The 131676-nt window shown below is 40.3% G+C and overlaps 2 protein-coding genes across 3 annotated transcripts; one reads left to right on the forward strand and one right to left on the reverse strand.

Moving 5' to 3' along the window:
* The first annotated feature begins 42821 nt into the window (after positions 1-42821).
* RRAS2 (RAS related 2) lies at positions 42822-121677 on the forward strand. Of its 2 annotated transcripts, none has more exons than XM_068988463.1 (6): positions 42822-42929; positions 108296-108383; positions 109293-109395; positions 109567-109675; positions 118122-118240; positions 120317-121677. In XM_068988463.1, the coding sequence occupies exons 1-6, from the start codon at positions 42822-42824 to the stop codon at positions 120402-120404; spliced, it is 615 nt and encodes a 204-aa protein (XP_068844564.1). In that variant the 3' UTR covers positions 120405-121677. The 2 variants fall into 2 exon arrangements, with proteins under 2 accessions (XP_068844564.1, XP_068844565.1); XM_068988464.1 differs by lacking the exon at positions 42822-42929 and adding an exon at positions 43826-43907.
* On the reverse strand, positions 102993-103313 carry LOC138093284 (large ribosomal subunit protein eL42-like). The gene has a single exon (XM_068989410.1). The coding sequence runs from the start codon at positions 103311-103313 to the stop codon at positions 102993-102995; it is 321 nt and encodes a 106-aa protein (XP_068845511.1).
* Positions 121678-131676: the final 9999 nt, after the last annotated feature.

The raw sequence follows: 131676 nt of genomic DNA on the forward strand, positions 1-131676 counted from the left end.
TGTGTGAGTACATTGCAGAGACATTACTTTACCAACAAAGGTCCATCTAGTCAAAGCTATGGTTTTTCCAGTACTTACTCATGTATGGATGTGAGAGTTGGACTATAAAGAAAGCTGAGCACCGAAGAATTGATGCTTTTGAACTGTGGTGTTGGAGAAGACTCTTGAGAGTCCCTTGGACTGCAAGGGGATCCAACTAGTCTATCCTAAAGGAAATCAGTCCTGAATATTCATTGGAAGGACTGATTCTGAAGCTGAAACTCCAATACTTTGGCCACCTGATGCAAAGAACTGACTCATTTGAAAAGACCCTGATACTGGGAAAGATTAAAGGTGGGAGGAGAAGGGGATGACAGAGGATGAGATGGCTGGATGGCATCACTGACTCAGTGGACATGAGTTTGAGTAAACCCTGGGAGTTGGTCATGGACAGGGAAGCCTGGTGTGCTGTTGCAGTCCATGGGGTCGCAAAGAGTTGGACACGACTGAGTGACTGAACTGAACTGAGCACATTGCCTATTTAAAAGAAGGAAGGAGGGAAAGATTGAGGGAGGTAGGTGGAAGAGAAGGAGAGGAGAGGAGAAGAAAGGAAAGGACAGGAAGGGGAAAAGGCAGAAAGAAGGGAAGAAGGAAGAAAAGAGAGGGAAGGAAAGGAGGGAGAATTATTCCAATTCTTTTTCTCTGGCCTTCCTTCCATGCAGCCAAATGGCTGCCCCTATATAATGATCCACAAAGTTGCTGTTCCTTGGACCCAGCTGTCCACTGCTGGCTACTCCTGTCGACTGTGTTTGGGTTTCACAAAGGGCACTGCCTCCCTTTGGCTTCTCTGGCCCAGTTGTGAGACAAGACCTTTTTGTCAATGTCCTATACCCTAGCAAAGACCAGTCTATAATATTTAAACAGAGATGCCTGAAGACTCCAGAATAAAGAAAGGCAAGAGTAATGAAAGACTATCACATCCCATGACTGCACAAACTCAGATTCTTCCTCAAGATCCCCTCCTGTCCATCTCCCTGCTGTGTTCCAGGCCTGATCCCACCCTGCAGGACCTTATCACCAGGACCTCTCCAGGAATGTCCCCACTTCAGAGAGCAAGCCAAACTTGCCCTCAGCCCCAGAGAGAGAAGACAGTTTTTTCCTTTACCCCAGTCTAGGGGGTGGCTCTCCAGAACTTACTTCTGGCCAAAGGGTTGAATTCCTGCCAGGAAGATTAATGGTGGCAACACCCATTCCCTTCAGGAGCTATGCCCTGTGGGCCCATAAGAATGTATTTTGGCCTTATGATCCTCAAAAAACAGTCCTAAGAATCCAGCTTGAATAGAGGTCCAATGTCTTGTCAGTGGGCTTTAGGAATCAAATGAAAATCAAATTAAGATATGTAATCCAGGCTATCAATTGCTGACCCGGGGGAAATCCACTAAACTAAGCTGAGATTCAGTTGGTCTTTTCTCAAGGGCTCCAAAATCCCAGGGTCTAGTCTTTTCCAGAACCAATTTATTATATAAAGAAACAAAAATAACAGCTAGATCTTAGAAACAGTATTAGAGAAAGGAGAAACCTAATGGTACCAAGAGCCTGGGATGACATCACTATGGCTATTGAGCACTACACATAGCTCTTAGTTTCACCACTATAAGAAAGAATGATGATGGATTGTATAATTGTCCTAGTGTGGTGAGAGGATATTTGTCCACAGACAACAAACTTGTAATTCAAGGAGAAATTCACACAGATTCTTATATTAAGGATAGCAAAAACGTAAGCAGTGTCTTCCATGGGAGTGTAGCAAAAACCTCAAGGGAAACACAAGCTGTGCCTGCAGGACTGATTCCAGAATTCAGTGGGGAGGTGGGTAACAAGAAAGAGAGAGGAGAAATGTCTTCAAGGAGGAGTCCATGTGGGAAGGCAAGGTAGCGAGGGCGGCCCATGTCCCTTACAGAAATTGCTGTCTGGCCCAGGCTAGCAGATTTGAATTGCAGTGTGCTATGCCGACAGCCTTGTGGTACGTGAACCCATAGTGGACACTCTGTTGCCTTCAGTTTCCTTTTTAACAAAACCATGATTTGATTCTGCCATCCACTTTTCTGTCACGCAACCATGTGTGTCAGGGTAAGTGAACCTTGCTCCCAGCTGCAAGGGAGAGACCTGACTGACTGGTCTAAAGGCAATCATATGCCTTGCCCATGATGAGTCTAGGAATATGCATATGACCCAATTCTGGCCAATGAGAGTGGAGAAGTCTGTTGGAGGATTCTGGGAAGAGTTTTCTTTGTTTCAAAGAAAGGGCCGTAGAGAGATGCTCTCTTTTCTTCCTCTGTACTTTGTGTGATGTCTAGAACTCATCTTGCAATCATCTTGCAACTTGAAGGATGAAGTCACTATTGAAGATGACATAATAAGAGCTGGAAAGAACCAGAATAATTATGACTTTGTTGAGATTCTGGATCAACCAACCTGGGAACCTACCCTACCTCTAAATGTATTATAAAGCAAATTTCAACTGGGACTTCAGTCACTTACAACTGAAAGCACATACTTGTTGTTTAGTCACTCAGTTGTGTCTGACTGTTTTGCAACCCCGTGGACTGTAGTCTGCTAGGCTCCTCTGTCCATGATATTTTCCAGGCAAGAACACTGGAATAGGTTGCTATTCCGTCTCCAGGGGATCTTCCTAACTCAGGGATTGAACACACGTCTCCTGCATTGCCAGGTGGATTCTTTGTCACTCAGCCACAAGGGAAGCCCAGAAGCACATACTACACAAATATTTATTGGAATACAACTATTATTAGGTGCTGAGGAAAGAGTTTTAGATGATAACACATTTCTACTTCCATTGTGGTTTTACTGTTTAGTTGCTAAGTCATGTCCAACTCTTTTCACCCACATGGACTATAGCCCACAAGGCTCCTCCTCTGTACATAGAGTTTATCTTATAGTGGAGCAGGGCTAGACATTCAGACTATTGACTTGACAGCTAATTGTTTAATCATGATATTGTGAAATGCTACAAAGGAGAGCATGCATAAGAGAATCTGAGTTTTCCTGAAACTGGCACATTTTTTTCTCAGTCTCTCTTACCTGGGCTTTTTAATTTCAACTGTGCTTCTTGTAAGAAGGTAATTTTTACTCAGGTCTAAGATTTGCTTCTTGTAAGGGCTTGTAGCATCCCTTTGGTGACTATAGGGATAGTCATAGACTCTAAGTATGAGACCAACAGGACCAGAGCTGACATGCTTCTGTGAAAATTATGGAGCCTATATTGTGTTCCTTCTTGGATGGAAGGAGTCCAACCTATCATTTGCCTAGGATGAGCAAACCCTATTTCACAGGCCAGCAATGCCAGGGAAATCCTGAAAAATGAGAGAATGAGGGGAGCGCTTAGGGACCTCATAGCAGTGCGTGCATGCGTGCGTGCTCAGTCGTGTCTGACTCTGCAGCCTTATGGACTGTAGCCCATCAGGCTTCTCTGTCCATGAAATTTTCCAGGCAAGAATACTGGCGTGGGCTGCCATTTACTACTCCAGGGCTTCTTCTCTACCCAGTGATCAAACCCATGTCTCTTGCAGCTCCTGCATTGGTAGGTGGATTCTTAACTACTGTGCCACCTGGGAAGCCCCCTTACAGCAGTACAAGTATTGAATAAATTACAAGCATCAATTAGCAGATGTCTGATTACAAGATAGCAAAATCAAGATCTTTCTCCTCTCCTTCTTGACTCAGAAATTAGCCCACATAAGCAACGAGATCAATAAAAACAGAAACTTCGCCACTGATGACACAGTCTGCACTAGAGAAAGCAGGTGGGGAAATTGTCTTAGGAAAATGGAGAAAGATAAAGCTACTAGAGCGGGTGTCTGGGGTGCCTCACTCACATTTCCTCAGCCCACATCTGATTTCAGCTGCAGCTCAACCTTGGCCTGACTGTGACTTGCATCTTTTCTCTTTTTGCCCTGGAGCTTCTCTGATATTGTGAAAGGTGTTTGGCTCCTGTGCAGTTGAAAGTATGTTTTGGCGGGGCAGGAAATTTATGCTACTAGGAGTGGCAATCATCAGCCACAGGGGTATCAAACAATGATAAGTGCTCCAGGGTCTAGCACTTCAGGCAGTCGGTTCTGAGAAGCGAGGTAAACACATTCCCAGCCCCTACTGACCACAAGTGCAACCACATAACTCACCCTTATAGTGACCTTTCCTTCTTCTCCTGACTTGTTTTTCTCGTCTTCCTTACTCCTACTTCCTGGAATCATCTCTTAGATGTACCTAAGTTCCTGTCTCAGGCTGTGCTTGTGGGAGAAAGCAAACTAAGGCAGAAGGTACTTGTAGAGGGGACGCTGAAAAGAAACAAATTGATGTTCCCTGCCCTGCCCTACCATGGAATGTACACTCGGAAATTGGAAGGGCATCAGAGCCTCTGGAAAGCAGGAATGAGATCCTCCGATGAGCAAGCCAGCTCTCTGCCTATGGGGAAGCGACAGGGAGGCCCTCTGTCAATAACCCTGCCCGCTGACAGATTCTAATCAGCATTTTAGTGCCACCCTGTTTCTTCCTCCAGAAGAACAGTAACTTAACAAAAAAAAAAAAAAAAACCTTTTGTTTTATATTGGAATGGCACCCCACTCCAGTACTCTTGCCTGGAAAATCCCATGGACAGAGGAACCTGGTAGGCTGCAGTCCATGGGGTCGCTAAGTCGGACATGACTGAGCAACTTCACTTTCACTTTTCACTTTCATGCATTGGAGAAGAAAATGGCAACCCACTCCAGTGTTCTTGCCTGGAGAATCCCAGGGACGGGGGAGCCTGGTGGGCTACCATCTATGGGGTCGCACAGAGTCGGACACGACTGAAGCGACTTAGCAGCAGCAGCAGCATAGGCAAATAATGTCATGATAGTTTCAGGTGAACAGCAAAGCGACTCTGTCATACATATACATGGATCCATTCTCCCCAAAACTCCCATCTCATCCAGGCTGCCACATAATATTGAGCAGAGTTCTATGTTCTATATAGTGGGTTCTTGTTGGTTATCCATTTTAAATATAGCAGAGTGTATATGTTCATCCCAAGCTCCCTGGCTATCCTTTCCCCTCATTCGTCCCCCTCTCCTCTGCCCCGGCAGCCTATCATATATATTTCTCCTTTGTTTGACTTAACTTCACTCAGTATGACAATCTCTAGGGGCATCCATGTTACTGCAAATGCCATTATTTCAAGAATACCTGCATGTGTGCTTGCTGTCACTTCAGTCGTGTCTGACTCTTTGCGACACTATGGACTGCAACCTGCCAGGCTCCTCTGTCCGTGGGATTCTCCAGGCAAGAATACTGGAGTGGGTTGCCATGCCATTCTCTAGGGGATCTTCCCGACCCAGGGATGCAGCCCGCATCTCTTACATCTCCTGCATTGGCAGGCTGGTTCTTTACCACTAGTGCCACTTGAGAATAGTCATTTTTTTAAAGCAATCTCAAACTTACAGAAAATTTGCAAGTATTGGTTTGGTCAAACAGTTCATTTGAGTTTTTCCAAAAGTCGTTACAGGGAGACCTGAATGAACTTTTTGGCCAACCCAGTATAATATCTGTGTAGGTGTTGGTGGAAACCGATGGATTTCAATACATGAGGAATAACTTTAACCCTCTGCTTTATTTGAGAGGAAGGCAATGACATGATGATCCAGCACCACTGAGTCATTTAGCACGTATTTCCTAAAAGCAAGAACTATCTCCTACTTAACCACAATGCGACCATCAAAATCGAGAACTCAGCACTGACACATTACACCCCTGCGAGTTTCACCAGTTATCCCAGTGAGATCATCTGCAGAAAAGCTTGCCAGTTCAGAATCACATGTTGCGTTTAGTTGTCATGTCTCGTTAGTCTCCTTTAATCTGTCTTTCCTTGACTTCCCTGACTTGGACATGCTTAAAGATTATGGTTCAGTTATTTCGTAAATTGTCCCTCACTTTAGATTTGCCCGACATTCAGGTTCTGCATCTTTGGCAGGAATGATGCTGTGTTCTCATTGCATCCTATCAGGTGGTATAGGGTTTCAATTTGTTCCATCACTAATGATATTCACTTTGATGACTTGATTAAGGTAGTGTCTGCCAGGCTTCGCTACTGAAAAAATTACTCTTTCCTCTGGTAACTAATAAGTATTTTTATTGTGGTTAAAGAAAACCACAGATAACATAAAATTTGCCATCTCGCCAATTTTAAGTGTGTAGCACAGTGGCATTAGCTATATGCACATTGTTGTGCAATGGTTCTCTAGGTCTTTTTAGTCTTGCAAAACTGAAACTATCCACTGAGCAACAATTCCCCTTTGAGTAACTAATGAGAATTTTGTGGAAATGTTTTGTAACCATGCAAATATACCGTACTTCATCAAGCTTTTATTTAGTTAGTTATCTATATCAGTGTGCACTCATTGTTTCTTTAGTCAGTGGATTATTGTCCATTACTATCCTTATTTATTTGGACGTGCTAATTATTCAGATTTTGCTGGTGGGGTTCCCTCAAGCTTGCGTCTATGTTCTTTTTACCTGTTTCCATTATCTTTTTTCAACATTTCCTTATTTTCCAGTACAAAAAGAGGTTCGAGGCTCATCTTGTACATTCTCTCATTGAGCCCTGAAATCAACCATTCCTCCAAGGAGTCTTGGTTCCTGTTGGTGGAGAATGGTTTTTACAAACCAAAACCTGAGTGCTAGGTATGCTCGTTGTGTTTAGGATATCACTTCTTTCAAACCTTAAGAATGGACAGCTAGGGAATATACCTGTGTATATTCGTGTGTATGTGTGTGTGTTCATGTTCACATACATTTACATGTATATTTATTTCTACATATACTGAAATTCATCAGTTTCTACCAGTTCCTAATTAAACACGACATTCTGGTTTTCTCCCTTTCCAAACTTTTAACTGCATACTCTGACAATGAGAAAACTTATGGATGTCTAGGATATTCTGTTGAGTGGAAAAAAGAATGTTACAAAAGAGTATCTGCATTAGGAGAGTCTGTTTTGAAAAAGGAAAAGGTTTTATTTATTTTTTGCTGTGTGAGCCTTTATCTAGTTGTAGCGAGCAGGGGCTACTTTCTAGTTGCTGTGTGCGGCCTTCTCCGGTTTTGAAGCGCGGGCTCTAGGGTGTGGGCTTCAGTAGTTGAGGCCTCCAGACTCTAGAGCACAGGCTCAATAGCTGTGGCTCACCAGCTTAGCTGCTGTACGACATGTGGGATTTTCCCAGATCAGAGATCAAACCTGTGTCTCCTGCATTGGCAGGTGGATTCTTTACCATTGAGCCACAAGGGAAGCCCGAGACCTTGTTTTTTAAAGTTAAGAAACCTTATTTGCTTTGTAAAAAAGAAAAAGTTTAAAGGAATTTTATCAAGCTGCTAGCACTGGTGGGTTTTTTTTAGAAAATTGGAATTATGGGAATTTTCACTTTCTATATTTTATCTCTATGTATGGTATTTAAAGCAAATTTTGCCAGAAGAAGGAATTTTTTACCCATTTTTTGGTTGTGCTATGTGGCTTTGTGGGATCTTGGCTTCCTGACCAGATCCAACCTGTGCCCCTTGTAGTGGAAGCACAGAGTCCTAACAACCGGACCACCAGGGGATTCCCAGGAATTATTTTTTTAATAGGATATTAGTGGCTCTTTTCTTACTGCTCTACAGCAAAGCTGGGAAAAAACCTAAATGGCTCACCTTCTACAAAGGACAGTCTACATTTAGAAGTATACCCCATGACTTTCAAACTTCTGGGCTTACAGAGAAGGTACAGAATTTGTCTTGCCATCATCTATCACCTCTCTACCACTATACCCTGCTTTGCAAAATACATTAAAACTCAGAGTAGGAAAGACAGTGGAGATTTCTTGAGGGTAGTTGGCCTATGCAGACTGTAGCATTTCTTCATGGTGAGTGGGTTCTTTCTTCTCTACCCGAAGCCTCACATTGGGGCATCAAGGGGAAGCTCCAAAAGAATCATTTGTAGACATTAGAGTCACCTGCAAGAAGAAGAGGCCAGAATCCTATACTATAGGTGGACATCTGCGTAGGCAGATTACTGAACCATCTCATGTCTGACTGAGCAAGAGAGAATGCAATTGGAGAGGGATGGAAGGTCAGAGTGAGGAAGTGGGGCAGTGGGATAGTCTGCACATCCACTGCTTGGAGCTGAAAGTTTCAGTGAGTTCCTTGAAGGTCAAGTGAATATCATAGAGAGGAGGGGGGCTTGAACCTTTTTTGTTGTTGCTCTACGTAAGAGGGCCATCTGCTAGACAGGAAACCCCAGCATTAAGAAGCTGTAAAGTATGCTCAGGGTTCATATTCAAAGTTGGATGGCATGGCTGCTGGTTAATCAGAATATGCACTGCACATAAGCAGCTTGGACAGCGGCACGGCTACTGTCACCCTGAGAGTGGCATCGCCCGTGTCACACGTACTGAGTTTTGTCCACCTGCCTCTCCAGCTCCCTTCTCCACCCTTCCCTGCCCTGCTTGCTGGCCTGCAAGGTTTTCTTCTATGGACATTATCACCAGGCCCCTTTGCCTTCAGGCTTCCATTTGGGTCTGGGCAACAGAAGACACTAGCAGGAGATGAGAGAACGGGAAGAAAGAAAGATATTTATTCTGCTGCCTCAATTCCCTTTACACTAGGCCACAGTTTTACAATCACTTCCTTATCTTCCTATGGCCACAGCCTTCATGTGGCCCCTCTCCCATGGTTAACAATTGCTTCCCCATTTCCCTTCCAGATTAGTGGTGGTACAGGCAACCCCCAGTTACTGCTGGCTGCTTCAGCAGTCCTGGTTGGCTCCCTTAACCTTGTCCACTCCCTTGCCAAAGTCCCTTCAGTAAAGTCTTTTCAGTCACTCTTTTGAATGTAGTGTCTGTTTCCTGATTGGGCTCTTGACTGATCTGTCAGACCACTTTCTAATGGGGTGGTTCCTACAGTTACCTCCCAAAGAACTCCCACATGATCCCCATGAAAGTGCCTACTTTTAGAAATCTGCCTCCCAGAGGCCATCAGTGGCCCATCACTGTCAACCAGAGAAGCAATAATAACCAACAGAGAAGGACTATAGCCAGGACCAGCCAAATGAAGCCACTGTCACCTTTCTTCTTGCCCATCCCCAAATACTAGGGGCTTAAAGAGGGAAAAGGATTATTAGAGTCTCTGATTGTGGCCCCATCAAAGTACCCCTCTTATTGCTTGGATTTTAAACCAATTGAGAAATCAGACAAAGATTAAGTTATTGAATGACAGTTGCTTAGACTCTTTGCAACCCCATGGACTGTAGCCTGCCAGGCTCCTCTATCCATGGGATTTCCCAGGCAAGCATACTGGAGTAGGTTGCCATTTCCTTCTCCAAGTTAGATAGATGGTGGGCAAAATATCACCTTTTTGGTGATAAAGTCCAAGTTGGGGCATATAGCCTGACAGTGAGAGCCAAATAAGTCTGCTAACTGAACTCCAAAATTGTACAGACTCATCATTCAGTGGAGGAAGTGCTGGACCACAGCAGCCTGCAAACATGCGGCGCTGCCAGGAAAGACTTAGAACTGGGAGGAACAGAGGGGAACTCTTGGTCCTTGTAGGCCAGCTCTCACTCAAGGAAAAGGAGAGAAGAACTCACTGAATCAAACATATACAAATCACACATCAGTAAATTATTCCATTTTCTGTGGACAAAATAAATAAACGGAGAATGTCACCCTAGCCAAACTCTCCCACTTTGAAAGAAAACACTGATGCTGGAGAAGCTGTCCCCCTTTTGAGGAGGAGAAGCATCTTCACATTAGATTTCGCTCCTCTTTTTGTGCTCCAAACAATCAAGGTCTCAACCTATTCTCTTTTTTCCTTTATTTTGGCTGTGCTAGGTCTTCGTTGCTGCGTGGACTCTTCTCTAGTTATGGCAAGCAGGGACTACTCTTCATTGTGGTGTGCAGGATGCTCGTTGCAGTAGCTTCTCTTAATGCAAAGCACAGGCTCCAGAGCACAGGCTCAACAGTTGTGGCACACAGGCTTAGTTGCTCCACAACTTGTGGGATCTTCCTGGACCGGGGATTAAACCCGTGTCTCCTGTATTGACAGGTAGGTTCTTTACCCCCGAGCCACCAGGGATGCATAACCCCCTCAACTTAAACTCTTAAACACTTAGTTTGATTAAACTTTAACTCCAAATGGATTAAAGACTTGAATGTAAGAGCTAAAAGTGTAAGACTCCTAAAAGAAAACGTTAGAATAAATCATCATGACCTTGGGATAGGTAAAGCCTTCTTAGATAAAACACCCAAAGAATAAGAAACTGCGGGGGGTGCTCCACAGAAAGAGAGAGGCAGTGAAACTTCCCTCAGCAAAGCCAAGGGGTCCCAAGGAGAGGTGGGCCTGCTGTCCGCCAACCCAGCCCCTTGGTGAGTGAGAGACAAGCAGACGCGACAAGGGTTCCATCTAAGCAATTCTGCTTTATTGCCACAAACTCTTGGTTTACATAGGCAAGCAGGGGGGTTTTGTGAGGGACTTTCTATAGTTGCACCAATCATGTTAAAGGTCAAATCGTCATGTGCCATAGTCGCACCAATCACGTTAAAGGTCAAGTCGTAATATGCCATAGTTGCACTAATCATGTTAAAGGTCAAATCATAATATGCCATAGTTGCACCAATCTCAGTAAAGGTCAAATCGTCATGTGCCTTCATTATAACAGGAGTCTATGGTGATCACGCGCTGTCCACGCGCATGGAAATCAAGAGAGCCAATCAAAAACTGTAACATAGACCACGCCCCTATCTCTTCCGCCAGGTGCCATCTTAGTTTCTGACTGTAAAGCTAACCCTTCTTTTTAAGGTTTCCCATTTAGGGCCCCACAAGAAACCAAGAGGAAAGTAGATAAATTGGATTTCATCAAAATTGAAAACTTTTGTATCTCAAAAGACATCATCAAGACAGTGAAAAACAACCAACCTAATGAGAGAAAATATTTGCAGATAATGTATCTGATAAGAGACTTGTATTCAGACTATACAAAGAAAACTTACAATTCAATGGTTGAAAGACAAATAACCCAATTTTTTAAATGGGGCAAAGGATTTAAATAGACATTTCTCCAAAGATATACAAATGGCCCATAATTAAAGGCATTAGAATGGCTATCTATCTGCCTACCTACCTGCCTTTTATTTATCTATCTACAGACAAAGAGAGGACAACAAGGCAGAGGAGCAATTTGCAATACAGAGTGCAAAGTTCCACCTCAGAGATTAGCTCTGAATACTACAGTACAGGTTAGAGGTGGAGAATCACTGAAGCTTTCATGGAATTGATAATGTTTGGGGGAACTTGAGAAGATATATAGGCATCAACTAAATGAAAAGGGCAGAGAAAAAGCCTTCCTGATAAAGCATACAGAATGGTGAATGCAAAATGAAAAATGAACTTATGGGAAAAGCTCTGGGCCCAATGTCCACCCTGGACCAATTACCCAATAATGGGGATGAGGAATAGGGTGACGCAGCAGTAATATGGCTTTTGGGAGTAGACTCCTAGAGTGAAACAGATGGTTTCTATAGAGACACCAATATGTCTGTGTTCTATAGGACACTCAATATGTGTCCTGCTGGGACTGTGAAGATAAGGGTTAGGTGGTCCCTCTGATGGGATCTGGGCAAAGTTGACAACTTTCCTGTGTCTCTTCCATGTTATACACGCCTGATCCTCCCAAGGTATGTCCCGTTCTCTTTGCTCCCAGTCCAAGTTGTGCTGACAAGGGATGGACAGTGAATGACAGGCCAGGACAGAGGGCACCCTGAGTCTGCAGGAAGCGGGGAGGCTGAGGGTGCAGCCCTGAGAGAGTCTGGCTTGGGGACAATTGGGCTGGCCCCAGAGGAGGCAGAGAAGATCTAGAAGACAGATGCCTAGAGTAAAATCCACCCTGCTGGGCAGCTCGACTCTGCTTAGAGTTATTTCCATGAAATTACCACCCCATAGCACTAATGAGGTCATCTGGGAGACAGCCGGTATTTTGCATAATTCTTAGTAGGCCAGTATTAAGTGGTACTGATTCCTTGTGTCTTCTGAGAACAATGCAGGCCTGCGGATGAATATTTATCGAAGAAGCAGAGACTGAGGGACACCGGGCAGCCCCCTGTGGGGCAGCCATCCCTAGGGACCCCTAGAATGGCCCTGGGGGAGGAGAGAACTCTAGCTTTTGGAATTCTGCTCCACAATTGTCCTGTATCTGGATCAGGTAGGGAAATGATAGCGTCTCCCTGGCGTTAGGCTCCTTTGCTCAGCCTAACATAACACATGTTAGTATAACATATGTTAAAAAGTATAAATATATATACATACTCAAGCCTCATTCCATGTTTATAAACCCTCCCTCACCTGCTGCAGTTATTGCATTATCTCTCTACTCCCCTTCACAGTCAGACTTGTAGAGTTTGCATCAAAGTCATGAAAGTTTAAACCAGTTTCTTCTCTTCCTAGTTCCTCTGTAGGATTTTACACTCTTTTGGAGTCTTCTTTCATTAGCTTCTAGAAGACCACGCTCTCTGGTTCTCTTTCTACTCTCTGATTTTTCTGAATCCACCTTTTTTACTGAATTCCTTAAATGCTGCTCACACAGAGTCTGTCCTTTAGCACCCTTCCTGTCTTGCTCTGGGTGAGTTCATCCATTCCTATGATTTTCACCAGTCCCTCGCATACTGATGACCCCAGCTCCCTATCTCTTTTCTCAGCTTCCAGACTCTGTATTGTCCTGCTATCTGGATATACTATGGTCCCCCAACACCATATGTACGCGACTGAGCTGATCATCAGTTTTCTCAAGTCAGCTCCTGTGATGTTCTTTTACTCAGACACAAAAATAAGAAATCTAAGTAGCATTCTAGCCAATAGATGTGCGTCTAGTGAAATGACAATTTAACGTCTCCAGTGACCTCCATCTACCTTCCTGTCTCACTCCCTAGTTCCTATCATCACTAACTTGGTTCAGACCTCATCATCTCCTACGTGGATTTTGTAACAGTTTGCCAGCAAGTCTCTCTGTTTCTAATCCTCCCCTCCTTCTTTTCCATTCTCCCTGTTATTCTCTAAGTGACCTATCGAAAACAGAAGTCTATGACTCCACCACCTGATTGAAAATCCTTTTATGGTTCACCATTTCCCGCAGGATAAAATCCAAATTCTTGACTTTGAATCTGTGATGATGTCATGCCAATGGGACCTGAGGGGAAGTCTGCAGGGGGAGTCCCGGGAGAGATTTTCCTCACTACAAAAAATGGATGCACAGGAGCAAAGACTCTTCTTCTTTGGAGATGAAATGACTGCTTGCAATATCTAGAGGTGCTTTGGTTATCTCAACCATGAGAGGACATATTGTGGATTTTGCAAACATGCTAAGGAAAGACAGAGCACACTTGGATCCTGCTGATATTCGTGAGCCACTGAATTAACCCTCTTTGGAAAGGCTTACTTCTAGATTTTCTGGAGCACGAAGATAACAAATATTCTAATTATTTAAACTATGTTAGTTAGACTTACTGCTACTTGCAATTGAAAGCATCCTAACTGATACATTTATAGTAGTATGTTTCCTTTTTATTTTAATAGAGAAAATGCAAAAGTTTTTGTTGAAATGAAGTTTCTATGACCCTTTTAGGAAGAATTAGGTCTGTATCTTTGCTTTGTTCGCATTGCAGTAGGTACCTTCCTCTGCTGTGGCATTTAACACCCAATTTTTATTTCAGATTTCTTTTAACTTATTCCAGCCAAAGCATTTAGTGCTGCGATGGATCGCCAAATGCGTTCCCAAATTCAGGCTCTTACTTATGCAAACACAAACTTCCCCACCCGTCAGAGCCATATCTAGCCTGCTTTAGCCCTTAGATCACTGCAAGGAATATAATAATAGCTACTCAGCTACATTCTGTGGGGAGCTGGGTGTCACAGCTCATCTCTGCTGAAACGTCTAGTTATGCTGGACTGGTTGTCATGGAAACACAGCTGATGATGTGAGCATATGGCCTAGAGCCTCTGTCTCTTACATTCCCAGTGAGGGAGGGGAGCTGGTTCTTGAGAACAACGTGACAATATCCTATATTATCTGTTGTCCTTGTTGAATAGATTGCTGTGGAGAGAGCTGAATTCAGGGGTGCTGTGAGGAATTAGAACTTAGAGAGCTCTGGTTCTCTGCGAACAGACATTGAGTAAACCTGTGCACCTAAGATGTGTGCAGATTGACACACATGGAGGGTGGAGGAGTGGCAAGGAGAATGCAGGGGAACAAACGGCCTGAGTACTCAGTGTGCGCCACTCTCTTATAGCTCATCATCATTGCCATGTTTTGAGCGCATAGTAAATGCAACATACTTTACATCATTATTTCGTTTAATCTTTGCAACAAACTCATGAAGCTGATTCCATTAGTCTCCCAATTTTTCAGAAAAGGAAATTCAGTAAATAATTGTCTGAAGTCACGCAACTCAGGAGTGATAAGCCTAGACTTGAATCCAGGGTTGTCCATGTCTAAAATTGCTGGAGAAACTTAAGCTACACACTCTCTCTACAGTTCTAAGTGTTTTGGATATCTTATTTTGCTAAAAAAATTTATTTTGGCAGTAGCGTTCACACCAAGCTTATAAGATATAATACAAGGTACTTGTCTGAAATATCTTTACATATAGTAAATTTCTTTTGAACTATTAATTGTATTATATTGAAATTTCATAATAATTTGGTTAGGATGCTAAAGTCATTTCCATTTTACAAAGGAAGAGTCTTAAGCTCAGAAAGATGCCCCAAGGTCACATGGCTGGTGGTAAAGAAGGACTAGAAAACAATGAGTATCATTCAAAGCCTATGCTCTGTCTACTCCCTACTCTGTGTTAAGGTCAGGCAGGTTACCTTTCCCTATCCATTGTAGCTTCTGGTATCATACTAGGTTAACTCCGAAGCCCCCATCTCGCAACTGAGAGGCTTACTATCTAATTGCATTCTCAATTTCACAGGCAAACTTAGTCTTCCCAGATCAAAGCGACCAAAACAACCACTATCACAACAAGAACACCCAACATAGCTAAAATTGAACTAAAGGTCTTCTTCGCCCAAATCTGTCCCTGTTCTCATACCCCAACCCCCACTGTTGTTCAGTCGGTAAGTCGTGTCCAACTCTTTGCAACCCCATGGACTACAGCATACCAGGCTTCCCTGTCCTTCACCATCTCCCAGAGTTCACTAAAACTCATGTCCATTGAGTCAGTGATGCCATCCAACCATCTCATCCTCTGTCATCCCCTTCTCCTCCTACCTTCAATCTTTCCCAGCATCAGGGTCTTTTTCAATGAGTTGGTTCTTAGCATCAAGTGGCCAAAGTATTGGAGCTTCAGCTTCAGCATCAGTCCTTCTAATGAATATTCAGGACTGATTTTCTTTAGGATTGACTGATTTGATCTCCTTGCTGTCCGAGGGACTCTTGAGAGTCTTCTCCAGCACCACAGTTCAAATCCCAGTAGACGGCATTATCTTTTACCCTATTGCTCATTTCAGTAACTTGGGGTACATGTTTAACATTGCCTCTTCCTTCCCTTTTTCATATCAAATCCACCATTGAGTTCTTATGCTTCTATCACATTGGTCTAGTGTCCCCACTACCCTAACCCATGCCATTACCATCTCTTGACTGGATTACTGCCTGAACCTCTCAACAGGTGTCCATGCCTCTCCTGTTGTGTCTTTCCAATCCAGTCTTTACTGCAGCAGACTTTCATGATCACTCTTTTGCTTAAATGATTTCCTATAACTCTTTGGAGAATGTCCAAAATCTTTATCATGGCTATTTTGTCATATTATAATCTGTTTTCTACTCTGGTAGCATCCTCTATTTTTCATTCACAGCAACTATCACACTTATGATTAATCATTCCATTAATTATTTGTATGATTATCTGTTAGATGTGTCTCTACATTAGAGTCCAGACCCTTCGTTCTAGTCCTCACTCGGCTACCCACTGTTTGTGCATGCTTGAGCAAGAAGCAAGACTACCTCTTTTGTGCCAGTCTCTACTGTCTGTCCTTGTCTATGGCCTCTGGTAAACTCTGGGAAGCTCCTCTGGGAAGAATTTGACTTGAAACCAAGTCTGTCTGACCTCAGAACCTAAATTTCCTAATTTTTGCAATGTGACAAGAATTTTTAAAAAAATCATCATGCAGATGAGGAAACTGAAGCCCTGAGTGGCAAAGTGATTTCACACAGAGCCAAAGCAAGAACTCTAGCCTGCTGGTGCCTAACCTGGGGCTTCTTCCTTCATCCCATGGCCTCCAGAGCAGCAATCCCTGACAGAGGCTAAGGGGAGCTGAAAAGGCATTTCCATGTCTACCTTGAGTGCTGACAGCATGACTGCCAGACTTAGTGGGGTTTCTGTACCTCTCTTCCCAGCCTACAACTGTATCAGAGCTGAGCCCTGGATGAGCTCTTCAGGTTGTTCTCACTAGTCTGAGGCTGCACTTCTCACAGGGGCCCTAATGGGGCATCTGGGTGAAGGCAACTTGTCCTCATCTGGCCCCATGAGACCCACCTGGGCTTCATACTTCACCTTGCAGTCCTTGATGATATGTTCCTGAGACCCGCATGGGGCTCTGCTAGCTCATATAGCACCGGGGGCATATTATAAGCAGGCCTTCTCTCAGATGGATGGACAAAAGGGGAAAGGGAGCCACTGTAAGAGCCCAGGCTAAACAGAGTGCAGAGCACCTTGCTCCACTGACTCAGCCTCAGCTGGGGGTCCTGGGCTGCCCCCTCTACTGCACGCTTTCCTCTGGGACACACACTTCCGAGCCCCAGAAACCCTCCCCCTCCTCTGGCCGTTTCTCTTCACCCTGTACAATTCATTCCGAGCTCATTCACCACCTGCTTGTCAAGAGGCCAAGAGAACTCTGCCTCCACTCCTAGAGTCCGGCACTAATCTCCTGATTCCTGGCTCGTCCCCTTCTGGAGTTCACAGTCTGGGGAAGGAGGCCAGGAAAGAATACCAGGTGGTTTGGGGAGTCACCTGAATTGCATTAACTCACCTTCTTTCAGAATCAGAAATGGGCACGTTATTGGGACCTTATGGGCAGAGACCCTGACTGAGGGGGCCAGTAGGATGGTGTGGGGAGGGACTCAGAGAGAGGCAAGGGGTAAAAGGGAGCTAAAGGCGCTGGACTGGAGGTCAGCCTGTCCCTCCCCTCACGTGTGACCTTGGGCAAGTCTGGTCCTTTTGCTAGGCCTCAGTCTCTTCATAATGGTCTGGAGCATTGTCTCCAGTGAAAGCTAGGATTTCGAGCAGTGTGGGCATACCATGATGAGCTCTGTTCAGCATATTAGGGAAAATATATGGCAAGCACTTAAAGGAGTGCTACATTTTTCCTTAGAAAATAATTTTTATTAGACTTGTTTAAAGCATTCATTAACTGAAAGTACAGGTGGCATAAAGATACAACAAAACCTGTGAGGAGGGTATGTCAATGACTGCTATTTGAGCAATGTGGATTTAGAGAACATTCCATTTCCCCTGAGTGGTTCCTTTTACATCTTCTCCATTGAAACTCAGAGCTAAATTCAAAACTCAGCCTCAGAAATTGTATTGATCTTTATATTAGCCAGTATGTGTTCTCCTCTGCTTTGGATCTGATTATCATTTCTCTGTGGTGCCTTCCATCGCAAGCTGTGGAAATTGGAAGGCAGTGATGTACCATAATGTACAAATAACACTCAAAATTAGAGAACTGAAAAGCATTCACCTGATGAACAGGGACTGACATTAGCTTGTTTGTGTTTAGTCTCTCAGTTGTGTCCGACTATTTGCGAACCCATGGACTAGCCCACCAGGCTCCTCTGTCCATGGGATTTCCCAGGCAAGAATACTGAAGAGGCTTGCCATTTCCTTCTCCAGGGAATCTTCCCAACCCAAGGAATGAACCCTGCGTCTCCTGCATTGGTAGGCAAATTCTTTACCACTGAGCCAGCAGGAAAGCCCAGACATTAGCTTAGCCTTCCATAATTTACAGAGGAATTTTCACGTATCCTTTCTTACACTATTTTTTTTTTTTTGTCTTCATTAATAAGATGCAGAGTTACCTGCTGGGGTAAATATTATCAGTATCCCCATGTCACAGATGGGAAACTGAGGCATGGACCTGCTCATGGTCACATAAGTTGAGAGCCAGATCTAAGTCTGACTGCTGTTTCCATATTTCTTCAGTGTGTGGATGAAAAATTGCCATTTACCATCTGTCCCCACAAGGATTAGTTCACTAGCCACTGTGTCGCTGACCTTCAACACACCCTGAAATGAGTTCAGGGCTCAGATTAGGAATGAGGCACTCTGTGTTCTGGGAAAACCAGACAGAACAGGCCTTCAGATATTTTGGAAAGATTTTATGAGCCCAATTCTTGCGTCCTATTATATCTAGAAAAGCACTAAAATCATTAATGGAGACATCTGCTCCTAGTGACTAGCAGCAACTCTCTGCCCAAAAGTGTAGTTGACTGCACATACCTGCCTTCACCAAGATTACATATATACTGACCTCCACCCCTACCTCTTCCCAGCAGTTCCTCAGAGCTATCTGAGAGACTGTCTCCCAGGCTATAGTCCTCATTTTTCCCCAAGTAAAACTTAGCTCATAGCTCTCATGTTGTGCTTTTTTTTCTGTTGACAAGTGTCACCATAATTGCTTTGTTTTTGAGTTTGTAAAACTAGATGGACAGCCCCCTGGGTGGGGATGGAGGAGAGGACTGAAAGGAGGGAAGCAGGCCCTGGGCTCTGAGCTTGCAGCATGTGATCCCCACCTACGAGGTTCACCCCTGCCTTACTGGGGCCGGGGCCGGGGGCACCTGGCTGGAGCCCTGATGGGTTTACAGATCATCTATGGGCTCTGAGTGCTCAAGGCCACGTTCATTAGGTTGTGGCACTAGCAGAGCCACTTCCCCTGGTTGGCTGGGCATTTCACAGATTTAAAGCTTCACACATCTGTGAGCACAGCCTGTCAGCAGCCCAGGTCAGTAGCCTGGAGCTCTTCCAGAGCCACTCATCCAAGCGTGTCCCCACCAGCCTGTGGGATGCACTTCCTCTGACCTGCTCAACCCCTGTTCCCATCCTCTGGTCCTCTCTCTTTACCATTACCTGAATGCTTGGCTCTGGGAGCAGTTCCCTGAGTTTCTCCAAGCTTAGGGGCCATAAGAGATGTTGGGAACTGTGGCAATGGCTTCCTAGGCACATGGGCAGTTAGCAGATTTTTATTTAAAATAAAAAAGGAGAAATAAAACCCTCCTCCTTATACCTTCTTAATATTTAAGGGAGGAAAACATGAAAAAAGCATGAAGGAAACATACAGAAACTTTTTCTAATCATCCCTGCCTCCCAATCAAGGACTGACCACTGTTAACATGTTAGCACCTGTCTTTCCATGTTAATATTTTTAAATGTCTATAATAGCATACATTGTTTATAGAAAAAAGAGTGCCAAAATAGTGACTATCTTGTAGGGTTTTGGGGGTTTTGTTTTGTTTGTCTTCTTTTTAAAACTTGGCAGTAAATCATGAACATTTTCTGTGCCAACCAATATTCTTTTACAATATGATTTTGAGTTGTTGTACAGCATCCTGTTATGGATATATCATAATTTATTTAATCAGTACTCTTGTTTGGCATTTTAGAGCCTTCCATTTTTTTTTCCTCCAATGCTGTGATGAGTATTCAAGACTTATATTTTGATGCATTATCTCTAATTATATTCTTATATTCTTGGAAGCAATATTTCAGGGTCAGACAATACACACACATATGAAGTTTTACTCCAGAAGTTCTACAGAGCTTTTAAAACTCAATTTTATTTACTGTAAAAGCAACATTAGAACAGTAATAATGAATTCCTTAAAAGAAATATCATCCACAAATTCCTTTCTCTTACATATCCGTTGGTTTTATTTGCTCATGTTCCTGTCCATATGCAAAGAGGAGATTTACATGATTGTGTTATACCTATGTTAGGCTATTACAATTCCCAGGAATCATTCTCACGTAGGAAGGGCCCCCAGAGAATCTGGTTTGAAGGTAGAAATTCCACAGGCTTGGGGGAAATAGAAACTCCACTCTTGGAGGGTGCAGACAAGCTCTTGTGCACCCCAGGACCCAGGGATGGGAAAACTATTGGTCCAGATTACTCCTGTTTCAGCAGCGTTTTACAGCAAGGCATCTCAGAAGATGCTGGCCCCTCCCCTGCTCCAGCCAATAGACAGTGTGGAGAGGAAGGGTCATAGAGCCACATGGCACAGAGCATCATTGTTAGGCTACTCAGCTCAGCAAGTGCTGTGAGTGATTCAGCTCCTTAAAAGTGATAATGGTAATGGAAAAGAATCTGAAAAAGCAAAAAACATAATATATATGTATATGTAAGCAACCAAACAATACACATACACACGACATATACACAGATAATTTTGCTTATGCCTGAAACATTATAAAACAATTAAACTCAATTAAAAATAGAAAAGGAATTTGAACTCCTGGGAGACTAAAAATAAAGTGAGTAGCTATTGCAGGTAGCTGGGTTCTTATGTATAGTATAATAACATAGATAAATTATATATCCTAGTTTCTGAATTATTATATCATAAGCATATAAAGACATCATGGGCTTCCCTTGTGGCTCAGATGATGAAGAATCTGCCTGCAATGCAGGAGACCTGGGTTCAATCCCTGGGTTGGAAAGATACCCTGGAGAAGGGAATGGCAACCCACTCCAGTTTTCTTGCCTGGAGATTCCATGGACAGAGGAGTCTGATGGGCTACATTTCAGGGGGTCGCAAAGAATCCGACTAGACCGAGCGACTAACACTTTCTTGTCACTTCACTTCATTTCATATCAAGACTTCATACTTATCCAGCTTAATATGGACATACTAGTTCATCCAGTGGATAGACTGCAATTTGTTTAAGCCATCTGCTATAGTTAAACATTTAAATTTAGTGGTTTTAAAAACAAAACCAATTTGGAAAATTCTGTAATGAACAGCTTATCAGTATATATATTTACTTTTATTGGATTTTTTTCTCGGGTGTATCAATTAGTAATGTTTTTAGCAGCAAGGAAAAGATGGCTTCTCCAAATGGCCTTTAAAATGAGGGGTTATATTTCTCATATAATAAGTTATTTGGAGGCAAGTGACTGCTGGCTTTGGTTCCCTTGGCCTTTTTTCTCAGGTTCACGTTCTCAGGAGGAAGAAAGAATATTGGTTCAGGTCTGCATTTTGTTTTTCTCATCCCTGAATCACCCCTAGTAGATGCAGACTTATGTCTCTCTGGCTAGAATTGTATTACAAGGTCACTCATAAGTGCAAACGAGGCTACAAAACATCTTTCCAACCACTTTATTTGGAGGCAGCAAGGAAGAAAAGAGACAGTAATGTGCATTAAGCCAGCATTCCCAGTCCTGTCACAAGGGCTTCTCAAATGTGTGGAAGCTTCAGAAACCTTCCGCAAATAACATCTTGCCTGGAAACCTATTTGGAAAGCAGGTTAAAGTGGAGTCGCTTTAGTTGAAGTGAGGATGAGGGCTTACAGCCTTATGTGGTCAGCACCCCATCACCCAGTGGAAGGTATTTCCTGCTTTCCAACTGTCCAGCACTCATATCATCTTGCAGTTCATATCTGAGTTGTATGTTTGGGGGACTCCCCCATATGTGTGGAGACTTGGGAGAGAATTCCTATCTCCTGCTGAGAAGCCAAAGACCCATATTCCTTCACCCCCACCTCCTGCTTTCTTGCAAAACCCAAGGCATGTGATTTAGGTTCAGGCAATCCCGCATCCTTTCCTATGTCTTTGAATCAGGAGCATGTGACAGTATGGGGGTGACTGAGGTCATTTTCCTCTCAGCAGCAGGGCCACATGCCCCGGACTCTGCTTGTTCTGAGATGTGTGGTGTGGTTCCAGCTGCCTAGCCTGCTGGAATTCTCGTTTCCTGACTGTTTTTGGAACCTGGTTGTATAGCTTCCCATTGATTCTGTGAATCTCTGAGTTATTTCAGTGCATTGACTTTTGGCTTAAGATAGCCAGGGTTAATTTCTCTGGCTCACAGATCCAAACCCAGGCAAAAGCATCCTTTCCTGGTAATCCCACGGACAATTCTGTGGAATTTCTAGGGTTGCAAGGAGCAGAGTTTAAAATCTGCTGCCTTAGGATTAATCCCTTGAACTGGAATTAAGGGACCAAGATACAATGTAAAATTTCTTGATAATTATTGCCAAAGAGGGTTCCAAAAGAATTGTGTAAATTTACTTAACCACAAAAGCTGCATATTCTCATTGTTTTATTTTTTTCCTAGTATGATGGCAGAGAAATGACTCCTGTTAATGTTTTAATTTGCACATACTTGAAAATATGAAGCTAAACACATTTCCTTATGTTGACTTATGGTTGTATTTCTATTTATGGAAGAGGTCTGTTGATTCAAGCTTTAATTTCATGATACCAACTTCATATAGCTTATATATTAATTATTTGAATACTTTCTCAAATATTTTTCTGTTTTATTTTCCTTTTGTTACTTTTCTTTATGCAGAGGCTTCACATTTTTAAATAGTAAAATCTGTTCATCTTTTCCTTTGTGATTTCTTCTTTTGCTTCAATGCTTGAAAAGTTACTATTCATCCAAAGATCTGATAAATAGTGAGTTCAATTTCCTGCCAGGCTTTCTGTGATTTGGCTTTCATACATTTAACTTTTTTATCCATCAGAGATGTATTTTTGAGTATTGTATAAAGATATGAATCTAAATGATCACACTGGGTTTCAGATTGATATGCTTTTGTGAATAAGTCAAGTCTCTGGGCTTTTCTTTTGCTTTGTCTTGGGTTTTGATAATACAAAGAATCTTGTTCAGGGAGCTGGGGCTTGTTATCAAGAGAAATGTGAGCAAAATGGAGAAAGAACTGTAGACAGTTGAGATAGAAACAGAGAGAGAGGGGGCACGACTGAAACAGAGACAGAAAAGTTGAAATAGAAATTGAAATAGAAACAAAGAGAAGTGAAGACTCATGGAGAAAAGATGGTCTCTTCAGCAAGTGGTGTTAGCAAAGTTAGACAGCTTCATGTAAACCAATGTAGTTAGAAAATACTCTCACACAAAAACTAAACTCAAAATGGCTTAAAGACTTAAATATAAGACATGACACCATAAAACTCCTAGTGGAGAGCATAGGACAAACATCATCTGACATTGTTTGGCAATTGTATGAACGTCTTCTCCATACCCTCTCTAGGGTTTGTTACTTGTATGGACACATGGAATACTACTCAGCCATAGAAAAAGAATGAAATAATGCCATTTGCAGCAACGTGGGTAGACCTAGAGATTATCACACCAAGTGAAGTAAATCAGAAAGAGCAAGACTAAGAGGGAAAAAAAAGAAAGACTAATACCACAGATCACTTATATATGGAATCTAAAATATGGCACAAATGAACTTATTTATGAAACTGTAACAAACAGATATAGAAAACAAACTTACGGTTCCCAAAGGGGAAAAGGAGTGGGAGAGGGAGTTTGGAATTAGCAGATATATATTACTAAATATAAAATAGATAAACAACAAGGACCTACTGTATGGTGCAGGGAACAATATTCAATATCCTGTAATAAACCATAGTGGAAAAGAATATAAAAAAGAATATGTATACATATGTATAACTAAGTCATTTTGTTGTACACCAGAAACTAGCACAACATTGTAAATCGACTATACTTAACTTTAAAAAAAGAGAGAGAAAAAAGAGAAGTGAAAACTGAAAGGGCAAAACATCAAAGAAAAGAAAGTGGGATCCAGTGTAGGAGAGGATTTGGATGTCTCTGGCCTGGAGATTGGCTTGGTGACCACTGAGGCTGGGGCACTGACTGGCAGAGGCTCAGACGTTGTCAGGGGGCATCAGTGGGAGGTCTCCTTCTGCCACAACTACCCCATCCTGCTTTAGTCTGTTTATTGGGAACCCCAATTTCCCCACTGTTCTCCAGTTGGCTCCAGGTCTAGGGAATCTCAGGGGCCTAGGGGAAAAGATCTTTCCTTGCTCCTATTCATAGTCTTCCTTCTCTCTGATCTGGCTTCAGGCAAGCATTCAAAGAAGGATAAGATCCTGAAGACCAGTCATCTAAAATGGGGGCTGTATAGTCTGAATATCTCTGACTAGTTCTGAAGCCCCATTATTATCCTTATCAGAGAGGTTGAGTAACGGTACCCATCAATAAAAAGTAGATGTGGGAGTCGAACCCTGGTCTTATCTAATTCCAAGTCTTGTGCTTCTTCCTCATGCATCAGGATATTGGACTTATCCCACATCTCCACTAAAAATTGTCTTCTCCAGAAACCCCATTGTCTCTGCCTATCTATATGTCATCTTCCCTTCGCACCAGCCTATAGGGCTATTTCCCACCTCTGATTTCCTATAGCTCAGGCTTCACTAGGCACTGAGGGTTTGCTTTTAGGCCTCTCTTTAGTCTTGCCTAAATATTGTGGTATTTTTGTCTTGTCTCTTTAACTGAGTTATAACCTTGGACTGTATTTTATCCCTTTGGACTTTCTTGATTACTTCACACTATGCTGTCCAACTATTGGCTCATTCATTCACTTAACAAATGTTTTCTCAGAAACCTCTATGTGCCAGGCACTGTGTGAGAGACTGCAAAGGCAAAACTAAATGTTTGTCAAAAAATATTTTCCAAGTCAGTTGTAATAGATTCCTGCCCTGTAGCACAGCCCCAGCTGCCGGGATGCTCCAGTCACAGAAACGTATGAACCAACAGCTTCCTTACTGGTCCCTGTGCTCTGGTTTTGGCCTGAAAATCTGTGTAGAAGTGGCTTTGATGTTGCTCATTAGGGTACCTTCAGGCCTGGACCTTGGGGTATTGTGACTCCCAAATATGATCCCTTTTTACTAAGCTCTTATTAAGGTTTGCATCTTCAATAGGTACCTTTTTAAGCTCTAGGTAGCTGTTAATATACCTTTTTTTTTTTTTGACATATTGCAATTTGCAGCTTTGTAGTTTGTAGTTATAATATTTAATTCTAATAATAAATGTGTATGTGAGATGAGTAGCTCAAATAACTTTTTCCATATTCATTTTAAAGCAGTTTTTCACTAATTAACTTGCTTTTCTGGATGGATAATATACATTCACATGGTTCATAATTCAAAAAGTGCCAAAGAGTATATACAAGAATATGTTTCTTTATATCCTTGTAGAAATAAAAAATCAGTGATTATGGGACTTCCCTTGTGGTCCAGTGGCTAAGATTCTGTGCTCCCAATGTAGGGGGCCTGGGATCCATCCCTGGTTGGGGATGGTCAGGGAGCTAGATCCCACATGCATTGTGCTAAGTTGCCTCAGTCATGTCTGACTCTTTGTGACTGTATTCACTGTAGCCCACCAAGTTCATCTGCCCTTGAGATTCTTTAAGCAAGATTATTGGAGTGGGTTGCCATGCCCTCCTAAAGGGAATATTCAGGACCCAGGGATTGAACCCACATCTCTTATGTCTCCTGGATTGGCAAGTGGATTCTTTACCACTAGCGTCACCTGGGAAGCCTCACATACCACAGCTAAATATCCCACATGCCAAAGAGCCCGTGTGCTGGAGCTAAGAACTTCTCAGGAGGTGGCTTAGTTGCTACGTCATGTCCAGCTCTTGCAAATGCTTGGACTGTAGCCCGCTAGGCAGCTCTGTCCTTGGGATTTTCCAGGCAAGAATACTGGAGTGGGTAGCCATTTCCTTCTTCAGGGGATCTTCCTGACCCAGGGATCAAACCCCAGACTCCTACACTGCAGGTAGATTCTTTACTGACTGAGCTATCAGGGAAGCCCTGGTAAGAATGTGCCTGCCAATGCTGGAGATGCAAGAGTCTATGGATTCGATCCCTGTCGTGGGAAGATCCTCTGGCATGGGAAATAACAACCTACTCCAGTCTTCTTGCCTGGAGGATCCCATGGACAGAGGAGCCTGGCGGGCTACAGTCCATGGGGCCACAAAGAGTCTGACACAACTGAGCCACTGAGTACATCTCCTTGTTTGAATGTACCTTGACTTATTTGATCAGTCTTGAATTAATGGACATTTAAATTTTTCTTGCTATCTGCTATCACAAATAGTGTTTCAGTAAGTAACCTCATATTTGTTATTTTGTACATAAATATACCTGTTAAATAAGTTATTAGAATCAGACTTGATCAAAGGACATATAAATTTATGTGTGTGTTAGTCACTCAGTCATGTCTGACTCTTTGCGACCCCATGGACTGCAGCCTTCCAAGCTCCTCTGTCCATGGGATTCTCCAGGCAAGAATACTGAAGTAGGTTGCCATGCCCTTCACCAGGCATGTAAATTTATAGTTTTGCTCAATATTGCCCAATCCCAAAGAATGTTTATATGTTGGTTGGTATTCCCCTAGAAAAGCATATTTCTGCTACAATAATTCTAGTGCAAGTAGTATATTTGGAAGGTTCAGGAAACACCAGAAAGCTGTGGGTGGGGGAGGGTGACACGGAGAGGAAGGCAACCATCAAAGGGCTGTATTATGAAGCCAACTACTACAGTGGGTGACTGAAACTTAATCCCACTTGGAAGTGATGAGAAATGGTGCAAAATGCTTGCTTCTGGATTTCCCTAAACAAAGGCGAGGAAGCTGACTCTCCCAAGAGTCATTGGCTGAAGGCTGCTCTGGGCGCATGGGAATATAAGATAGGAATAGAGAAGTAGATATTTCTTTGGTTTGGTTTTCTGGTAGCCAGAACAGACTTCCACAGCTCAGAAAACTCCATCAGGCAGAGATGAAATTCTTGGTGTACTGGGTCCTGAGTACATTGAAATTCCAGGATATGGACTGGGTTCAACTAGCAATGAATGAAAATTAGTTTCCCCTGTCTTTTGCCTCACAGTGTTATCAAATACTTGCCAATTGTATAGGTGAAAAATAATACTAATAATAAACCAAAATTAGTGATTATGTAGTTTCAATTTTCAGGTCCATTATAATCCACACTGATTTTTAAAATAATTTAAAACTTACCATCTGTCTAACACGTCTCTAAATATAAAGGACTCTAACATGTTCCCGTAAGTCATCACACTCTCATCTACCCTATAAATAGGTGCTACAGTTATTCTTGTTTTAAAACAATAAAGAGATGAGTAAAGAGGTTTAGTGGCCTGCCCTAAACTACTCAGTTTGTCAGTGATGGGGATGGGATTTAATGTTAGATTTTCTCGCTGGAAAAATTTTCTAAATGGGATAAGACAAACCAGCTACTCAACCTCTCAGTTTCTTGATCTGTGGGCTTTCCTGGTGGCTCAGACAGTTAAGAATCTGCCCATGGTGCAGAAGACCTGGGTTCGATTCCTGGGTTGAGAAAATCCCCAAGGGAAGGAAATGGCAACCTACTCCAGTATTCTTGCCTGGAAAATTCCATGGAGAGAGGAGCCTGGCAGGCTATAGTCCATGGGGTCACAAAAAATCGGACACAACTGAGCAACTAAAACTCACTTCTTGATCTGTAAATCAAAAAGTTGTGAACATCTATTGTTTGAGTCTTCTCAGCATCCATTCTCCATTCTTTGGATAGCATCAATATTATCACCTGGGAATTTGTCAGGATTGCCAATTCTTAGGTTTTATCCCAGATTTATTAAATCAGAAACTCTTGGGTTGGAGACCAGCAATTTGTTGTTGTTGTTGTTGTTTTTTTAACAAGCCCTCCAGGTGATTCTGATTTATGCTGAAGTTTGAGAAACACTGGCTGAGGGGAAGGGAAATAAGTGGAATCCATCTTGCCAACACCAGGGCAAACCCTGCTTAAGACTTGAGTCATATGGGACAAACACAAGCTGAAAGATATGAAGAGTGAAATAATTCTGATGAAAGAATTCTCTGAATGTAGTCATCCTTAAAGTTAGATCAACAGCTGTATCATTTCATTATGTGAACCAATAAATTCTATTAATTTCAGTTTGAGTTGCATTTCTGTCACTGACAACCAAACAAGTCCTGACTGTCAAGGAATCGTTTATTCCTCCTTGTATTTCCAAGTGGAGAGATTCTCCCTGAGCACTGGTTCTCAAAGTGTGGTCCCCAGATAAGCAATATCAGTATCACCAGGGAACTTGGTTAAAAATAAGATATCAGACCCTATAGGAGACCCAGTGAATCAGGGTTCTGGGGATGGAGCCCAGCAATCTGTGTTTTAATAAGCCCTATAGGTAATTCTGATGCCCACTGAAATTTTAAAATCACCAGATTAAGGCTCCTAGCCTCTCTCCTCATCCCTCGTTCATCCTTCTCCAAGAAGAAGGTATGACTTCTACTTAACTGTCTACTTGAATTTGGAAGAATGATCTAGGCATGCTCAGTTTAATTCCTCCCTTTGTTTCCTTTGTGAGCCAGCCTAACTAAAGAAGGCAGTTAATCTATGCTCTCTGTATGTGCTATGAGTTTTATGGAGGCAGAGCTCAATTAGATGAGGCCTGTAGTTTTTCTAGCCCTGCCTGTAACTCACTGGTACATTTATTCTGGGAGCAGTGTAAGCAAGCCTATTTGACATCTAGGCTATATCCTCCAGTCTATGTCTTATCAGTAATAAAGCTGACCTTTGGATCTCTCTCTATTGGTTCTCTGTGTCCTACTTCTCAATTGGTTCAAAACTTGGGTGGGGAAGCAGGCTGTTATTTATTGGGTCCCCTAATGCCCCAACACTGAGTAATATAGGAGGCAGTCAAGCCCCTTTCCTCTCTAGCATTTAGGACGACGTGTCTCACACTGTTACTCCAGGGCTCCTGAGTTTTCCAAAAAGAAAACCTTGTTTGTTCTGACCAGCCCACTGGTGTTGTAGTTGCAGGAGACAGAAGTATCCCATGCCTATTGGGGAACAGGAGAGACGATTGCAATCACAAAGCATTTCCTTTCAGGTCTCTCCTGAAACTGTAATTCTGTAGGGGCAGGAACAGAGCCTAGAAACCACTGCATTAAGAAAAAAAAAAAAACCACTTTGTAGAAGCTGTCTGTTGTTGTTCAGTCACTGAGTTGTGTCCAACTCTTTGCAATGCCATGGTCTGTAGCCCACCAGGCTCCTCTGTCCATGGGATTTCCCAGGCAAGAATACTGGAGTAAGGGTTGCCATTTCCTTTTCCAAGGAATCTTCCAAGCCCAGAGATCAAACCCAGGTCTCCTGCATTGGCAGGCATGTTCTTTACCACTGAGCCACCAGAGAAGCCAGGAACTGTCCACCTTGCCTTATTAGCAAGGTCTACCAGCTGTCTAACCTAAATTCATATAGCTGCATGTGAAGTTGTGTCCTTCTGTTCTGGAGGCTAGATATGTCTTGTTGTTTAGTTGCTAAGTTGTGTCCGACTCTTTTTACAACTCCATGGACTGTAGCCCACCATGCTCCTCTGTCCATGGAATTTTCCAAGCAATAATACTGGAGTGGGTTGCCATTTCCTTCTCCAGGGATCTTCCCAACCCAGGAATTGAACCCACATTTCTTGCCTTGGCAGGCAGAATCTTACTGAGCCACCTGGGAAGTCTGGCCCCCGCCCCCCCAAAAAAAAAAAAATTTCAGCCCACTGCATTAGTCAGAAATGTCTTAGCTTGTTCAAAAGAAGGGAGAACTTCTCTCTTCTACTCTTTGGTCTTTCCTGAATTGTTTACAAATCTTTAAAACAGCCATAGTCTCTGTTCTGGTAAGGGGTGTGGGTGAAAGAGAAAGCTGTTTGGAGCCCTATAAACCAGACCTGGGTGCTAAGGGAGCTCAGTTTTCAGGGCTCAGTCTCCATTGAGGATCAGGCATTCTTCTCTTTGGAAAGCTGCTGCAGGGAAGAAAGAGGGAAAGCAGCCATCACAGTTCAACCTGAATGATGGAGGACCACGTAGTATTTTTCTATATATTGACCCTGAGTCTCAGTCTTCCCAGAATAGTTAATTCTCCCAGATTATCTAGCTACCACTTATTTTTACATTGTTCAATCACATATGTACAGCTATTTTACAAAATTAGATCCTATATGTACAATTTTGGCTGCTGGTTTGCCCATATCATTAAAGATTGTTCATAAATGTCATCTTACTAAAGACCTATATATAGAAAACTATAAAACACTGGTGGAATAAGTCAAAGAGGACACTAATAGATGGAGAGATAGATCATGTTCATGGATCGGAAGAATCAATATAGTGAAAATGAGTATACTATCCAAAGCAATCTATAGATTCAATGCAATCCCTATCAAGCTACCATCAGTATTTTTCACAGAGCTAGAACAAATAATTTCACAATTTGTATGGAAATACAAAAAAACTCAAATAGCCAAAGCAATCTTGAGAAAGAAGAATGGAACTGGAGGAATCAACCTGCCTGACTTCAGGCTCTACTACAAAGCCACAGTCATCAAGACAGTATGGTACTGGCACAAAGACAGAAATATAGATCAATGGAACAAAATAGAAAGCCCAGAGATAAATCCATGCAACTACAGACACTTTATCTTTGACAAAGGAGGCAAGAATATACAATGGAGAAAATACAATCTCTTTAACAAGTGGTGCTGGGAAAACTGGTCAACCACTTGTAAAAGAATGAAACTAGAACACTTTCTAACACCATACACAAAAATAAACTCAAAATGGATTAAAGATCTAAATGTAAGACCAGAAGCTATAAAACTCCTAGAGGAGAACAGAGGCAAAACACTCTCTGACATAAATCACAGCAGGATCCTCTATGACCCACCTCCCAGAATATTGGAAATAAAAGCAAAGATAAACAAATGGGACCTAATTAAACTTAAAAGCTTCTGCACAACAAAGGAAACTATAAGCAAGGTGAAAAGACAGCCTTCAGAATGGGAGAAAATAATAGCAAATGAAGCAACTGACTAACAACTGATCTCAAAAATATACAAGCAACTCCTGCAGCTCAATTCCAAAAAAAAAAATAAACAGCCCAATCAAAAAATGGGCCAAAGAACTAAATAGACATTTCTCCAAAGAAGACATACAGATGGCTAACAAACACATGAAAAGATGCTCAACATCACTCATTATCAGAGAAATGCAAATCAAAGTCACAATGAGGTACCATTTCATGCCAGTCAGAATGGCTGCGATCCAAAAGCCGACAAGCAATAAATGCTGGAGATGGTGTGGAGAAAAGGGAGCCCTCTTACACTGTTGGTGGGAATGCAAACTAGTACAGCCACTACGGAGAACAGTGTGGAGATTCCTTAAAAAACTGGAAATAGAACTGCCTTATGACCCAGCAATCCCACTGCTGGGCATACACACTGAGAAAACCAGAATTGAAAGAGACACATGTGCCCCAATGTTCATTGCAGCACTGTTTATAATAGCCAGAACATGGAAGCAACCTAGATGTCCATCAGCAGATGAATGGATAAGAAAGCTGTGGTACATATACACAATGGAGTATTACTCAGCCATTAAAAAGAATACATTTGAGTCAGTTCTAATGAGGTGGATGAAACTGGAGCCTATTATACAGAGTGAAGTAAGACAGAAAGAAAAACACCAATACAGTATACTAATGCATATATATGGAATTTAGAAAGATGGTAATGATAACCCTGTATGCGAGACAGCAAAAGAGACACAGATGTATAGAACAGTCTTTTGGACTCTGTGGGAGAGGGCGAGGGTGGGATGATTTGGGAGAATAGCATTGAAACATATAATATCATATAAGAAACGAATCGCCAGTCCAGGTTCAATGCAGGATAACAGGATGCTTGGGACTGGTGCACTGGGGTGATCCAAAGGGATGGTATAGGGAGGGAGTTGGGAGGGGGGTTCAGGATTGGGAACACATGTACACCCGTGGCAGGTTCATGTTGATATATGGCAAAACCAATTCAAATAAATAAAATTAAAAAATAAAGAAATAGAGATTGGACTCCATTAAAATAAAAAACTTGGGCATCAAACAGTGAAAAGCCATAGAAAATATATTTGAAAATGAAATATCTGATAAGGGTTTGATATCCAGAATATAGAAACAATTTCTACAACTGAACAACAAAAAAGCAAACAACCTAGTTAAAAAATAGGTATTGACTGAAACAGATATTTCTCCAAAGAATATACACAAATAGCAGGTATATGAAAATCTGCTCAATATCATTAGTCATTTTTTGTTTTTTAGTTGCTTAGTCGTGTCTGACTCTTTTGCAACCCCGTGGACTATCTCACCAGGTTCTCCTGTTTGTGGACTTTCCCAGGCAGGAAAACTGGAGTGGGTTGCCTTTTTCTTCTCCAGGGAATATTCCCAACCTAGGGATAGAACTCACATCTCCAGCCTTGCAGGCATATTCTTTACCACTGAGCCACCAGGGAAACCCCATTAGTCATTGTAAGTGAGTGCAAGTGAAGTCACTCAGTTGTGTCCAACTCTTTGTGACCCCATGGACTGTAGCCTACCAGGCTTCTCCATCCGTGGGATTTTCCAGGCAATAGTACTTCCAGTACTGGGTTGCCATTTCCTTCTCCAGGGGATCTCCCTGACCCAGGGATCGAACCTGGGTCTCCTGCATTGCAGACAGACACTTTACCCTCTGAGCCAAATGTGAACCAAAACTACAATGAGATACCACTTCATATCTTCTAGGATGGTTATTATCTAAAAAAAAAAAAAAGAAGCAAGAAAGAAAATAACAAATGTTGATGAAGATGTGGAGAAATTGAAACTCTCAAATTGCTGGTGGAAATGTAAAATGGTATAGCTGCTATGGAAAACAGTTTGGCAGTTCCTCAAAAAGTTAGACATAAAATTACCATTTGATCCAGTAATTCCATTCCTAGGCATATACCCAAAAGACTTAAAAACGGGAACTCAGGTATTCATACATAAATGTTCATAGTGGCATTATTCTTAATAGCCAAAAACTAGAAACAAGACAGAAGTTCATCAACAGAGATGAATGGATAAACAAACAATAGAATATTCATCCAATAGGATACTATTCAGCCCTAAAGAGGAATGAAGCATAAATATGTTCTACAATAGGCAGGAACCTTGAAACATTATAAATGAAATAAACCAGACACTGAAGGACAAATGTTGTATGATTATGCTTCTATGAAACATCTAAAAATAGGAAAATTCATAGACTCAGAAAGATTAGAGGTTATCAGGGGCTGGGGATAGGAGAGAATGGGAAATTGCAAAACAAGCAAAAAAAGATAGATACAGAAAAATGAAAAGTGGAAAATAACCTAGGATAACTGAATATCCTGCTGTTCTTTCTTTTCGAAAAATTTATTCATAATGATTAAGTGCAAAACTTTGGAGTACAGACCTTATGGGTTCAAACAGGCACACTCTGCCATTAAGTAGCTATGTGGCACCTCTGTGCCAAAGCTTTTTTAAGAAAATACAATAGAACCTACTTTAGTTAGTTGATTTGTGGATGAAATTGGATAATATGTTTTAGGTGAGTAGCACAGTGCCAGGCTTATGGTAAATCCTCAGTAATTGGTAGCTTATGGAATTATACATACTGATTTGTATCCTATTCTTCATTTTCCTATATAAATAAAAATTATTTTTAATGGTTACATAGTACTCTATACTATTCTATTCTATATTCTCTACTATGGTTATAGCATTGTTTATTTAAGTCCCTGTTGTTGAATGTTTAGGTGGGTTTTGATTTTTTACTATTTAAACAAATGTGAGAGCAGACACCCTTGCTTGATTCTTCCTGGCAGCCATGCCTGAGAAGAGTGGTGTGACTTTGGCCCTGGTTAGCCTTGTAGGCTCTTGTGTTCCCAAGGGAGTGCACTACATTGAGTCAGGTCCCCAGGCTGGGTTCTGAGTTCTAGTCATGCTTCTGCTCTGTCTCCAGGCGATGGTGGTGAGGACAGTTTTCTATCTAGGCCTTTGCTTCCCCATCTATAAAACGAGAGCATTAGAGGGAGTAACCTCAGGATGCTTTTTCTGCTTTAAGGCTCTGTGATTCTCTGATGATCTTCCCCTAAGCTGTGGGTTCCTCTGGCTCTATTATGGCCTTCCTTAGGGCTGTGTGTGTACACGCTCCAGCCTGTGTTTCAGTTTCTATTCTTAGCAACGTGATCTTTAAACAAGGAATAGATTTGTGCATCTGTCTCATCTCAGATGCATGCAGCTCCTGCTGGGTGCAGTCACCAGCCATTCATTCATTTTAGAAGCAGGAGTCCATTAAGGAAGAAAGTGGATGGTGGCTCTTCCATCAGCCATGATGAGGATTGAATACACTCTGATCTGGGGGTTGGTCCCTTTTTGGTCACCAGGCATGGTCTCTATCTGACTCAGCTGTAGATGAGGTCAGGGGAATCCTGGTTTCAGCACCTCCCTCTCCACTCCACCCCCAAATCCTTTCTCTGGGATGGGCTAGGAATGGTATTTCGGCAATGGTTGTTTTTGGAGATGATGAGTAACCAACATTCCAGCTGAAAGGGTCATTGTTTGTTCTGAAAAAAAGAGTGGACATGGATGAGTCCACTCCTTTCCAAGAGTTCCCAGTTGTGGTGGTGTCTCAGAATCCATTTGGGTATTTAAATACACAAATTCACATTCTTGGTCTGCAAGTATTCTCTGTTTACCAAGTCTGGGGAGGAGTCTAGGTTCTTCATTTTAAGACACTATAGGGGACTCAAACGTGCATTCTAGATGGAGAACTTTGGCATATAGTAGCAGGATTTGCAAACTCTGAAAGATCACCAAGGCCAGGCAGGTAACATCCAATGGCTAGGGTGTGATCCAAGAGTGCTGATCACTCTGAAGGACAGGAACATACCTTCTTTCAAGGGCAGCCTGTACTTACCTTTAGCCATTGTCTTATGATAATACTGGCCCAGTGTTGGTAGATAATCCATTTAATTTTTCAGGAAGAGTTAGAAATCTAGATTTGTTTGTTAAAAATTCTAAATTCAAATATCGGCAACCAATTCAAAAATTAAAAGACTTCTAATTGTGGGCCAAAACATATCTGACTCTGATTTAGCCAAATCTGACTCTGAATCTGCCCACTGAAGTCTCTTGGCAAACTTTTAGTGAGACCATCACTCAACTTAAGTCAGAAGAATACAATCAACAGCTCTCGTGATTGGCACCATCATGTTGTTTCCGTGCTGTGAGGTCTGCGGGATTCTGGATAACATCCAGCTTGGCATGGGGCAAAGTGCTCTGAGCACAGCAGTCAGGAGACATATCCTGCTAACAACTTGCTAGGTGACACTGGAAAGAAATTCTTTCCCTATTCACAGGATTTCTTCTGGTAAGTTAAGGGGGATGATCTCTAGTGTTCTTTCCAAGGTTTTGAGGATTCTTCTAATGAAGATTTATATATTTACCTATTGTCTTCTAGCTACATGAGAAAGAAATTTTTTAAATTAAGATGAAAATTCATCTTTAATTGGTATGAATAGCAACTAGTTCTTTCTCTGCCAAATATCAGTACAATACCAGTGATTTGTTTTTGCAGGGGAATTTCTTTTTGCTGTAGGCTGTTGGGATATTTTCCGAGAGCAAGAAAGCACTTTGGAACAGAAGGTCTATGTGGAGTGAGCATGTGGGCTTCTTGCTTGCTGAACACTTGACTCTGAGTTAAATTTTTTTAAAAAAAATAAAGGTATAGTGTTGATAGGAATATTTTGAAGTAAAAAGACATTTCCTTAGTAGCTCAAATAAAACCCTGCAATTGAATCTCTTATCCTCACAGCTTTGAGATTTAATTCATATGCCATAAAATTCACTTTAAGAAGTATACAATTCAATGTTTTTTAGTGCACTTACAGAATTGTGCAACCATCACAGCTATCTAATTCCAGAATATTTTCATATCTCCAAGAAGAAACCCCATACCCATTATTAGTCACAGAGAATTTCCTCCTCAGTCCTAGCAACTACTAATCTACTTTCTGTCTCTCTAGATTTTTCTATCCTGGACCTTTCATACATATGGAAATATATAATATGTGGTCTTTCATGACTGGCTTCTTTCACTTAACATAGTTTTCAAGATTCATCCACGTTGTAGCATGTATCAGTACTTCATTCCTTTTTATTGCTAAGTAATATTCCATCATATGAATGTTCTACATTTTATTTATCTGTTCATCAGTTGATGGATAATTAATTCTACTTTTTGGCTATTATAAGTAATGCTGCTATAACTTTACACTTACAGGTTTTTATATTGACATGTTTTAATTTATCTTGTGCATATAACTTAAGGGTGGAACTTCCGGGCTGTATGGCAACTCTGTGTTTAACTTTTTGAGGAAATGCCAGATTGTTTTCCAAAGCAGCAGCAGCATTTAAGTCTAACCAGCAGTGTATGAGGGATTCAGTTCCTCTATATACCTGTCAGCATTTGTTATTTTTTTATTATAGTTATCCTAGTGTTTATGGGGTCGCACAGAGTTGGACACGACTGAAGCGACTTAGCAGCAGCAGCAGCAGTGGGTGTTAAGTGGTACCTCATTGTAATTTTGATTCTGTAGCTGAATCTCTTCTTAACTGGCCTGACCTTGGTTATACATCAGGTAATTACTGTGGTCAGTAGAGGTTGATAATCTTAACTGAACTAGGGTAAATCCCTGCAGGGGGAAGTCAGTCACTCCCAAACTACCTAAGGAAAATTAGGAGACACAGTATGAAAGAAAGGAGAAATGGATGCCTGGGAGGCAACAAATACATGGTTTCTATTGGATGGGTTTGCTTTCTTGGTTTCAGTGTTGAAATTGTGCTACACACAGAGATTGTAGTGGTATAGAATAGGAAGGAAAGAAAATCTTGGTCAGGACTCAGGCAGAGAAGAAGCTCAACAAATAAGCATTGAAATAGATCGTACTGAAAATAAGTTTCTCCCTGAAAACTGTAGTTACTGGACACATGTGCACAACAACTTGGATTCATTACCACTTTATCCTCTTCTTCTTTTATTGATCAAACTATCTTCAGGTCCAGACCCCCCGAGTGCTCCTTTGCCAGATGCAGAGTCATAAAATACTAAGGAACTTGTTACAATTACCTTAGGATGAACACCTGATTCCCCCAGTCTTAATAGCTGCAAATGGTATAGCTATGCTTTGGCTTCCCAGGTGGTGCAGTGGTAAAGAATCTGCCAGCAAATACAGGAGATGCAAGAGACATGGGTTTGTTCCCTGGGTCAGGAAGACCCTTTGGCATAAGAAAAGGCAACCCACTCCAGTATTCTTACCTGGAAAATTCCATGGACAGAGGAGCCTGGTGTGTTACAGGCCATGAGGTCACAAAGAGTTGGACTTGACTGAGCCCACCACCACCCCCACACACACATACACAGACACATAGCTATGTCGTTATTGTTTTTTCCTTTCTTTTGGCTGTGCTGTGTGGCATGTGGGATCTTGGTTCCCCAACCGGTATTGAAACCATGTACCCTGCATTGGATGAGTGGGGTCTTAACCGCTGGACCACCAGGGAAGTCCCTACATGCTTTTCTTTTTTTTTTTTTTACCTCAGGGATTAACTTTTTTTCTTTTGGATATTTTTGAGATTTGATAAGCTTTTCTGATTATTATGTCTTCTTGAAAGGAAAGATTTTGGATTGTATGTTAGAAGGGAAGGAAAGCCGCATAAAGAGGACTCATTGATTATCTTTTTGATCCTGAAAGATTATAGAAAATTTCAGGGCTAGAGAGACACTGAGAGAAGCATAACTAGCCCTTTTTCAGCATTTCCTTGACATGGGTTCTTCTTTCTTTTCTCTTTCCTTTTTTTCTTTCTTTTACATTGCTAATACTGTCTGCATCGTGACTTTTCTGGCTACTACTGCTGTGTAAAACATACCCCCCGCCTCTGGAAAAAAGGGGTGCCTAAGACAACCATTGTATCGCACTAACAAAGAGATTTGACAGCTAAATGCAATGCCTGACCCTAGACTGGATTCTGTACTAGAAGGGAAAAAATGCTCTAAAGCACATTATTGAATCAACTGACAAAACTGAAATATAAATGGTAGACAAAAGTATTCATACCAATGCTAGATTTACTAATGTTGATATGTACTGTGGTTATCTGAGAGAACATCCTTGTTCTTAGGAGGTACACACTGAAGCACTTAGGGATAAAGGGCCATAATGCCTGTAACCTATCCTTAAATAGTTCAAAAATTCATTTAAATGTAAGAATTATATATACACACATAAATTTATCATAAAATATTTTATATTTTGCTGTGCTGGGTCTTTGTTCCATCATTTGAGCTTTCTCTAGTTGCAGTGCACAGGCTTTCCATTGAGATGACTTCTTTTGTTGTAGAGCACGGGCTTAGTAGTTGTGGTGCATGTGCTTAGTTCCCCTGAGGCATGTGGAATCCTCCTGGACCAGTCCCCTGTACTGACAGGTAGACTCTTAACCACTGGACCACCAGGGAAGTCCTATTCTAAATTAATATAAATAACTATATCATATATATATATGAAAGAGAAAAGCAGAGATAGACAGGGGAGAATGATGAAGTGGGATAAAATGCTCACATAGTTGAATCTGGGTAACGGCGTATGGGTGTTCTTTATAGACTGAGTAAGTGAAAGTCGTTCAGTCGTGTCCGACTCTTTGCTACCCCATGGAATCTACAGTCCATGGAATTCTCCAGGTCAGAATGCTGGTATGTAGCCTTTTTCTTCTCCAGGGGATCTTCCCAACCCAGTGATCAAACCCAGGTCTCCCACACTGCAGCCACATTTTTTTTACCAGCTGAGCCACAAGGGAAGTTTGTATTTATAGACTAAAATTATTCCCAAATAAAAAGTTTAAAAACCACAACCAGTTTACTGATTTGTTTTGCACATACTTTTGTAGGTCAGGAAGGGCTGACCTGGGTAGCTCTTTTTTTTTTTTTTAAATGTATTTATTATTGGCTGTGCCAGGTCTTAGTTGCTGCTCAATCTTTTCTCTAGTTGCAGCAGGCGGGGCAACTCTCTAGTTACAGTGTGCAAGCTTCTCTTTGCCGAGGCTTCTCTTGTTGCGGGGCACTGGTTCTAGGGTGCACAGGCTTCAGTAGTTGCGGCTCCCCGGGCTCTAGAGCATCAGCTCAATAGCTGTGGCACATGGGCTTAGTTGCTCCATGGCATGGGTGATCTTCCTGGATGAGGGTTTGAACCCATGTCTCCTGCATTGGCAGGAGGGTACTTTTACCACTGCACCACCAGGGAAGCCACTGGGTAGCTCTTGCTCGGGGTCTTTTGCAGCCAGATACTAGTAGGGGCAGCAGTCACCGGAAGGCTGGACAGAGCTGGGGTTAAGGTATCTCACATGGCTGGCAGTTGATGCTGGCTGTCAGCTAGGAGCTCAGTTCAGTTCAGTCGCTCAGTCGGGTCCGACTCTTTGTGATCCCATGGACTGCAGCATGCCAGGCCTCCCTGTCCAACTCCCAGAGCTTGCTCAAACTCAATGTCCATCGAGTCGGTGATGCCATCTAACCATCTCATCCTCTGTTGTCCCCTTCTCCTTCTGCCTTCAATCTTTCCCAGCATCACATCCTCTGTTGTCCCCTTCTTCTTCTGCCTTCAGTCTTCAATGAGTCAGTTTTTCACATCAGGTGGCCAAAGTATTGGAGCTTCAGCTTTAGCATCAGTCCTTCCAATGAATATTTAGGACTGATTTCCTTGAGGATTGATTGGTTTGATCTCCTTGCTGTCCAAGGGACTCTCAAGAGTCTTCTCCAACACCATAGTTCCAAAGCATCAATCCTTTGGCACTCAGCCATTTTTATGGTCTAACTCTCACATCCATACATGACTGCTGGAAAAACTATATCTTTGACTAGATAGACCTTTGCTGGCAAAGTAATGTCTCTGCTTTTTAATATGCTGTCTAGGTTGGTCATAGCTTTTCTTCCAAGGAGCAAGCATCTTTTAATTTCATGTCTACAGTCACCATCTGCAGTGATTTTGGAGCCCAAAAACATAATCTATTTGCCATGAAGTGATGGGACCAGATGCCATGATCTTAGTGTTTTGAATGTTGAGTTTTAAGCCAGCCTTTTCACTTTCTTCTTTCACTTTCATCAAGAGGCTCTTTAGTTCCTCTTCACTTTCTGCCATAAGGGTGGTGTCGTCTGTGTATCTGAGGTTGTTGATATTTCTCCTGGCAATCTTGATTCCAGCTTGTGCTTCATCCAGCCTGGCATTTCACATGATGTACTTTGCATATAAGTTAAATAAGCAAGGTGACAATATACAGCCTTGACGTATAATCTGTTGTTCCATGTCCAGTTCTAACTGTTGCTTTTTGACCTGCATACAGATTTCTCAGGAGACAGGTAAGGTTGTCTGGTATTCCCATCTCTTGAAGAATTTTCCACAGTTTGTTGTGATCTACACAGAGAAAGGCTTTGGCGTAATCAATAAAGCAGATTTTTTGCTGGAATTCTCTTGCTTTTTCTATGATCCAACTGATGTTGGCAATTTAATCTCTGGTTCCTCTGCTTTTTCTAAATCCAGCTTGAACATCTGGAAGCTCATGGTTCTCATGCTGTTGAAGTCTGGCTTGGAGTATTTTGAGCATTTCTTTGCTAGCATGTGAGATGAGTGCAACTGTATGGTAGTTTGAACATTCTTTGGCAGTGCCCTTCTTCGGGAATGAAAATTGACCTAGACTGACTGAGCTAGTTGTTCAGTTGGACCTTTGACTGGCATGCTTACATGTGGCCTCTCTAGCATGGCAGCCTCAGGGTAGCAAACTTCTTACATTGTTTCTCCCAGAGTGAGAATCCCAAGAAAACAAGTGGAAGCCACATGGCCTCTTCTGACCTAGACTTGGAAGGTATACAGCATCGTTTCTGCTGCATTCTACTGGTTCCAAGAGAGCCACTGGGTTGTGTCCAGGAACTTGGAGTCATGTTCCAAAACTGCCATAAATGCTTACTACATGCCAGGCACTGTTTTATGTGCTTTATATATATTAACTCATTTGATTCTTACTAAAAAACACTTTGGGCTTCCCTTGTGGCTCAGTGGTAAAGAATCCGCCTGCAATGCAGGAGACCTGGGTTTGATCCCTGGGTTGGGAAGATCCCCTGGAGAAGGGAAAGGTTACCCACTTTAGTATTCTGGCCTAGAGAATTCCACGGACTGTATAGTTTGTGGGGTTGCAAAGAGTCGGACACAACTGAGTGACTCACTTCATGTCAAAAAACATCTTAAGGTATGTAATCATATCATCTTTATTTTAGAGAAAACTGAGGTACAGAAGTTCAGTAAGTTCCATTATGACACCTTTAGTCAAAGGGGTAGGATTTGAATCCAGTCTGGCCCCCATGGTCTTATCTACCAGCCTACACTGCATTGTATACACCTGTGACCCCTACTACATTTGGTTAAGCTTCTATACACATAGATATATAGTGAAGGACAGGGAAGCCTGTATTGCTGCAGTCCATGGGGTTGTAAAGAGTCAGATGTGACGGAGCGGCTGAACAACCCATAGATAAGCACTTTTCGTTCACAAGCACGCTTCCCCAGCACAGAATCATGTGACACGTCTTACCTTCTCAGCTCTGACTTTTTTATATGTGGCTTGCTTTCCCTGGAATACTTTTCTTCTGCTTATGTTATTTATTCAGATCTTTTAGGAAGCCGTCCCTGACCACCCAGTTGTGGAATGAGTGCTTCTCCTAGGGTCACACTGTGCTTGTGATGCTGGACAACTTGCCTGTGGTCCTGGCTGTTTCCCCATTGGATTCTTAGTTCTCTGAGGGCAGGGATATTATTTTATTCATAAAGTGATTTGTAGCACTGAGCACAGTGCCTGGTGTGTAGTATGTAAATAAGTATAATCTCTCACATTCATACCCCTCATATACAATTACCTCAAAATTTTCACATATAAACACAGCCACTAAGGTAGATATATCATGTGCCACATTTACTCTTGTCTATGCGCCCTCAATCACTGTGATTCAGTCTCTGTGACATTCCTCACACCGCAAGCATATCACACACACAATTATTGTGACAGCTCTCATCTTCAATCACTGTCATGTACTGTTTTCCATACAGTCATGGTCACCATCTGTACTCTTAAAACAGGATATTTATCCTCCTACAAACTGAGTTAAGATGACAACGGCTCTATTTTTCACACACGCCTTCACATACTGTATTTTTCATCCACACAATCCTTGACAATTCCTGACATATACAGTTATGCTCACACACTGTCTGTCTTCTTCCAGCTCCCACACTTTCACACACACACTCCTCACTCGCACAGGCACACGCGTACACACCCCGCTCAGTCCAGGAACTGGAGGGGCACACCAAAGGGGTCTGAGCGCTACAAGCTCAGCGCCCGAATCTCAGTCCGGGCCAGCGCTGCCCCGCCCCGCCCCGCCCCACCCCCTCATGCATATGCAGCATCTCGGCCCAGCGGCCCGGCCCCCAGACGGCCATTTGTAGCGGCGCTGGAGGCTGCGTTCGGCAGGCGCTGCGAAGTCGTGTGGAGGAGCGCGCCCCCCGGCCGCCGCAGCTCCTCGCCGTTGCCGTCCCCTAGCTTCTCCGCGCTTCGGGCGGGACCCGACCAGCCCAGGCGCCGCGGTGCCGTCCTGACCAGCCCTCCAGCAGTTCCCGGCGCCCGGGACCCCCGCCCGGCCGCTCGCCCGCAGCCCGCCGGCCGCACACGTCCCCGGAGCCGGGCCTAAGGCGGGCGGCGGCTCGGCGTGGCCGGGCTGGGCTCGGCGGCGTCCCCATGGCCGCGGCCGGCTGGCGGGACGGCTCCGGCCAGGAGAAGTACCGGCTGGTGGTGGTCGGCGGAGGCGGCGTGGGCAAATCGGCGCTCACCATCCAGTTCATCCAGGTACCTGGAGCGGGCCTGCCCAGGGCGCCGGGGCGGCGGCGGCGGGCGGGGGCTCCCGCTACCTGTGGCGGGGCGGCCGCAGGGACCCCGCCCCGGAGGCGCCGCGCAGGCCGGGCTTGGGGGGCGCGGGTCGGCTCTGCCCTCCTGTTCTGCGGTCTGGGCGTCCAGCTCTTGCCTGCCGGGCGCCCAGCTCGGCGTCCCGGGAGTCGGGCTTCTCAGGAATGTGTCCGGGAGGGCGGAGTTGGCAGGGTGGGAAGCGCAGATCCACCTTATCGCTCCGGCCGCGGCCCGAGCTCTTAGGGAGAAGCAGCGCCGCCGCGCCGAGCTTCCTGCCGTGAGGCCGGGGCGCGGGGCGTAGGGCGTGGGGCTGGAGCCCCGCGCTCTGGGTTTCCAGCCGCCCGGGCCGCCTCCTGCACCACGGGTGCGATCGCGGTGGCAACTTGGCTCCGCGTGGTCTACGAGCTTCTCCGCGCACGCCGAGCCGGAGCTGCCCGCTTCAAGCGGTGTGTTTCTCTTTGTGTGTGTTTGTGCTTTTCTTTTAAGTAATCTCTTAGGTAATATGTCCGGGGGGGAGTGTGTGATTATACCCCAGGGAAATGGTGGCCTCGAGGAAGTTAAGAATGTTCTCTGATAGGGGTGAGACCATTTCCTAGGAATTCCTGGTGCCTTCCTGCCTCTCGTCGTGCCAAGGTGAAGTTTAGGGTGGGCCAGGCTAGGAGACGACCGACCGAGTCGTGCGTTCTGTGTCAGTTCCAGCCAGCCTTCCCCCACCCCCAGTCCTCTCTGGCAGCTGGAGGCGGAAAGTCGGGTTGTAAAGGAAAGGGAGGTCAAATTCTTGGTTCTTAGGATTTGCTTGTGGTAGGAGGTTTGAGTGATCTTTTTGGGGATTATTAAAGAGAGAAGCTCCGGTCTCTGCTTTTGTCAACCTAAAAGGTGTGGCGTATGCTGGGAGAGAATGAAGGTACAGCGTTGTAACAGGTAACAACGATACATATCAAGAGTGTTGTTAAAATGGTTTGGTGAAATATACCTGTTTGAGCCATTTGCTTTCAGTTGGCATACTTGAATAGTGTATTTCGTTTCACTTAATGTATATAGTGACATTAAAATACAGAGTTCTGTAACATAAATGTGATTGTTACCTGTCCAGTTGACTAAATGAGCAATAATTGCTGTGATACCATTTCAGTGTATTAAAAAGTGCTGCTGAAACCTTTGTATCCAGGAAGAGATGTTTATGTAATGAGCATTTACAGTATACTTGTTAGCGGGTTAAAAAAAAATTCACACTGAGTAAGAGGTGAGATTGGCTTTAGTATAGGAGGCTGCAGAATCGGAGACGCTGTCATGTTATTTCTCATGGGGTCAGGAGATGCTTTAAGTAACTGGCAAAGCAAAACAATTTATAGTTAACTTTTTTTGGGAGCTGTAGCTAGGGGGAGGTGGGAGGTTGGCTAGGAGAGAGAATAATCCTGGGTTCATGTATTAATAAAGAGCGTTACCTAAAAGATTTAAATCACAATATATCTTTAGCTTTTTTGATGGGGGTTGGGGAATCCATCTCTATTTGAATCTGTACGTTAATTATTAAGATACTGGAACTTTTTGTTTTTGGAAATAGTATTAGAAACTATTAAAATGACAGTGATTTCTGTTTGCTTAATGATTTTCTAAATTCATTTGTTAAAGAAGCACTTCCTTTATGAATAGTGATGTACCTAGTTACTCTAGATGATTTAAAAGAAGTAAAACAGGTGTGAGCTTTGAGTCATGCAGAGTTGAGTGCTAAATCTTGCTGTGTTGTTTATTTCTTGGGAGAACATTGCCAGTGTACTATTTAGCTTCTCTGAACCTCAATTTTCTTTTCAGTAAAACAGGTCTAATCACACATTGTTCATAATCCTTTAAATTTAGGGACCATCCTTAGCTTTGTATCTAGTGTATACTATGTGCTCCGTTAATGATGGCTCTTACAAGCTTATGTGTACACTTCTGTTAACACATTCAAATGCAAAGGGAGTTCTGAATTGAGGAAAAGTCTGTTTGGGAAGGATTGATAAAAGGACTGTGTAGGCGTGATGGTGGAAAGAGAGGGCATGAGGCGGGGCAGTCATATGCTAGTTTGGAGAGAGGAGGTGTAGGCAAGGAGGGGAGGGGGATTGGCCCCTTACTTGGGACCAGTGGAAGGGAGGAACGTGGGCTCTGACTTTGAGAAGGCTTTCTGGAGAGGTAGAAGAAGCCAGACCTGGATGGAGTCTCAGCTCTACCACTTGCTGCCTGTGTAATCTTAGGCAAATTACTTAACCTCTGGGTACCGTAGTTTTTTCCGACTGTAAGTTGGGGAAATACAAAGTACACTTACAGTTCTGAAAATTAACATCTGTCCAGGGCCTGGAACAATGTCTGGTGCATAGTAAGGGTACAAACATTATCATTATTACTATGTTAATCTTAGCTTATGGAGCCAAGGTGACTATCATCTATACTTAATAGAACTGCTATTTATTGTCCAGCTCCTGGGAAATTAAAATTCATTGTTATGATGGTCTCGCATTAGTAATGGAAGGAGAGGAGTCTGCAGAAAGATAATAATCTTAACAGGCGGAAATCAGTCCTCTTTGTAGGTGATCAGGATGACACAAATCAGTTTTATTTATTTTATAAGACTCTTGAGATACAGCACTGTTTTTTACAGTGTTCAGTATGTATTTTTCTATTATGTAATCTTGAGTAGAAGAAATATAATGAAAAAAATTGGGAGTGGAGAACTTAAATCCCAACTTTCTTTAAATTGCCTTTTATATATAAACGGGGCTTCTCTGGTGGCTGAGACGGTAAAGTGTCTGTCTGCAGTGCAGGAGACCTGGGTTCGATCCCTGGGTTGGGAAGATCCCCTGGAGAAGGAAATGGCAGTCCACTCCAGTACTCTTGCCTGGAAAATCTCATGGACGGAGGAGCCTGGTAGGCTAGAGTCCGTGGGGTCACAGAGAGTTGGACATGACTGAGTGACTTCACTTTCTTCCTTTCTGTGCATATAAAGAGCTACAAAATTAGGAAATTAAGGCAATAATTACTTGATTGAGATGGCTTTTCCTGTTTAAAAATAAATGCAACACATCATGAAACATCCATGACTGATAATATAAAATATTATTAAGAGTAAATGTGTGTACATGAACTCCTTGTTTCTGTTCATAGTTTTCTGAAAGTGCTGTTGGTAAATAGAAGCCCTCGATGATGAGTGGACTCTCTAGTTAGAAAATGATTTTAACACTGTACAGAGTGAAATGGAGAAGAGAGTTGGCTCTCTGGGTTCTAGGTCTCCCTCCTCAGGTGACTCTGGAGAGTCTTTGAGTCTTCTGTAATCTCTTCGGGGTTTTATTTTCTTCTCCATAAAATGTTGGGCTTGGGTGAACAAATCACCTCCTCACTCCTGTGTGATTGATATTTAGGTAGTGAATGCTGATCCCATTTTGAGTTGGGAAAACTCGATCATTTGGGAGTTGATTTTCAGAAATAATGGAGTAACCATTGTGGTTTCTGGCAACTCTGAGAAAAGACCATACATGTTTTACACAAAAACAGGAATTTCCCAGCCTCTGTTCTTCATTTAGCATCCTTACTTGTTATTCACAGTTTGTCAGATTTTGAGTTGGGTAGGGGTAGCTGACTTCTCAGGTATCAAGTTTTAGTCAGTCTTACAACCTGTTAGCCTGGACTTGACTCAGATGTTGCTTTTTACGTAATTTATCTTTTGTGCAATCCCCTTCCATTGCTTTTTCCTGGGACAGAGATCTTAGAAGCGATTTCAAGGCACATGCATTTGTGTTAAAGTTAATTGATCTTGGTAAGTTTAGATTCCTGAATTGCTTTTTGTTGCTACATCTTGAACACATGCCCTGCAATTAGAAATCACTTAAAGTAACTTTTATCTAAGAATTTGAAATTATACTGTGGATGGCATATGCAGACTTGATGGACATGAATGTGAGTAAGCTCTCGGAGTTGGTGATGGACAGAGAAGCCTGGCCTGCTGCTGTCCATGGGTTTGCAGAGTTGGACACGATTGAGCGACTGAACTGAACTGTGGACTTGTCTTTTAGTGTGAAAATTACTATTCTACATTTTCAGAGTAGTTTACAAATGAATTCTTAGCATTGAAAAATAAGGTACCCCTCCTAGTGGTGTTTTACATACTGGAGATTTCCTCATTTTGTTAGGATGAAATGGTTCTGTTGGCAGTTCTAGGTACACATGCTAGGCACTCAAGAAAGAACACCTTCTTTTAGAGAATGACCGCTTTTGTTAGAGGAGAAATTCTAACCCAGAGAGTCTTAAAACTCATTATTTTTATTCATTTCTGACCTCTGTGTGTGTGTATGTGCGCACGTGCAGATATGCGCAAGCCTGTGTCTTGTCTTGAAACGGGAAGTTGAAGGAGTTTAGTGGGGATACTTCTGTTGAATAGGTTAAGAATTCTGCTTTCCCTTGGTATAGTACCATTCGAAGGCAAAATGATGACAGGCAGCTGCCTACTGGAATGGGATTTTTAATTCATCTGTATTACTGAAATGTTAAGGGTCTTTCCTAAGCTTTTAAATTAGCCTGTTTAATTCAGTGAGGAAAATAAATTGGTAAAGTGAGGAAGGAGAGCAGAAAGACTTTCTTGAAGCTGTATTATTTAAAATTTTTTTAAGATTTCTTTTTCAAATTAAAATTGATCTCATAAAAGAAACAGATTTTGTGATGCTACATGAACCTGTTAATTCATTTCTTTTTTTTTCCTTTTGCTAAGGAAAAATAGAAGTCTCTTAGGGTATTTGTTTCTTGTTGAAAAGTGATAATGAGTAAAAGACTTTGACTCTACTTGTAAACAACATAGGGTTAATTGTCATTGAATCTTTCTGAATGACCTTGATCTTGAATTAATTTGGCTAGAGCCACCCATTCTCGGGTTGAGATCAGAACTTCAAGTAATGTCCTTGGTAGGCTTTTGATTTACTTCTATTTCTCAAAGGAAAATGTCTTTCAGGCCTTTATGAAAAAGACAAAAGTGTGTATACATTTACTCACATATTTTCTGTGTAGTTCTGAAAGAAGCAAAGAAATATGACTAAAATTGTGCTACTGGAGTTATTTGTAAATTATATTTTAGTTTCAGCATTTTGTAAAAGCAATATGATTGTTTATTGGTTATGTAACATTAAATAGTTTAATTAAAATATATTTACAGAATTTGTAAATGTTCAGTACTGAATGTATGGATACACATGCCAACATGATAGCTGATGTTGCTTTTTAAAAAAACTTTTACCCAGTTTTCCCAAATGCTACCATTTTACCATATTTGTTTTATTCCCCCCAAATAAACAGTTTTTTCCTGAATCATCTGAGTGTACGTTGAAGACAATGCCCCTTTATTTTTAAATACTTCCTTGTATATTTCTTAAATGCAAGGGCACTTGCTTATAAACATAGTGTATAACCTAAATCAGAAATTAATATTGATATATTATTAATGTAATATGCAGAACTTAGATTTTGCCAGTTGTCCAGATAGTGCCCTTTATAGCAAAAGAAAAATCTCAGATTATGCAGTACATTTTGTTTCTGTGTCTTTAATTTGGAACAGTTCTTTCATCTTTATTTTTAAAATGTTTGTTTGGCTGCGTCTGGTGATGGTTGCAGCACGTATTGATCTTTGTTGCATCATGCAGGGTCTTTTGTTGCAGCGCAGGTTCTCTAATTGTCTTGAGGGCTCCGGAGCGTGAGGGCTCAGTAGTTGGGATGTGTAGGCTTAGTTGCTCCGTGGCAGGTGGAGTCTTAGTTCCCAGACCAGGGATTGAACCCATGTCCCCTTGCATTGCAAGGCAGATTCTTAACCACTGGACCACCAAGGAAGTCCCAAGTCTTTGTGTTTTATGACATGGACATTTTTGAATACAAGTTAGTTATGTATAGAGTTCCTTCGGTTTGAATTTGTTTCTTCATGGTTTCTTCATTCATTTTGGGCGCAGGAATAGCAGAAGTGTGTTCTCAGTGCGTTATATCAGGAGATATAATCAATATTCAGTTGATTCGACTGGATTCTGTAGTTGATTTAACAGCATAGGTGTTTACCTTTTGACTCAGTGCTCCCAAATCAACAAATTTACCCTGGAAGTGTACTTCCAGTAATATTAAAATATAAGTGCATGGGGCCACAGCATTGTTTGCAATTTAAAAAATTAGAAGCAGCCTACAGGATAGAGAGGGGTTGAATAGAATATGGTACATTCACCCAGTAGAACATTCTGCAGCGATAAAAAGAACTGATGGGAAATGCGTTCCAGGATAAATTGTTCAGTGAAAAATACAAAGTACAAAGGTATTTACTGTATTTGTGATATATTACTTTTAGTGTAGGAAAGAAGAGGAAATAAAATAACAAACGTATTTACTGATTGGGGCAAAAAAGCACAGAAATGGGTAAATCAGATGTTAAAGAGATGACTGGTGAGCTCTGTGTGTGGGTAGGGATGAGGGGAAAGGGATTGAGGGCCTATTCTGAGGATCCTTTTCTGATTCATGGAACCATGTTTAAGGTTTCACACGCTCAGTATATAAACAGCAAACACCAATAAAATCAAAGGTGGAATACTAACAAAACAAATAAACTGAACCTTATTTCAAATGACTGACATAACCACACTGAAGGAGGAAAAGGAAAAAAACAGTAATGTAAGTTTTGAACCCAGCGTTTGGACTATGTCCTCAGGATAAAGACGAACTCTAAACAAACACTGAACTCTGGATAACAGGCCTTTTTTCCCCCCATCTTCCTCACAGCAGCATAGGGTTTGCAATTCTGAAACAATTTTCTATCCTAGGATTAAGTAGATAAGTAAACGTGTTGTGGAAAATGGGAGCCAAATTCCTTATAGCTGAAGAAGGGAGTTATAAGTGTGGAAAGGGTGAAGGCTAGGAAGCACTCAATGCAAAGTTGGAATTGAGGACACTGGCATACGATTGTTAGGGGAAGCACACTGACTGAAACCACCCACCCTGACCAGACACTGTAATAACCATTTGCGTGAGTTATTTTATGACAGGAGGTCCTGGTAAGGAACAGGAAACTAACAAGGCACCGCCAGCCAGAAGAGTTCAGGAAAGGTCAAAAGGAGACGCCACGTGTCCGACCACCTCCCAGAATCCTTCTAGCTGGCATCCATCTTGGCTGAGCAGTGTGTGCACCACCAGGAAGGACTCTGAGTCAGTGACTGGCTAAAGAAAACCCAGAGGCTAATCCCATCACAGTAAAGCCCAAGCCGCCATGAACCGAAAGCTGTGAACTGCATGGCAGAGCAGTTCTCCTGGGTTCCCTTACCCTCCTGCTCTGCCCAGGTGCCCCTTGCCAGTAAAGGCTCTTGCTTTGTCAGCACGTGTGTCCCCTTGGACAGTTCATTTCCAAGTGTTAGACAAGAGCCCACTCTTGGGCCCTGGAAGCGGTCCCCCATCTTAGAACTCATAGTTTAAAAAGTATATACTAAGATATAGACATAAGTGTGTGTGGCTCCTCATACATACATCTATACATCTCTTTTCCAGCTATGTCTGCTGAGAATGCATAGAAACAATGACCCCTTATTAGCAGTGAGAACACCTAATGCCAGATCTTGGGTGCTAAGTACCATTCTTTACTAAAAGGAACCTTGGAGAAATGACTGATCCCTGGGCTGGGGCAGGGAGAAGTAGAAGATGAACTTGGAGCATCTTTACCAGGAAGTAAGAGGTGCTCAGTGTCAACTACAAATTGTCTCTTGCCAAGAGCATTGCCAGTGTCTGAACAGCAAGGGCATTTGCCATCTGCCTCTGTGGAGATTGAACCCTGTGCTCTTGCCACTGTTGACCTTCAGCAGCCCCCGAGGGAGTTCAGACGGAATGCAGTACTCTGTGTCCAGGGAATCCCGTGGGACAAGTCTTTAGATAGTTGGATACTTTGAGGAACTGATTTTATGATCCTAGTCCTTGTATCTTCTCATATCTAGAAAAGCACTAAATCCCTTCATGGATGACATCAGATCCTTGTGACTAGCAGAAAACCTTTTGTAAAATGAGTGCTTAATGGTATTGAACTCCTGCTTCACCCAAACCTTGTATCTTGGCCTTCCCCCACTGCCTCTTTGGAGGCGTGTCTCAGAGCTACGTGGGGAGCTGCCTTCTGGGCGGCAGTTCTCATTTTGCCCTAAATGAAACTTGTCTTGCAGCTCTCAAGTTGTGCACCTTTTTTGGTCGACATCAGAAAACAAAATGATGGTGGCATGTCAAAGAGACAGAGCCAGCCTGGAAGAAGGCCCACTGTCTAACACTGGGATAAGCTTCCCGGGCGGTGCTAATGGTAAAGAACCTGCCTGCCAGTGCAGGAGATGTAAGAAACCTGGGTTTGATCCCTGGAGATCCTTTGGAGGAGGGCAGGGCCACCTGCTTCCTCGCCTGGAGAATCCCATGGACAGGGGAGCCTGGCAGGCTGTGACCCATGGGGTCACAAAGAGTCAGACATGACTGAAGTGACATGCAACTCTGGGATAGTCTCATCATCAAAATAATGATAGTAATTGATTATTGCCCATAAATAAAAAATCTAAGAATCCATAGGGATAAATAAATTAAGGAGGAAGGGAAGTTCTTCCTTAGATTTGATGAGTAAACATGGAAGAAATAGTGGAATTAGAAAATCAACATTTGGCAGTCAAACAGCTGATTTAAGTAAGAATCATGCTGCTGCTAAGTCACGTCAGTCGTGTTCGACTCTGTGTGACCCCATAGATGGCAGCCCACCAGGCTCCCTCATCCCTGGGATTCTCTAGGCAAGAACACTGGAGTGGGTTGCCATTTCCTTTTCCAATGCATGACAGTGAAAAGTGAAAGTGAAGTTGCTCAGTAAGAATCATAAATGGATTTAAAAGTAGTGGGTAAAAGTTTGAGAGTAGCTGGATATTAACATAGTTGTAAAGTATCTGCCCATAGTGAGTGAGTGAGTGAAGTCGCTCAGTCGTGTCCGACTCTTTGCAACCCCGTGGACTGTAGCTTACCAGGCTCCTCCGTTCGTAGGGTTCTCCAGGCAAGAATACTGAAGTGGGTTGCCATTTCCTTCTTCAGGGGATCTTCCTGACCCGGGGATCGAACCCAGGTCTACAGCATTGCAAGCAGATGCTTTACCCTCTTAGCCACATAAGGTATTGTTAATTATCAAGGAGAAGATAATAGCCACATGGAAGAAACCTGGCTGATGCTTTGACCGAAGTGATCCAAGTTAACATTTTGACATTGCTTTAGGTAAAGATAATCAGCAGAGTTTTATTCAGTTATGCTAGTGAGATCTGGTCTTCACAGTTACCTTAGCTAGGCTCTGATTGAAAATAAGCCTGAAGGAACCACCTTAAGGCAAAAAGGGAACCAACTTTCTCTCTAAGGAGAAAATTTTTGCTTAATTTTATAGACAGATGCCCTTTGAGGAAAACGTTGATAGTTAAGCCAATTCAGATTTTGGCCACAATTTTAGCATGATATCCTTACTTTGCACTAATCTTGCCTTTTGCTATGTAGATTTTCCTCCCTTGTGTTGTGTGGTGGATTTGAAAAATAAATTCTTTCTCTCTCCCTCTTTTTTTTTTTTTTTTTTTACTACTTGGATTTACCTTAAAATTATTCATATTCTTAAACATTCTATTAGAATAGTTGCCATTTCTAGTTGTAGAAAATGAGGAATTTAGCAGTTTTGTTTGCTGTTTTCACTCACCCTTTTCATAAATTTCAGTTCAGTCGCTCATTCATGTCTGACTCTTTGTGACCCCATGAACCACAGCACGCCAGGCCTCCCTGTCCATCACCAACCCCAGGAGGTTACCCAAACCCATGTCCATTGTGTCAGTGATACCATCCAACCATCTCATCTGTCGTTCCTTTCTCCTCCTGCCCTCAATCTTTCTCAGCATCAGGGTCTTTTCCAATGAGTCAACTCTTCATATGAGGTGGCCAAAGTATTGGAGTTTCAGCTTCAGCATCAGTCCTTCCAATGAACACCCAGGACTGATCTCCTTTAGGACAGGCTGGTTGGATCTCCTGTCCTTAAAGTAACTAAAAGTGTGTGTGACTGCACTGTTTTAAGAGATTGCTTTTTGTCTTTTGCATTTGATTTTGTTATTATAATTGTAATAGTAAATATTGTTGTTCAGTCGCTCAGTCGTGTCCAACTCTTTGTGACCCCATAGACTGCAGCCTGCCAGGCTTCTCTCTCCTTCACCATCTTCTGGAGTTTGCTCAAATTTATGTCCATTGAGTCAGTGATGCCATCCAACCATCCTGCCCTCTCCTTTCTCATTAGGAACATTTCTTACCATTCTAACTAATTTCAGTCCTAACAAGCAATCCTCATGAACAGCTGGTTTTTATTTTGAATTGTTATTTAGAGAACACTTTCAAGTACTTTTAAAATTTAAAGATTAACCTTACATTAATTTTTAAGATTCAGTTTTAATATTAAAATTTTACTTTTGCATGATAAATAATGAGTATAAAATTATTGGGTCCTAAGATTTTTGTGTTGAAACAGTTGGAGGTACTGCTTTACTTATCTTTCATGTCTTTGCTTTTATCTCACTAGCCTCAAGTTTCTGTTCTGCAGGAGTAACTTGTTTTCTGTTTGTATGGTTGTAGCCTTCTTTTATCATTGGAAATGGAAACATTTGTCAGGATATGACTGTAAGTATTTCTCTGTTCAGTAGTTTTCCCTGAGAAATGATGAAACATTCTCAGGTCTGGGAAGGTTTTCTTCTTCCTTTTTGAAGTCATTTTCTCAGTTATCTTTTGAAATACCTATTTGTGCATTGATTCTTTGAAACCATTGTTTGATATATTCTTAAGTTAACCAATGAAAAGGCTAAGATAGTCTGTCTCCATTCAAGAATTTGTCACATTTGCCTTCTGTATCACTGAAATTTCTGGATGTCAGATTGAAGTACTCTCTTAAACAGATATAATACCCTTGATGCTACTGCTAAGTCGCTTCAGTCGTGTCCAACTTTGCGACCCCATAGACGGCAGCCCACCAGGCTCCCCTGTCCCTGGGATTTTCCAGGCAAGAACCCTGGAGTGGGTTGCCATTTCCTTCTCCAATGCATGAAAGTAAAAAGTGAAAGTGAAGTCACTCAGTCATGTCTGACTCTTAGCAACCCCATGGACTGCAGCCTACCAGGGTCCTCCGTCCATGGGAGTTTCCAGGCAAGAGTTCTGGAGTGGGGTGCCATTGCCTTCTCCGAATACCCTTGATATTTCAGTCTAATAGTAATCAGTAGTGATGTTCTTTTGTCTTAAGGCCACAAAACTGGTATTTTTAAAGCTTGGTACTGCTTAAACAAAAATTTCTTGACAGGGAAGGGTTTTTTCTTGAGTGGCAGAATGTGTTTTTTAAATTTATCCCCTTATGATCAGTTGACCTTAGTCATTCTTGGTGTTGGAAGTAAAGAACTGGCTTTGATCTCTTTGTTGTTCAAGGGACTCTCAAGAGTCTTCTCCAGACTCTTCAGACTCTGCAGTCTTCTCCAGACCACAATTCAAAAGCATCAGTTCTTAGTGCTCGGCCTTCTTTGTGGTCCAACTTTCACATCTGTACATGACTACTGGAGAAACAGTAGCTTTGACTATATGTACCTTTGTTGGCAAAGTAATGTCTGCTTTTTAATAAACTATTTAGGTTTGTCGTAGCTTTCATTTTTTTCATTTTCACTTCATTTCGTTTCTTTTTTTTTTGGAGAATTAGGGATGGTTAAGAGGATAGTTTTCAAGTTTACTAATACTTAAAATTTAACCTTTCTGCCTTGCGGCAAGTAGAAGAAGCTTTGAAAGATAGTCAGGGGAGTGTGTGTGTCTGTGTGTGAAGCTGTAAAATGCATATCAAGGCAAAGGTGTTTTTGTTGTAGGTACAGAAATCAGTATGGCCTAGACTCAAAAGCTGCAGTGCTTGCTTCAGTGTGTGTGTGTGTGTTGGGGGCGGGGGGCGGCAGCATGTGTGTATGTAACCTGAAATATGCTTATTTTATGTGTATTTTGTATAGATTTTTTCCCCACTATTTCATACATAAGCTTCTTTTATGCTTTCTCCTTTCTTATTTATTGGCTGTGCTGGGTCTTTGTTGCTGCATGAAGGCTTTCTCTAGCTGTGCCAAGTGGGTGCTACGTGTGGTGCACAGACTTCTCATTGTGGTGGCTTCTCTAGCTGCAGGGCGCAGGCTCGAGGCTCACCGGCTTCAGTGGTTGTGGCGTGCACAGGTTCTAGAGTGCAGGCTCAGTAGTTGTGGCACATGAGCTTAATTGCCCCGTGGCATGTGGAATCTTCCTGGACCAGGGATCAAACCTGTGTCTCCTGCATTGGCAGTCAGATTTTTAACCACTGGACTACCAGGGAAGGCCTCCTTTCTTTAAAAAATGAGAATAATTGCTCTTTATTTCTTACAGTACTGCTTTAAGTAACTTCTCTGCTATAATTTATATTTTTAAATGTATTAAAGGATTCCTAGTAAGAGGTTTTCTAGAATGTTTCTTACATTACCATCATCATAAAGTCTGTAGTATCCTTAATGACTTTTGAAAAGGCATTCTAAGACTGATTTTGCATTGTTTGTTTAAAATGAAGTGTTGTGCTCTTTATGAATTCTTAGATAATTTTAATTTCAGTTTAGATATCCCCTTAATTTTGATGTGATTTAAATTTGGGGAAGGATTGAGTGGCTCTCTTTCTAAATTCCTAGCTTTGTTGGGCTATGGTCAAAGAATGTGACCTGTAAATTCCCTGTTTTGGAACATTAAGAAGTTTTAATAGACAAACATGCCGTTGATTTTTGTAAATATTCCAAGAACAAGAGAGAAGAATATTTGTAGCTTATAAGGTACAAGGTTTTACATAAATCTGTTCTAGAATTTGTTGATTGTATTATTCAAATCTTCTATAGACTTTTTTCTTCAGCATTCTGTAAAACTCTGAAATACGTTGATTAAATTTCCCATGAAGATTATGTTTTAATTTTTTCCTTGCATTTCTAATTTTGCTTTATTTTGATATCATTATTTGGTATATAAAGTGTTAATAATGATTACATCTTTCTTATAAGTAGATAGTATCAGACTTGTGTCAAGTTTTACTTTGAATGTCAACCTGTAGTATTAATGTTGCCATTTTGGATTTTTGTTTGTATGCGTTTATTTCATTTATATTTGCTCTCTTTTTGGTGGCCATTTTATAGTTGTTGTTCAGTTTCTAAGTCATGTTTGACTCTTTGTGAGCCCAAGGACTGCAGCATGCCAGGATTCTCTGCCCTTCATTCTCTCCTGGAGTTTGCTCAGATTCATGTCCAGTGAGTTGATTAGCCTATCTGGTACTAGTACTAGTTTGCCTCAGTCGTGTCTAGCTCTTTGTGACCCCATGGACTGTAGCCCACCAGTCTCCTCCCTCCATGGGATTCTCCAGGCAAGAATACTGGAGTGGGTTGCCATTTCCTTCTCGAGGGGATGTTCCCGACCCAGGGATCGAACCCTGGTCTCCTGCATTGCAAGGAGATGCTTTAACCTCTGAGCCACCAGGGAAGTCCTGATTATCCTATCTAATCATCTAATGGTGGCTCAGTGGTAACGAATCCAATTGCAGTGCAAGAAAATGGGTTCAATTCCTGGGTTGGGAAGATCCTTAAAAAAGGAAATGGCAGCCCACTCAAATATTCTTGCCTAGAGAATCCCGTGGACAGAGGAGCCTGGCTGGCCACAGTCCCTGGGGTTGCAAAGAGTCTGACGTGACCAAAGCGACTTCGCATATCTAATCCACTGCCACCTCCCTTCTCCTTTTGCCTTCAATCTTTCCCAGCATCTTTTGCTTTCACTCTTTTCCAGTGAGTTGACTCTTTGCATCAGGCGGCCAAAGCATTGGAGTTTCAGCTTCAGCATCAGTCCTTCCAGTGAATGTTCAGAGTTGATTTCCTTTAGGATTGACTGGTTTGATCTCTTTGCATTCCAAAAGCGTTTGTAAATAATATGTAATGTGATCCTTAAATCAAACCTGAGAGTCCTTGTCTCTTAGTGAAGTTCACCCCATTCACATTTATTGTATGATATGATTACGTTATCTGTGAAATAATCTAGGTAAATTTGTTTTGATCCTTATTCTTTTTATATTCTTTGCTTTTAACCTTTGTTTTTGCAGGCTTAATTTTGTTTCTGTTGCTTTATTTCCCCTGCATTGAGAGTGAAAAATCAGGGATCATTTTTAAACGTAGAGGTTGTTTCTGAGAAACTTGTTCCTTGTGATTGTCTTCATCATAGTCATTAGTAATCTGTGAGATTAAACACCACAGCTGCCAACTTTTTCTTTTTTAAAAAGATGTCCTCAACCTGGAAAAATTCTTACTGCTTATCTGAGAACAGACAGTTTGACATAAAGAATCCTTGCCAGTTAAGACATTTCTTTAGATCTTGGTTTAGCCACTGTTGGATAAGATAACCATTCTGTGTCTGATTCATTTTGGCATTATTCTTTTAAACTCTATGAACACTGGAATGTTCACAAGTAAAACAAGTGTTTTAGTAGAGAAATTTTATAAGTTTGGAATTTTTGCCTGAATGTCTGCCCCTGGTGTATTTGTACATCTTATTCTTCATATTTAGAGTGTCATAGACCAGGAATAACTTCGTTACATAGAAGTAAGCATATGTATGTGTGTGCTTAGTTGCTCAGTTGTGTCTGACTCTTTGCAACCCCATGGACTGTAGCCCACCAGGCACCTCTGTCCTTGGGGATTCTCCAGGCAAGACTACTGGACTGGGTTGCCACACCCTCCTCCAGGGGATCTTCCCAGTCCAAGGATCAAATCCAGTTCTCCCTCATTGCAGGCGGATTCTTTACTGTCTGAGCCACTAGGGAAGCCCAAGCATATAGCAGAATATTTATTAGTATTTATTAGTTGCTAATATTGGGTCTTAAACAGGATATAATAAATTGTTGGAAAAAGAAAGTATTAGGAAAGATGAGTTGTATTTATTATGGTTTTTTAACCACTGGTCACTAAAGAGGCTGCAGAAATACACTGTTTTCGGTTTTGGGTATCAAAGTTTCTCTGAAATTAAAAGACTGCATGTGACATATACACATTTGAGCTTTAGAATTTTAGTAGTTGGTCCATAGCATTGTGTTTTATTGAGAATGATCTTTGTCTCGAAGATTTCCTATTTTAATTTCTCTCTGGAAATTCTGACTCTGGAAGTGTAAAACAACTTGGGAGTAAGATCTTAAAGATTTATTACTTTTGTCTTGTTTCCTGGTGAGTTTTCTCTTAATGCTTTGGTTAAATGATACATGTGGTTGAGATTACAAGAGTCAGCAATTTGTTAGCTGAGAGGAAAAGAACAGTAAGCAAGGAGCTGAGTCAAACTGCAAAGGAAGATTTATGATAGATATAACATTTAAGTTTCAAAAATCTTGTGGAGAAGATATGTAAGTATTTGTGATTTTGTCTCTTTTGCTTCTTCTGACATTAGGTCAATTAAATAAAGTAGGGAAATTCACCTTATCCATGTATATGCATGTGCACAAGCATGCACAGGTGTATATCTTAAACTGAGAAAGGAGTGAATTTAGTTTAGAGAAAGGTTCATTGTTGGAATAAAAAAATGAAGATAAAATTTAAAACAAAGGTATAGGTCTGTGATAATTTAATGACTTGAGTAATAATAGTAACTTGAGTACTGCATGAATTATTTTCAGATATTGCTGTGGTCCATGCCAACAACTTGGTTTAAATTAGCTTCTTTTTAATTGTTATGTTACTTAAAGTTAAAAATTCTTATAACCATTGCAGTGTTTTATGGTAAAAGCAACTTCCATTCAGTTGAAAGTTAAGAATGGAGTAGAAACTAGTGAGCTTGCATGTTAATAATTTATACGTCATTAAATGTTGGGTCTTGGGATTATTTCCTTACCATTATGAAGGTTCTATGATCATAATTTTAGCAGTTAATAAAATAGTATGGAAAAGCTTGTCTTCTGTTATAATGTTAGAGTGTGGTTCTCAACTTTTAGTTTTACATTTTAAAGACACAGACTGCTGTTTTGTTTATTTTTTTCTCTTTCCTTATATTGCAAATTATGTATTTAGTTAATTTCCTTATAGCAGATAGTTTCAGGAAGAACCTATTGGCTGAGCTGATTAGTCAAATAAAGTTGTCTGACATGGGTTACTTTAGTTTGTGGTTTTAGATGAACAGTACGTGGTACACAGCTGTTGCTCCAACAGCTTTGTTCCAGCTGTCTTACTGGCCTGTCACAAAATACCCCACATTCCTTTTTTTTAAAAAAATGAAACCCCTTGTAATATTCTATGCTTTTTTACTCCATTAAAATGGATCCTGCTAATTAATTACTTCAATAACTTTACTTTTATGTGTATCAATAGCTATTAATTTAGAATGATGCTAAAATAGATTGAGTGACAGATTTAAACTTATTTGTAATTTTTTGTTGTGAATTAAAATTGGAGTTGTAAAATATTTATGCAGGTTGTGTTAAACATTGAAAACATCACCAAACTTAAAAATGTCCCCCAAAAAGTAGTTGTATTTGGATGATGAAATGGGCATCTTCTGATTTTTTTCTAACCTTTGTTTCTGTTATTAAGCTTCAATAGAATTAGAAGATGAAGAGCTGTGATTTTGTGTTTATGAAGTTTGTATAGAACCTGTATTGTATATATCGTATAGAACCTATAAATACAGGTAGACTATTTTTTGTTTTTTTTTTATCAGGTGGTTGCACTTCATTTTTACTATCTCACTTAGGGTATCTGAATTATAATATTAAGAGTTTCAAGTTATTGTTTTTTAGTAAGGAGCCAGGACCTGTAACGAGTGTTTTGAATCATAATGACTAATATATATTGAACATTTTCTATCTTAGATACCATGCTTAAAAGTTTTACAGGCATTGTTTTAGTATTTACAGTTTATTGTTTCTTTTTTGCAGATATGGAAACTGAGGCTCAGAAGTTAATTAAATTGCTCAAGATCCCACAATAATGACTGAGATGGGACTTGAAGCCATATTTTCTTGGTTACAGAGAACTGAAGGGGGCTTCCCTGCTTGCTCAGCAGTAAGGAATCTGCCTGCCAGTGCAGGAAATGTTGGTTTGATTCCTGGGTGGGGAAGATCCCCAGGAGAAGGAAATGGCAATCCACTCCAGTATTCTTGCCTGGGAAATTCCATGGACAGAGGAGCCTGGCAGGCTGTAGTGCGTGGGGTCACAAATGAGTTGGATATGACTTAGTGAATAGATAAGAACAACAAGGGAACTATGCCCTATTCAGTTCAGTTCAGTCACTCAGTCGTGTCCAACTCTTTGCGACCCCATGAACCACAGCACGCCAGGCCTCCCTGTCTATTACCAACTCCCGGAATTTACCCACCAATTCATGTCCATTGAGTCGGTGATGCCATCCAACCATCTCTGTCTCCTCTGTCATCCACTTCTCCTCCTGCCCTCAGTCTTTCCCAGCATCAGGGTCTTTTCCAATGAGTCAGCTCTTTGCATCAGGTGGCCAAAGTATTGGAGTTTCAGCTTCAGCATCAGTCCTTCCAATGAATATTCAGGACTGATTTCCTTTAGGATGGACTGGTTGGATCTCCTTGCAGTCCAAGGGACTCTCAAGGGTCTTCTCCAACACCACAGTTCAAAAGCATCAATTCTTTGGTGCTCAGCTTTCTTTATAGTCCAACTCTCACATCCATACATGACTACTGGAAAAACCATAGCTTTGTCTAGACTGCCCTTTGTTGACAAAGTAATGTCTCTGCTCTTTACTATGCTCTCTAGATTGGTCATAACCTTCCTTCCAAGGAGTAAGTGTCTTTTAATTTCATGGCTGCAATCACCATTTGCAGTGATTTTGGAGCCCAAGAAAATAAAGTCTGCCACTGTTTACACTGTTTCCCCATCTATTTGCCATGAAGTGATGGGACTGGATGCCATGATCTTCGTTTTCTGAATGTTGAGCTTTAAGCCAACTTTTTCACTCTCCTCTATCCCCTGTCACATAGCTCAAATATAACATTTTATTTAATGAGTTACCTTAATAATGAAGTCTATAAGTTTTCTTTGAGTAGGTTCATGAAGTATTTTCTATTTAGTTGAACTTGGGAGACCTGGGATTGAACAGGGAGAGAAGTGTTGTTTATAGTATCTGTTTGCCTCCCTTTTTGCTCTCTTCTGTCTGTCTGTCAACAGTTTCCCATTACTGCTACACGTGCTCTTCTGGTTACTGCTCTCCCCTCACTTGGCATCCCCCGACACCTGCCCAGCACCTATTTGAAATTCCTGCTCTCACATGTCTGATCGCGCTTAGTTGCAATCTTTGTGAAGTGTACATTCATAACTCTTGCTGTATCCTTTACCAAGTAGGCCTTTTTAACCTAATTCTTAGTCATCTTTCTAGATGTGACTCAGGGTTCATCCCAGCCATTCCTGAGGAAATATCCAGATTGGAGAGGTACTCCTCCCTTATGCTTCCATAGTATCCTGTGCATTTTTTCCCCTGAAGCTGTTGAGTGTAAATCGTGGAAGTAATGCCCCATTAATGTCTGTTTCCTAAAGAACAAAAAAGAGAGAGTCTTTTATGTAACCTTAGTATAGTTATCGAAATCAGGATATAATAGTATTATCTAACTTACATTATTGAAACTTCACCAGCAGTTCCAATAATGTCCTTTATAAATGCAAGAAAGATCCAATCCAGGATCCAATCCAGGATTGCATGTGTTGCATTTTTCATGTCTTAACATTTACTTGTAAAATATCCCACAGTTGGTGTCTCAGATGGTAAAGAGTCTGCCTGCAGTGTGGGAGACCCGAGTACTATCCCTGGGTAGGGAAGATACCCTGGAGCAGGAAATGGCAACCTACTCCAGTGTTCTTGCCTGGGAAATCCCATGGACAGAGGGGCCTGGTAGGCTATAGTCCACACAGTCGCAGAGAGTCGGAGACGACTGAGCGACTTCACTTTCACTTACTTTTAGGTTGTCTGTTGTTTTCTTATCATTAGAATCAAATTGCGTAGTTTTGGCATAAATACCATAAAAGAAAGGTGTTTCTTCAGTCCGTCATATTTAGGAGGCAACATTACCCTATAACCGCTGATGTGAAATCTGATTCCTTAGTTAATTGTTGAAAAATTACTGCTGTTCCCTTTGTAATTAATATCTTATAATGGGTAGAGATCCTGAGGCCAGGTTAATACTAGTTATTTTTGAGCTTTTGGGGTTGTGTCTCTTTGTCTTTCTTGAATGCACCTTTCTCCTTTCCTTGTTTCTTTCTTACTAAGCTTGCTGTCTTCAGTTTGTGTTTTGTGACAAGAGTGTTTTTTTAATCCCTTCAAAGAACACTTGTACTCATATTTTCTTTAGGGGCAAAAAGCCTCAGTTACTACATTTTCCTTATTCTTTAGAAGGATCTACACTTTCTTCATGTTGATTTTTTTCATCTATAAAACGAAGTGACTGAAACAAATTACATCTGAGATCCTTTCAGTTTCTAAAATACATGAGTTTTGAAGTTTTAAAAAGTTAGATTGTTGTATCTTATTTGACCTTTTCCACCCTAAGGTTTCTAAAAAATTGTTTTCCTGCTTCTTCCTGTTTAACATATAAATGTCTTATTGCTTTGGATTGGCCGTGATGTTTTTCACACCTCAATAATGTCTCTTCCCAAACTGAAAGACAAAGTGGTATTCTTTTTTTGGTGGCTTGAGGGTGGAAGTGGGGGACTCATTCCCATAACAGTCAAGAATTAAATTTGTCATCCCTTGGAGTTTTCTGAATTACTTCATACAAAAGAGAAGAAGAAGAGGGAAAAAAAAACACAATTGAGTACAATAGGGTTTATTACTTTTAAAAACATGACTTATGTATAATTCCTTTTTGAGGGTTTTACAGTTTCTAGTTATTATATCATGATTTCTAAAGAAACGAGAATCTTTATTCACTGAAATTTAGAACAAATTAGTTGTAGAAGTTATTGTGCTATAAACAGACTGAGTCAGGTGTTAGTCTAATATTTTTCCTACTTAAAAAGTACTTAAAAATTGAACTGTCTTGTGAATTATTAAAATAATTGGCTAACTTTAGTTTTTAAAAATAATTCTTAATTTTTTAAATCATAACTAGCATTTATCTTTTGTGATGTTTTACATTTGTATAACTTTTTAGTTTTTGGAGAACTTTTATGTATTGGCTTGTCCAGAAAGTTTGTTGGGTAGGAAAAACCTGAACAAGCTTTTTGGTCAACCCAACACATGATTTCCTTTTATAGTAGCATCTACCCTTTATGATTGCAAGGTGATATGACATTGTCACAGTCATCATTATTTCCGTGGAGGAAAATAAAGGAATAGGAGGCTTAGGAAGAAGTGATTTGCTTAAGGTTCTATATAGCAGGGAAACAGTGAAGCTGGGATTTAAGTTGGTTTTCCTGACTCCTAAAATATAGTGGTATTTCTACAGAACTAGGAATATTAAATTGGAACAAAGATGCCAACACTTACTAGAGGAAACTGAAAAGAGGGATCATACTCATTTAGTAAATGGAATTCCATTCTGTGATTGTTACCAGTATGAATCTGATGATGGCGCTGATAAAAGCTAGTGTGGGGCTGGAGACTTGTATTCAAACCCTCTGTCGAACATGTAGCTTCAGAAGACTGAGGTATCTATGTTAACAAGTATCACTGTTATATAAAAATGTCAAACACCAAATTTAGGTATTGATTGCTTTTTGGGTGGGGGGGGCATGGAATGTGACTATGGAGGTATGTGTAAGAGTCTACAGTCATACTGCTAATGTTTTATTTCCTAAGTTGGGAGGTAAGTATACATAGTCTTAATGTTTTTCTTTATACTATTTTCCAAGATATTGTATAGTTACTTAAAAACAAGAATGTGCTCTAAATTGACTTAAGTATGTACTCAGATGGAAACTTTGAACCTTTCATTTGGTGTTCTAGGTATCATGACTTGGTTGACAAGACACAAGTGTGTTCTTTAGGGGTTTTCCTTCAGGGCGGGAAACTGTTTTTTCTGCCTGTCTATTCAAACAACAGATAAAACTTTGCGATTCTAATTATGTTAAAAAGTTGATAATTGAGATTGTGAGCAAAACTGTTTTGTGTGAATGTGTATGTATAAGTGTATGTGTTGTGATTTGCTTTTAAAATTACTATACCCAGTTGCTGAAGATTTCTCCAAAGCATAGTATCTGATTTCATCTCGGTGGTTACAGGAACTGATGATTCATTTTGCCTTAAATTTCCTGTATGAAGAACTGATACCTTTAACTTTTCCCAGAATAAAATTCTTAAGCTATTAGTAGATACCAAAATATGAAGGCTCACATAATGTGGTTTTAGGTAGCTGTGAGTAAGGATTAAAAGAAAATCTAGAGTATTATCTAGATTTTATTATCTAGATTTTAGAGTATTATGCTAGATCTGTGATGTGTGCTTTTCTGCTAACATTTTTTGCTTATGAAATTTACTGATTTATAAAATGGGTAATTCCTGGACTATTTTAATCAAAAACTGATACTTTGGGGGAGTAGGAATATTTATTTTAAAAATGTGCTTCCCATTTGGCCTTGTGAATGAAAAGGAATCATATTTTCAAGTTGGATGATTATAGGATTAGAAAAAATACTGTTGATGGTTGTTCATATGAAAGCGTTGCCTTTATTTTTGGGTACTTCTGCTTTTTGGAGAGGTAAGAGAGGAAAGGAATTCTGTGTTCTTCAATGTAAAAGTATGTACACTTAGATGTTGATAATTCCCTCAATAAAGAAATTGATTGATAATGTGATGATTAGGGGCATCTTTAGATTTATAGATTATAATATGTGCTTAAGAGGAAGTGGGTGTGGTAGAGTGGGTAAGAATTGGGAGGCTGGGGAAGGTGAAATAAATGCTCTTGTTCTGGAGTTTAGAGATTTGAATTGAATGGTCTCCTTTTGGGAGTGTTACCTACGAATTAACTCATGATGTAAGTTGGAGGGTCTCTTGGTGATTTTGGATGAATTCTGAATGTCATGTAAGAACTGGACTCTTAATTGATTTTTGGAAACTTGGAAAAGTGTTTTGCTCCTAGCGTGGTTTAATTTTACCGGTTTTCTGGTGTCTTCTCATAGGAAGAGCCGTTCTTACCATTCTAGAGGCAAGTGGAAGCTGTGGTCCATTAAGACTTTTGTAATAGAATTTGGAAGATGTTCTACATGCAAGGATTCTTTTACCCTTTTTTTTGTTTGGTACAAAGGACTTTTAGGATTATGGCGATGCCTCTGGACTCCTCAGAATACTGTTTTCTTGAATGTATACTACATAGGTTTATAAAAGAAACTGATTGCCTTGAAACATAATTATCAAAATATTAAAAACAAATCTTTTTAATGCATGTTGAGTGTAAATGCTTTTCTTATTTATCAAGCTGTTACGTGAAATATCTGTGATTTCTATTGAACAGAGTCACAGATACTGCTACTGTGGTTTATTGAGGGAAGTGCTAAATTTCTGGTTAGAGATTAATGAAAAAAAATTTCTCCTGTGTTTTTAAACTTTTAATCCCAGGAACCTCTTTTTAATGCAAAATGAATGAATAAATAAAAAAGCAGTTGGAACCAGATGACTGTGGAATTGAGTCTCATTCTCCACTTACTAGTATCTGTATTTTACTAAGTAAAATATCTTGCTAGTATTCTCTCAACTTTGAGCCTTTGTTTCCTCATCAATATAATGGAGATGGTGATAGTACTTGTGGGAAGACCTACAGAATTAAACAGTACGTCTACAAGTACTGTTACCTTTTTCATCTACTGCACAGTGACTAGTATTGTCATTCTGCCAGTTTGAGTGAAGTGTAAAAACCTTTATGTCCCTTTATTCTCCCCTGTTTCAGTTCAGTTCAGTCACTCAGTCGTGTCCGACTCTTTGCGACCCCATGGACTGCAGCCCGCGAGGCCTCCCTGTCCATCACCAACTCCCGGAGCTTACTCAGACTCATGTCCATTGAGTCGGTGATGCCATCCAGCCATCTCATCCTCTGTCATCCCCTTCTCCTCCTGCCTTCAATCTTTTCCAGTGTCAGGGTCTTTTCACATGAGTCAGTTATTGCATCAGGTGGCCAAAGTATTGGAGTTTCAGCTTCAGCATCAGTTCTTCCAATAAATATTCAGGACTGATTTCCTTTAGGATGGACTGGTTGGATCTCCTTGCAGTCCAAGGGACTCTCAAAAGTCTTCTCCAACACCACAGTTCAAAAGCATCAATTCTTTGGTGCTCAGCTTTCTTTATAGTCCAGCTCTCACATCCACACATGAGTACTGGAAAAACCATAGCTTTGACTAGATAGACCTTTGTTGGCAAAGTAATATCTCGCTTTTTAATACAGTGTCTAGGTTGGTCATAACTTTTCTCCAAGGAGCAAGCGTCTTTTAATTTCATGGCTGCAGTCACCATCTGCAGTGATTTTGGAGCCCAAGAATAAAGTCTGTCTTCTGTTTCCACTGTTTCCCCATCTATTTGCCATGAAGTGATGGGACCAGATGCCATGATCTTAATTTTCTGAATGTTGAGTTTTAAGCCAACTTTTCACTCTCTTTCACTTTCATCAAGAGGCTCTTTAGTTCTTCACTTTGTGCCATAAGGGTGATATCATCTGCATATCTGAGGTTATTGATATTTCTCCTGGCAATCTTGATTCCAGTTTGTGCTTCATCCAGCCCAGCATTTCTCTTGATGTACTCTGCATATAAGTTAAATAAACAGTGTGACAATATACAGCCTTGATGTACTCCTTTCCCTATTTGGAACCAGTCTGTTACTCCCCTGTTTATAATATACTAATTTAAAAAACTGCATCAGACCATATTATAATTTTTGTTTCAACTTTCAGGCATACTTTAGAAAACCCAATAGTAAGAAAACCTGTTTGTACATGCCCATATTTTTGCTAACTGTTCTTCTTTCCTGAGATTCCTTCTGTTAGTGTTTCTTTTTGGTTTAGAGAAGTTCTTTAGTCATTCTTTAAGAGTAAGTCTGCTGGTGACAGGTTCTTTTGTATTTACTTAAAAAAAGTAAGATAAATTGTTTTGTGGATTGACAGTTCAGCACCTGAAAAATTGTGCCACTTCTGGTCTTAATGTTTTCTGATGAGATATTTGCTGTCATTCTGTTGCTCCCCTATATGTTGATGTTTTTCTCTGCCTTCAAGGTTTTTTCTTTGTTTTTAGAAGTTTAATTATGATGTGTCTTAGTGTGGATTTCTTTGGGTTTTTACCTTTCTAGAGTTTGCTCATCTTCTTAAATTTGTAGATCTGGCTTGCCAAATTTGGGGTTTTCAGTTACTTCTTCAGGTACTTTTAAGCCTTGCTATTTTGTCCTCTCCTTCCCAAATGCTGATAATACGAATGTTGTTGGATCTTTTGTTATAGTCTCACAGGAGCTTGAGCCTTCATTTATTTATTTGTTTCCAGCCTATTTCTCTTAGTTTTTCAGATTGGATAATTTTCATAGTCTTATCTTCCGATTAATTATTTCTATCCTTCCACTCTGGTTATTTTGCTTATTCTATTTTTCAATTTTAAGTTCCCATTTGTCCTTTTTGACATATTTGTTGCTGACACTTTGATTTTTTTGCTGAGAATCTTTTTTTCCTCCCTGTGTATTTCTAGCATGCCTGTATTGTTGAAGCATTTTTATCCAGATGACTTTAATGTCTTTGTCAGATGATTCTAATGCCTCTGTTGTCTTGATGGCGGTGTCTGTTGATTGCATTTTTGTCACTCAGTTTGAGATCGTCCTTGGATTTTCTGTTGAAACCGGGATGTGTTTTGTTCTGAGGCTTTGGGTCTTAGTCAGACGTCCGTGCTAGCTGCCTCTTTGAGGCTGCCCTGGCAGGAGAAGGGAGCTGGAGGGTGCTGCCTTACTGCGGCGAGGTGGCGGTGGACGTCAGCTGCCTCCTCAAGGTTACACTGAAACCTGAGGTGAGGGGAGACACTCCTTGTTATTGCTGGGTGGGGTGGAAGTCCAGTCTCCCCTCATGATCTTTAGTGATGCTCTTGTGGAGTAAGATTCATTACTAGTCCATGGGGATGAAAGTTCTGGCTTCCTACTTGGCCTTCTCTGACACTATCCAGTGGGGGTTTGGGGTGCTTCCTGTATGGCCTTGAGAATGTGGAATTAATTAATTTCATACATCTCACAGTTACATATTTTAAAAAAATTTTTCTGATGATACAAACAATTCTCATTTCAGAAGAAAAATGACAACAGGTGAGCAGCAAACAATTAAACAAAATACAATGTGTTATATTCTCATCCTTTACTGAATAGCTAAAAAAAAACAACACCACTTTAAAATTATCCCCTGACAAAGGTTAATAAATGGTTACCTGTTATCAGTTAAAGAAGCAAGGATATGGGTACTGTCAGATCGCTACTGAAATTGTAAATCAACAAACTCTATTAGTCTTAAATGTCATAAACTTTGACCCAGGAATTAATTTTCAAGGAATTTTTCCTGATGAAGTAATTTGCTATAAGATATAATGATTTATATACAAAGTTTTGTGACAGGGCTACTTAAAAGATTTTGGAAATAGCCTATATGATCAGTAATAAAGATGGATTAAATAATGGTCCATGTCATTAAAATTAATTTTTAGGAGACTGTTTAACATGGAGGAAATAGTCATTAAATAGGAGGTAAAAATAGATTATAAAACTGAGCATACAATAGATTTAATTAGACTTTGTTTTGTTTTTGGCATTGTCGCTAGGGACCTGGAACTTAAAGTTTCTTTCAAGGGCAGAGATAGATCCAAGTGTTAAGGGGCCCTGAAGCTTACATGGTTTAGGGGACCCTTTTTAAGAAAGAATACAGAATTGTGTACGCAGGTGAATATTTGTTTAGGATAAGAAAAGAGGCATTTGTATAAACGAAGGACCTGAAAGCCCAGTCTTAACTCATTTTGTGGTGAATCTGCGTCTGCTCTAAAGTATAAAATTTGGTTTACATACACTGAGACTTCATTAATCTTACTTATATCTTCTTCCTCTATATTTTTGATTATATGCTGAATTGTTTTTCTAAACTTCTCCCGTGTTTCTAGTAATTCTTGCATTGACTTACTTTTTGTCATGTAAATAATTTTGTTTCATTAAGCTTAATGATATTATAAAGTCTCATTATAGCTCTTGCCAAATAAATTTTACCATGTTTAATACTGATGTTTTTATCTTTCTTCTGCTGACTAAATTTGTTGCATTTTTTTGTTTACCCTTTTATTATTAACCTTCTATTTTTTTTTCTTTCTTTGGAGCCTGTTCATTTTTTAAGGAAGCCTTATAAGTTTATTGCAGTTATTTTGGTCTCAGTTTGGCCTCTTTGTATTTTTCTCTCCTTACTTCTGTGTTTGACCTGTGTTGTAGGGTTGTTGTTTTTTTTGTTTGTTTGTTTCACAGAAACTTTTAAGGAGTAGCATCTAGTTTTACTACTGGGTGTGTGTGTGTGTGTGTGTGTGTGTGTGTTGGGGGAGGGAATGTAAATAAAGTTTTCATCCCTGAATTTTTTTCTTCTGAGTTGTGGTTGTGAATGTTTGTGAATCTGTGAAGAGTTGGTTGGAAGAGATAAAAATTATGTACTGTAAATTTTCTTTTTCCCTAAAGCATTTAGAGATTCCTTAAGTAAGGGAGAATTCATGTAGCTTGGGTTATGTTGCGTAAATTTGTATTGTCACAATTCAGTTGCAGTTTGACTGATAACTTGTCTTTCAAATGAAATCACATGAACTTGCCTAGGCTTATAATCCCCACAGTCCTTCTGGGGTCCTTTTAGGGTGTGTGTGTGTACATTCAGGCAATGCAAACTTAGGTTGCTTAGCTCTTAGTTGACTGGTGCCAATTAAAAAGCAGTTTTGCTAATACATATTAAAGTGCTTCCGAACCTAACACATCGCTTGCCTTTCTAGTGTTAGTAATGACAATTTGTATTTGCTCTTTAAACATTTAGGAAGGCCTTGGAACTGATCCCCACTCCCATGGAATAAAGTTAGTAGAAAGAACAAGACTGTTTTACTACCTCTTACTCCGAACAAGACAGCTTCCTTTATTTTGCATTTTTGGGTGGTGGTTATAGCACTTGTTTTGAGGTTTGACCACCCTCTCAGTTATTTTTATTTTTTCATGTCACTTTAAGTATACCCTGTGGTGTTTTAACTATAATATCATCTTAAATGAAATTCATGCATGTATGTTATGTCTTAAAACTTCACTTGTTTTGACTTAATTTGGCTTGTTTTATGCTATCTCTGCTTTATGAGTTTTTTTTAAAACAATTGAATGCTTATTTTTCCACAGCCAAACTCATACTCTTAATAGATTTGCAGTGTTTGTTTTCTCTGTTTAACACATAAATGATTTAAGATGTGACGTAAGTTACAACTGCTTGGTTTGCTAAGGCTACTCACCCTTCCACCCACAGTAGCTCAGCAGAGTACAGACGTTTTGCCCTTATTGGAAACTATATCCTAAATTCAGTTAACTTCTAATCTTATGTTAGCTGGAATAAAGATATAGTAGAACTTTTGTCCTTTAAAATTGTTTTTCTTACCACTATTTAGCTTTCACAGGGCTTATTGAACAAATTTCAGAATCGGTGAAACTTTGTGAATAATTTGCAATCTTTTTTAAAACGTTAATAGAATTGGAAAACATATATTCCCTGAAATAAGTTTCACTGTCAACAATTGGTGTAGTTTAGTCCAGCATGTGCCATAACTTTTTATTTAAAATAGAAGTGTCTTATAAAATAGTTAATAGTTGCATACTTCCTGGCACAGAAATTCAGTATGCAAATGTTAAAAATTATATAATAGAAGCAGCATATTGAGCTTCCCTGGTGGCTCAGATGGTAAAGAATCTGCCTGTAATGCAGGAGACCCAGGTTCAATCCCTGGGTTGGGATGATCCCTTGGAGAAGGGGATGGCTACTCACTCTAGTATTCTTGTCTGGAGAATCCCATGGACAGAGAAGCCTGGCGGGCTATAGTCTATGGGGTCGCAGAGTTGAATATGACTGAGCGACTAACAGTTTCACTTTTTTCCCTCATCAGCAGCATATTAGAAGCTATGTAATCCAGTTACGTGTAGTTTTAAATTATTACTGTTTCTGGTTTTATGAAAAAATAAAGCATTAGGTGTGTGCCCTGAGCTTTTCAGATTCGCACATCTCCTGTTGAAACCTTCACTGCTATTTTCATGTTCCATGACATGAGAGAATGAGGTCACTTTTAATGCTATTCAGGGAATGAAAATCAAAATTTCTTGAAGAGATTCTAATATGTCTGTGTTTTGCTTAATGCTTTCCTGTTACATTCCCAGACAGAGGTCTTAAATTTGAGGAAGTAGTTGAGAGACGCCTGGTGAGATTCTGAACTCCATCTTCCCTCAGAAGGGGATCAATTGCTACTTCTTCCCCAGCCCCCACTCCATTTCTTAATTGGACAGTGGTACTTTATGCAAAAATTACATTTTACAAGCCAAACATATACTGGGAGAAGAATTCTGTTGTATAATAGCAAACACGGACAGTTCTTCCACACACTTAAAAAATGAGGAAATATATCAGGAGTCCTAAAAATGTGACCACAGTTTACATAGAAAGCCTCAGTAAATAGAAAAACACGCTATACTCTTGGATTTGAAGATTCAAATTTTTTAGTATGGCAGTACTAGAAATTAATGGCATCCCAAAATAAAAACTGAAAGGATTAAGAAAAGAAAAAGGCTCTACCAGACAGTTAACTCTGTTGAGGTAAGTATCAGTGTAAGCTCATTTTGTAGATGAATAAAATGAAGCTCAGAAATGAAGAACCTCTCCAAGTCTGTAAAAGTTAGGAAGTAGTTGAAGCAAGGCATCACAAGAAGGTGTTTGAAGGCTCAGATGTAGTAATAGCTATTAATGTAATAAGCACTTATATTACTAAGCACTGCTGTTCAGGCAAAGTACTGTATATTTTCCCAATTAGAATAGCATCTAAATATACTTAGAAAGTCAAAATTTGTGAGACTTTTCTAGGGTGGTTCTAGAGCTAATGCAACCATACAGTTAAGTTCATTTCACGTGCTAGCAAGGTTATGCTGGGCTAGGTTCAAGTTTCCAGCTAGTGTTGTGAACCGAGAACTTCCAGATGTACAGCTGGGTTTAGAAAAGGCAGAGGAACCAGAGATCAAATTTCCAACATCCACTGGATCATAGAGAAAGCAAGGGGATTCCAGAAGAACATCTGCTTCATTGAATATGCTAAAGCCTTTGACTGTGTGAATCACAACACACTGTGGAAAATTCTTCAAGAGATGGGAATACCAGACCACTTCACCTGTCTCCTGAGAAACCTATATGTGGTTAATAAGCAAGAGAACTGGACATGGAACATCTGACTGGTTCTAAATTGGGAAAGGAGTACAACAAAGCTGTATGTTCTCACCCTACTTATTTAACTTATATGCAGAGTACATCATGTGAAATGCTGGACGGGATGAATCACAAGCTGGAATCAAGATTGCCGGGAGAAATATCAACAACCTCAGATATACAGATGATACTACTGTCATGGTAGAAACTAAAGAGGGAACTAAAGAGCCTCTTGATGAAAGTGAAAGAGGAGAGTGAAAAAGCTGGCTTGAAACTCATCATTGAAAAACTAAGATCTTGGCATCTAGTTCCATTCACTAGAAGGGGAAAATGTGGAAGCAGTGACAGATTTTATTTTCTTGGGCTCCAAAATCACTGTAGACAGTAACTGCAGCCACAAAATTAAAACATGCTTCCTCCTTGGAAGAAAAGCTATGACAAACCTAGACAGTGTATTAAAAAGCAGAGATATCACTTTGCAGACAGCGGTCCGTCTAATCAAAGCTATGGTTTTTCCAGTAATCATGTACAGATGCGAGAGTTGGACCATAAAGAAGACTGAGTGCTGAAGAACTGATGCTTTCGAATTGTGCAGGAAGAGACTTGAGAGTCTCTTGGACAGCAAGGAGATCTAACTGGTCCATTCTAAAGGAAATCAGTCCTGAATGTTCATTGGAAGGACTGATGTTGAAGCTGAAACTCCAATACTTTGGCCACCTGATGTGACGAGCTGACTCATTTGAAAAGACCCTGATGCTGGGAAAGATTGAAGGCAGGAGAAGGGGAAGACAGAGGATGAGATGGTTGGATGGCATCACTGACTGAATGGACATGAGTTTGCATAAACTCTGGGAGTTGTTGATGGACAGGGAGGCCTGGCGTGCTGCAGTCCATGGGGTAGCAAAGATTTGGACACAGCTGAGTGACTGAACTGGACAGCAAGGAGGTCAAACCAGTCAATCCTAAGTCATCCCTGAATATTCATTGGAAGGACTGATGCTAAAGTTCCAATACTTTGGCTGCCTGATGCGAACAGCCAACTCCCTGGAAAAGACTCTGATGCTGGGAAAGATCGAAGGCAGGAGGAGAAGGAAGCGGCAGAGGATGAGATGGTTAGATAGCATTACCTACTTAATGAATGTGAATTTGAGCAAACCCTTGGAGATAGTGGAGCCAGGCGTGCCGCAGTCCTTGGGGTCACAAAGAGTTGGGCACAATTTAGCGACTGAGCAACAACAGCAACTTATAACTTTATAGAGCAACAACAGCAATTTATAACTTTATAAAGAGTCTTACATAATCTCTTCCTCCCAATTTCACTTTTCCCCATGTGCATAAGCAGTTTTTCAGCATCATTTATTGACTGTTCTAACCTTCACCTATGACCTGCTATTCTGCTTCTTTATATACCAAAGTTGATATATGTGGATTTTTTTCTTTTTTGGCCTTCTGGGTTTTTTTTTCCCCCCCTTATTCCCACATCAGTTCCACTCTATCTTCTTATTTATTTATTAATACTTGGCTGTGGTGCATCTTCGTTACAGCACATGGGCTCTTTCGTTTCGGTGCGTGGGCTTAGTTGCCCCTCAGCACATGAGATCCTAATTCCTGATCAGGGATCAAACCTATGTCCCCTGCACTGCATGGTTTAACCACTGGACACCAGGGAGGTCCCTCCACTCTATCTTAATTTCATGAATGGTTAGGATAAGCTTCACTGCTGTGTTCATTCAATAAAAATTTCATTGAGGGCTTCCCTGGTGGCTTAGTGGTGAAAGAATCCCCCTGCTAGTGCAAGAGACATGGGTTTGCTCCCTGATCTGGGAAGATCCCACATGCCACGGAGCGTTTAAGCCCATGTGACACAACTATTTAGTCTGTGCTCTGGAGCCCAGGAGCTGCAACTGCTGAGCCCACGTGCCGCAATTGCTGAAGCCCGTGCACTCTTGAGCTTGTGCTCCACAACAGGAGAGGCCACAGCAATGAGAAGAAGCCTGCTTACCACAAGGGAGTAGCCTGTGCTCACCACAACTAGAGAAAGCCCAGGTGCAGCAACGAAGACCCAGTGTAGCTGAAAATAAATATGTAAAGTTATTTTAAAAGTTTCATTGAAAAAATAATTACTGGGCAACTTCTGTGTGCCAGGAACTGTGTAGGTGTTGGGAAAATAGCACTGAACAAAATTCTCACAGAGATCAGTCTTATAAAGAATTTCTTGGATATTTGTCTTGTTTATTTTAGAATTTTAGATTAGCTTGCAGGTTCCATTAAAAATCTGATAGCTTTTAAAAACTTTAAATTGTATGAAATAAGGGAAATTTTATGTTTTGACAGTTTTATTTGTGAACATAGAATGCCTTTGCATTCAGAAGTATCTCCCTCCTTCCCCATCCCCCTCCTCTTTTTTGGCCTTTGTTTAAAGCTCTATAGTTTCCATGATCTATAAAGAAGATCTAGAACATATTTTATTAGCTTTATTCCCAGTTAGCTTTATTCTCAGCTATCATATATTTCTCATTTATTTTCAGTTAAACAGAAAAACATTATATATCAGAAAAAACATTGCTTTATTGACTATGCCAAAGCCTTTGACTGTGTGGATCACAATAAACTGGAAAATTCTTAATGACATGGGAATACCAGACCACCTGACCTGCCTCCTGAGAAACCTGTATGCAGGTCAAGAAGCAACAGTGAGAACAAGACATGGAACAACAGACTGGTTCCAAATTGGGAAAGGAGTACGTCAAGGCTGTATATTGTCAAGGCTGTGTATTGATTATTTAACTTGTATGCAGAGTATATCATGCGAAATTCTGGGCTGGATGAAGCACAAGCTGGAATTAAGATTGCCAGGAGAAATATCAGTCACCTCAGATACACAGATGACACCACCCTTATGGCAGAAAGTGAAGAAGAACTAAAGAGCCTCTTGAAGAAAGTGAAAGAGGAGAGTGAAAAAGTTGGCTTAAAGCTCAACGTTCAGAAAACTAAGATCATGGCATCTGGTCCCATCACTTCATGGCAAATAGATGGGGAAACAATGGCTGACTTTATTTTTGGGGGCTCCAAAATCACTGCAGATGGTGACTGCAGCCATGAAATTAAAAAACGTTTGTTCCTTGAAAGAAAAGTTATGACTAACCTAGACACTGTATTAAAAAGTAGAGACATTACTTTGCCAACAAGTGTCCATCTAGTCAAAGCTATAGTTTTTCCAGTAGTCATGTATGGATGCGAGAGTTGGACTATAAAGAAGGTTGAGTGCTGAAGAATTGATGCTTTTGTACTGTGGTGTTGGAGAAGACTCTTGAGAGTCCCTTAGGCTGCAAAGAGATCCAACCAGTCCATCCTAAAGGAAATCAATCAGTCCTGAATAGTCATTGGAAGGACTGATGCTGAAGCTGAATCTCCAATACTTTGGCCACCTGATGGAAAGAACTGTGACTCATTTGAAAAGACCCTAGTGCTGGGAAGGATTGAAGGTGGGAGGAGAAGGGGACAACAGAGGATGAGATGGTTGGATGGCATCACCGACCCAATGGACATGAGTTTGAGCAAGCTCCAGGAGTTGGTGAAGGACGGGGAAGCCTGGCGTGCTGCAGTTCGGGTCGCAAAGATTTGGACACAACTGAGCGACTGAATTGAACTGATCATATATTTGCTATTGTAAATGATATCATCTGTTTGGATTTTTTCTAATGCTTTGTTTACAGAAATGGCTTATTTTTGACTGTGACTTGTGTATATTTAATGGTGTATGCAGATACGTTGCAGAGCTCTAGTTCCCATAATTATTTTGTATATTCTGTAGGGTTTTCTGTGTGGATAATTGTGTCATGAAATATAGTTAACTTTTTTAAAAAATTTTTTTTAATTTTTATAGTTGACTTTTGAATGATGCAGATGTTAGGGATGCCTGACCCTACTTATAGTCAAAAAGGCCTTCCATAAAGGTGGTTTCTCTGTCAACCAACCATGGATCATGTAGTACTGTAGTGTTTATTATTAAAAATAGTCACACATAAATGAACCCATGCAGTTCAAACCTGTGTTGTTCAAGGGTCAACTGTAGTGTGTGTATGTGTGTTTAAGAAATAAATGGAAAATTTTATTCATATCAACCTGAGAATTAAAACACAGGAGACAGTCTTTTCAGGAAACTTGAGATACTATTCTAACTGTAATCTTTTTTTTTTTTTTTTTAAATTTATTTTGTTGCCTGCACTGGGTCCTCACTGCAGTGTGTGGACTTCTTGTGGCATGCAGTCTTTCTCTTCTTGTGGTGCATAGGCTTCTTTTGTTCTGGAGTATGGGCTCTACAGTGTGCAGGCTCAGTTGTGGCACAAAGACTTCTCTAGTTGCAGCAAGTGAGATTAGTTGCCCTGCGGCATGTGGGATCCTAGTTCTGTAACCAGGGATCAAACCCATGTCCCCTGCATTGAAAGGCCGATTCTTAACCACTGGACCACCAGGGAAGTCTCTGTAATCTATTTTTAGTTCTTATATTATTTTGTTTTCTTGATTTATTGCATTGGTTACAATCTCCAATATAATGTAACTGGACATTCTTTTTTTTTAATTGAAATATAGTTGATGTGCAGTGTTAATGAGTTAAGGTATACAACAAAGTGATTTGCAATCTAAAGGTTATATTCCACTTATTTTAAATGTTGGCTGTATGTGTTGTGCAGTATATCCATTTAGCTTATTTTATACATAATAGTTTGTACCTCTTAATCCCCACTCCTATATTGCCCTCCCTCATTTCTTCTCCCCATTTGTTGCTTTTCAGTTCCTCAGTCACGTCTGACTCTTTGCCACCCCATGGACTGCAGCACGCCAGGCTTCCCTGTCCTTCACTATCTCCTGGAGCTTGCTCAAGCTCATGTCCGTTGAGTCGGTGATGCTACCCAACCATCTTGTCCTCTCTTGTCCCTTTCTCCTCCTGCCTTCAGTCTTTACCAGCATCAGGGTCTTTTCTAATGAGTTGGCTCTTCATGTCAGGTGGCCAAAGTATTGGAGCTTCAGCATCAATCCTTCCAATGAATATTCAGGATTGAGTTCCTTTAGGATTGACTGGTTTGATATCCTTGCAGTCCAAGGGACTCTCAAGGGTCTTCTCCAATACCACAGTTCCAAAGCATCAATTCTTTGGCGTTCAACCTTCTTTATGGTTCAACTCTCACATCCATACATGACTACTGGAAAAACCATAGCCTTGACTAGACAGTCCTTTGTTGGCAAAGTAATGTCTCTGCTTTTTAATATACTGTCTAGTTTGGTCATAGCTTTTCTTCCAAGGAGCAAGTGTCTAAATTTCGTGGCTGCAGTCACCATCTGCAGTGATTTTGGAGCTCAAGAAAATAAAGTCAATACTATTTCCATTGTTTCCCCATCTATTTGCCGTGAAGTGATGGGACTGGATGCTATGATCTTAATTTTTTGAATGTTGAGTTTTAAGCTAGCTTTTTCACTCTCCTCTTTCACCTTTGTCAGGAGGCTGTTTAGTTCCTCTTCACTTTCTGCCATAGGGTGGTGACATCTGCATACCTGAGGTTTATCAGTGTTTCTCCTGGCACTCTATTCTGGCTTGAGTTTCACCCAGCCTGGCATTTCAAATGATGTTCTTTGCATGTAAGTTAAATAAGCAGGGTGACAATATACAGCCTTGACGTACGTACTCCTTTCCCAATTTGGAGGCAGTTGTTGTTCCTTGTCCAGTTATAACAGCTGCTTCTTGACCTGCATAGAGGTTTCTCAGGAGGCAGGTCAGGTGGTCTGGTATTCCTATTTCTTTAAGAATTTTCCACATTTTCTTGTGATCCACAGTCAAAGGCTTTATCATAGTCAGTGAAGCAGAAGTGGATGTTTTTTTGGAATTCTCTTGCTTTTTCTATGATCCAATGGATGTTGGCTATTTGATCTCTGGTTCTTCTGCCTTTTTTAAATCCAGCTTGAACATCTGGAAGTTCTCAGTTCATGTACTGTTGAAGCCTAGCTTGGAGAATTTTGAGCATTACTTTGCTATCGTGTGAAATGAGTGCGATTGTGTGGTAGTTTGAATATTCTTTGGCTTTGCCTTTCTTTGGGATTGGAATGAAGACTGACCTTTTTCAGTTCTGTGGCCACTGCTAAATTTCCCAAATTTGCAGGCATATTGAAGGCAGCACTTTCACAGCATCATCTCTTAGGATTTGAAATAGCTCAGTTGGAATTCCATCACCTCCACTAGCTTTGTTCATAGTGTTGCTTCCTAAGGCTCACTTGAGTTTGCACTCCAGAATGTCTGGCTCTAGATGAACACACCATCCTGGTTGTCTGGTTCATTAAGATCTTTTTTTGTATAATTCTTCTGTGTATTCTTCTCCCCACTGGTAAGTGCTAGTTTGTTCTCTGTATTATGAGTCTGCTGCTGCTGCTTTTGTTTTCAGCCACACCACGTGGCATGTAGGATCCTAGTTCCCCAACCAGAGGTTGAACTGTGCCCCCTGCACGGGCAGGTCAGAGTCTTAACTGCTGGACCTCCTGGGAAAGTCCCCCTGCTTCTTTTTTATTATACTCATCAGTTTGTTTTATTTTTTAGATTCCACATGTAAGTGAGCATACAGTATTTGTCTTTATCTGACTTATTTCACTTAGCATAATGCCCTCAAGTCCATGTATGTTGCTTCAAATGGCAAAATTTCATTCATTTGTATGGCTGTGTGGTATTCTGTTGTATATGTGTACCACAGCTTCTTTCTTCATTTATCTGTGGGTGGACACTTAGGTTGTCTCCGTATCTTGGCAAGTGTACATCATGTTGCTGTGAACGTTGGGGTGTATGCATCTTTTTGGATTTATGTGTTTGCTTTTTTGGGATGTATACCCAGAAGTCAAATTGATGTGTTGCATAGTAGTTTTACTTTTGGGGCTTTTTGTTTTTGATCGTGCCCTGTGGCTTATGGGATCTATCTTAGTTCCCTGACCAAGGATTGAACCTGAGCCCCAGCAGTGAAAGTGCCAAGTCATAACCATTAGACCACCTGGGAATTCCCTACTTGTAGTTTTTTTTAAAGAAACCTTCACAATAGTGGACATTCTTCTTCTTGATTTTAGAGTTTGGCTGTTTAAAAAATTGCTCTTTGCGGTAGGTTTTAGGTTCCCCCCAGTCTTCCATTTTATGAATTTTTTAAGATAAATATATCATTTTCTCATGTTTTTATTTTTTACAATCATATTTTTCCTTTAATCTGTTCATGTGAATTATATTTGTACTTTTTTCAAAAGGTCTGTGTATCCTTGTATTCTTGGATTCTTGGGATACATCAGTCATAATGTATATTCTTGTTTGTTTACTTACTATTGGATTCTGTTTGCTAATGTTTTGTTTATGGGTTTAAAATTTTTTTGCATCTATTGCTTTTTAGTGAAGTTGGCCTATAATTTTCATTTTTCTTATTGTCTCTGTCTTTTTTTGGTATCATGGCCTCATGAGTTGATAGATTTTGTTCTCTTGAAGAATTTGCGTAATACAGGAATTACCTGCTCCTTGGTTTTACAACTTCTGGACTTGGCTTTTTTGTGTATGTGTGACAAGGTTATTTTGTTTCTTAATTTTTCCTCCTCTGTTGGTCCTGTAATTATTGATGCTTCCTAATTACTGTATCCCCAAACAAGCAACTGAAGCTCAGTTGCTTCACTCTGGTCCGATTCTTTGTGACCCTGTGGACTGCAGCCTGCCAGGCTCCTCTGTCCATGGAATTTTTCAGGCTGGAATACTGGAATGGGTTGCCATTTCCTTCTCCAGGGGATATTTCCCACCTGGGGATTGAACCAGTGTCTCCTGAGTCTCCTGCATTGGCAAGCGGATTCTTTACCTGATGAGCCACCTGGGAAGCTAATAACTGTACCCCCAGTCAAGTGAGCTCAAGTGAGAGAAGGGAGCATTTATTGACAGGAAAACATAGGAAATGCAGAATTTCAGGAACAAGTCAGAATTTCAATTAGATGCTAAACTCTGGGCTAGGAACATGCTGGGGGTGTAAAGGGAGCTGAATCTGAGACTTCTCTCATTAAGAGGAGTCCCTCCAACCAGGCCAAAGTGGTCATAGGAGGGCTAAGTTCTTAGCGGATTGACAGCCCCCTGCTTTCCCTGCTCCCCCTGGTTTCTGAAATATGCACTAGCAGAAGACAAAGACAGGGCAGAATAGATAGATTTAGGTTCTACCCGCACCCTGGGCAGGATTTCAGATATTTTAATACTGTTTGATCATTCCTCAGAGTGTCAATATAAAGCGTGAAGGACTCCGGTGCCATCCTTGTGTAGTGTCCGGCCACACCCCTCCACCCTTCCATGAAGGGAAATTAATGAGAAAATCTAAAATTTTCTCTCAATTAGTCATGCTAGTAGATGGAGAAACAGTATGGACATTCCCTAATGGGGAAAATATTGATGTGCACGTACTTGTTTACAGTCAGTTTATCTTTTACCATTAAGTTGCTTAAGTTACTACGAAGCTTAACACATTTCCAAAAAGCCTTTTCCTATTTTTTGTTATGCTTCTTTTCATAATTGGTTGTCAGTGTCTTGAGAGATGAATTTTGAAATAAGTTTAAATTATTTGACATTTCTATTTTGCCAATCCATGTTATTTTATATAAACTGACAGTATATTTAGTGCCTTTCAGAAAAGTTCTGTTCCTGTGCTTTTATCATAAGTCATTGTTATCCATTGTTTTTGTGTAACTTTTTCTGAAAGATTTTTTTTTTTTTTAAATTAAGGGAAATCTCTGGGAATGGGGAATCTCTTTTAACTTTGAAGGCTAAGATCTGCAGAAAGAAACTTTCTACTGCTTTTATTTACAGATTGAAATTAGCTAAATGTGCAAGTAAATAAGTGAGAATTGCTTAAAAGTTCATTAAAAATTTTTGACTGGATTAATTTCCAGTCTCAGTGTCAGCTGACTTCTGATTTTTGATAGAGAGCATGTGGCTCTTGATATAGTCATTCTAGGTATATTGCCACTTAAGAAAACAGCTTTTTAAAAATCTGTTAGAACATGGGGAAAAAAAGATCTTGCTCTCTTGTGGTTTTACAGGGTGCCAGAGGTTTAGTTGCTTGTGTGTTTCACTCAGTTGCTTTCTGTTCAATGAGTAAGATCACCACGATGCATCACAACTTTGCAGACTCAAGCAAAGGAAATAGCAGGAGGTAAAATGACCTCAAATGAATGTGGCTTTCTTGTTGATGGGGTGGGTGGGCAGTGCTACAACTAAATAAACAAATTGAACTGTGCGGAAAGACCTTTATTGTGACTTTGGGGGGGGTGTCATTCCTTGTTTTTTAAAACATTTTCACAATGACTAGATCATTGTAAATATATAATTACATTAAGGTGTTTAATATTCTTATAGTCTTATTTTTGTTACCATTTCTTTAGTGAGCTCTTTCTTTTGGGCTGATACCTTACTATTTTGAGCACCTTAAGGTAAGAGAGATGTTAATTCTCACAATATTGGTTGAATGGAACTAACACCTTTTATCTTGTCATGTTGGATTCTTTTACATATGTTTTTGCTCATTTATTCTCCAGGTTTCATTGTTTTACTCACAATAATTTTGCACTCAGAGAAATAAAACTGATATTTGCATCCCTCTACCATAAGCCTTTTGGATAGGATCATGGCCTTTTATCTGTTGAGTGTTGGTATGAGATAGTTTGATAATACTTTAAAGGGGATAGAGAAATCCTTCATTATGTATGGTAAGCTTGCAGTTATCTGTGCTCTTTCTTAGAAGGCAGAAAGGGAAGTCTGGATAGTTTATGTCTTTGTTTATTGGAATGCGAGTCATGCTTACGTACCTAGGGAAAACTTTGCCTGTTTGCCAGCCTATTGCCAGTGTAAGGGTTGACTGAGGTCTGTGGGGAGAGGCATTTGAGGTCTGGACATTTTGTTCCATAAATAGACAAAATAAAGGCCATACATTTATTTTGTTTTCTAAAGGTAGCTCTCAATGTAATGTAGTGGTTTGGGGCATCGAATCGAGCCAGACTGCTTGGAATCGGTCTCCACTCTACCACTGACAGTCCTGTGGCTTTGAGCAAGTCACCTAACCTTGGTCTCCTTTTCCTCACCTGTAAGATGGAGACTGTGATGAGAGTACTTGCCTACTTCATGGACTTCTTGTGACGTTTGAGTTAATATATGGAAGCACTTAGTGCCTGGCACATAGTAAACTCTATAGAGATATTGTGACTTAAAGTGTACAGACAGGTTTCCCCGAAGTAGTTGGAAGTATGAAGCTTAATTTTTCTAACAGTCTGATTTATAGTTACTTTTGAATAGCCTCAAAAGTGGAGAATGAAAGAATCAATAAACTCTGTCTTTGGGTTATTGTTACACTGTCTGCCTTCCTGTGGAAATATCTGTTCTCGCTTAGCTGCTCCATGGCCTGGCTGAGGCTGGGCTCTCTGCTGGGGTGACCACAGCAGCGGAGACAGAGTGTGAGGGCCCCGTCTGGCTGGGTGCAGGAGTCCTGCTCTGAAAGAAGGGTTTTGCTTCTCTCATTAGGGCACCTAATTGAACAAGTGCCATCTCATCTCTGGGCCTGCTAAGTTGCTTCAGTTGTGTCCGACTCTTTGCAACCTTAAGAACTGTAGCCTGCCAGGCTCCTCTATCCATGGAATTCACTAGGCAAGAATACTGGAGTGTGTTGCCGTGCCCTTCTCTAAGGGATCTTCCTGACCCAGGGATCAAACCCATGTCTCTTACATCGGCAGGTGGAGTCTACCACCAGTGCCACCTGGGAAACCCGTTTCTGAGCACTCTAGTGTTAAAAGAAATAAACATCCAAATACGACTTACTTGGCTAGTGCTTCATTCACCTACTACTACTCTAGAGTTGACCTTAAAGGAGTTTGCAAAAACAGGGTTTTAGTACTAACTGAAGGGGAAAAACATCATGAAAATCTTCTGTTCTTTCTGCTGTCTCCCAAAAGCACCTGATTCTCTTTCAGTAATGTAGTTTATTTTACGGTTGTCCCGCTTTGTACACTAAAAGCTTTACTACGACTTGTTTTATAGAAGATCAAGAGAAAAAGCAGGAAAGTTCTCATCTTCTAAGTTGATAAAAAGGCTTTGTTGATAAAAAGGCTTTTTTCCTTAGGTGAAAAAATTACCTGTGAATTTTGGTTTCCCACAAAACAAAACTTTTGTTTCCCACATAATTTAGTAAAATGTCAATATGAGTTTAGTCATGTTGGCTATAATATTAATAAAGATATTCTGCTTCTTTACAGGTCTGTATTGTCTTTTATAAATAAATCTGTTCCTGGCAAGATGTATAAATTTTAAGAATTTGTGGAACTCCTCATACCACACCCACCAGTAAAAGATAGCAATGTCCGATGGTAGAACATTCACCTGGCATCTGTGCTCCTTCATAGTTCCTTATGCTAAACCTACTCCAGGGGTTATCGCTTGGAAACTGTAGTATCTTTTCCATTCTAAGATACGTTAAAAATTATCCTTGTAGTTAGGATGCATCTTCCAGTTAACGGTGTCCTTGAATCAAGAAAAGATTGTACTTGTTTTTTTTGTCTTGCCTCCTGCTTGACAATGAGTAGACCCCTTAAGTGCAAGAACCTGTATTCGTTTATTTTTATCTCCAATGTCTGCGGTGCATTTAGAGCTCTTGTTTTTGCTGAACCACAGTGTAGCAATTTTTAAGATCATCTCAATAAGCATTAGTTAAAGTGAGACTTTCATCAGGACACTTTTGCAGGGAGAAACACATCAAAGGAGGGTCTGGTAATTGCTGATAAGTTAAATGCTACTTCTGTTTCCCCTCCTTTGCTCCCCTTCTCTCTCTTTTGGTTGATTCTCTTTTGCTTCCTACTGATGCATACATCACAGACAAAACATTACATTTTTCCTATATCGGTTGCTTTGAGCAGATGCCAGTGACGTGAAAGAGTAAGAATATTATATTTTTATGATATACTGTTATTTTTGGAGCGTCCTTTGAATATTGTATGGTCCCAAATCACTTTCTCTTATGAAAATGAGGAAATGGGCTGGAGGTGGGTGGGTGTTGTTTAGGGCTGTAACGTGTAGGCCCTGGTCATGGAAGAAAGGCCAGATTTCTTGCTCAATGAATCCTCTTCTGAATTACCTTTCTTTTGTTATTTTCATTCATTTAAAATTATCTGGTTTATAAATAGCTCTGTGACTTTGGGTTTTCACACCCTTATCATAATAAACCAGATGTTTGGTTGAGTAGGTGAGGTGTATCTTGACTCCCTTCATCTTGCCCCTGAGTACCTTAATTATTGGTCTTGCGAAATCTAGATGTAATCTTGGTGCTGAAAGAAACTGCTTAGTGGCTCTGGTTGTTTCCTTAAGTTAAGCTTTTATGTGTGGGGAATTAGAAAAATTCTGGTCTGGGACCTTAATTGGTATTTTTTCTGAAAGTGACTGCCATGTAAATGTTTAAAATAGGTTTTATGTATTTTTTTTAGAGTTTTAGATTTACAGAAAAATTGAAAAAATAAAGCAGAAAGCCTCCATATATTGGTGGTTTCTCATTGTTAACATCTTGTATCATATGGAACATTTGTTTTAATTATCAAACGCATATTGACACATTTTTATTATTTAAAGTCCACACTTCATTCAGGTTTCCATAGTTTTTATCTGACACCTCTCTCCTGTTCCAGGATCCCGCCAAGATGCCACATTACATTTCGTTTGGCTCCTCTTAGCAGAGTTTCTTTGTTTTTGGTGACCTTGGCTATTTTGAGAAGTGCCTGTCAAGTGTTTTTGTAGAATGCCCCCTGTTGGAATTTGTCTGCTGTTTTCCCCATAAGTAGACTGGGGTTATGGGTTTTGGGGAGGAAGACCATAGAGGTAAAGTACCACTTTCATCACGTCACATCGAGGGAACATACTAATCACATCACATCAAGGGCACATACTCTCGGCAGGGTTTATGACTGTTGATGGTGACCTTGATCATCTGGCTGAGGTAGTGGGTTTGGCTTCACCATAAAGTTACTCCTCCCCTCTTGATTTTTCTTCTGTATTCTTTGGAGGGAAGTCATTTTGTGCAGCCCATACTTAGGGTGTGAAGATGCTGTGTAATTTTGAATAAACATATGTAAAATGGTGGAGCAGCGTAATATCTGGAGTTAGTGAAATTTTTATTTTTAGCAAAAACATCAGAGTTTAAGTAAAACATTAAGGAATGTACCTGCATTCAGAGATTTGGTTTGGAAAATTTTTTCAAGCCTTTTCCCTTCTCGGTGTTCCAACCTTTGCTATTGCATGTTAGATGTTCCTCTTAAGCTGTTTTTTGTGCTGCCTGTTTGATACTTATTTTTGAGAAAATAAAGTGAAAGGGAACTCTTGAATAAAATTTGTTGATAGTTTGATCTTCATCTATTGCTTTTCTACACATAAAAATATTATTTCTAAAATTGAGGGCTTAGTTGATATGTAAATTACGATTAGAGACCAGAACAGTTCAGGACCCAAAATGATCAAGGGAAAGCACCTTGTCGGAAACCCCCATGACAATAAAGCTCTCCTCGTAGTTCCCATTTGTGTGTTTCAATTATAAGGCTTATGTTAAAATTAGATCAGAATTTCCACTGTAGACTCTCAATTTCATAGTTGTGTAACTGCCACACAAACTTGATTGTAAACAAAGGCCTTTAATGATGGGCCTTATTCAAGCAATTCAAGAAAGGGTTATTCAGCTTGCAGCTGAAAATATATGTCTAGTTTTACATTTCAAGTTGAGAAATTGTGAAGAGGCTTTGATTCTAAAATTTTTTTGTACTCTTTCCCAAACTTTCTGCAGTGAAAATCTATTATTTTATAAGAAAAAAAAAACCTAAATTGAAAATAATAAAATTAACTTGTTAAAGTCTTGGCTTATTATATTTTAAAAGAAAATTGGAAACATATAAATCAGTTTACCTTCTTTCAATTTTCATGTTTTTGTTAAATAATGGACCCTCTCAAGTTTAGAGAATGAAAATAGTTATTTCGTGTGTCTGTGTGTATCTTTGCTGTAAGTTGTAGTCCCAGTACTGTGAAGACAGCTCAGTATTTGAGTTCCAATAAGTGGTGAGCAGAAGGGAAAAAAATTCTTTTTTGCTATCCAGTCCTCTGGGTTTATGAACTCCATACAGAAAATAATGAAGAATGGGGAGATCAAATTTTATGGGTCAGTGTATTCCTTTCCTAGCTGCTCTAACAAATTTCCACAAACTTTGTAGTTTTAAACAGTAGAAATTTATTCTCTTACAATTCTGGAGGACAGAATCCTCCAATCAAATTGTCTGACAGGGTCGGTTGCGGGGGCCCTGAGGGTGACTCTGTTTCTTGCCTGTCTCACAGCCTCTGGTGATTCTTGGCACCCGTGGCCGCTCCTGGCCTTGTGGATGCCTCACTCTGACCTCTGCCTCCACCTCCAGGTGGTCTTCCCCTCTGGGTCTTCTCTGCTCAAATCTTCTCTTTTCTCTTATAAAGACACAGTCATTGGATTCAAGTCCTGAATGATCTCATCTGGAGATCCTTAACTGAATTGAACTTGCAAAGACCTATTTCCAAATAAGGTCACGTTCACAGGTATCAGTTATTAGGAGTTAAATATATCTTTTTGGGTGCTGCAGTTCAACCCACTACAGTGAGTAAACCCATTTCTGAATTTGCTTATAAGCACTATAGGACACTGTAAATTTGCTAATAAGCACTGCACTTTTACTTAATGGAATAATAGTTCTAGAATCTGACTTATATGCATGTAAATGTGATTCAGAACTTAGTTGCATGTTTACTTTCTCTTAATGTGGCTTGCAATTGGTGTGGCATTCTTTCACTGTGAAATTAGGCTGTACACATACAGACAAGTTATAATTTCTGCCTTTAAATGATGTGAGCAAGGTCTTAACTTCTGTGAACATAGGCCATTTAGTTCGCCTTTTTAAACTTACATATTGGGCATATTGTAAGATGAGTGTTTATATGATTCTTTTTGATATGAATCATGTCTGTCTCCACTTAAAAGAGTTCAAATTTATCCAGTGATCTAGTCTGATTTAAATTTGTGTGCCACAAGGAGGGACTTTACGGAACTACTGAGAATTGCTGGGTGGATAAATGGGGTTAGATAATCAAAAGTAAGAAGGGTGGTCCTTGGTGTGACTAGACAGAGCCACTTTCTGAGAAGTGCTGACCCAGCCTCCTGGCATGTGGTTGATTTGGAGAGAAATTCTAAGAGCATTCTCTCCTCCTCCTCTCCCATTTTGAGATATGAAGGTCATGAGGAATTTAGTTCTTACTGTTATTAGGATAAAACAGTAGCAATGCAGGCTCATTCAGATAGTTTTTTAAAGTTTAGTTGTGCTATAGACCCATAGCTATAATATCTGACAGTATATTTATAAAACTACTTCTACTTCTCCCACACCCATTATGTATTCAGGGGAGTCTCTTTTTTTGGGGGGGGATTGGTAGTACTTACTTCAAAAATTGTTGCTTTCATTCTGCTTGTTTATATATTGTCTCCTACACTAAAATGTAAGTCCCACAAGTGTCAGAAACATGTTAGTTTTATTCTCATTCAGGACTATGTCCCAGGTCCAAAGTGGCAAAATTCTTGTTGAATAAATGGACATGCCTGAAACTCATGTAGAGACTTACCTCATTCTCTTCCATGGCTGTTTATTCTTCTATAATGTAGGTACAGTAGGTACTGTAATTCATTTAACTGTTCCCTGTTAAAACAACACTTAAGTTATCAAGAGTTTTTCACAAGAACAAAGCTGCCTGAACATCTTGTTTATGTGTATGCATATCTGTATATGTTATCTGTGGTAGCTTGCAATCTTGATATCTTCCGTTTATGGCATGTTTCTGTAAAACTGTTCAGCACATTTAAAAATGTTCTGTTGGAATAATTTTCAGGCATAATTGACCCTCTGTGGGACAGATCTTGGCTTAATCCTTTTGAAAGGAACGATCATAACCCTTCTGTGCATTATATATAGTAAGACTGGGAAGGAGCACAATGGCCAGTATAGGATGAGATTAGAGCATCAGAATCTCTAGTAGCTTTCATTTCACTTGGAGTAAAATCCAAAGTCCTTACCAAGACCTTCAAGTTTCTGCCCGCCTCCCTGTGAACTTTCTGAACTTGTTTTGTTTGTTGTATTGTAGCCATGCCAGCCTTCTTGCTGTTCCTCCAGTGTGTTACACTTCTCTCACCTCATTACCTTTAAATTCACGTCCTGGTCTACCCCAAGGTAGCAGCATGGCTCATTCCCTCAGTTGATCCAGGGTTCTCTCAGATGTCATACTGTCCCTGTCTCCTTCTCAGCCATTGTTTGCAATATCACATCCTCCTCTCTAGCCCCTGCTACTGTCAGCCCCCGAGTTCTTCAGAGTTTTCATCATCTCTGACATATTAATGTTTGTTGGTTTGTTAATGGTCACCTGCCAAAAAACTGCAAGCCCCCTGAGAGCTAGAATTTCACCCTCAGCTCCTGACACATTGTAGGTGCTCCGCTAGCATCTGTAGATTGAGTGGGTCAGTGAAGCAAGGAAGATTCACCTGGAAGTTTTAAAAGTTTAGCAGAATGTGAGGTGGAAAAGTCATCACACTCTTTTACTTCTGATTTTGCTTTTGTAGGCTCCTTTTCTGCTCTAAAAGAGATGAGAAATGAAAATGGCGTATAGGATATTCATAGGTAGCAGTGGATGGAGGGGAAAGGAAATGAAAAAGGAAGTAACAACCCAGGCTCTGGGGAGCAAAAATTATAGTCAGAAGTGAGTTGGTCAGCTCCCTGCTTGCTGGGCAGACTTTCTAAGTTTGGAGAGGAAGCGAACCAATTTTCAGATGTCCATTTTGAGCTAAGCAGTGTGCTAAGTACTTTCACCTTCATAGTAGCCCTTTCAAATAAGAATTATTATAGCCATCTTATAGGTCAGAAAATTGAGTTTTAGGAGATTAAATCACCTTTCCCAGATCACACAGGTAATACCTCAGCTTTAAAGTAATAAAACGTGATGTCAGTGATGCTATTTGCTGCAAAGCCTACAGCTAAAAAGTAGCAGGAGCTAGGGCTTATGATCTGATATTCTGTTATGCCACAAACTTAAAGACATTTTCAGTAGCGCCTGCAAATTAGACTTGACACACTGTAGGAGCTAAATATGTCATAATAAAATTAGAGAGCTGGAAAGAGTCTTTTAAGAGATCATGAAGAGGAAATTCCTCATTTACAGCTAAAAGCCAAGAAAGAGGTTGACTCATCTAAGAACATTCATCTGGTTGTCGAGCTGGAACTAGAATCTAGGTTTCCTCACACTCCTGTGCTCTGTCTTTGTTATTTAACGGTTGATATTTAATCTGTCTAGGTCTTTACCCTTGATTCCCTCTTTCATTCGTATGTTTCAAGTTTTCAAGCCTGCAAATTACTTTTCCCTCCCACTCGTATCTCCCAGCAACCTGTTGCTTTCTACAGGTAATTGAAGTTAACAGTTTCTTGGGTACTTTCCAGAGATGTTTTATATATGTAAAGCAAATATATAAACTGTGTGTTTATTTAATGACATATCATGGGGTTTACTCCATATTAACAGGTGAAGTCATTTTTCTACTTTTTTTTTTAATTGGTTGCATTGAGTGTTTCTTAATTTAGCCAATCATTTACTGGAGGATGTTTTACATTTTTCTGGTTTTTAAAAGTTAAGGACAATTCAATAATGTTACTTTTATGCACAAATGTATCAGTACGATAAATTTCTATAAGTAAAATTGGTAGATCAAAGAGTATATGTTTTTGTATCTTTTTTTAATATTGCCATATTTACACCTTTTTTTCTTAACATGGAAATGGAATATTTTCATTTTGAATAAAATTTTTTCTATTTGACAATACTTTATAATTTAAAAAAATAACATTTTAAGAGTAACAGCATTTCTCTTTTAAACTGGTGCATGCTGTATGCTTTGATGTGAATATGACAGGTTAAAGAAAGTATAATGGACTCAGTATTGCTTTGGAGTCAGACCTGGAATTGGATCTTACTTCCACCAACCTACTGACTTTGTGACCTTCAGCAGGTCACTTAACTGCCGAGCCTCAATGATCTTGTCTGTAAAGTGGGAATAACACCAGCCTTTCAGAGTTGTTGTCTAGAACTGCTGTCTTTCATTGATTCTAACTCAGTTTTTTTCTTCTCTGCATTTTAGTACTGACACTGAGATGCTTCATAATGAAAGATGTGCCATAGTTTTAGCATTTCTTTTCATTCTTGGCATATAAAACAATGATGGCCTTATAATTGATGCTGTCTTAGATTGATGAAGCAGGCTGATTGCAAATACTGGGACAAGTGAACTGTGGTAGGGCGTTGTATAGGCAAAGGAAGTTCAGTGTGATGGGGAAGTTCAGGGTTGCAGAGGGTGTGGATGGGTGTTAGGGGAGTGGGTTTGGCATTGGAAATCGCAGATCCACCACATAGTGGGAGGAGAGTGCTACTGATTGGAACACAGGAACAGATATTACCCACAAATGTGATATATAGAAGTTGGAATTGTGGCAGATTGTTGGTGAATAATAGGACTTTGGCCCATGGTTGAGATTTACGAAACATGTATTAACTTTTGGCAGGAAGACTTTATAAAATAATGCGACTGTTTTAAAGTAGGCAAAAGTTTGACAGACATTTCTCCAAAGATTTACAAATGGCCAATAAGCATGTAAAATGATGTTCAACGTTCCCTTGGGGAAATGCCGATCAAAACTGCAAAGAGGGTCTTTCCTGATGGTTCAGTGGTTGACTCCATGCTTCTACAGCAGGAAGAGCAGGTGTGATCCCCTGGTCAGGGAGCTGAGATCCTCTATGTCCCACACCGTGGCCAAATAAATATTGGGTTGACAAAAAGTCCATTTGGGTTTTCCCGTAACATCTTATGAAAAAACCTGAATGAATTTTTTGGCCAACTCAATAAATAAAACAAGTTAATTAAAAAAAAAAAAACCTGTAAGGAGGTGACTGCTTTGTACTGGGATGGCTAGAATCGAAAAGACACATTTCCAGTAACAAGTATTTATGAGGATCTTGAGAAATGAAAGCCCTTGAACTTTGCTGATGGGAATGTAAATGGAACAGCCATTTGGGAAACAGTTTGGCAGTTCCTCAAAAAGTTAAAGTTACCATATGATCCAACCATTCCACTACTAGTTATATGCCCAAGAAAAGAACATATGTTCACACAAAAAGACTGTATGTGAATGATCATAGCAGCATTGTTCATTATAGCCAAAATGTGGAAATGACCCAAATGTCCATTTCCTGATGAATGGATAAATGCAGTGAGGTATATCCATATGATGGCATATCATCCAAAGGAATGAGAAGTGAAGTGCTCACATGGTTCAGCTTGGATGAACACTGAAAACGCTATGCTGAGTGCAAAAAGCCAGAGACAAAAGACCACATATTGTATGATTCCATTTACATGAAATGTCCCAAACAGGCTAAGCTCTCGAGACAGAAAGTAGATGAGTCGTTTAGTGGTCATAGGGATGGTGGGGGATGGGGGAGATGGGGAATGGCTTCTAATAGGTATAGGATTCCTTTTGTGGGTGGTGAAAGGGTTCTGGAATTAGTGATGGTGGCTGCATAAGCTGGTAAGCTGATACAAACTAATGAATAGTGTACTTTAAAAGGTGTGAATTTTATGGTAAATGAATTATATCCCAGTAATGTTCTTAAAGGGCTTCCCTGGTGGCTCAGTGGTAAAGAACACATCTGCCAATGGGAGATGCAGGTTTGATCCCTGTATCAGGAAGATCCCTTGGAGAAGGAAATGGCAACCCACTCCAGATTTCTTGCCTGGGAAATGCCATGGACAGAGGAGCCTGGTGGGCTATAGTCCATGGGGTCATTTGAGATGACTTAGTGACTAAACAATAACCATGCTCTTAAACAAAAAGGAGGCCCTGGTTCTAGGAAGAGCGTGGATTACTTAGCAGATCATCAGAATAAGAAAAGAGTTAGAGTAGAAGAAGCCCAATTATAGATGAACTGGAACACCTTTTGATTGGAAAAGCCTGTTAAAAGGGAGAAGAAATGGAGATATTGGGGTTTGGGAATAAAAAAGAAGCAATTACGAGCACTGTAGTATTGTGCCAAAGTCAGGCAATTAACAAAGCTAACAGTGCTGAGACTCTGAACGTGGACCATGAAGTAGCTGAGAATGCTTCTTGCCTAAAGCTGATGCGGCCCTGAGGTCTGTGTGGTGACACTGAGCCTGCAGAGGGGCTCCCAGTGTGGGCAGGACCCGGGTATGAAGAGGAAAGATGCCGAGCTGGGACCCAGGTTAAGCCTGCACAGTTTCGTTAGGAGTTTGTACATCTAAAATGCCCCACAGAGGCCAGCACAACATTTAGGCAGCTGTGGCCCACTTGAGGTTGGAGGTAAGGAAGGCTGACTGACTAGTAGTTATAAGGATGGGGAGAAGGGGTGGGTGTGGAAACTCCAGGAGTGCAAGGTTCAGAAAGAACTGAAAGACTAAGAAAAACCTGTGCCTTGGTGCGAAAAAGAGAATGTCTGGGAATTACTCAGATTTCCCACGGGGATGATGTGAGGCTTATAGAGTTCTCTCTGTTTATCTATTATTCTTGTCTGTGCCAGTAATCATTGTGCTTTTAAAAAACGTTAATTAAAAAAATTTTTTTATTGGAGTATAGTTGGTTTACAGTGTTGTGTTGGTTTAAGGTGTTCAGGAAAGTGGATCAGTTTAAAAATTTTGGTAAATCTTATCCTTAAAATGTTAATTAGGCTTTATATGTTATCTGTATAAGACTGTAGTAATTGAGAGATGGCAGCAAACAACTGTTAAGTTCAGGGAAGTGAAATAAACTTTATCGTAGTCCGTGAGAGAGGCCACTGACTTACTGTTGCTCACTGGCTTGTAAATATTATGGCAACAGTGAAAGATGCCCATCTAGTTAGGTGGGCAACCCCTGAGTCAAGCTTGACTTGCATACAAGTGGTTCATGTATGTGAATCGTGGCTGTAGCCGTGGCAGGGTTCTGTGCAGCCCTTTTCCTCCTGTTGACAGTTTTCAGAATCACTCACTGGTACTGTGAATGAAAAATGTGTGATCTGATGAAGCTAACCTATTGGGTAGGCAAAGTTGTAGGGTGGTGGGGAGTGGGGAAAGAGCAAAACATTTCTCTTTTCTTCCCTGCTTTTAAAGCCATGGGTTTGGAAGGATGAAAGTTGTGAAGAATATAGGGAACTGGCATCTGAAATGGTTTACCCACCCCTGAATAGTGTTCCCTTCAGAGTCTGAAGCTTTTCTTCTTGACCGGTGTTGAAAATGTTACTAGAGATTGACTTTGCCCTTGAAAAGAGTAAGCGTCTGCAGAGTCAGGGTGCGCTGTCTCACACCGGCAGCTTTCGTGAATGTGGACTGATAGTTGTCTGCCTAGTGGCTCTGGGTGAGGAGATCGCTGGTTTTACTTTGAGAGCGGAAGGAACAGTGGGGAGAAAGGCAAGTAGTTTTGTACCTAGAATGTTTTCAGAAGGAGGCTAAAGCCTAGGTAAGAGTGTAGTAATAGGGACTTGGGGCAGAATGAAGAGGCTGGGTGTACAAGAGGGTGCCCCTTGACAGGCTTTTCCTCCTTTTAAGTGTAGCTTTGGTTTGGCTCTGTACTCTGGGAAAGGAAACACAACTCCCTTCCCATTTCTTCTTGGGCCAGATGACTCTGCTTCAGAGGTTAGGACTCAGGGTTAACACTGGCTTAGGACCATATTTCAGTGGTAGCTTTTGTGGTCTGGCCTATGGAGCTAAACAGATGAGAACAACTTTTCCCTGGGGAAATAAATGAGCACCAAAGAACAAACTTTAGAAGCAAACTTTTGTGATATAACCAGTTTGTAAGTTGACTGGTACACTTTTCGTAGTGCATACCAGGCCTATTCATTGGCAGCCACATACTTTACTTTTGAGGTGTAGATATCATCACTGAGATTGTACATAAGTGACATGAAAGGCACGTGGTGGCTCTAGACAGTGAGACAATTAGCACCTTCGACTGAAGTTTTGTTAAAGAGAAGCTAAAAGGAGTGTAGGGTTTAGGGTAGCTTTTATTATTCTGCATTAGCATTCTGGAGGATAAATTATGGAGATCTCTGTAATTCTGCATGTTAAGTGAAATGCTGATTTCAGTCAGGAACAAAAATATGTACTCAAGGGCAGGAGTATCAAGCACATTGGAAACATTTGACAAAAAAAAAATTAGGGAGGATGTTGCAGGGAACAAAGGTTCTCTGTGACTTGACAGCTGCTGTTAAAAAGTGACACCGGGAAGCGCCCGGTCTGGCTTACAGCTGCCTGAAGTTGCTGTAGTCTTCTCTAGTGTTACCAGAGGAATTTGCACCGCTCCTGTTTTAGCAAACAGAGGCCAGTGATAGCTAACCAGGACTTTACTGTGCTCTTAGAAATCGATTCCTAGTTCCTCATTATGACCTTCATAATTACTGGGTTTTCCAACAGCAAAATATGTTGAGGCTCTAAGTATGTATGTGCAGAGTACCTTGCTTTACACCAAAGAAATTCTGAAAAGCTTGAGACAGGCCTTGGATTCATCAAATCTAGTTGGACACATTTAACAGGGTTTTAACTGGAACTCTAACTTATTTTAATTTGTTTTGAAGCCTCAAAGACTGGGAATAAAGCAGTGTTGCTTGGTGACCCTCGTATTTCAAGGACTTGCATAGAAGATGGCCTTAAATTGCTTTTGCACATTTAGCCTATACTTTCCAGGAAGTAAATGTGTGGAGAGTTAAGGGTTCTGAGACAAGGGTATTTTTGGAGAGAGAGCTGTCAGTAGCAGTGTGTTCATTGCCCTTTCCGGTCTCTACACACCATGGAGTGGAGAGGATGCTTCTCTTAAGGCCCCTTCGTTGAAGCCAAATGATGGGGGAAGCTCTAATAGAACCATTCTGAGAACTTGACATCTATCCCCTTGTGTTTGGAGAACATGAAGATTAGTATACAAATCTGTGGACTGATAACAGAGCAGAGAAAAAGGAAGAGGACTGTTTAGTTAGTAATATGCAGTTTTTTTTTTTTTAACTTTTATTTTTTTTTATTTTTTTATTTTTTTTTAATTTTAAAATCTTTAATTCTTACATGTGTTCCAAACATGAACCCCCCTCCCACCTCCCTCCCCATAACATCTCTGTGGGTCATCCCCATGCACCAGCCCCAAGCATGTTGTATCCTGCATCAGACATAGACTGGCGATTCAATTCTTACATGATAGTATACATGATAGAATGCCATTCTCCCAAATCATCCCACCCTCTCCCTCTCCCTCTGAGTCCAAAAGTCCATTATACACCGCTGTGTGTTTTTTCCTGTCTTGCATACAGGGTCCTCATTGCCATCTTTCTAAATTCCATATATATGTGTTAGTATACTGTATTGGTGTTTTTCTTTAGTAATATGCAGTTTAAAAGACAATAATAGGTTCCCCCGAGTTTCTGGATGGAACTAGATTTTAAAAGCTTCTGAAAAGAGACACTGTTTGGCTACCTAGAAGATGATGTCAGTCAGGAGGAGGTGTCCTTGGGAACCTCAAGGACTGAGAGTTTTGCAGGACTTACTCATGTCCTGAGAATTGCACGTGGAGGGTCTCACTTGTGTACTCTTCTGGAAAACCTGCAGGCCCTCATGAGAAAGTTATCATGGGCATCAGCTCTCACTGGTAAGGCCTTATCAACCTCCCTTATTTCTCTCCACTCCTTCAGCTCCCAACCCTTAAGGAGCCAGAATAGAGGCAGTCTTGTTGGGGGTAGAAAAGATGCGTAATAATATGGGGAAATCGAAGATGACTGGTCTTAATTATCCCTCTGCTGCTACTGCTGCTAAGTCGCTTCAGTCGTGTCCGACTCTGTGCCACCCCATAGATGGCAGCCCACCAGGCTCCCCTGTCACTGGGATTCTCCAGGCAAGAACACTGGAGTGGGTTGCCATTTCCTTCTCCAACGCATGAAAGTGAGAAGTGAATGTGAAGTCGCTCAGTCGTGTCTGACTCTTCGCGACCCCATGGACTGCAGCCTACCAGGCTCCTCCATCCATGGGATTTTCCAGGCAAGAGTACTGGAGTGGGTGGCCATTCCCTTCTCCAGAATTATCCCTCTACCCCAGTCCAATCACAAAACTCTCAGCTCTCTGTAGAACGGAGAGAAAGGAACTTTAATTTTAGATGAGTATTGACTGATGTGATTAAGATGTTGTACTGTGTTGTTGTTTAGTTGATAAGTTGTATCTGACTCTTTTGCCACCCCATGGACTGTAGCCCACCAGGCTCCTCTGTCCATGAGATTTCCCAGGCAGAAATATTAGAGAGGATTGCTATTTCCTTCTCCAGGGGATCTTCCTGACCCAGGGGTCAGACTCACATCTCCTGAATTGGCAGGTGGATTCTTTACCACTGAGCCACCAGAGAAGCCCAAGACATTGTACTAGACATCTAAATTTATTTTTTTTTCCGATTTTGAAATTGAAGTATAATTCATGTACAGTGTTGTGACAGTCTGCTGTATAGCAGAGTGACTCAGATATACACATACATTCTTTTTTAAATACTCTTTTCCATTATGATTTCACACCCTCTTCCAACAACATAAGAGGTGACTGTACACATAGCCATCACCAGATGGTCAATACTGAAATCAGATTGGTTATATTCTTTGCAGCCAAAGATGGAGAAGCTCTATACAGTCAGCAAAAACAAGACCGGGAGCTGATTGTGCTGAGATCATAAACTCCTTATTGCAAAATTCAGACTTAAATTGAAGAAAGAGGGGAAAACCACTAAGCCATTAAAGTATGACCTAAATCAAATCCCTTATGATTATACAATGGAAGTGACAAATAGATTCAAGAGATTAGATCTGATAGACAGAGGGCCTGAAGAACTATGGACAGAGATTCATAATGTTGTACAGGAGGCAGTGATCAAAACTATTGCCAAGAAAATGAAATGCAAAAAGGCAAAGTGGTTGTTTGAGGAGCCCTTACAAATAGCTGAGAAAAGAAGAGAAGCAAAAGGCAAAGGAGAAAAGGAAAGATCAACACATCTGAATGCAGATGGGTTCACAGAAGAGCAAGCAGTTCCACAGTTCCACAAACACACAGAGATAAGAAAACCTTCCTAAGTGATCAATACAAGAAATAGAGGAAAACAATAGAATGAGAAAGACTGGAGATCTCTTCAAGAAAATTAGAGATGCTGAGGGAACACTTCATGCAAAGATGGGCACAATAAAGGATAGAAATGGTATGGACCTAAAAGAAGCAGAAGATACTGAGAGGTCACAAGAATACACAGAAGACCTATATAACAAAGATCTTAGTGACCCAGATAACCATGATGGTGTGATCACTCACCTAGAGCCAGACATCTTGAAGTGCGAAGTCAAGGGGGCCTTAGGAAGCATCCCTACGAACAAAGTTAGTGGAGGTGATAGAATTCTTGCTAATCTATTTCGAATCCTAAAAGATGATGCTGTGAAAGTGCTTCACTCAATATGCCAGCAAATTTGGAAAACTGCAGTGGCCGCAGGACTGGAAGAGGTCAGTTTTCATTCCAATCCCAAAGAAAGACAATGCCAAAGAATGTTCAAACTACCTCACAGTTGCACTTATTTCACATGCTAGCGAAATAATGCGCAAAATTCTCCAAGCCGAGGCTTCAATAATACGTGGACTGAGAACTTCCAGATGTTCAAGCTGGATTTAGAAAAGGCAGAGGAACCAGAGATCAAATTGCCAACATCCGTTGGGTCATAGATAAAGCAAGAGAATTCCAGAAAAACATCTACTTCTGCTTCATTGACTACACTAAAGCCTTTGACTGTGTGGATGACAAGAAACTGTGGAAAATTCTTCAAGAGATGGGAATACCAGGCCACTTTCCCTGCTTCCTGAGAAATCTCTATGCAGGTCAAGAAAAAATGGACTGGTTCCAAATTGGGAAAGGAGTACATCAAGGTTGTATATTGTCACCTTGCTTATTTAACTTATGCAAAGAACATCATGCGAAATGCCGGGCTGGATGATGCACAGGCTGGAATCAAGCTTGCCAGGAGAAATATCAGTAACTTCAGATATGCAGATGACACCACCCTTATGGCAGAAAGTGAAGAAGAACTAGAGAGTCTCTTGATGAAAGAGGAGAGTGAAAAAGTTGGTTTAAAATTCAACATTAAAAAACGTAAGAACCTGGCCTCCAGTCCCATCACTTCATGTCAAATAGATAGGGAAACAATGGAAACAGTGACGAACTTTATATTCTTGGGCTCCAAAATCACTGCAGATTTGAAATGAAAAGACACTTGCTCCTTGGAAGAAAAGCTATGACGAACCTAAACAGCATATTAAAAAGTAGACACATTACCAACAACGGTCTGTCTAGTCATAGTTACGATTTTTCCAGTAGTCATGTATGGATGTGAGAGTTGGACCGTAAAGAAGGCTGAGTGCCTAAGAATTGATGCTTTGGAACTATGGTGCTAGAGAAGACTCTTGAGAGTCCCTTGGACTGCAAGGAGATCAAACCAGTCAATCCTTAAGGAAATCAATACTGAATATTCATTGGAAGGACTCATACTGAGCCTGAAGCTCCAGTACTTTGGCCACCTGATGGGAAGAGCTGTCTCATTAGAAAAGACCCTGATGCTGGGAAAGATTGAAGGCAGGAGAAGGGGATGAGATGACTGAAAGGCATCATTGACTCAACAGACATGAGTTTGAGCAAGCTCAGGGAGTTGGTGATGGATAGGTTTAATATTTTATTTGGCTACACAGGGTATCAATTTTGGCATGCAGGACCTTCGATCTTCATTGCGCCATAAGAATGAAGTCCTTAGTTGCGGCATGTGGGATCTAGTTCCCTGACCAGGGATCAAACCTGGGCCACCTGCATTGGGAGCTCAGAGTCTTAGCCACTGAAACCACCGTTGAAGCCCCTGTTTCTGTTTTGGAGATAGGTTCATTTGTGCCGTATTTTAGATTCCACGTATAAGTGATGTCATATGGTATTTGTGCTTCTCTTTCTGGCTTGCTTCACTTAGTGCCATAGTCTCCAGTTGTATTCATGTTGCTGCACATGGCGTTCTTTTTTATGGCCGAGTAGTATCCCATTGCATATATGTACTACATCTCCCTTATTCATTCACCTGTTGATGGACAGTTAGGTTGTTTCTGTGTTTTTTGGCTATCATGAATAGTGTTGCTGTAAACATAGCGAAGCATGTATCTTTTTGAATTATAGTTTTGTCCGTGTATATTCCTAGGATTGCTGGGTCACATGGTAATTCTATTTTTAGTTTTCTGAGTAACCTCCATACTGTTTTTGACAGTGGCTGTACCAACTTACATTCCAACCAACAGTATGGGAAGTTTCCCTTTTCTTCACACCTCTCCAGTAGTTATTTGTGGACTTTTTAATGATGACCATTCCAACTGGTGTGAAGTGGTACCTCGTTGTATTTTTGATTTGCATTTCTCTAATAATTAGTGATATTGAACATCTTTTCGCTTGCCGACTGGCCAACTTAATTATTGAAATCACGATGTTCTTTGGGCTGAAAGTAATTGAAAAGCATTTATAATTGAAGAATGATTAGAAAAAATTAGGAGATTTACCTCAGATCTCATTAAATTGCAAGGAAAAGCTTACCCACAGAAGGGCTTTGAAGAAAGTTTTCTGCTTATAATATATTGAGTTTATTAGCTCAGTGTTTCATTTATACATCCATATATACACATATTCATATATACTGGGTTTCCTTGGTGGCTCAGGTGGTAAAGAATCTGCCTGCAATGCAGGGGATCCAGGTTCAGTCCCTTGGTTAGGAAGATCGCCTGGAGAAGGGAATGGCTACCCACTCCAGTTTTCTTGGCCTGGAGAATTTCATGGACAGAGGAGCCTGGTGGGCTACAGTCCAGGGAGTTGCAAAGAGTCGGACACGACAGAGCGACTAACACACATGCATAAAAAGATGAGCAATTAGGAAATTGTAAGTACCAATTACATGGTATACATAAAGCTTGATATATATATATATTTCCAAATCACAACTTTTAACAGTAAGACAGAATATTCAAAGTTGGAAAAATCCGAACTATCATCACCTTAAAGGGTAGGAGAAATTCAGAGCATATTGAGGTCGTTTTCTGGTTAGAGAGTTGGAGGCCTTGCAAAAGAAAGTAAGTGGTTTGGGCTTCGGGTAGTATTCCCATCTTACAGTCAAGGAAACTGAGGTTCAGGCAGGTTAAATGAGGTGCTCCAGTTTTCCACAGCTGGTGAAGAGGGTAGCACTGTATTCTGGTCCATCTCACTCACACCTCCAGCTCCTGCCACTTCACCCTGCTTGCCTCCCTGCACATCAGGATGCTTGGCGCAGTGGGCCTGGATGAGCGGGAAGAGGAGAGTGGCACACACGGCCTCACTGGTGATCGTGGTCTCCAGTCCCCGGGGCAGCTCTGAGCAGCCCTCACCCCTTCCTTTCTGGTTTGCCTTTTGCCTTATCCTGAAGTGGGCCCTGGATTACGCCCTCCTTAAATTAGCCTTGTTCTCACCTCTCTTCTGTTGAGAAAATGGGCCTTAGAGATGTTAATCAAGGAAAGTAGAATAGCATCTGTGTTTGAGTGTCAGTTCTCTCAAATGCCGTAGCCCATACATTTTCTTCTCATCTTGTGCCTCCAGTAAAGACTTTATATATAAATGGATATATTAGTAGAAGGCAAGCCCTCATGAAACCTCATGTTTGGGTTTATTTTATCATTATTTAAAAAAACAATACAGGTTTTAAGACTAGAAGTAATGACTTTTTAAAGTGGAGGGGAGCAGAGAACCGCAGAATTTTGTGTCTAGCTTGTTTTGTGGCCTGGGTTCTGTGCCCCTTGAGGGGCAGGGTGGAGGTGAGCAGGACAGCAAGAAAGGAGAAAATGGAACCATGTAGTTGTTAGTCTCGATTTTCCTTGTTTCATATTTTTCCTGGTACTTTTACTCCTTGTTTTATAGGCCAATAAAGGAATAAAAGATTTGAAATCTTATGAATTATATTAAATAGTAAGAATTCTAAAGCATTCATTAGGATAAGACCTGAACTTAAATTGTAGTTCTCCTTATTAGCTAGCTGGGTGACTTGGAAAAGGTAATTCTGTGCCTCGCTTAAGAATTTAAGAGGGAAATAAATACATATCTGAAGAATCTTTAGGAAAAGTTTATGTGTATCATTTTTAAACTGCGTGTCACATAGCAGATGCTTAATAAATGCTGACTCCTGTTATTGATTGAGGATATATCTTTTTTTTTTTTTTTTAAATGGGAGCAGTGGAAGCAGGAATGGAGGAGGAGAATGAGTGGGCTTTACCTCCAGAGAGGGTGAGTAGAGCAGGAGTGTTGGCCAGAAAGCCTGGAAACTTGATTTCAGTGCTGGATTCATTTGCTCTTTAAACATTAGGCAAGTCCACTCTGCCTCTGACAAAAATCTGTCCTCATAGAGCTTGTATTCCAGTCGGGTTGAAGAAATGATGGACGGTAAAAGAGAAAAAATAAAATATAAAAAGAACTGCAAGATATTCTGACCAAAAAAAAAAAAAAAAAAAAAGTCAGGTTTCTGGGTGAGTTAGTTGGTCTTGAGTAGAGTGAGGTGAAAACTTAGGGTTAAAAAGGATCTAGTATATTCTTCCTTTGCTTTGACCCTGCTTGTAGTGGGGGTAGCACCACTTAACGTGCTACCACCAGAGTTTTAAAAAATGTTTAATAATATATGCAATGTATAATTATGTAGCAATCAGTATAATATATTCTTGTATACACATTACCCAGATTCAGGAGTTGTCAAGGCTTTCCCATGCTCTTTAACCAGTCTCCTTCCCCTGCTCTCTCCCTTCACCCTCCTCTTTCTGTACCCTGTGAGTTTAGAGGACTCCTATGAATCCTGCTGTGTTCAGAAGTGCCCTGCCATTTGTTTACAGCTCCCCAGTGGCACCTTAGGACTAAGCTCACTGGACTTTAACCAGTGAGCTGGGTTTTCTGAGTTTCCCAGAAACTCCAGGAAATTCATTACCCGTCCCAGGGTGTAGACCAGGCACCGCTCTGTGGCAGTGTTTGGGAATTGCATTTTCACCAGGACCTTGGTGCCTGGAGAGTGACTTATCACTCTTGCCACTAATTGCAGAAGTTACATCAGCTTATTTTCTTTCCTCCCGGGCCCCTCCTTATCTTTCTTAAGCCAGCTCATTTGAATGGGAAAAGAATGAAGTGGCAGTTCTCTTAAGCTAAGTGGAGCTTCTATTTATTGTGCGGCAGGAAAAACATTCCTAGCTATCACTATTTGTTGACGCTTTGGACAGTCCTACTCAGACTATATATATATACACATATATTTTTTTTAAAGAGGATTTTATTGATGGCATTTTTATTGTCTTCATAATAAAAAACAAAGCTCAAAACTGGATCACTTGGCCCTTTCTCTTCTTATCGCCTCCCAGCTCAAAATGCTTGCATCTCTTAATAGCCAGCATTCTCTTTGATCTACAGTTAGGCTCAACATATTCAAGCCTCAGTACAATCTTCTTTGTAGTTTTAGCCTTTTTCCGGAAAATCGGCTTAGTCTGCCCACCATAGCCACTCTGTTTCCTGTCATAACGCCGCTTTTCCTGGGCATACAGAGAATCCTTGCCCTTCTTGTACTGTGTCACTTTGTGGGGCTGGTGCTTCTCACACTTCTTACAGAAAGTCCGGCGGGTTTTTGAAACATTCACCATGTTTGCGAGAGCGATACCAGCACAGAAAGCTCAGACCATATTTTATCGGGGAAAATCTCCCTGTCTGAATGGGACAGCTTCCCTAATCTTAAGCTTTTCTCCATAACTCCAAGCAACCTTAAAGAGACTTAGGTCCACATTTGCCCTTCTTCCTACCTGCAAGGCATCCCACCTATTGAAAAGAGGTATTCCTTTCTTTCTAGTTGAGATCCTTCTCTATGCATCATTTCCTGTGATTTCAGGAAAGCATGCTACTTTCTGCACCTGTGACTCTCACTCCTCCTTCAGTGGGCTGAACTCTAGTCCACTGTCCTTTCCTGCCCTTTCCCAAGCCTTGCTGTCTTCCACAATGCAATACTGTGTTTTTTCGTCTTGTTTTCTGCTACAAAATATCCGTCTTGGGCTGTTTGTAACTTTTTTCACCCTCGGGGAGACACTGTTTACTCTTCAGGCAAATTGCTGGGCCTCTATAAGGGAAGGTACACATAGTTACTATGTATTCCTGCAGCATTAACTGCTTACACTTGGTTGCCTTCTGAACAGACATATTCCTGGCATTTCGTGCTAATTTCTGTTCTTTGGCCGATACCTTTAATACTCCCCATTCCCCTTGTCGCAGTTACAACACAGTTGCTAGATGTGTAAAAAGCAGTGGGTTCTGTGAAAGTAGGGACCTTGTCCCTGTGCTGTGCTTAGTCGCTCAGTCATGTCCAACAACTCCTTGCAACCCAATGGACCATAGCCTGCCGGGCTCCTCTGTCCATGGGGTTTCTCCAGGCAAGAATACTGGAGTGGGTTGCCATGCCCTCCTCCAGGGGATCTTCCCAACCCAAGGATCGAACCCAGGTCTCCTGCATTGCAGGCGGATTCTTTACCATCTGAGCCACCAGGGATGCCCCATAAATGATTGCTAAACAAGCGAATGAAACCAAGAGCAAGAACAATCAGCAGAAGGGATTCAGGTATTGAAGAATAGCACTTTGCTGAACAACACACATCAAACTGGAGAGCTTTGTGAACTGTGTAAAGAAAGTGCTGATTCCTAGAAGCGACGGGGAACCATTAATATATTTTATAGAGGAATAGCTTGTATACATACAAAATGCACATATTTTAAATGTACAGCTTGATGAGTTTTTACATATGTATTATATATACTTGTGTGATTACTGCTCAAATCCAAAGAAATATTTCCAGAACTTCAGATGGGGAGCTTTTATCTTGATTCACAGCATGTTGGAAAACAAGTCTAGTCTGTGGTATAACTAGGATTGGAATTACAATAGCCATTCCTGGTATTAGGGCATCTTTTCAGTTGAATAAAAACTCTAGCTCATACCATTTAACTACATGACAGAACAATACACTGACCAACATTTATTAGTCATCAGCATGTGTTGGCACTTCATAGTCATTACTTCATTTTGTCCATTCCATGGGGTTGGGTTGCTATCCTGTTTTACAGATGCTGAAGGTTAAAGAGGTAATTTGCCTTAGGTTCCACAGCTAGAAAGTAGTAGAGTTAGAATTAAATCCAGCACTGTCCATCACCAGAGACTGATCTCCTGTTGGTGATCTGCTGCCTCAAATATCTGGGACCCAAGTTTAAGTAACAAAAATATTAAGTCTTTGGGATAGGAGGTGATGATTTATCTTTCTTACCTGCACAGGATGAATGCTATTTTTAGGCACATTATGACCTGTGGCTCATTAGAATTGTGAGAGGGAAATGGGTCTTTGGTTATGTAACAGAGTAATGTTCCTTAAGATGGATCTCTTATGAGGGGCGATGATGCTTTTAGTGAAAATGGTTCTTTAAAATCTATATATAGCAAGGTCTCTGCAAATTTTGAAAATAGGACATAGCAAAATGAAATGTAGACCTAAATATCCAGAAATTGCAACAGTTAACTTATATTAAACATTAATGAGTGGAATAAATGTATGTCAGTCTTGGTGAAGAGGCAAAATTCTTATAACATTAAGGTTGTATTTCAAGAGTCAAGACATCTAAAGAAAATATGTAACTTCCATAGTCACAGAAAGGAAAAACAATTGCCCTCAGTGTTGCTTAAACCAACAGTCCTCTATATGTGTTATTTTCTTAATTTGGTATCACAATGCAAAGAAACCCATCACAGTGGAAGAATTTGAGCTATCATACATGACTTGAACATTTGAAAAATATACTTACTTTTTGTCCTTTGTGTTTTCAGACAAACTGGGAGGGTCATTTTGGCACATTAAGGGATAACTTGGGAGTCGTCATTGAAGCTTAGGTTTTACAAGATGAAAGCATGGCAGGAAGTGTCAGGTTACTATGGAGAAACATGTTTCAGGAAACTTAAGGTTTAAATACTGTGCTTTATCCAGGTTGTTTAGTGAAAGACTGCTTTCTGTGTTGTTTAGAATAGTGGGTACAAAGAATATTGTATTTACTTTTAGAAGAGGTGTGGGTTCCAGAGAGTCAGTTCAAAGATTGTTTTGATATCTTTTATTTTAAAATGGGGATGGGATGGTGATGGAAATGGCTTTCTACTCAAAGCCCCTTCTGTTGGTAATTTAAAAAAAAAATCAGTTCAGTCGTACAGTCACGTCCGACTGTTTGCGACCCTATGGACTGCAGCATGCCAGGCTTCCCTATCCATCACCAACCCCAGAGCTTACTCAAACTCCTGTCCATTGAGTTGGTGATACCATCCAACCATCTCATCCTCTGTTGTCCCCCTTTCCCTCCCACCATCAATCTTGCCCAGCACCAGGGTCTTTTCAAATGAGTCAGTTCTTGTATCAGGTGGCCAAAGTATTGGAGTTTCAGCTTCAGCATCAGTCCTTCCAGTGAATATTCAGGACTGATTTCCTTTAGGATGGGCTGGTTGGATCTTCTTGCAGTCCAAGGGACTCTCAGGAGTCTTCTCCAACTCCACAGTTCAAAAGCATCAATTCTTCAGCTTTGTTTGTAGTCCAACTCTCACATCCATACATGACTACCGGAAAAACCAAAGCTTTGACTAGATATACCTTAGTTGGTAAAGTAATGTCTCTGCTTTTAAATATGCTGTCTAGGTTGGTCATAGCTTTTCTTCCAAGGAGTAAGTGTCTTTTAATTTCATGGCTGCAGTCACCATCTGCAGTGATTTTGGAACCCAAGAAAATAAAGTCTCTCACTGTTGCTATTGTTTCCCCATCTATTTCCCATGAAGTGATGGGACTAGATGCCATGATCTTAGTGTTCTGAATGTTGAATTTTAAGCCAACTTTTTCACTCTCCTCTTTCACTTTCATCAAGAGACTTTTTAGTTCTTTGCTTTCTGCCATAAGAGTGGTGTCATCTGCATATGTGAGGTTATTGCTATTTCTCTTGGCAGTCTTGATTCCAGCTTATGCTTCTTCCAGCCCAGCGTTTCTCATGATGTACTCTGCATATAAGTTAAATGAGCAGGGTGACAATAAACAGCCTTGACATACTCCTTTCCCAATTTGGAACCAGTCTGTTGTTCCATGTCCAGTTCTAACTGTTGCTTCTTGACCTGCATACAGATTTCTCAGGAGGCAGGTCAGGTGGTCTGGTATTCCCATGTTATTAATAATTTTCCACAGTTTATTGTGATCCACAAAGTCAAAGGCTTTGGTGTAGTCAATAAAGCAGAAGAAGATGTTTTTCTGGAAGTCTCTTGCTTTTTTGATGATCCAACTGATGTTGGCAATTTGATCATTTAAATGAAGCCACCAAAAGGGAAATAGAATTACGGCTTAATTCTATATAACTGAAGTTACTCCAAAAATACAAATAAAAAATAGGAAGTATCATTCAAAATTAAAATAAATATGTAAAGTCAGGGTAGCAAGCAGATTAGTCCCTGCCCCCTCCCTCTCCGCCCCCATACGAGGAGTTTCTTTGCTGCCCTGTTCAGAGTGCTTACTTTTAAGTAGCTTTTTGGTTTGTGCACAGCTCACCATGCAGGGGTTGTCTCTTCAGAACGATGTGTCCCTGGAGCCAGCAGGTCCAGTTTCCAGAAGCCCTTGCTTGTAGAATGACCAAACACCTTCAGCGCTCATTTCTAGCATTAAGCTGCCTTCCTCCAAGTCATCCCTCAGATTTTGTGGTGAGTTAGTGGCAAAATAGGCTTTGAGGAGGTCAGTCAAGAGTGGGGAGTAAGGGAGACACTCAGAACTGACATCAGCGTCCTAGGTAGTGCCCTTCTGGATGAAGGGGGAGATCAGTTGTCTTTTAGATGTGTGTTGCTGGTTTCTTTTTAAAATCTTTTAAAAAGATTGTGAAATGTAATAATCAAACATTGAGTGATTTGCTAGGACTCCTCCCTTCTTCCTCTGCTGCCTTAACTCCCCTTCTGGTGATAACTCCATAAGGTGATGGTTGGGTGGCTTTGCTAACAGAAGAGGAAATAGTTGGAAAACTAACAAAAATATCAGTGAAAGAATAAGTTTGAGATTCATGCAGATTAAAAAAAATCTTGAAATCATGACCTTTAGGGTAATACACAAGGCAACTGAAAGGGAACTAAGACAAGGTGTGAGAAAAGTGAAGAGACGATCAGGCATTGAGGCAGGCAGACTTCATGTTGTCTCTTTTGTTCCAAAACGGTTACAGTTTGTTCTAAGGACTGATGCCTGCCTTTGGGTTGGAGATAGACCTGAATTACAGCTATAGGTGTGTTTCTAGTTTTCATAGAACTTGAGATGTAGAGTTTTAGGTGTATATAAGTTAATTATGAAAAATGGAAAAAAACTGCAGTAGAGCTTTTACAATCTTCTTACATGTTTCAGATGTGAAAATTCAGAGATGTTTAGAACCCTTTCTCCACTTGGAAGCTGCTGTGAATAGATTTCATTCAATAGGGAATTGACATAGTAGGATACACTTTAATACAGTGAAAATATTTTGATGAGTTCTGGGTAAAGTTATGTTGGTACTTGGGCAAGTAAGCATAAATTTTAAAATCATGGTGTTTTTCTTACAGTCTTATTTTGTAACGGATTATGATCCAACCATCGAGGATTCCTACACAAAGCAGTGTGTGATAGATGACCGGGCAGCCCGTCTAGACAGTAAGTAACATTCCTTTATTTGATGGTTTATGTGTCATATTTTTTTAAGTAAGCTTTGAAGTTTTGCTGGGTTAAATAACTACAGTTGAAATGTTAGATGATCTTGAATATAAGTTCATCTTTTTCATTAGTTTTAATTGATGAAGCTACATGTTGGGCAATTTAAATGTAATGTAAAACAGTAACTGGATTGAGAGCAGGTAAAATTAGTCATGTCACTGTAACTTGTTAGAGTTGTGTTTATTAGGACATTTGGAAAAAAAACAAATGAGGTTTTGGCTCTTCCTGCATTTTGATGAAGGCCCAAATGGGTGAAGTAAATATAGAAAAGCTTCAATATTTGCTAACTTGCTTAGAGTTTATAGCACAGAGGCCTTAGCAAATAGTGTTTTGTGCTTGGCTAAACATTCCACTCCTCCACAAGAGAAAGGGCTGTTCTTTTAACTTATATGATTCTTTTATTCACAGAGATCAATGAATACCTTAGCACCTGTACATTCAGTATGGTATTTGCGGGGGTGGGGTGCACCAGCATTTCCTTCTTGAATTTACAAGTATCTTTTTCAGTGCTTTTCACAGAGGAGGTAAACATCCAAGTGACTTTAGAGGTTATCTGAGACTGTCTGCCTATACGGATTTGATATTTTTAACCTTGTCATTGCTATGCTAATGTATTCTAACTACGAAATCAACCTGCACTGATGAAGATAACTCTGCGACTGTCTGCCATTAGAATACATTTGTCTTTAGCATTGAAAATAAAGTGCTAAAAGGGGAATGCTGTTTAAAAAATTATACCAAGTATGATGTTTTCCAAAGGATTCACATTAACTGGGCCTGCCCATGTGAGGGAGCCATTTTTGTGAGATGAACACGTGAACATCATTACATTTCTTGTTTTTTCTTTAGTTCTGGATACAGCGGGACAAGAGGAATTTGGAGCTATGAGAGAACAGTATATGAGAACTGGCGAGGGTTTCCTTTTGGTCTTTTCAGTCACAGATAGAGGCAGGTTTGTATCAATATTTAACTGTAGATCTCTCCTGTTCATGTCTAGATCACTGTTCATTAAATTTGCATTCTTGTTTGTATAGGAAAAGGAACAGTAAGAAAGCACTAAATGGGGCAGGGGAGTCTGAATTCTGATACTTGACCAAATTAATGAATTTGTTTTTGTTTTTAGTTTTGAAGAAATCTATAAGTTTCAAAGACAGATTCTCAGAGTAAAGGATCGTGATGAGTTTCCAATGATTTTAATTGGTAATAAAGCAGATCTGGATCATCAGAGACAGGTGAGAGGGTTTTTGCTCTTGGGAAACTAGTTATTTGTAATTATGTAAGTGAACAGCTATATTTAATGAGAAAGTGCCGTGATCAAAAACACTGTGCTGAGTGTGGCACACTGGATTTGATAGGAGTACTGTAACAGGTGACAAAAGGAAATAGATTTGGGGATATTAAATTTTTACATATTACACAGAATTTCAGTGGACTGTAAACCTGCAGGTATTTTATACCAGCTCCATTCACATATTATCATTTCTAAGGTAAGACCTACAGCTCTAATTTAGTTAGATGCTCTTAAAATTACCCCTGTGTTGTGCTTAGTTGCTCAGTCCTGTCCAACTCTTTGTAACCCCGTGGACTGTAGTCCACCAGGCTTCTCTGTCCATAGGATTCTCCAGGCAAGAATACTGGAGTGGGTTGCCATGCCCTCCTCCAGGGGATCTTCCCAACCCAGGGATCAAACCCAGGTCTCCTGCATTGCGGGAGTATTCTTTACCATCTGGGTCACCTGGGTAGTTTAATTCAGTGTTAATGCTGAATTACCTCATTTAGAGAATGACTTTAATTTAAATGCCAGTATTTGAATTTTTCCTAAGTCCTGTTAATCACATGGGCAGCTCTAACTGCACAATAACCTGAAGGAAAATAATATTTTTAGTATTTAGTTTCAAACTTATTTATACTCACTTGTTCTTTACCCAATTATTTCACATTTGATTTTTAGAATTTTTGGTGTATATTGGCCACTCATCTTTTTTGTGGGAGAGGGGAACAAGATCAGATGTAAGTTAATGGAGATGCTACGTTATTTAGGTCTTTAGTCTTTACCTCTCATCTGGAATGCAATTGTTTAAATACTTTCTTAACTTTTGCTGGTATTTAAGTTCTGTTTTTTTATATAATGTTGGTGTTAGCATAGTCTTTTGTTGGCAGATTTTGTTTGAGAGTGCAGACATCAGGAAAGATGGATTGACAAACAGCGTTGAGGACAGACTTCCATTTTGTAGTTAACCATTATTTAAAACAGAATCTTTGATTCGTGTGCTCTGTAAAGTTTTATTGAAGGTATACCGAATTTTAGACGTGAACTTGAGAGGATGATACTGTTCTAATGCAAAGTTTAGACATGTTTACCTGATATAGAATAAATCTTACTGCTACTTTTCTTTCAGATCTGATTTATTATAAAGTTAAGGTGAAAACATTCTATCTTCATTTCAAACCAGTATAAGCTGTTGAAAGTAATTTAGGATATGGCATTGATCACATCCTAAAACCTGGAGTACACAGTCCATCTTTTTTAAAAAAATTATATTTTATCTTGAGGTGACCATTTTCTTCGGTATTTCTCAATCTAATTATATTTATTAAATATTGCTCAGTAGGACTTTTTTTTTTTACTGTTCTTCTCAGCCCTTTCTAGTACTAGAAACATTTGTAGATGTTGTTGGATCTGAGAACAAATGGCAAAGTAGCTCTGCCTGGAACAGGGGGTTCTTGGCTATATCTAATGCTGGATAGATACATTTCCTGCCCTGGTTTTTCTCAAGCTTTTTCATGGTGGTAACTCCAGTAAAGGAATTAGTTGGGCTGAGGTGGGAGTCTTCTATACGTTTGGCAAGATTAGGGAGAACAGAGGAGGGAGGGGAGGGTGTGTCCACCAGAACTAAACAAGTCTTGCCATCGTTAGCTTGGGGGCAGGGAATCAGTATGAATTATTTTTAAGCCATTTGTATAGTGAAGATTGCTAGTATTTGGAGTGTGGTTTCCATCTGTCTGCAGATATTAACATATCATGGTACTCTGGCTTTGTTTTATACGATAGATTTATAAATTTTTCATCTTGTTTTTTTCTTTTTTTCTTATAAAAGTAATAGAGTCTCAGAGTAAAATAACAACACAGTGATAAGAGAAGCAATATTGGGAATAAGTTTAATATTTTCATCACCTCAAAAATAGGCAGTGAACTTGAAGTAAGTTCTTTATTTCTGGGCTTTCAAACATATGCATAGACATTAGTTACTGTGTAAACACTGAAAGGTTCAAATGTATATATGTATCCAAGGGAGAAAAGCAAATGGCTGAAAACTGCTTAATTTTCTGCTCATTCCTACAGGTCTTCTCTCTGAAGGACAGGCACAAAGAGACATCTTATTCCTCCCATGCTTTGTCTTCTCTTTTCTAGGTCCCTTCACACCCTCACTCGGGGTGTTAGCTAACTCACTTAAAAGTCATCGTCAGTACTCTTATGTGAGAGCCTTTAGTGCTGACTGGAAGTCCTGCGTTTCCCTAGTCCGTTCATTTCCCACTTGTTTGGATAATTAATGCTTACTTTCTCGCTCTTAAGTTTATAGCACTTCCCCTTCCTCATTCTCAGCAGACTGATGATGAGTGGTGTTTTCCTGAGAAGCTTCTCCATGTTCCCACCTGCACATGCACTGACCTGGGTGCACGTGTGCCCCATCAGCTTTGCTTCTCCCCACTTGCCTGGATTAACTTCACCTCACTGACCAACCTCTCTGGTAGGCACTGGAGCCTATCGATTCTTCCTCCTGGGCATCACCCCAGCAGTTGTTCCATCCAGGTGTTCCGGTTCTCTCCTGCATGATCATTTCCATCAGCCTGAGACATGCTGCAGTGCTCTCATCTTTAAAACAAAAAGTAACCATAGCAAATGGCACCCCACTCCAGTACTCTTGCCTGGAGAATCCTGTGGACAGAGGAGCCTGGTGGGCTGCTATCCACAGGGTCGCATGGAGTTGGACACGGCTGAAGCGACTTAGCATGCATGCATGCATTGGAGAAGGAAATGGCAACCCACTCCAGTATTCTTGCCTGGAGAATCCCAGGCACGGAGGAGCCTGTTGGGCTGCCGTCTGTGGGGTCGCACAGAGTCGGATTCGACTGAAATGACTTAGCAGCAGCAGCAACCATAGCAAATGCTAATATCACGTCCCTCTTTGAGAACCTTTTTCCTGCTCCTCCGAGTAAGCAAAACTCCTTAGAAGTGTTATCTCTACACTCATTCTCTACTTCTTTTCCTTTCTGACACTGACTGCAGGCATGTAGCACCTGGTCAAGGTCACTGCCTAACGCAGATGTCAGTAACATTTGACACAGATACTCACATTCCTCTTTTTGAAACACTTTACTGAGCTCTGGAGCAGTATTCCCTGCGCCTCCTCCCTTTGTTGATACCTCCTTGTCTGTGTCAGGTATCTTAGGGCTGAGGCAGACTCTCTCCTAGGCCCTGGGTGTACAAACATACCTTTCGCCTCCTAGCCCCGAGGGCCTTACTGATGGTAGTTGAAATGCTATACTAAAGGTTTCTTACCTTTGAAAACCCTCTTTAGAATTAAAGGTGATATTCTGTATATCTTGGCATCCTTACTTGCTCTACCAGCCGAACCCGGACAGGCCATAGGCATGCCATAAAAACTTCCCCTTGTTTGGAAATGCTGACTTTTTGGCCATCTCTTTAGACTCATAGTCCCTAACCAGTCTGATTGCCATCAGTTGCCGGTCAGGTTGTTAATTCCCGCCTTTGTCTTAGGCATGGTCCTCTGGACTTGCTCTAGTTTCTGTGCCATTTTTCTTACAGAGCAAATGCCAGTTCCCTATGTTCTTTATATGTAGGTCAGCCCTGGGTATCCCTACTACTGCTCCTGAGATTCTGAACCCATCAGGGAGGGGAGATCAGCCGGAAGAGGCTTTGCTGCTTCCTTTTGGCTTCTCTATGTCTCTGGACTTGAATCTTGCATCCCCTATTCATCCAGCTTTTATAAAACACTTTCTAGGCACTGATGACAGGAAAAAAACAAAATCACTGACATAAAAAGAGATCTGTAGAATTTGAATGGCAGTATTACCACATACCTGAGCCCTTAGAGAGACTGATCATTTTGTTTATCCTGTCAGAGGTGTAGTAAGAAAATATAGGTAAATGATTTGCTTGCCCTTGCTGAAATGTAAACATTATTAAATATGACAGCATATTAATTCTGAAATTTAATACAGCAGCTGTGTGTGGGCTTACACTGTGAACTTCATGATAGCTCTGATTTTAAGCTCCTTGTCCTTGACTCAGCCTGGTCTAGAAATCAGGAGTTTTGGTCTCTCTCTCTCTGTTTTTTTTTTTTTTTGGTTCTTTTGATTTTTCCCCTTTTACTTCTCCTGGCTTAGTTTCTCCTTTCCTCCTTGTTAAGTGCTTGTCATCAATAGTTTGAGAAAGGAGCCCATTTCACCTGTAACAATGTATTACCTCAGTGTGCTTATCCCCGCTCCTCCTGTCTGTCAGTCCCTTAACCACAGTGTGCCCCTGCATCCTCCCAGGGAAACAGGCTCCTCCCCACAACAGTAGAGTAAGGGTCTTTCCTGGCTGTACCTGTTGGTGCCTTGGCTGCATCTAAAAGGTGTGTAAGCACCATGAGGGCTTCTCAGTTTTGACCACTTTGTTTTGTTCATATTTTTTCCTTAGCACACAGAACAAAGTCGCTGAAGGAGTGAATCAAGGCCTCAGTGAATCAAGATGTGGTGTTAAAATAATAATATTTTTGAAAAACAAATTTTGCTTCTGTAAACTTACATTGTATTGTAAACTCAGTACAACCCTAAGTGAGTATTGCAGATGTTGTAGTCTATTCCTATTAAACCCCATTTGTTTAATAAAATGGCTCTCATCATTCCCATTTTGCTCTTCTCGATTTAAAGATACATGGTGTTAAATAACCTTGTATTGTGGATTTCCACTAAGATTCATTTGTGCCTTTGAACTGAGTCTCACTGGAGGTTTCCAAATGTAAACCTGAACTTCTTGCGTCAGGTTCACCTTGGCTGTTTAAAGTGAAACATTTCTGGGTAGCACTCAGATCTACCACAACCAGGCTTAGGATTTGGTATCTTTATAAAATTCCCTGGTTGGGGAATCTCTAGGAAATCCTTGTTTATGTGGCTTTCAGTTTTTTGTTGATTTTTGGCTTCACAATGTTTTGGCTTTGTTCCATGTGGTGTTCTTTTTGTCATATTTTTTTGCTTTTGTGGTGATGATGCTGTTTTTACTTCTTAACTAAAAGTATGCTCAGTAAGCTCATAAGCAGCACTATATGTGGTTAGAGATGTCTTGACCAGAAACGTGTGTGTGAACTTTGCTGACTTCAGTTCCTGGAAGATTGACGTGAGACCATGCTAACAAACAAACAAACGAAACACATAAACAGTTTTAGCAGTGGGATTTTTTAAAAAATCATCTACATTTATTAATTCATTAATTTTTCTTAATTGTATAAAGTTGGGTCATTTTGCTGTTTCCCCCCGGCTGAATGTATCGTGTTGGCGGAAGAGGGCAAGGTAGCTTTCTGAGGAGTAATTGACCAGAAAGAGCAATATTCTTAAGGATGTGTATTTCCCTCCCACAATCAAATTACCTGTATTAGTAAAGTAAGTAATTTATTGAGATTGACATGTCTCAAATATTTATTTTTACCTTACTTCAAAGTAAAAGAAGAGAGGCGTAAGTATTTGGTCATGCTCTATTTCCTTAATGTATGTTTATTGAATGACTGCCATGTGCTCTTCTAGGCTCTGGGTGTACAAAGGCAAGTAGGCCTCACAGCTTAGCTAAAAGTGGCACAATCGTGGGAGAATAAAAAGACAAGACCAAAAATTGCAGTATGTTGACTTTTTTTTTTTTGCTAGTCATTGAAGAATGTGATGGCCATTCTGGGATACTGTAAAAACAACAAAAAGTTTTCTGATTGCTCAAGTCTTGAATTATTAGTATGAAATGAATCAGTATAGATAGAGTTGGGAGAGAAAGGAGGACCTCCCAGGAAGAAGGAACAGCATTTTTGACACGAGGCTCTTTTTGTAGGAAGGAATTTCATGTCAACTTTTCCTGAAAAGGAGTTTTCCTTCCTAAATTGGTGGCTCTTTAAAGCTTTCTTTTCATCCTTGGCTTCCTTACTCATTGTTAATTGCTTGTTTAATTTGATTGATTTATATTTCAAACCATAGGCCTTATGGTACATGTACTGTTGTGAAGGAGAGGCAGAGTAAATATTAAAACTGTTACACTTACATATACCAGTGCTGTGTAGAACCTGGCTGCCACTCTTTTGAAACACAACAGGGTATAATCTGTTATAAATTAATTGTTAGATGTATACATGGTAATGTAATAGCCTAATGATATTTCACTGAAGGTGCTAAATTTTGTGAATGTAGTATTAGGAGAACAAGCTACATGAAAGGAATAGATGGAACAATACTTTGAGCTGAAATAGGGCCAGGAATAATTCATATTCTAATCAGCCATAGTGGCAAACTCACCTAGAAGTTAATATCTAAAAATTTATTTCAAAAGCAAAGGTGAAATAAAGACTTCTCCCAGATATACAGAAATGGAAAGAATTTATTACCAGCAGACTTACATTAAAAGAAATGCAAAAAGAGGAAAACTGTACCAAATGGAAATCTAGATCTATACAAAGAAATGAAGAACACCTTTACCCATTTATGTGGGTAAATATAAATGACTTTTATTATTGTTACTTAAATCTGCTTAAAACATAATGGGATGTTTAAAACAAAAATAGTGTAGGTGGTAATAAAACTTATCGGGAGGAAGAAACATACTGTTAAAAGAATCTTAAGCTATACATGGATTGACATTCCATTTGAATTAGACAGAAGTGAAACATGTATATTATAAACTAAAGCAATTATAAAAATAACATAACACATACCTAGTTCATTAGCCAACCAAGATGATAAAATGGAATTGTGAAAACAATACAGCTTATTTAATGCTGAAAGACTAAATGCTTTGTCCCTAAGATCAGAAACAATAGTATCTCCTTCCACTGTTGTCTTTGAGGTTCCAGGCAATACGGAAGGGTCAGAAAAAGAATGAAAATGCATCTACATTAGAAAGAAAGCAACAAAAAACTGTCTTTATTAACAAATGGCATGATTGCTTATGTAAAAAGAGTCTGTGGCATTTACAAAAATAAAAACAAAAAACACTTAGATAAGTGGATTTAGCATAATTCCTGGGTCTAAGATAAAGGTACAAAAATTATGATTCTGTTTTTGCAGAGAAAAATCTATATCCTTGAAAAAAGATGAGAAGAATGTGGTTCTGTATGGATGACAGGTTCCTAAATCTTCAGTTTTTTTCCTTTTTGGTCATCTATAATTTTCTCACCTGTTTTTGTGTGTGTGTGTGTGTGTGTGTGTGTGTGTGGTAATGGCAGCAGTGAAAGTCTTTTTTTTTTAATATATATTTTCAGCCCCACCATATAAATATAACTGTAAAATATCAATAATAATAATCATATTTCAGCCCTCTACATTTAAAACACATATAGGACATTTACTTATATTCAATTAGCATTTTCTTATTCTGACCTGGCATTTATATGTCATCAGCAAAGCCACTCTTCTATGCCTACCTTCCTTCATTGCCTCATGTAAGGAAGTCATTATGAGGGTGTGTGGTCTTTTTCATTGTCCCCACCCCCCGCCCCGTATTTATTGGGAGTCTTCCATGTACCAGGTCCTGAGGAATGCAGATGGGAAGAGGATCCATGGCTTCTTGATGCTCGCCCTGCTCTCCAGTTTCACCTCTTGCTGTGTTCTCTCTTGACTTGCTGTATTCCAGCCATTCTAGGCTTTTTCAATTCCTGGAACTTGGAGCACCCTCACACCTGCTATTTCCTTTGACAGGGATACTTTATTTTAACTTTTTATTTTATACTGGGGTGTAGCCGATTAACCATGTTGTGATAGTTTGATATGGACAGTGAGGGGACTCAGCCATACATGTACATGTATCCATTCTTCCCAAACTCCCCTCCCATCTGGCTGCCACATAACGTTGAGCAGAGTTCCATGTGCTAGAACTAGGATTTGGTTGGTTATCCATTCTAAATATAGCAGTGTGTGTATGTCCATCCCCAATTCCCTAACAGTCCCTTTCCCTCATCTTTTCCCCAGGCCATGCAATCATAATGAGTTCCTTCTCTAAGTCTGTGAGTGTGTTTCTGTTCTGTAAAAAAGTTCATTTGTATCATTTCTTTTTGGTTCTGCGTATTAGAGGGATACTTCTTCACCTCGACCCAACTTCATAGTCTTTGTTTAGTTTCTAACCTGAATATCACTTCTTCAGGGATGCTTTTCCTGACCTGCCCAGAAGGGTTATGGACTCTCATATCACTTTGTATACTTCCCATACTTATCACTGTTGTGTTGAATACTTTTGAGTAATCAGTAACTAGTTTTTCTGCAGAGCTGGGCTTCAGCAATGTGTTAAGCTGTTAAGTCTCTTGGTTCATCTTACGACAGACAAACTTGGTCTCTAGCTGGATTAACAGTGCAGTTGGTGGCCAAACAGTAGATAGAGCATATTTAATTGTTAATACTGTACCTCAAACACAACTGTTGGAATTTCAGGTAACACAGGAAGAAGGACAGCAGTTAGCACGGCAACTTAAGGTAACATACATGGAGGCGTCAGCAAAGATTAGGATGAATGTAGATCAAGCTTTCCATGAACTTGTCCGGGTTATAAGGTAAGCAGAACACATACCAGAAGTTTGTTTTAATTTATTGAATTTGATGGGTAGTCATGCTGTGCTTTATAAAATAATTAACTGGGGGGAAAAATCACCATTAAATGTTTTTAGTAAGAAGGAGGAAATTGTAGGAGTGATTCTTGGAATCATTTTGACATAGTATGTTAAAAACTTGAATTATGTGTATATTCTAGTTGTTTCCAAAAAGCCTAATTTTATTGTGTTGAAGTAGAGTACACGTAGATTTTGAAAAGAATCAGTGCAGCTTCCAAAGGCAGAGGTGGTGTGAAGGTAGGGAGGACAGCAGCTCACCCTTGAATGGTGACCTTTGTCAGATCCTGTGCTAAGTAAGTGCTTAGTGTGTATTACTGCAGTTAACCCCAACCACAGCCCAATAATGCCTGCACTCTGAGATGAGAAAACAGGTACAGAGAGGTTAAATGACTGGAGCATATTAAAATGGCAGAGCTGGGACTGAAATCTAGGTCTCTGATTCCAGAGCCTGTGTGTGCTCTTAGCTTTACTTCTCACCCATTCCCCCCTGGCTATAAGGAAACCAGGCCTTAAGGGTTCAACAGTCCCACAGGACACAAAGTATGATATCCACACTTCATAGAGGCTTTCTGTTAGCTGGCCTAGGGGGCCCCTGTGATTCAGAAAGTGTTAATGGGTTCCAGGAAACTTGAGGTGGTGAGTGAGATAGGCTGGAGTTGGTGTGTGTGAGAAAAGAGTGAGTTGCTTTAATGGGCGGGGTTTGGTTGGTTTGCTGGTTTGGCCCCTACTTCACGGTCTTTCTTAGGTCTGCTGGTTTCTCTGGTAGTTAGTTTGACAAGTATATGGACCTAGTTCCTGTTAGTTGTACATCTGAGGTGAATTGTCATCTGAGCTATGGGCTTCTATTGTACTTTTTTTTTTTTAAGCCCCTTTTCAAGACATTCTCTTTGTGGGGTGGAAAAGAAGTGAAGATTGTCTTTTTGTTTTTTTAGTAATTTGTTAAAACACAAATTCTGTTATTTTTTAAGGAATGTAGAGTTTCAGTTTCTCAAGTTGGAAAAGATTTGAGAAGTGAATAGTGATGTACGACATTGTGAATATATGTAAAGCCACTACCCTGTACACTTAAGAATGGTTAAGATGATAATTTTTATGTGTATTTTACCATATGAACCAGTGCTTTAAAAAAAATTTTTTTTATTGCTTTTTTTTGAGATATTTTGTCCTTGGTTTTGGTTCTCGGAATTGATCCATATTTATCAGTCAGTCAGGAGTGAGGAGGGGGTATAGGAGACTTTTTTTGTGCCAGAGACTGTTAGACATTTGAACATAAACAAAATCTTCAGTCCTCATAGCAAACTGTGATAGGTAGGGTTTTATTATCCCTCCTAAAATAACACAGCTCAGAGAGGAAACTGCTGCTGCTAAGTCACTCCAGTCATGTCCGACTCTGTGCGACCCTATAGACGGCAGCCCACCAGGCTCCCCCGTCCCTGGGATTCTCCAGGCAAGAACACTGGAGTGGGTTGCCATTTCCTTCTCCAATGCATGAAAGTGAAGAGTGAAAGTGAAGTCGCTCAGTCGTGTCCGACTCTTTGCGACCCCACGGACTGCAGCCTACCAGGCTCTTCCATCCATGGGATTCTCCAGGCAAGAGTAGTGGAGTAGGGTGCCATTGCCCTCTCCGAGAGAGGAAACTAACTTCTCTAATACAGACTTGTAACTACAAAGTGGCAGAGCCGAGATAGGAATGGCATACCTCATAAGGGCAGATACTCTATTGATAGGTGTTTCTTCCTGAGGATACCTTGGAGTCATGGAATTTCAAACTGGGAAGGGAACTTAGAGGTTGTTGAGTTCAGCATCTCACCTAATTGAAGACTTGCCCATAAACAAAGCTCAGACAAGTTTGCTTATGCATTTGTGTATCCCTGCCCCCAATGATTGGCTTTGATTCCCTTGTTGAAACGTAACACCGACATGCACGTGCACGAAAAACAGATTGGTCCAACAGTAACCTGCATGTGTAGCGATATATTACCAAAAAGACAATTATCTGTAGATTTTTCTGTCTTACAGGAAATTTCAAGAGCAGGAATGTCCTCCTTCACCAGAACCAACACGGAAAGAAAAAGACAAGAAAGGCTGCCATTGTGTCATTTTCTAAGAATCCCTTGAATTTTAGCTACCAACTGCCAGAAAAGCCCTCATCTTCTCCTCCTCTCCTTACAGTTTACATCACGTTGGTACCTTTCTAGCCTTAGATAAATGATCACCGTGGTAGCCTTAGACCAAGAAGCTGGCTAATCCTTTCCATGAAGCTAATCCAATGGTCATTTCAAGACAGATTTAATGGAAACACTAAGGCTGCTTCAAAGAATTATCTGATTCCTTTAAAATGTATATCTGTATACACAGACACATTCTGTTTTTTAAAGCTTACTTTTAATAGGGATGAATCAGTTTTGGAATCTAAGCTGTTTGCCAAGCTGAAGTCATGGGTTGTGAAATAACTTTTAACTTCTGGAATCATATTGCCTACTGTTACTCTAAATAGAAACATAGGGAGTTTTTTAAAATGTGAATTTTTGCCTGTCTCTAAAAATTTTGATGTCAACTTTAGTTAACCTTAAATACACTGAATTGAATCCACAAACGTGAGACATCTCAGACCTTTCCTGATGCTATAGCCTTTGTTTTCCAGTGGCCAAAATACCAAAATGCCTATTGTATTTATAGGTTAAAAACTGCGTGTAAAGCCTTTGCTATTACTCCTACTCTTAAAGATAATATTCTGTGTGGCCAGATATTTGGACTCATTCTGGACTTAGGCCTTTCACTGTTCTTGGCATTTTAATTTAACTTTTTCACAGCCATGTTGAGAGTAAAAATAAATAATTTCTGTCTGTCTTCCTTTTCACGTATTTCTGGATAAGGGATTCAAAAAACTAAAACTGTTTTTGTTTGTAATATAAAATATGGAATTGATCTTTCCAGGGTCAGAGATGATTAATGTTTTGCTATATACTTTTATACATTATTTTCTTATCAAACTAGTTAACAAGTATTTTTATATGTTTGTAAGCAAATATGCTTTCACAGCATACCTTGTGTATATGTAAAGATAAGTATTTAATTCTCACTGTTCACTTTTAACTGACAGAGAAAAAAAAAAGTGAAAACTACAAAAGCTGTGGTAGAATCCTACGTGCTGTTCTGGTCCTGGTTGTACCCACCTCTGGCCAGTCACATAGCTACTTAAGAAACCTTCCTAATAGAGTACAACAGGATGAGAATCTGAAATCACTTCCAGTATCCCCCGCTAGATATTGGCTGTTCTATCAAGTAGTAAGTGGTAAGACTTTTAACTGACAAGTAGTATAACTGTGGCTGACTTCTGACTCTGTTTTTTAATTCTGTGGATTGTGTTTAAACAATTCAAAAGTTTGTTCCTGATTTTGAGATACTAAGTGGTATTGCACAGTTGTCACTTTATTGAATGTGTACAACAGTTTCATGAAGTTTATAAAGCGTACCCTTGTATAGCTTCAGGTGCTAGAATTAAAATTGATCTGTTATCACAAGATGATGCTTGAATGACTTGTTATTTTGGTGGTTTGTTGGAGGAAACTTATTTGTAGTTCTATGCTGTTTCCCTCAGACTTGAATCTAAGATCAGTACTGGTTATTTAGCAGGTGAACTTGAAGTGAAATGGAATCCTGTGTTTTAGTGTTCTGGTGATTTCCTGAATATTTTCTTAAGTTATTGTTTCTCAGATTTTTTCTGTGAAGTGCTCCTGATAGATGTAGAGAAGAGAGGAAGGTAAATACATACACATACACCCTCTCTGAAGAAGCAAAGCACACAAATTTGTTTGAATCCCTATTACAATTACTACAGCATTTATTCTGTGGGTTTTGATGCTATAGTACTATCTCATATCCTTGTTAATACTTTCAAGTTAGGGAATTATTTTTTATTTATCATTTGTAGCTTCAGATAGTAAGATAACTATCTATACAACATTCATATTTAGTGGGAAGTCTTTTATTTTATTCTGAGTAAATGCTTGATAGCAAAGCAGCCTGGACGTTAAATTTGATTATCTCAATTTACTTTTTTTTTCCCTCTCTGTGCTTCACTTGGATGCCTTTTACTCCTATATATTCAAGTTCCCTACCTTTTCTCCTGCAGTTGTTCAATCTGCTGGTCAATCCCATCCAATGAATTTTTCATTTCAGACCTTACAGTTTTTCTTCCTTCTGTAGACCTGTTTTTTTTGTTTGTTTGTTTAAATATATCTTCTGTTTCTTTCCTCCTTATGTTTATGTATTTTTCTTATCCAGCCCATCTTAGCTGAGTTCCTAGAGAATTGAGTCTAATGCCTTGCCTGTTGTATGTAGTGAATTAACTTCTCTTCTGTGCATCTGGAATGGTTCTAGCTGTGTACCATTTTTGAGATAATTGAGAAAATAATCCCTCAAATAACTTTTTTATAGTGCTTAATTCTCTTGCAGAACCCTGTTTGAGAAAGGCTGCTTTGAATAGTTGAACATAGTTATAATAGCTGTGTGATATCCTTCTCCACTGATCATCTTTTTAATTTTTGAATCTGTTTCTGTTCACTGTTTTTTTCCTCTAGTTATGGTCTCACTTTCTTGCTTGTTCGCATGTCTATTAAGTTTTTATTAGATGCTGGACATTATGGATTTTATGTTGTTGGGTGCCTAGATTTTGTTGCCTTCATTAAAGATTGTTGGGCTTTGTCCTGGTCGCTGCTTAATTTATGTGTAGTTCAGTTTGATCCTTTCAAGTCTTGTTTTTTAAGCTTCATGCAGTCTCAGGTAGCTTTTTTTCCAGGATAGTTTAGTTCCACGACTAAGGTGTGGCCCTTGTGGGGTCTCTACTGAGTGCTCTGTATAATCAGTGAAGACCCTCCAGTTTAGCTTGTGGGAAGTCAGACAATTCCTAGCCACACATGAGCTCTTGTCCCAGCTCCTGGGTCATTCTTTCCCTAGCCTCCTGGAGTTTTACCTTATACATGCAGATATTAATATTTAACAAAGACTCGTTGACCCTCTGCATATTTTTGGAGCTCTTTTTTTTCTCTCTCCCCTCCAGAAGTTTGTCCTGGAGCTTTCAGCTGCTTCAAACTTCCTGATCTCCAGTGTCTGTCTTTTCAGCTCAGGGAAACATTTGTGCCCTGCTTGGAATCCGCTACCCCCTCTGCAATCTGGAATGTGCCTATAGGCAGAAAGCCAGGACAATCTTAAAGCTTAGTTTATTTGTTTCCCTTCCATCAGGGATTGTAGTCCTGCGCTGCCTGGTGTATGTTTGAAAACAGTTGTTTCACATATTTACTCAGGTTTTCTGATTGTCTAAGGTAGGAGGGTAAGATTTGGTTCATGCTATTCCATGACTGAAAGATGAGGTCTTTCCCATTTTATTTCCGTCATATAATCAGAGGTGCCTTATAGCCATAAATCTATGACTTCAAATCTTCTCACAAAGAGTGACCAGCCTCATGGTGCGAGTAGTGCTTGTCTGTGTGGTCATTCTTTCCCCTCTCTAGCCAGGAGGCTGGCAAACTTTATCTGTGAAGCATCAGTTAGTAAATATCATTGTGGGGGTTACAAGCCATGTGTTGTTTGTCCCAGACACTCAACTCTGCCACTGCAGCATCGAAGCAGCCATAAGCAATCTATAAATGAAGGAATGTGGCTGTGTTCCAATGAAACCTCATTTGTGGACACTGAAATTTGTACTTCATATCATTTTTATTTATCATGAAATATTTTTTTATTTTTTCAAAAAATTCGTTTAAATTGTAAAAATCATTCTGTACAGATGGCAGACTGGATATGATCTGTGGCCCATGGTTTGCCAATCCTGCTCTCTGAACACATTTAACATTTGAGATTACATTCCCAACTTTAGAAGCTCTTAAGTATGTAGAAATTCTTTCAAACAGGATTTCCTGAATTAACAGTCATGAGTTTCTGCCCTAGGAATTTTCTCCCTATATTGTTTGCTTGGGGCTTTACAATGTTCTATAGTTGGACATTATGGCCTATTGACACACCTCTTACATTGAGGATTCCCTGTATTTGGAGCTTCAGAGTTTTGTAACATAGATTGGTCTTTTACTTTATCCTTTGACTATTAAAATTCAGTGTAACAAAGTTATATATACTTGAGTTCTAATTTGTTCCTCTTCTAGCTTTTCATCACCACTTGTTTATTTATTTTTCCCATTCCTATACATAGTGATGCCATTGAACAAATAACTGGCAGGTAAATAGAGGATTATAAAATGATAGGTTTTCATATCACTTGAACACTTATGGGTACTTAACCAGTGACTGCTTAAGAAGTTTCAAAGTACTTTTAGGGGAAAAAAAAAGGCATTTTAATTAAAAAAAATTTTTTATTATAGTTGATTTACAATGATGTGTTACTTTCAGCTATATAGTGAAGCCATTCAATTTTACATATACTCATTCTCTTTTAGATTCTTTTCTCACAGCGCTTATCAGAGGATATTGAGTAGAGTTCCCAGTGCTGTGCAATAGGTCCTTGTTGGTTATCTGTCTTAAATATAGTAATGTGTGTATGTTCATCCAGGCTCCTGATTTATCCCTCCTGTGTTTCTCCTTTGGTAACTATTAGTTTGTTTTTAAAATCTGTACGTTTGCTTCTGTTTTGTAAATAAGTTCATTTGTATCATTAAAAAAAATTGGATTCCGCATGAGTAATATCATATGATATTTGTCTTTGTCTGATTTACTTCACTGGTAGGCTACAGTCCATGGGGTCAGAAAGAGTCTGACATGACCAAGCGAGTTCATTCACTATCTGCAATCACTTAGTATGATATCTCTGGGCCCATCCATGTTGCTGAAGATGGCATTATTTCATTCTTTTTATGGCTGAGTAATATTCCATTGTACATATATACAATATATATGTACCCCATCTTCTTTATCCATTCAGCTGTTGATGGGCATACAGGTTGCTTCCATGTCTTGGCTTGTAAATATTACTGCAGTGAGCACTGGGATACCTGTATCTCTTTTGATTATGGTTTTCTCTGAACATGTGCCCAGGAGTGGGATTGGGATTGCTGGATCATATGGTAGTTCTACTTTTAGTTTTTTAAGGAACCTCCATACTGTTTTCTGAAGTGATTGTATCAGTTTACATTCCCACCAGTAGTATAAGTAGGTTCCCTTTTCTCTGTATCCTCTCCAGCATTTATTGTTTGTAAACTTTTTGATGATGGCCATTCTGATTGGTGTGTAGTGATACTTCATTGGATTGTAGTTTTGATTTGCATTTCTCTAATAATCGCTGATGTTGAGTATCTCTTCGTATGCTTTTGTCCCTCTGTATGTCTTCTTTGGAGAAATATCTATTTAGATCTTCTGCCCATTCTTTCATTGCATTGTTTTTTGACATGAGCTGCATGAGCTGTTTATATATTTTGGAGATTAATCCCTTGTCAGTCACTTACTTGGTAAATGTTTTCTCTCATTTTGTTGGTTGTCTTTTCGTTTTGTATATGGTTTCCTTTGCTATACAGACACTTTTAATTTGGTCCCATTTGTTTTTGTTTTTATTTTCATTACTTTTGGAGGTGGATCAAAAAAGAAATTGCTGCCATTTGTCAAAAGGTGTTCTGCCTATGTTTTTCTCTAAGAGTTTTATAGTGTCTAGCCTTACATTTAGGTTTTGATCCGTTTTGAGTTTACTTTTGTATATGGTATTAGAGAATGTTCTAATTTCATTCTTTCATATGTAGCTGACCAGTTTTCTCAGCACCACTTGTTGAAGAGACTGTCTTTTTCTTCATTGTCTGTTCTTGCCTTTGTCATAGATCAATTGACAGTACATGCATGGATTTATTTCTGGGCTTTCTGTTCAGTTCCGTTGATCTATATTTCTGTTTTTGTGCCAGTATCATACTGTTTTGATGAGTGCAGCTTCGTAGTAGTCAGAAGTCAGGGAGCCTGATTTCCTCCAGTTCCATTTTTCTTTCTCAATATTCGGTTTTTTATATCTCCATACCAATTTAAAACTTTGGGGGTTTTTGTGTCTCTGTAAATATTTGGGTTTTTTTATGTCTTCATACAAATTTAAAATTTTTTTCATTTTAGTTCTGTGGAGAATGCCATTGGTAATTTGATAGGGATTGCATTGAATCTGCAGATTACCTTCTGTAGTATACTCATTTTGACAGTATTGATTTTTCTAATCCAGGAATGTGGTATCTTTCCATCTGTTTGTGTTATTTTTGATTTCTTTCATCAACATCTTACAGTTTCCAAAGTACAAGTCTTATGTTTCCTTGCTGCTGCTGCTAAGTCACTGCAGTCATGTCCCACTCTGTGCGACCCCATAGATGGCAGCCCACCAGGCTCCCCCATCCCTGGGATTCTCCAGGCAGGAACACTGGAGTGGGTTGCCATTTCCTTCTCCAATGCAGGAAAGTGAAAAGTGAAAGTGAAGTCGCTCAGTCGTGTCCGACTCTTAGCGATCCCATGGACTGCAGCCTACCAGGCTCCTCCGTCCATGGGATTTTCCAGGCAAGAGTACTGGAGTGGGGGTGCCATTGGGTAGGTGTCTTCCTAGGTATTTATTCTTTTTGATGCCATAATGAGATTGTTTCCTTCATTTCTCTTTCTAATCTTTCATAGAGTTAGTATATACAAAAGCAGCAGATTCCTGTGTATTAATTTTGTGTCCTGCAACTTGACTGAATTTGTGACGTGCTCTGATGGTTTTCTGGTAGCCTCTTTAGGATTTTCTGCATATAGTATCATGTCATCTGCAAATAGTGACTGTTTTTAATTCTTTTCCAGTTTGGATTCCTTTTATTTTTTTTTCTTCTCTGATTGCTGTGGGTAGGACTTTCAAAACTATGTTTAATAAAAATGTTGAGAGTAGAATCCTGGTCTTGTTCCTAATCTTAGAGGAAATGCTTTCAACTTTTCATCACTGAGTATGATGTTAGCTATGAGTTTGTCATATATGGTATTTGTAATATTGAGGTAGGTTCTCTCTGTGCCCACTTTCTTAGAGAGTTTTTATCCTAAATAGATATTTTTTCAAAAGCTTTCTCTGAATCTCTTGAGATGATCATATGGTTTTTATTCTTCAATTTCTTAGTGTATCACACTGGTTTGAAGATATGAAAAATCCTTGCATCCCTGGGATAAATCCCACTTGATCATGGTATATGATTGTTTTAATGTGTTATTGGATTTGGTTTGCCAGTATTTCTTTTTTGAAAAAATTCAGTTATTTTTAATTGAAGAATAACTGCTTTATAGTATCATGTTGGTTTCTATCTGACAGTATTTCATTGAGTATTTTTGCATCTATGTTCATCAGTGATACTGGCCTATGATTTTCTTTCTTTTTTTTTTGTGGCATCCTTGTCTGGTTTTGTTATCAGGGTGATGGTGACCTCATAGAATAAGTTTGGGACTCTTCCTTCCTCTGCAATTTTTGGAAGAGTTTCAGAAGGATAGGTTTTAATTCTTTTCTAAATGTTAGAATTCACCTGTGAAGCCATCGGATCCTGGATTTTTGTTTGTTGAAAGTTTTTAAATCACATTTTCAATCTCAGTACTTGAGATAGGTCTGTTCATAGTTTCCGTTTCTTCCTGGTTCAGTCTTGGAAGAATGTACCTTTCTAAGAATTTGGCCACTTCTTCTAGGTTGTCTATTATATTGGCATATAGTTGTAATTGTCTCTTTTGATGCTTTTGTATTTCTGTGGTGTCAGTTGTAACTTTTTTCATTTCTAATTTTAATGATTTGAGTCCTCTCCCTTTTTTTCTTGATAAATCTGGCTTAAAGTTATCAATTTTCTCAAAGAACCAGCTTTTAGTTTCATTGATCTTTGCTGTTTTTTTCTGTCTTTATTTCATTTATTTCTGTCGTGATCTTTATGATTTCTTTCCTTCTACTAACGTTGGGTTTTGTTTTTTCCTCTTTCTCTAGTTGCTTTAGGTGTAAGGTTAGGTTGTTTGAGGTTTCTCTTTTTTCCTGAGGTAAGATTGTACTGCTCTAAATCTCCTTCTTAGAACTGCTTTTCCTGCATCCCATAAGTTTTGTTGGATCGAAGTGTTTCATTATCATTTGTCTCAGGTATCCTTCTTTGTTGCAACGTCCTTTATTTTAAAGTCTATTTTTCTGAAATGCGTATTGCCACTCCAGCTTTCTTTTGATATCCATGTGCATGGAATATCTTTTTCTATCTGCTCACTTGGTCTGTATTTGTTGCTAGACAGCATATATATGGGTTTGTTTTTGTATATCTGTTCAGCCAATCTGTGTCTTTTGGTTGGAGCATTTAATCCATTTACATGTGATATGAAGGTTCTTATTGCCATTTTGTTAACTATTTTTGATTTGTTTTTGAAGCTCTTTTTCTTCCCTTCCTCTTTTTCTTATGATTTGATGTCTATCTTTAGTGATGTGTCTAGATTGCTTTTTCTTTTGTTTGTGTGTATTGTAGATTTTTTTTTGCTGGTTCCCATGAGGTTTTGATGTAGCAGTCTATATATGAACAAGATTGTTACAAGTTGCTCATCTCTTAATTTCAAATGTATTTTCAGTGTCCTACATTTGTACTGTTCTTTTCTCATGATGGCTGGTTTTGATACCATTATTTGTGTGTGAATGATTTTTTAACTTTATGAGATTCCCCACTCGTAGTTTTCTTGATTCTAGAAATGAAGAAAATTTTTATTTTTCACATAGAGAAGTTTCTTTAGGATTTGCTGCAGTGCTGGTCTAGCAGTGCTAAATTCTTTAAGCTTTTGCTTATCTGTAAAACTTTTGATTCTCTTTTGAATCTGAACAAGAGCTTTGCTGGGTAGAGTATTCTTGGTTGTAGGTTTTTCCCTTTCATCTCTTTAAATATATTGAGCCATCCTGTCTGACCTATAGAGTTTCTGCTGGAAAATGAGCTGATGGCCTTCTGGGGGTTCCCCTGTATGTTGTTTGCTGCTTTTCCCTTGTTGCTTTTAATGTTTTTTCTTTGTCTTTAATTTTTGTGTTTGAGTAATGTGTGTCTTGGCATGTCTCTCCTTGAGTTTTGTCTTGTATGGGACTCTTTGCACTCCCTGGACTTGAGTATTTCCTTTCTCATGTTAGGAAGCTTTTTACTATAATCTATTCGAGTATTTCTCAGGTCCTTCCTCTCTTTTCCTTCTGGGACCCCTATAACATGAATGTTGGTGCATTTAATTTTGTCCCTGAGGTCTCTGAGACTGTCCTAGTTTCTTTTCATTCTTTTTTCTTTGTCGTGTTCTGTGGCAGTAATTTCCACCACTCTATCTCCCGCTCACTTACTCATCTTTCTACCTCGGTTATTCTGCCTTTGATTCCTTCAAGTGTATTTTTCATTCCAGTTATTGTCTTGTTCATCTCTGTTCTTTAAATCTTCCAGCTCTTTATTAAACATCCCTTGTAGCTTCTTTGTGCTCATTCTTCTTTGAGATTTTGGATTGTCTTTACTACCTTTACATTATTTTTCAGTTAGGTTGCCTCTCTCCACTTCAGTTGTTCTTGTGGGGTTTTATCTTGTTTCTTCGTCTGGAATATATTTCTCCGTTGTCTCATTTTGTCTTAGTTTCTGTGTTTGTGGTCTCCTTTCCACTGGCTGGAGGATCATAGCTCCTCTTCCTTCTGGTCTCTGCCCGCTGGTGGGTGAGATTGGTGCGGGGCCTTGTGCAGGCTTCCTGGTGAGAAGGACTGCTGCCTGCCCACTGGTGGGTGGAGCTGGGTCTTGTCCCTCTGGTGGATAGGGCCACGTTAAGGAGTGTGCTTATAGGTGGCTGTGAGCTCAGTGTGGCTTGAGGCACCCTGTCTGCTGATGGGTGGGGCTGTGTTCCTATCCTGCTGGTTGTCTGGCCCGAGACATGAACCCGAGTAGGGCCAGGTCTTGATGCCAGAATGGTGACCATCAGGAGAGCTCACGCCTGTCAGTATTCTCTGGGGCTTCGCCACTGGAGCTTCCCTTCCTGCCCCACCGTGAGTCATAGTGGCTCTCCAGCTCCTGTGGAGTTACTGCCTTGTGCTGGGTCCCAGTGTACATGAAACCTTGTGTGTGTCCTGCAAGAGTGAAGTCTCCATTTCCTCCAGCTCTGCAGACCTCCTGCACTCAAGGCCTCCTGGGCTTCAAAGCCAGACCCTTAGGATGGAGAGCCTCTCTCTTGTGGGAAAACCTCTGTGATACAATTTTATTTTCTAATTTGTGGGCCATCCACCTGGTGGGCATGGGATTTGATTATCTCATGAAAGTGTCCCTCCTGCCATCTCCTTGTGGCTTCTAAAGGCATTTTAATTTGAACATAGATTTTCTGTGCAAGACTTCATTGGGTGTTCTGGGGAACGGATAGATTTCCTTCCTACAAATTACTCAGTGTCTAGTGGGGGAAGATAAAGAGTGACAAAAACAAATGTCAAGACTGTAGAGTTAAGGCAGAGTGTGAGGAGTGTGCAAAAGTTGCCAAATCCAGCAGAAGTGATGGTTTTATATTCCTCCTGGAAAATCGGAGGGAGCTTAGCTTCTCAATTAGAAGTGATGTTTTTGCTGGAGCTTGATAGATTGGTAGGCTTTGGGGTGGCAAGAGAGGAGTAGAGTGAGATGTGGAAAGGCTGGGGAAAAGCCCAGGCAGAAGCACAGAGTTGGCAGCACACAGGGTGTATTCTGGGATTGGAAATTTAATCTAAAAGGATTTTAATGCAATTGAGAAAGAATGATAGAGTAGATTGGGGTTGGGTTGTGGAGGGCTTTAAATATAGTGGCCCTTCTGTATATAATGGGGAACCACCAGGCATTCTGAACAGGGATTGCCTGAATCCAGTCTTGTGATAGTAAGGATGGTGAAGTGTGGATTTCAGGAGGGGTAGTCAGGTAAGAGGTTATTGGAGTCATGAAATCTATTCTTTTTCTGTTTGTTCTGCCACTTTCTCTGAGCCTCTCTGGTCTTGCACCCATGTTACTGCAATGGCCTGTGAAGTAGTCTTTATTTCCATCTTGCCCCGACAAAGCCTTTCTGTCAGTGCAGCCAAAGGGATCTTTTTTAGACCATAAATTGAATGTTACACTGCTGCTTAAAATCTGTCGTCCTCTCAATGCACTTGAAGTAGCATTTGAATCCCTTCCCATAGTGTACAAGGAAATCTTTTGCAGGATCTGTCATCTTCCTGCTTCTCACTTACATTCAAGCTGACTTGCTTTCTCACACCCTAGAACATGCCAGCTGTTTTCCAAATCACTTGCTTCACTCGATTGCTGGAATTAGCTGTTTCACTCTTGCTCTTGGCTTAGATGCCACCTCAGAGAGCCCTCTTGGACCACCTCATTCTAATATCACACTGCCCTGTATTTACTTCATGATACTTACCCACCATGTATAAC

Source organism: Capricornis sumatraensis, chromosome 16 (genome assembly GCF_032405125.1).
Source record: "Capricornis sumatraensis isolate serow.1 chromosome 16, serow.2, whole genome shotgun sequence".
NCBI classification, from domain to species: domain Eukaryota; kingdom Metazoa; phylum Chordata; class Mammalia; order Artiodactyla; family Bovidae; genus Capricornis; species Capricornis sumatraensis.

Coding starts and splice junctions, on each gene's coding strand:
- LOC138093284 (XM_068989410.1), bottom strand. CDS start 103,313: ATGGTGAATGTTTCAAAAACCCGCCGGACTTTCTGTAAGAAGTGTGAG.
- RRAS2 (XM_068988463.1), top strand. CDS start 42,822: ATGGCCGCGGCCGGCTGGCGGGACGGCTCCGGCCAGGAGAAGTACCGG. Junction 108,384..109,292: donor CCGGGCAGCCCGTCTAGACA/GTAAGTAACATT, acceptor TTTTTTCTTTAG/TTCTGGATACAGCGGGACAA. Junction 118,241..120,316: donor GAACTTGTCCGGGTTATAAG/GTAAGCAGAACA, acceptor TCTGTCTTACAG/GAAATTTCAAGAGCAGGAAT.